The sequence below is a fragment of the Rhinoderma darwinii genome, chromosome 7, assembly GCF_050947455.1.
Source record: "Rhinoderma darwinii isolate aRhiDar2 chromosome 7, aRhiDar2.hap1, whole genome shotgun sequence".
NCBI lineage: Eukaryota > Metazoa > Chordata > Amphibia > Anura > Rhinodermatidae > Rhinoderma > Rhinoderma darwinii.
The window spans coordinates 123103413-123247591 of record NC_134693.1 but is presented as its reverse complement, the minus strand read 5'-3'; the positions used below and the strand labels follow the sequence as shown (position 1 = coordinate 123247591).

The following is a 144179-nucleotide window of genomic DNA, read 5'->3' as shown; positions in this document are numbered from 1 at the left end:
ATTTGCTTTTTCAAACATGGAACATATCAAGCAAGGGAACAAAAAAGAAAAAGGAGGGGAAGGGACAAGATTACATAGGCCCAAGATATTGCATCAAACAATTTACAAAATCATATATGCGACATTAGGGACAGAGGAGGGGTAAGGACAGGGGAGAGAAAGGAAAGGGGGGGAATGGAGGAGGGGGGGAACACATAGGTTCATGATCCAGAATACAATTAAAAAACGTCTGAAATTTCAGCTGGCCATGATGGTCCGATAGTCTGGAGAGTCCTGATAGACAATCCAATGGGACCAAGTCATACCTCCTAACTTTCAAGTATCACAAAGAGAGACAAACGATGCGGCGCGTGAAGCAAATTTTTTTCTATTAAACCATGCCTCTAATCCCACCCAATCCCCGCCCATACACACTCAGTTCAGCCCACACAGTATCATGCTCCAATAGTGCCTCCCACACAGTATAATACCAAATAGCTGCCCCCACACAGTATAATGCCCTCTAGCTGCCACCATACAGTATAATGCCCCCATAGATGCACCCATACAGTATAAAGCCAACACAGATTTTCCCATACAGTATAATCCCCTCATAGATGCCCCCATTCAAATAATGCCCAAACAAATTCCCGATGCAGCATAATGCCCGAGAGCTGCGAGAGGCGTATTCGTTTCGCAGACACCCCCCCCCCCCCCAGCACCTATCGAGAGGTCAGATCTACCGATTACTCTGAATCTGATATATCTGGCACAGATGATCCTAGACCCTCCTTTGATGACAAGAGATTAGGGACAAAATGTAAAACTAACAATAGAAGATACAATCCCCCTAAAAGAACTTTCTTGCCACCAAAAGGAAATAAACAAACGTGCCCTGGGCAATCAGGACAAGAAAATCTATCCAGAGCACCTATTTTGGCCCCCTCCTCTACTTCCTCCTTTGCACTACCTACCATGTTCACAACCAACACACTTACTACCCCCACCACAACGGGAAAGAGTGTTGGTCTATTGGGGACAAGTGCATCGGTGTCAAGCGGGACGGGCAGGATACCATCTGCTCTGAACACTCCTTTTCCTTTTTTAGGACCACCCAATGTGAGTTGGAGCCAGACGAGCTGAATGATCTCGACCCAAGAGGCTCTACCACCTATGAGGATGGCATGCAAATTTACAATCTCTCCTCCTTTCAATTGAACCCTTATCAGATGGCACTTTTACAGAAAGGCCTTTCCTATACCCCTACCCCGGGATACGGTGAGTTTAATTGGACTAAAGACATCAATCTATTTGAGCATAAGCTAGCCTTACACAAACATTTTAAGGCCAATTCCTCTCCTAATATATCTATTACTCATAACGAACTGAGGACTCTCACTGATTTGGCAATCTCAACAAGATGGAGCAGGCTGCGCTGGTTGAACTCAATAAGAACGAATCTATCATTATCAAGCCATCTGATAAGGGGGGCAATATTGTTGTTATGGATAGGGCTGATTACACAGACATGGTCCACAGACTTCTGGATGACGTATCAACCTATACTACCCTGAAGAAAAATCCCACCGACCTGTTTCTTAGTGAATTACACTCTTTACTAACTGAAGCGAAATCTCAGAATCTCATCACTCAAGATGAGTTCAAAAGGATGTTTAATCCAAACCCAACTCTATCGGCATTCTATGCCCTACCTAAGGTTCATAAAGCATCCCGTCCAATACCTGGTAGACCCATCGTTTCGGGGAACGATAACCTCACGCAGGGGATCAGTTTATATGTAGATGAAATGCTTGCATCCTTCATCTCAGCCTTGCCCTCCTATCTCAGAGACACTAAGGACACTGTCACCAGAATCCAGGGAATTTCCGTTACCTCTACCACTCTAATAGCCAGCATTGACGTTGAATCTCTATACACAAATATTAGACATGACCTGGGTTTAACTGCAATCCAATATTTTTTTGAGCACTAAGGGAATTCAGTTCCAAGCACATAATGCACTTATTATTTCATTACTTAAATTCCTTTTTTATTTTTGATGGAAAATTTTACCACCAAACAAAAGGCGCGGCCATGGGCACCTTCCTTTCCTGGTATCAATTCGTCACAGTTTTTAGAAAATGCCTGGCAGCGAGTGCGGTTAGCCTAGATCACAATGCTCTGCTGCCCCTTATATACCCTGCTGCTCCTTATATACCCTGCTGCCCCTTATATACTCTGCTGCCCTTAATGGAAACACCACATTTTCATATATAGTAATCTATAAAACCTTAACCAATTCATAGCAATTCATCAATGGAAATAATATTTCTAAAGTGTATCTCCAGTTTGGAAGTCTGTTGCATGATATACATACTTATACATACAAACACACACACACATATATATATATGCCTGTGTCTGTGGGTGTAGTTATCATCTACGGCAGTATCTGTACTCAGAGAATTATCACTGTGTTGTGAGCGGTGTTACATAGGACTGCAGGTAAAATCTACTACATTATCTGTACTCAGAGAGTTAACACTGTGTTATCTGTGGTGTTACATAGGACTGCAGGTAACACTACTACATACTAAATTATCTGTACTCAGAGAGTAATCATTGTATGTTATCTGTGGTGTTACATAGGACTGCAGGTAACATCTACTACATTTTCTGTGCTCAGCGTGTTATCACTGTGTGTTATCTGTGGTGTTACATAGGACTGCATGTGAAATCTACTACATTATCTGTACTGTGTATATATGTACCTATATATGGGTCTGTTTGTGAATGTGTCTTTGTGCTTGTATATATGTGCCTTTTATGTATTTTTATATGTTCCTGTCTGCGTATTTTGTGTGTGTGTGTGTGTGTGTGTGTGTGTATATGTGTTTGTACGCCTATATATTTACCTGTATGTATGTATATATTCCAGAATGTGTGTATGTATATTTGCCTGTATGTCTAAATATCTGTCTTTATGTATGTACAGTATATATACAGTATGTGTGTGTCTATATATGTGTTTCATTTTTTGTTTCTGTAGGGGACGGCAATAGAGAGTCCCGCACAGGGCGCCGTCCAACCCTAAGACCGGCCCTGCTTCTGACACTTCATTTTAGCGATCGGTTGGGGTCTCAGTGCTCGAACCCCCACCGATCAAAACTTTTGACATGTCACTATAACATAAACTAAAAAAACTGTCAATTTAATGAGAAAAAAAGCTTTATAGTATAACATATAATCAAAAACAAATGTAAAAACACTTAAAAGGAGAAAGAGAACCCACATTAATTGCAGTGAGGGGTAAGTACATAGTACGTAATCCGGACGAAGCGAGGAGCCAAACATGCGTTGGGGCTGGTGGTTTGTGTGCGGTTGGTATATTCCTTGCAAATTATAGTTTATTTCTGCCTGTTTGTTAGCTGGACTTATGGTTTTTATCTTGTTAGCTCTTTATATGCAGCCAGCAATCTACTATTCATTATTTGGTCCTATGGCACGTTTTATGTCCGTCTATCATTCTTGCAATGGACTATGTACTTACATCTCACCTCAATTTTTTTTATTAAATTGACAGTTTTTTGTCCTGTGGATATTTTTGGGGTATAATATTTATTGGGGTATAACATATATTATTATTTTTACACATTATATTTAATTTAGCCCACACTCAATTGGTTATTTATGTCACTATGACATGTCAGAAGTTTTTTGACTGTTTAGTTACCCTTTAAATAAAGTCTTTGTACATTTGGCGAAACTCAGAGTAAGGAATAGGTTGCTATAGGTTCCTGTGCTTTGTAATGTACTAGTTGATAAATCACAGTTCTATTGATCTTAGGGGCTGGCATATGCCTATATATGCACAATTCCACCTGGTAGTACAGGAAATGATGGATGAATTAGAAGGCCACAATACTCCTATCTATAGGGATTCAAACCCATTTACTGATGAATGTAGAGCAGATGTAGCTACAGTATATAAAAAAAAATGAGCTACACTATATTTGGTGTTGTTTTGAGACCCTTCAAATTATCATATTACGAAAGCTTTTTTTTTGTTAAGTTTACATTATTATTGTCTACATATAATATTACTAGTACTAAAATAATAGCCCATATATTAAAAATATATATATAAATTCAAGTACTTCTGACCAGTACACCAATTGCTTACATTTGTATCGTACTTTCCATAGTTATAGTCATTGGTGTCGCTATAGGGTGTGATGAGGTTGCAGTTGCATATGATGCCTGAGGGGGCCCAAAGGACCCCCTGCCACATAAGGGTATGTTCACACGACAACGCAAATACGTCTGAAATTACGGAGCTGTTTTCAGGAGAAAACAGCTCCAGAATTTCAGACGTTTTTACAAATGCACGCGTTTTTCGCTGCGTCTTTTACTGACGTAATTGGAGCTGGTTTTCATTGGAGTCAATGAAAAACGGCTCCAATTACGTCCCAAGAAGTGCCCTGCACTTAATATGCCCTGCACTTCTTTGACGCAGCGGTAATTTTACGTGCCGTCTTTTGACAGCGACGCGTAAAATGACAGCTCGTCTGGACAGAACATCGTAAGACCCATTGCAAGTAATGGGCAGATGTTTGCCGACGTATTGGAGCCGTCTTTTCAGATGTAATTCGAGGCGTAAAACGCCTCCATTACGTCTGAAAAGAGGTTGTGTGCACATACCCTTAGAGTACGACAGTACTTGTGATGTTTGGGTGTGCACTAGTACACTCTTGCCTGAAGAGCTTTACCCCACACATTTAGCTACAGTGGCTCGCTACATAATGAAGAGACTATGAGAGTGATGTTATTGTGTTGGAAGGTAAGCACAAGACTTTGATCCTGTTGTTGTCATTTTTGTATATTGCTCTCGCTTCTTTCAGTGTAATATATACAATTTGTGTCTTTAATGATATTTAAACTTATAGCTATTATGCATCGGTACCGAATATATATTCGCCCCATAATTTTTTTTAAAATAAACTTAAATACTAAACTGATATAGCAGAGTTGACTTTTAATTGTTTTTATGCATTATCTGTGTCTGAGAAACTCGAATTTGCTACATCCCCACCTTCCAGACTAATAAGAAGCACCAACTGCCCTTATGTGATTACCGTTAGATTCAATCATTTAATGCTCCTGATTGTGAAGGCCCAGTGAACGGTAGCAGATATTCCGCACTACATTTTAGATGGCTGTTTAGTGGACGAAACTGTATACGCTAGGTCAACTCTTCAAGGCCGTGTTTAGATGTTTCCGAACAAATTAACCGAATACTTTGTGGTAGTTTTCACCATAGGCATGCTTGAAATGTTCACCTTTGGGGTTGTACGGAGCAATAATATGGCACCGTTACAAGTGTATGGGTAATTACTGTATCTCCATATGCCTCACACTTCATTCAGAATTCTATTCTGAATGAATTCAACAGAAAAAAAAACTATGTCATACTCCATCAGGTTCCATATGTATGAAAGTATTCTCCTCTAGAGGCATTGTTTCGAGGGTAGAATATATACGTACATGCGGCACCCAACAGAGCCTGTGCAGCAGCTCACAGAGGCCATGCGGCTCCATGTTCTAGGGAGCTCTACGGACCCGGGCACTGCGTACGGTGCAGCCAGGCTTCATGCATCTGCTCCCATTAGGCCAACGCGTATTAATGGTTTACTAATCTTTTAAATATCCTCAGGTTTTTAAAGCACACATTTTAAATGTTTAGCGGATCACGTCAGCAATTTAAATTTTTCAAATATTTAGTTAGCATGAGAATTACACTGGAAACTAAGCATAATGTTTATGACCCAGTCACATTAGTTATTTCGATAGTAAGCCTTGAGAAAACTCCCACATATGAAGGAAATCTTTCTAAGCAGCCGATGAGATAGCCATAGCCTTTCACAAGAAATAATAGCTCTCTGTCCTCATTCAACACTGCGCTCTTGTTCCTTACTCTTATTTTCTCTTTTTTAATTACCAGATGAGAAGCAAAGCATTTCCTCGATTCCGATCAATTCTAAAGGGTTTTAATTTCCACTTTTATCTTTCTATTTTTGAAAACATATTTTTTTTCTGCAATGCTTGGATACTTCTGTGTTTACAGCTGAATGGGCTGGCAGATGGTTCTGTCCAGAGACATAAGTGAATCAGTCATGTGAGCAGGAAATTAAAATGTTCTTATGGGTACCGATACAAAAGTCATTTTGTAATCTTAGATATTTTTGAACTTAGAATTGATAGTTTTTCAGGTACTGTATATATGTGTATGAGCTTGGTTCTGGAGCTGTAATTATATAGGATATATTTATAATAACATAATTGCAGCGCAAATGGAATTTTTTCAATTCATTGTATATTTAATGGGAACCTGTCAGGTAGTTTTAACCCCTTGAACTGCCACTATGCGGTAATACATGACCTGACAATATTTCCAAACATTCCCAGAGAATCACTGGAATAATGATAGAGCTTTATAAAATATAACTTTTACTTCATATTGTTTAAAATAAAGTGCAAAACATAAACACAGGACAAATTTAAAGGCTAAAAATGTGCTCTCTTTTGTGAGAGAAAAACTGACATTCTGTACGATTTGTGCAGAGTAAATGCAAAGCTCCAAATATTACTGCATAAAGGAGGAGGTTTTTTCAAAGGTATATTTTGGGGTAATCCACCCCCCTACCCATTCTATAGTGTGTCCAAGTCCATCTTGATCCTGTAGCTGGGGACTGGGAAACCTCCTATTTTCCTTTTATATGTGTCCAGGCAGATAATGCTGTTCTCCCGACGCGTTTCCTTGTGGCCAAGATTCTTCAGGGGAGTTTAGGCCAATTAGCCTCTATGGTCAGAGGCTTTGGAGCAAGAAAAAAGATAAATCCTATGCAGTGGCAAAGAAAGTTAAGTGCATCTGTTTCCACGATGCTGGGATAAACGCCAGGTATGTTTTTTTCAGATGCAGCAAAATCTGTAAAATCAACTTTTAAAACGGTGCACACTTATGCTAATTACTGATTAAAGGGTCATGGGGCAGTGCCGCTATCCTGAAGAGTCACATAGCCCTGCCTTCAAACCCACCTTTCCATGTTTGAGTGACATCCCCCTGGCTGTTATACATCACTAGCAACCTCCTCCAACTTTCTCAGATGCGCCATTGTCTTGTACTACTTGGGCACGCACCGTGCAGCGAGGTGTGCTCTGCCCGGCTTTATCGCTGAAAAATGCATGCCATGGGAGTACAAGGCAACGCCGCATCTGCAAGAGTTGGAGGAGGCTGCTAGTGATGTAGAACAGCCAGGGGTATGTCAATCAAGATCTGGGGGGCGCCATTTACATTTTTGCCTCATACAGCAGAAAAGCTAGAATCGGCCCTGACCCCTACGATTCCTAAAACGAAGGGGCAGAAGCGCTTGGTGCCTCTTAATTTCTCATAGGCTATGTTTGGGTCTCCTCAGAGCGGTGTATGGTCTCATAGACTTTCCGTTTAGCTTGTACACCGCTTGTTCTGCTTTTCAAGGAGCATAGTTGATCAGAAATTAAGGGACACAGTGCTCATCTGAGTGCTTCTGCCCTTTCACTTTAGCGATCGGTGGGGGTCTCAATGCTTGGACCCCCATTGTTTAAAATTTCACTATGACGTCAAAAGTTTTATGAAAGTTTAGTTACACTTTAAATGATAAAATAATGACAGCCTACAGTCTGTCACTATGGGGCACTCACAACATACGGATTTATAGCTTCCATTGAACTTAATACTAGCTGAATACATCCATATTTAAGTGGCTCCCCCTAGTGGTGGCTTAAGGCAGAAAGAATTTTATCACATAACTAAAATGCAGCTTCTCCCACAGGAAGTAGGTTCCAGGGACTAGGAAAAGCCCTTAAGTGTACTCTGAAGTGGCGACCTGGGGGCTTTAGGCAGGCTTTACCATCTTCTAGTTAAAAATCATATAGTCAACTGAATGTTAACGATCAACTAGTTTATCAATTTACAATATTATGCTGCCTAAATATTAAACATTCATTTTGATCAGATTACTAGCGATGGCCGACAGACTAATTGGTGCTCATTGTTTTCTCTGTTACCTTTCTTTAATAAAAAAAAAGTGGGGTCCCCACGTTAAAAAAGGGAGGAGGCGCCCAAAATTTTTTTGTGCAGGTGTCTTCACCAACGTTGTTTCGGCCCTATGAAAAAAATAGCACCCTGATTAGATGTAATGAGCAACAAGTCAATTTTTCCTTCGTTGGGTCTCCTCTTATCTCTGCTCAGTGCTAGGGAAGATGTTGGCACAAAATATGTAACACCTAAATAATGGATAATAAATTCACTGGTCATGCACCGCTCATAATAAAAAGTGTCAGAAAGGGCTTTAAAAATATCCACATGGGTAATTAAAGCAGATTAATAAAATAATTTCAGTCTTGCTTAAAATATATTTTTATATTGTTGCTTTTGCTCTAAGTGTAGATTGACACGATGTGGTCAAATCGCAATTTATTGTCACAATTACCACAAAATTGTGGCAAAACCACAGCATTTTACTTCAATAAAGTGCGACTTGACTGCACTGTGGGAATATGCCATAAACTGAATAAATACTACCAGTTAACAGTGGCGTAGCTATAGGGGTAGAAGCAGTTGCAGTTGCCCCAAAGTCTAGAGGGTCCTCAAACCTCTGTGCCACATTAAACCCCTCAGTCAGCAATGGCCCAGCACACAAGCTCTTGGCCCTAGCCAGTGTCAGGACACATTGTGTGCAGCTTCATATATAAGGTACTGATGCTAAGCAGCATCCGAACGTTGTATGCAGCGGGTACACAACAACATCCTGCTGTTGGCCAGCATCAAGTGTTTGTGTGTGGCCCCATGAAGAGAAGACGGGAGCGAGGAGAGGTACTGGTCTGGAATTTTTTTTTTGGGTCAGATATTTATTTTTTTGGGTCTGGGGTTTGAACCAATTTAGAGGTCTAGTCGGAGAGCTAAATGAATTTAATGGTCTATGGTCTAAATTAATTTTGGGGTCTGTGGTCAGAATTAATTTTGGGGCCCGTGATCTGAATTAACTTTGGGGTCTGGTTTGGGGTTTGATGCCTCCCATGCCCTAATCATGCTAATGTGGCTGATAGCGTATGTAGTACCATTGTCCTACCATTTTGCCAGATCCTGCTGGGAGTTGTACTGTACTTTCCCAGAAGTTGTGGTTTTTTTACCACAACTTGTCCGGCAAGTGTGTACTCACCCTAACTTTTACATGGATCTGGTAAATGCCCCAGGAAGGGGAAGGGGAGCATTCAAAGGTTTGCTATGGGGCTCAGCACTTCCTAGTTTTGCCCCTGCAAGTAAATCAAAGGGGTTGCCCCATCTGGACCCTTTCCCTAAAGGAGGACGTAAAATCCATGGTGATCAGCTTTAATTGCCGTGGTAAGCTACAGGTGGAAGCTTATTTCTCCTGCAGTGGCCACTGCAGGAGACTTGTGGTATTGCATGGTGACCATACATATATATGGGCAAATATGTAATACAGTACTCCAGAGCGGGAGCCATTCTTCATAGTGGTTTCTAACTCTGACTAATAGAGGGGGTCCCGAGCAGGACTCTATGACATATAAATCCCCTAACAGGGAACATGGACAGGGGCTGATTTAATGGGATAACCCCTTTAAGTCAAGTTTATAAAACTTCAATTTAAACAGTTATTTGTTAGAAGCACTCCCACAATTTTTTTCATTCTCTGGCCCATTAGAGAGGCCCATTATGTAAGTTGCGGTGAAGGTCATTTTCTTACCGGTGACTGTATTTGTGAGTTATTCCCTCCCTTCTGGTCTTCAGCTGTGTCATGTGACCAGTAATAGGACTCTCCAACTGACACCGCGTCTCATGTGTGGACAGGAAGTCCGTTTCTCTATTCATTACTAGCACAGCCTCGATGTGAGTCTCATAGGAATGAATGGAGAAACTGACTTCCTGTCTACACATGAGACGTGGTGTCCGCTGTACAGTCCTATTACTGGTCACATGACACAGCTGAGGACCAGAAGGGAGGGGATAACTCACAAACACAGTCACCGGTAAGAACCTTCACCACAATTTACATAATGTGCCTGTCTAATGGGTCTCAGAATAAAACATTTTTGTGGGAGTGCTTCTTTAAATTTATTTCTGTGAAAGATGGGTAACAGCTGTAGTGTCTGTTACTAGGGCTCCCAAAGGGGTTGTCACCCAGCTTTCCCACAGGATGATGTCTTTACTGTTTTTGCATCAAAATATTCAAAATGTTGCAGTCTTGCTTGGACAAAATCTTGTGTTATGCCATGAAATGGCGTGACCATAAAAGTTGAATCCAGGCGAAGCATTGCACATATCTACCTTACGTACCGTTTGGCCAGAGGTAATAAAGAGTATCTGATGATAAGTATAAGACTGGCGACCACTTAAAAACAAGCTGCTTTGAGCGTAATCTTAATCCCTAGCACCGTCTGTTAATGCTAGGACACCACCACTAAACCCATCACTTCCTTCTATAATTGCATATACATTATTGTATTTCCCAAAATTATTTACAGGCAAGATTATTCAAAGATTACATGAAAATTTTATTTTCAGTCTTCCCAAAATGCAATGACTTACAGGATTTTGAAAAGGTATTTCAACTACAGAGGTAACAATTAACCCCTTCCTTAGCGTTTTCTCTTATTCTGATAACATCGTAGTGCCTATGAAGAGGGGGAAACCAGTGCAGGTTTGCAAAATTTTTATATCGCCGCACTCCAGATAAAGAAGGGACGGTAACAAAGAGAGCTTAGACAATATTTTTCACGAGCCTCAGGAGTTTGGCACTGGAAGAGAATGGACTGCGGATGGAGTTACATGGGTACTTTGACTGGCACAATTATACAGTCTATGCACTGCGGCTTATACTGTAACTCAAAGAACTATTCTTAGGGTTCAACAGTCCCTCTAATCTCCTCCTCTGCCTAAACCATGTTTAATGTGTGCACTATGGCTTGTATTTTTATATGGATGCTGTTGCTAGTGCTATTGTATATGCCGGGCCGTCCTTACCCTTGTAGCAATTGAAAGGGGTGATACAATACCGCATAAGGGGTGATACAATAGCATTTTCAGTTTATGGAGGTGTTTCTCAAAGTGGATGTGAAGGGCACCTGCATGTACCTGACCATATACACCTGCATCACAATGCACATGCTACATCCCAGCATTAATCACAATGCTCATGCCATGTTCCACCTTGCATCACAATGCCCATGCCATCTCTCAGTTTGTATCACAATGACCATTGGGCTTTGTGATGCAGGCTGGGACATAGTATAAGCATTGCCAATGTCATGTTCAGTGCTCCAAAAATGAAGATTAAAGTTGATAATACTTAAAATAACAGGTAAAGGGGTTACACTTAATTCAGAAATTAGACTGAAGTAGTGAAATAATTTGAGAGTGAATAAAGTTTTATAATCTCTAATAGTAAAAAAATCCTTTATAATGGTGCAATCATATAAAAAAAAATGTAAGACACAACAACATATGTAAAATGCAAAAAAAAAATCAGAAATGTGAAAAAATAAAAAATAATCCCAATGCCCAGCCATACCCCATGGCCATATCTTGTCTTCACTTGCCTTCCCTTCAGGGATGCGGCACGTGTACTTTTCCTCTTCAGGCGCCAACCCAGTGATCACATTACACTTCCAGCTTGTGTCATGTCATCCGCGTGGTTGGGTTTAAGATGGCGCTGCTTTCTCCTGAGAGCAGCTGTGAAACTAGGGGCTGCTGAGCAACTCCGGCGTCCGGCGCCAAGTGCTTGCCTTGCCTAAAGGAAGGCCTTGTATATAGGAACTATTTCTTATACTATATTTGCACTTTCTAGTACCATTTTTTTAATACTATGAGGGGAATTTTCAAAGGCTGCCATTTCATACACCAGTCTTGAACAGAAGCTCAGATGTGCTAAATTTATGAAGCGGCACAGACCTCTTTATAAATTTGGCACATCCTTGCGCCACAAACTGAAATCTATAGCAGCTAAAATGTGGTAAATTTTTCGAGCCCTGGGTGGCCTGCCCCTCCTGCAAAGCCTGTCTACATATTTGTTTTTGTTTTTTAGAAAACTTGCAGATGTCACATGATAAATCTCCCATATGAATGGTATTATTATTATAGAGTCTCTATCATTGCTACTATTACATGGGCAATGCAATGTCTGGTATTATATGGCAATATGGCTGGTAAAGGTGCATGGAAAGTATGTCTGGTAGACATAGAAGATACTGCCCTTGGACTAGATAACTTAAAAATTATATTGTATTCAAATTATATTGTATTTAAATATAGGCCAGAACACGGCTCCACATCTACAGTACACGCTACTTTACAAATTTGGAACAATTTTACTAAATATAAACCTCTTGATATGCCTACCAAAATAGAGAAAATCCCATTCCAAATCTTGAACGACTTTCTTCCAGATCTAGACAAAAACAGCTGGATAAATGCAGGCTTAACATAAATAGATGATTTATATGTGGAAAATACTCTCTGTTGCTCCTCTGACTTATCATTTAGATCAGGAGTCTCAAACTCAGCCGGGTAAACGGGCCGCACATAGAAAAAATGTGAAGTTGACGGGCCGCATTACTTGAAAATTTAATACAATACAAAATTGTTGTTAATCAATTAGTTATTTGAACTACTATAACAAAACCACATTACTATAAAAATTCTACATTACTATAATAATAATAATATGGCTACTACATTACTAGAACAATACTACATTACTATAATAATTTATTTTAACAATCCAGTTTTCCAGTTTAAGTGTCGCTAAATGCAGTCTGGCTGCTCAGTTTGCAGCGTTTGGCAGACACAAGAATATGAAGATTGGGCAGTCCCTTTTTAGTGCCACAGTGCCCTCTGTAGATAATGCCACACACCGACTGTCACGATCTGTGGGTATGTGGACCCACTGGGCTGTACCACCGTAGCAGGATAGCAGCTGGCCAACAGAGTACCAAGTCAATATATAAATAGTCCAAGCACAAGGGTACCTGTAGTGGTTCAGACAGTAGCAACGGCTTAGCACAGATGGGACCTTGAAAGCAGACACCAGACGTAGTGTAACACAGCAGACGGAACACGACTCCAACAGGTTTAAGGCACAGGAACAAATGGCACGGGGTACAGGGTACAGGTAGAAAGACACGGGAACAACAGGAACAGCATAACACTAAGGGACTATTTGCAAGACTAACATAGGAAAACAGAACAACGCTCTGGCAATGAGCAAAGGGGCAGGGCCCTTCTTATAGTCCAGGGTGGACATGGGCTAATTACTTATAATTCCCATGTGCGCGCACCCTACAGGACACAGCGGACTGGAGCGGAAGTGAGCGCTCACAGATCCATGGCTGTGGGCATCGGGGGTTGAGTAATCCCGAAGGTCCGCAGCCATGGACGCTACACTGACCTCTGTAGATAATGCAACATCCCCCCCTAGATAATGCCACAGTGCCCTCTGTAGATAATGCCACAGTGCCCTCTGTGCATAATGCCACAGTGCCCTCTGTGGATAATGCCACAGTGCCCTCTGTGGATAATGCCAGAATGCCCTCTGTGGATAATGCCACAGTGCCCCCTGTAGATAGTGCCACACACACCCTATAGATAGTGCCACACACACACACACACACACACACACACCCCTGTAGATAGCTTCATTGGGGCTTCCTATTGGAGTGGAATCCCCAGCCAGAGCTTTGCCAATGCTTAGGCTGGGGATCCTCCTGGACCGGAATGTGATGTCAGGGTCAACCCCAAAGCTGGAGCCCCAGAGCAGAGCACTATTATAGGCTCTGCTCCGGAACTCTGAGGAAGCCCCTGACACCATTGCGCATATATGGACAGGGATGTCAGGGGCAACCCCAGAGCCGAATTCCCGGGAAGAGCGCTAGTTGCGCTCTTCCTGGGACTCCAGCTCTGCTCCTGACATCACTGTCCATATATGGACAGTGATGTTAGGGGCTTCTTCAGCGCAGGAGTCCTGGAGCAGAGCGCTAGTATAAGCTCTGCTCTGAGACTCCGGCTCTGGGGAAGCCCCTGACATCACTTGGACTAGATAACTTAAAAATTATATTGTATTCAAATTATATTGTATTTAAATATAGGCCAGAACACGGCTCCACATCTACAGTACACGCTACTTTACAAATTTGGAACAATTTTACTAAATATAAACCTCTTGATATGCCTAACAAAATAGAGAAAATCCCATTCCAAATCTTGAACGACTTTCTTCCAGATCTAGACAAAAACAGCTGGATAAATGCAGGCTTAACATAAATAGATGATTTATATGTGGAAAATACTCTCTGTTGCTCCTCTGACTTATCATTTAGATCAGGAGTCTCAAACTCAGCCGGGTAAACGGGCCGCACATAGAAAAAATGTGAAGTTGACGGGCCGCATTACTTTCAAATTTAATACAATACAAAATTGTTGTTAATCAATTAGTTATTTGAACTACTATAACAAAACCACATTACTATAAAAATTCTACATTACTATAATAATAATAATAATAATATGGCTACTACATTACTAGAACAATACTACATTACTATAATAATTTATTTTAACAATCCAGTTTTCCAGTTTAAGTGTCGCTAAATGCAGTCTGGCTGCTCAGTTTGCAGCGTTTGGCAGACACAAGAATATGAAGATTGGGCAGTCCCTTTTTAGTGCCACAGTGCCCTCTGTAGATAATGCCACACACCGACTGTCACGATCTGTGGGTATGTGGACCCACTGGGCTGTACCACCGTAGCAGGATAGCAGCTGGCCAACAGAGTACCAAGTCAATATATAAATAGTCCAAGCACAAGGGTACCTGTAGTGGTTCAGACAGTAGCAACGGCTTAGCACAGATGGGACCTTGAAAGCAGACACCAGACGTAGTGTAACACAGCAGACGGAACACGACTCCAACAGGTTTAAGGCACAGGAACAAATGGCACGGGGTACAGGGTACAGGTAGAAAGACACGGGAACAACAGGAACAGCATAACACTAAGGGACTATTTGCAAGACTAACATAGGAAAACAGAACAACGCTCTGGCAATGAGCAAAGGGGCAGGGCCCTTCTTATAGTCCAGGGTGGTCATGGGCTAATTACTTATAATTCCCATGTGCGCGTACCCTACAGGACACAGCGGACTGGAGCGGAAGTGAGCGCTCACAGATCCATGGCTGTGGGCATCGGGGGTTGAGTAATCCCGAAGGTCCGCAGCCATGGACGCTACACTGACCTCTGTAGATAATGCAACATCCCCCCCTAGATAATGCCACAGTGCCCTCTGTAGATAATGCCACAGTGCCCTCTGTGCATAATGCCACAGTGCCCTCTGTGGATAATGCCACAGTGCCCTCTGTGGATAATGCCAGAATGCCCTCTGTGGATAATGCCACAGTGCACCCTGTAGATAGTGCCACACACACCCTATAGATAGTGCCACACACACACACACACCCCTGTAGATAGCTTCATTGGGGCTTCCTATTGGAGTGGAATCCCCAGCCAGAGCTTTGCCAATGCTTAGGCTGGGGATCCTCCTGGATCGGAATGTGATGTCAGGGTCAACCCCAAAGCTGGAGCCCCAGAGCAGAGCACTATTATAGGCTCTGCTCCGGAACTCTGAGGAAGCCCCTGACACCATTGCGCATATATGGACAGGGATGTCAGGGGCAACCCCAGAGCCGAATTCCCGGGAAGAGCGCTAGTTGCGCTCTTCCTGGGACTCCAGCTCTGCTCCTGACATCACTGTCCATATATGGACAGTGATATTAGGGGCTTCCTCAGCACAGGAGTCCTGGAGCAGAGCGCTAGTATAAGCTCTGCTCTGAGACTCCGGCTCTGGGGAAGCCCCTGACATCACTGTCCATATATGGACAGTGACGTCAGGGGCTTTGTCATTCGCCAGCGCACTCCTCCTTCGGCCTGCTCTTTCCACTCCCGAGGGAGGTACAGTGCCACGCGGGCCGCAGATGACAGGTCGGGTGTTTGAGACCCCTGATTTAGATACAAACTAGATAAAACCCAATTCTACAAATAAGAACTATTATGAGAGAAATTCCATATTCATTACTTTCCCTACCAGCTTCTACATACCTAAATAACCAATTAAAAACAATTAAAGGTATAAGCACGTTTCATCAGATTGTTTCCCAATTACTTTTGAAAATCAAACACATATATCTAAATGGCAGAGAGATCTGAACAGACAATTTTCAAGAGACCTGTGGCATTCTCTAGCTCTCTTAAGTCATCTTCTTGTACTAGTCATCAAGAATTATGCTATAAAATATTCTATAGATGGTATCTCACTCCATATAAACTTTCCAGAATTTATAGTAATGCATCCCCCCCCCCCCCCCCAATGTTGGAGAAGTTGTAACCATTTGGGATCCATACTTCACATATTTTAGGAATGTCCTTTATTATTAGCCTTCTGGAAATCAATTAGCGCACTACTAAATACGACTCTGAAAAAAAAAAAATCTTATACTTATCCAGAAGTCTGTGGAGGCCGGCCTGCTAGCAGGTCTGTTAATGCTGCAGTTTTCCGCAGCGGACATTCCGGGCAAAAAACTGCACCACAGTTTAATGCGGTTTTTCGCACGGAATTCCCAGCGGCGCACAGGGCGGATAGGCTGTGTGCTATTACGCAGTGTATCTGCCCCATGTAAACTCAACCATACATTGTCTATTATATACAAGGACAAATCATCTTATCTTTTTGCTTTATGATGTCCTCTATATATTCTTTATACCATTTTTTTTATTTGTTTCTTCTATTATCTATATTATTTTGATTTACATTTTCTCAAACTGTAATTATTATTTGAGACGTTAACAATTTACTTCTACCTGCGAGTAGAACTGTTCATATATACTTTCAGATGCCTCAACTGTTTAATAAAGACATAGAGACATAGAAAGTATGTCTGGTGCTCTTATATGCACCTTTATATCGGCTACAACTACGTATTTTATGCTCATTGATATTTCAAGAGCACTGTATAGCACTATATGTATATATTCATGCCACAGGATTGAAGGTCTGGCCTATAGAGTCAGAAGATCTACAGTAGGACCAAAGTCTGAAAGTTCTACAACATTCGCATGCCCAAAGGGGCATACCCTAATGAAGTGAGCTGTACAGACAGAGCCATGTTTTTCACCGGGTATGCTCATTCACTCCAGTAAACTTTATCTAGAGACCTACATAAAAACAGATGCACACGTACGGTATACTTTAATCCCAGGCTGTGTTCTAACTTGTCGGAAACGTCTGCAATCTGTTTGTGACTTGATGCATTGCTAGTCTCTGGTTTCTTTTGAACTGAGCCAACATTGCTCCAAAGTATCTTTGTTACTTTAAATCAATTAGGTTTGTGTTTCCAGCCATGAAACATACAGTCTGCCAGCTTGTTTTCCATCTTTCCGGTCACTGTCCTGGTAATAAAATTACAATAGTATCAGATGTCCCTCTTTGGGTCTTGTGCCATTTTTGCCATCAAACTCCTGCAGAGACACCGACTGACCTCCTTGAGGCGGAGAGGGTGTACTAGACAATGTTCTGATGACTTTTTTTTTATATTATTATATATGGAATAATGTACCCCTTAATGCAGCCCACTTAGTACCAATATGCATAGCGCCAAGATAATGCTGTCAGATACAGTCCACATAATATTACCACATCTGCCCAAATAAAATTCAGTATCCAAATAATACTCACCTATAGTGCCCATGTAAAGGATCTGCCAGGCACTACGTCTGTGGATACTCCCAGGATTAATCAGTCGACACCTGAGGCCAGACCTCTTAGACTGACACCGGCTCCCACGAATCAGGGTGGCAGGTTCAGGAGTGGGAGAGCCTATCGCGGCCTGGTCAGTCGGAGTTAGCTCCGCCCCCTGTCCATTTATACCTGCCGTTTTCCCTTCCTCATTGCTTGTTATTCTTCTTGGATTCCTGGCCCCACTGCTGCCTTGCTCCAGCCTGCTTCTGCCGTGCTTCTGCCTTGCTTCAGTTCCCGCTTATCCTGCTTCGCTCTGCCCCTGGCTTGCTTCCTGCTCCGTGCTCTGCGTTTGTATACTCCACTACATCCTGATCCTGACTGGCTCGTTCACCACTCCGTTTCCTCACGGTGTTCCGTGGGCTACTGCCCCTTCCCTTGCTTGTTCCCTGTTTGTATTCCCTTGCACTTAGTCAGCGTAGGGACCGCCGCCAAGTTGTACCCCGTCGCCTAGGGTGGGTCGTTGCAAGTAGGCAGGGACAGGGCGGTGGGTAGATTAGGGCTCACTTGTTCCCTTCACCTCCTTCCTGCCATAACAGCCCACATCATATTACAATTCAATTCCCAATTAATACCACGGCTAAATAATACTGAGTGGTTTAAGTTTTCTCTTGGAGTTCCTGTACGCAGATACAGTTGACATCGGGACATACCACCGGCCGTCCTGGACAGCGGAACACCACCCGGAATCTGGGACTGCCCCGATGAATCCGGGACAGTTGGGAGGTATGATAAAGAGCGTATTCATTAATAACCACATACATTTGCAGGTCTGCAGCACCAGTAGTATGTCTTGTTTTGTAGCAGCAGGAATACAAAACTTCAAGATACACACTGCAGGTGCTGAAAAAACATTTTTTATTTTTTTTTATAAAAAGAGGAACTACTACATATTAGTCAATTAGTGGTTGGCACATGAGAAGTTACCTGTAAGGGCCTGTGCACATCAAGTTTTTTCGTTCCGTCAGAGGAAGCGACGTATCCCACTGTATAGGCATAGAGTGGGATACGTCGCCACAACTCCCGGGGCACAGTGCTACTGAAAGAGTATATGAAATATATGGAAAGTGACATTAGGAATTTTAAGTTGGCAGAATCCCCTGCCAGAGTGTCGGCAGCACTCTGGCCGAAGATTCTGCCTCTGGAGGAGGCCCTGACGTCACTGTCTATATATGGACAGTGACATTAGGTACCTTGCTGAAAACTCCGGCCAGAGCATCGGCAATGCTCCGGCTGGGGATTCTGCTCCCGGAGGAGCCCCTGACATCACTGTATATACATATGGACAGGTAGCTGTCCCCGGCTACCGATGCTCTGGCCGAGGAGAGTAGTTAAATATATGGTCAGTGATGTCAGGGGCTTCCCCGGGCCAAGCGCTACCTGATGCTCTTCCTGGAAACTCCGGCCCTGGAGAAGCTCCCGAGGTATACGTTTAAAGTATAACTATGACGGATGCCATACAGTGGTAACCATCACACATAAGCGTCTATGTTAAAAAAAAAAGTATACCGTGCGGTTATTCCTCAGATTGGAATAGCGTAGTCTACTACATTATTACATCCTTCAAAAAAGGTATACCGACCAATACCAGCTCGACTAAGGCAAAAAGGACACTCGTTTGTCCTTCGTTGTGCTAATGAACTCCTATGGACACTTTACCGTGTACGTCGGGAGCTTTACCAACGTACCCACTAAATGTAGGGCAAAAACGTGATGTGCACGTTTACAGACGTGATATGCCCTAACAGACCTCATTAGCAAGAAGAGATAAGTAGTATATGTAGCACCGCTCATCTCTGTAGAAGTATCAAACTCTGACATCAGAGTGAGATGTCTAAATATTTTTTGTGTATGTGTATTATATAATTTTTATTTCCATTTTAATTTTTTAGCTTATAAGTTCCCATGACCTGCAGGACTGGAACGAATGGACAGAGTAATCGAGTAGTTGAGATATAATTGTCATGTGATTTATAGCTGGATGATCCAAAATTGCATGCTCAAGCATAAATACAATACAAAGTTATTATTACAAGTTCCACTAGAGGGCAGCATGTTACTGATTTAGCATCTTTTACGCTACATGAGATCACTGTATGTGAATTTACAGTGTATTTAACACCTCTAACCTGATGTCTTACATTGCCTGGTATTTTTAGCAACTTGCCTAGCAACCTGGCATCATGCATGTGATTTCCTCTACTTTTGAACAGGAACCAATCTCCGCTATCCCCATTATCACAATTGCTTACGTAGCAGCATACTGTCCTCTGTGTTTAGATAAGTATACATAGGGGAGCATACAGGGCTAAATACTTTGCCATGTTATGGAAATCCCATAGGAATACAGTAGATGCTATATTGCGCGGTGGACACGATTGTATTAGTCTATGTTCTATCTACTAGAATATGTTCATACTTGCAGTTTGTTTGTTTTTTTGCATAATTTTTTGCAGAAGAATAAAATAAATATTTATATATCCAAAGATTATAAAGTATAAGGCATTGCCGTGTGCATGGACACCGCACACAGCGTTCCTATCGAACCCTAGGTACTCCATGTTCTGTAATATGGTGTCTCCCTGAGGCCCCATATTTGCTCCTATGTAATACAGCATGTGATTGGTCATGCCACAATTTTTTTCTGATAAAATTGGAGACACTCATACAACACAGATCCCATAGCACAGCAGTATACATGGGTCATAAGTGCTGAATATTATAGCCAGGTAAGTTTCTGTATGTAAGCTCAATTTCAAATAACGGTAATTCAGACATATTTTAGGGGCTGTATAAGGCCGCTTTGACACAGCAGTATTTTGGTCAGTATTTTGCATAATTATTTGGAAGCCAAAACCAGAAATGGAGTCTGCATAAGGAAAAACTATAATGGAAAGATTGAACCTCTTCTGCGTTTTGGACCCACTCCTGGTTTTGGCTTTACGGATACTGATCCAAAATACTGACCAGAATACTGCCGTGTGAAAGCGGCCTTATGACTACAACACCCCGATCCCACATGGTTCTACTCAGCCAAACTTTTCTAAAATTCAGTACATTTTTATTGTCATTTTGTTTTATAATACAAACAATAAAAAACATACCCCCAACCCTATTCCCTTAACCCCTTCCTGCTGTGGTCACTTTTGACCTTCCTGACAGAGCCTTATTTTTCAAATCTGACAAGTGTCACTTTATGTGGTAATAACTTTGGAATTCTTTTACATATCCAAACGATTCTGAGAATTTTTTCTCATGACATATTAGACTTTGTTAGTGAAAAAATGTAGTCGATAAATGCAATATTTATTTGTGAGAAACACCAAAATTGAGAGAAAATTTTCAAAAATTAGCATTTTTCCAAATTTAAATGTATCTGCTAGAAAGACCGATACTTATACCACCCAAAATAGTTACTAGTTCATATATCCCATATGTCTACTTTATGTTTGCATAACTTTTTGACCGTCCTTTTATTTTTCTAGGACGTTTCAAGGCTTAGAACTTTAGCAGCAATTTCTCACATTTTCAAGAAAATTTAAAAACGCTATTTTTTCATGGACCAGTTCTGAAGTGGTTTTGAGGGCTCTATATATTAGAAATCCCTCATATGTCACCCCATTTTAAAAACTGCACTCCTCAAAGTATTCAAAACAGCATTTAGAACGTTTCTTAACCCTTTAGGCGTTCCACAAGAATTAAAGCAAAGTAGAAATTCATTTTAATTCATTTCTTCTGTAAAACAGAAGGTTTTACAAGAGAAACGCAACTCAATATTTATTGCCCAGATTCTCAAGTTTTTAGAAATATCCCACATGTGGCCCTAGTGTGATAATGGACTGAAACACCGGCCTCAGAAGCAAAGGAGCACCTAGTGGATTTTGGGGCCTCCTTTTTATTAGATTATATTTTAGGCACCATGTCAGGTTTGAATAAGTCTTGTGATGCCAAAACAAAGGAAACACCCCATTTTGGAAACTACACCCCACAAGGAAATCATCTAGGGGTGTAGTGAGCATTTTGAACCCACAGGTGTTTCATAGATTTTATTAGAATTTGGACATAAAATGTTTTACAATTTTAAATTTTTCCAATAAGATGTCGTTTTAGCTAAAAAAAAACAATTTCCACAAGTAATAAAAAAGACAAAGTCCCGCAACATTTGTAAAGCAACTTCTCCAGAGTATGTAAATACCCCAAATGTGGTCATAAACTGCTGTTTGGGCACACGGCAGGGCTTAGAAGAGAAGGCGCGCTATTTGGCTTTTGGAGCACGGATTTTACTGGATTTGTTTGTTGGGCACTATGTCGCATTTGCAAAGCCCCTGTGGAACCAAAACAGTAGAAACACCCCACCCCCCAGAAGTTACCCCATTTTGAAAACTACACCCCTCAAGTTATTCACCTAGAGGTGTAGTGAGCATGTTAACCCCGCAGGCGTTTTTCAGAAATTAGTGTGCACTCAATGTTGCAGAGTGAAAATGGGAATTTTTCCATAGATATGCCAATATATGGTGCCCAGCTTGTGCCACCATAACAAGACAGCTCTCTAATTATTATTCTGTATTTCCTGGTTTTAGAACCACCCTACATGTGGCCCTAATCTTCGATCGACAGGGCTCAGGAGTGAAAGAGTACCATGCGAAATTGAGGCCTAATTTGGCGACTTACACAGTATTGGTTCACAATTGCAGAGGCTCTGATGTGAAATAATAAAAGAAACCCTGAGAAGTGACCCCATTTTGGAAACTACACCCATCAAGGCATTTATTAAGGGGTGTAGTGAGCATTTTCACCCACAGGTCTTTTCCATAAATGATTGTGCTGCGGATGGTACAATGTAAAAATAGCAATTTTTCCCTAGATGTGACATTTCAGTGGCAAATATATTGTGCCCCGCTTATGCCACTGGAGACACACACCCCAAAAATTGTTAAAAGGGTACTCCCGAGTATGGTGGTGCCATATATGTGGAAGTAAACTGCTGTTTGGGCATGCTGTAGGGTTCAGAACGTAGGGAGTGCCATTTCGCTTTTGGAGCGTGGATTTTGCTTGGTAGTAGATTTGTTTGGAGTTTTACTGGTCTTTTAGTTTATAATGTGGGGGCGTATGTAAGCTGGGCAGAGAAAATCAGGGGCATAGTCAGGTGGTATAATAATGGGGGTAAAATAATCCATAAATATATGTTACGCTGTGACACAATCCTTTCTGCACAGGCCGGTGTCGCATTCAGTAAGTCGATGTAGCTACTTACCTGCAAACGCCGATGCTGCTGCAGAATCAAATGTAGCCTCTGGTGCCGATGTGTCCTCGCTCGTCCGACACGATGCAGGACCTGGGGCAGGAAGTGAGTGATGTCACAGCGTGATCTCTCGAGAACACGCTGTGTGTCTGTGCACTGCCAGAAGCTGGGCGTTCTGAAGAGAAGTGGATCATGCTGATTCGTCAGCATCATACACTTCTATTCACAACGCCCAGCTAGTAAAAGAAGTAAAAACGCCCAGATGTACGCACATAATACACGCCCAGTTGTACTTTAACTTTAAACACGCCCAGTTGTACTTTAGAAAGCCTCATTTGCATAAATATAAAAATGGTCATAACTTGGCCAAAAATGCTTGTTTTTAAAAAAAACAAAAACGTTACTCTTATCTACATTGCAGCGCCGATCTGCTGCAATAGGAGATAGGGGTTGCAAAATCTGGTGACAGAGCCTCTTTAACCTATAGATAATCATTGTACACAAATAATAAATGATCTCCATGAAAATAAAATAAAAATAAAAATCTATTGTACCATCTATTGTATTAAAGTGCTGAGAAATTTGGCACAAACTCAATTGTATCGGCACCAAGAAGGCAGGAACATAATTCACCTGTGTCAAACTATTTTATTTATGAATAATATAATAAAGGGAGCTATTTCTAGCTATGCTAATTTTCCAGTTGAATAGTTGAGTGTACAAGTGGCTGCCATGCTTGGAAGACTGGCAGAGAAGTAACATGAGCGCTTTCTTGTAATGAGATCCCAAGATTGCACTCCCCATCAGGCAGGCAGTGGAATAACCTGTAGATTTCAGAAATATCTACAACATATTCTCCCTATTATGTTATATACAGATGTAGTAGAACTGAATTTGTCATTGAACTATTTTTTGTGTGAATTGTGGCTACAGATAACACATCCACGGTATTACAATCAGCTGTCCTAAATAACCCACTCAGCTCTGCTACACATATCATATGTTGCATGTCTTAGGGCTCATTCAGACAAGCACGTTCCGCCTCTATGTGCGGTCTGTTGAAAAAACTGACAGCACACGGACCCATGCAAATCAATAGGGCTATTCAAACATGCGTGATTTTTAAAGCAGTGTGTCTGTTGCGTGAAACTCACTTCATGTCCTATTTTGGTCCGTATTTGCGGACTTTGTCACCCATTGAAGTCTATGGGTGCGTGAAAAACACGGACAGCACACGGACATCGAGCTGTTACCGACCATATCTAAGTTCATAACTTAGATATAATAGATTACAGGTGGTTCATGCGTGTCAGAGACGCGCAGGACCCGCTGACACTGAACCCGTCAGTCCCGCTGACTTGACAGATACAGGTTTCAGCACAAGATACAGCTGCTCGATACAGGATACAAAGCAGCTGGATATCAAAATGTAAAAATAATTTTTAATATAAAGTAATTAGATTGTTGCACCAAACACACTGATATACATTTATATATTGGTGGTTTCTCTTGGCTCAAATACCCACAAAATCTCTCTCAGACCGGAGCAGGCAAAACTAAATTGGGTATGATCCAACAAATACCCTAAATAACATATATAAAGTACAGTGAAGTTTACCGCTCAGACGGCACTGGTAACAGTCCAATATCATTCAGTATTGACTCTCTCCCCCAGAAAAATGCAGTGGACAGTCCGCAATCCAATGAGGGTGTGGATGGTAATTCTTATCCTTGTAGTTCCACCAAGCTCCTTATCGTCTCTCTCCACATTCAAAGAACTCCTGGTAGGAAAAGGATCTTATGTCTCTAATAGATGGAAAAAGGAAGACACATAGTGCAACACCCTCTGAAAAAAGATTGCTCCACGCCAAGTTTAATCCATACTCACAGAAGTAACAAGAAATAAAAGCATCAAGGTAAGTAAAAATCTTTACAATTTCTAGGCGGCACGCCAAACACTCTCGCCCGACCCTGGGTTTCGCCCTTCCGGCTTCCTCTGGGGCATCCTCATTCGATTGCGGACTGTCCACTGCATTTTTCTGGGAGAGAGTCCATACTGAATGATATTGGACTGTTACCAGTGCCGTCTGAGCGGTAAACTTCACTGTACTTTATACATTTATATATATAATTAAAAAAAAATTCCAAAGGTGTTCATAGCCTTTAGATCTAAGTAAACACATACACGACCATGAAAGAAAGAAAAAAAGCACTGCGACTCAAAGTCAGTTCCTTTCATCTGAATGTGGCTGCTTCTGCAGCAGGTGCATGGTTTTCTGCAAGACCCATTCTGATAATTGGAATTGATTCTCAGTCGCAGAAATTTTTGCAACAAAATCTGCAGCGTGTGATTACACCCATGGCCGGCCTTAGATATGTTCGACCAGTGCGGTCGCACAGGGCGCCAGCCGCCACACTGCAAGAGGGGCGCCAGTGAGTGTGTGTATCCCCACGCTGTTGCAACTACCAGCGGGGATACACACACTAACTGCAGTCGCCTTTCCACCCGGGCGCTTCTTCACTTAGTGGCCGTCGCTACCGCTGTAGCAGCCGTAGCGGCTGCTAGCGGTGACACCGGGCATGAGGGCGGTGGCGCCGCTAGCAGCTGCTGCGGCTGCAATAGCGGTAGCGACGGCACTATAGCAGAGCAGGGAGGTATCTCCCTGCTCTGCTGTCTACTAGCGCCACTGTAGCTCCTTGAAGAAGCGGAATCCCCGTGTGGTTGGGGATTCCGCTCCTGGAGCGCAGCTTGATGTTTCTGTGACCGGGGATTCAGCTTCAGGAGTTTTCCCTGATGTCACTGTCCATATATGGACAGAGGCATCAAGCAGCGCTCCAGGAGCGGAATCCCCGGCCACACGGGGATTCCGCTCCTTCAGGGAGCTACAGTGGCGCTATGTATTCTGGAAGGGGGGGGTTGCTATCTACAGGGGGGCTGTGGGCTGTGTGGCACTACATACAAAAAAGTCCTTTTTTGAATGTCTATTGCCCGCCAGCTATCAGGGTCATTTCGTAGTCCTTGCACTACCTACAAGGGAGCTATGGGCAGTGTGGCACTACCTACCAGGGGGCTGTGGGCTGTGTGGCACTACCAACCAGGGGGCTGTGGGCTGTGTGGCTTTACCAACCAGGGGGCTGTGGGCTGTGTGGCACTACCAACCAGGGGGCTGGGGGCTGTGTGGCACTACCAACCAAGGGGCTGTGTGGCACTACCAACCAGGGGTCTGTGGGGCACTACCAACCAGTGGGCTGTGTGGCACTACCAACCAGTGGGCTATGTGGCACTACCAACCAGGGGGCTGTGGGGCACTACCAACCAGGGGGCTGTGCGGCACACCCTACAGTGGGCTGTGTGGCACTCCCTACAGGGGGCTGTGCGGCGCACTCTACAGGGGGCTGTGTGGCGCTATCTACAAGGGGGCTGTGTGGTGCTATCTACAAGGGGGCTGTGTGGCGCTACCTACAAAGGGGCTGTCTGGCGCTACCCACAAGGGGGCTGTGTGGTGCTACCTACAAGGGGCTGTGTGGCGCTACCTACAAGGGGCTGTGTAGCGCTACCTACAAGGGGGCTGTGCGGCGCTACCTACAAGGGGGCTGTCTGGCGCTGCCTACAAGGGGCTGTGTGGTGCTACCCACAATGGGGCTGTTTGGTGCTACCCACAAGGGGCTGTGTGGTGCTACCCACAAGGGGCTGTGTGGTGCTACCTACAAGGGGTTGTGTGGCGCTACCTACATGGGGCTGTGTGGCGCTACCTACAGGGGGAATCTGTGAGTGGGGGGCTGATGGTCATTTTACTGTGAGTGGGGGCCTGGTGGTCATTTTACTGTGAGTGGTGGGCTGATGGTCATTTTACTGTGAGTGGAGGGCAGATGGTCATTTTACTGTGAGTGGGGGGCTGATGGTCTTCAAGTGGTTTCCACCTCTGACCTCCAATTGAAATTAATAGGAGGCAGAAAATACCTGCGGCGCTCGTTTGGAGCTTTTTTTCCTGCGTCTTTTGCATTCGGTTCAACAGCTTAAGAAGAAACACAAAAAAAAGGTCACACAACGCTGTCAGTTGCTGAAGGAATTTTGAGGCAGATTTGTTTTGACTTACAAAAAACGTGTGTGAACATGCCCTACGAGTGGAGTGCTTGTTCTTAGCCATTTTCTGTCTTTCTCAAAACAATTTTTAGTAGGGGGACCCTGAGGAAATTTTGTTTTTCCAGTGCTGCCTCAAGTCAGAAAAGGTTGGGAAACTCTGTACTAGGTTAAAGGGTCCCGTCATGGAGCAGCTCAGTTCGTCGTGGGAACGGGGCCCAGGTGAGTACAATTTTTGTTTTTGTTTGGGGGCACTGTCTACAAGGGGGAGGTGGGGACTGTATGGCACGATCTACAAGGGGAAGGTGGGGGACTGTATGGCACTGTCTACAAGGGGGAGGTGGGGGACTGTATGGCACTGTCTACAAGGGGGAGGTGGGGGACTGTATGGCACTGTCTACAAGGGGGAGGTGGGGGACTGTATGGCACAGTCTACATGGGGGAGGTGTGGGGGGCTATATGGCACGATCTACAAAAAGGAGGTGGGGGATTATGGCACTGTCTACAGGGAGGCTGTATGGCAAAATCTACAGGGGGGCACTATACTGTGTGGGGGCCACTAAGCGGACATTATACTGTGTAGGGGTACTACAGGTGGCATAATACTGTGGGCACAATTAGAGGACAAAATACTGTGTCCTTGAAGGGGTTGTAATATATTATTAAATATTATTATTATACTGTATGGGGACACTAAAGGGGCATTATAATTTTTTTACAAGGCATTTTTTTCTAATGATGCGGTGGGGCGCCAAAAGATCATTTCGCACAGGGCGCCATCTATCCTAGGGACGGCCCTGACTACACCCTTTGGATAAGTTCACAAGGGGTAGATACTCTGCATAAAGTTACACTGCGGTAAAATTACTAACTTTTTCGCTGCGTTTTTTCCACAGTGTGGTCGTGAGATTTTCAAAATCCCGTCCACTTTGCTGCTACTGTAAATGCTGCAGAATTTCCGCACAGAATTCCGTTGTGGGAATTCTGCAGCATTTGTGTTTTGTAGACATACAGACAATGCTCGCTATATGCACGTCTGAGACAGCAACGTCCGTCTTGGATACCGGACAACGGGGACCAGAAGGTGGGAACGGAGCCAGAAACAAGTAGAAGAAGGCTACCAGGTATGTTAACTATAATTTTGCAGTTAATAGCTAATATTTTGTCTTTGACTGGAGGGTCACTTTAATGTGTCATTACACCTTTGCTCTCCCGCACAATTTTACATTGGGCACGTAGAGACGCTATGATGAAAGATTAAAACAATTAAACCTATTTAGTCTTGAAAAAAGACGACTAAGGGTGGACATGATTAACTTATATAAATATATTAATGACACATACAAAAAATATGGTGAAATCCTGTTCCATGTAAAACCCCCTCAAAAAACAAGGGGGCGCTCCCTCTGTCTGGAGAAAAAAAGGTTCAACCTGCAGAGGCGACAAGCTTTCTTTACTGTGAGAACTGTGAATCTATGGAATAGTCACCGCAGGAGCTGGTCACAGCAGGGACAGGAGATGGCTTTAAAAAAGGGTTAGATAATTTCCTAGAACAAAAAAGTATTAGCTCCTATGTGTAGAAATTTTTCCTTCCCTTTTCCCGTCCCTTGGTTGAACTTGATGGACATGTGTCTTTTTTCAGCCGTACTAACTATGTAACTATATGTAGTGCACACTATGCATATGGCACCCAAGGAGTCTTGTGCACGGGTCCTATTATAGGACCCCTGCAAGAGACTCCTCGGGCCTCGGATGGTTGCCTCGGTAATTGTACTGCTCAGCGTGCACTAGGATCTCTCCATGCCCGATATAAGATTGCGCAGGAGAGCAACGGTGCAATGACAATTTTTTGCACAGACACGATAGTTATTGGCATTGCTAGGGTTGCGTTCGAGCTCATGCGCACAACTGTATTGAAGATATATGTAGCATGGATCCGCTAGAAGGTACACATTGCCTGCTATTTAATACAGAGGCACAAAGAGGCTTTGAGTGGCACATATTCATACTTACAGGCTTGGTAAGAAATGACACAAGTATCTGTTCGGCTCCGTTCACACTTGCATTGGAGACTGTTTGGAGCCTCCACGTTTAAAAATCGGCCAGATTTGACAGGAAGAATAGCACTGCATGCACTGCTTTTCTTCCTTTATAAGTCATTGTGTCCATAGGGCACAGGCGGTATCCGTCATACAATGTTAGCGGCACTGCATTGTGGCTTCCGTTATAAACGGAGGCCATGACGCAGATGTGAACAGAGCCTGAGATGTTTGATTTTATCATTACCAATATGAATTAGATGGCAGTTTCTAGACGGTGAAGGGTAGATAGATACAAGCCTGGGTCCAATTCATAACAATGAGGGTATGTTCACACGCAAACTCAAAAACGTCTGAAAATATGGAGCTGTTTTCAAGGGAAAACAGCTCCTGATTTTCAGACGTTTTTTGAGAGACTCGCGTTGTTCGCGGCGTTTTTTACGGACGTTTTTGGAGCTTTTTTTCAATAGAGTAAATGAAAAACGGCTCTTTACGCGCCGTTTTCGGAAAACCAGGCGTAAAAAAACACCCCATCGGACCAGAGCGCCGTATTTCCCATTGAAATCAATGGGCAGATATTTGGAGGCATTCTGTTTTCCGATTTTTCAGCCGTTTTTCGGGACGTTTACGGCCCGAAAAATGTCTGAAAACACTAAGGGCTTATTCAGACGAACGTATAATACGTCCGTGCAACGCGCCTCGCACGGACCTATGTTAGTCAATGGGGCCGTTCAGACAGTCCGTGATTTTCCGCTGCGTAAAACTCACGACATGTCCTATACACCGCGTTCCAAATTATTATGCAAATGTTATTTTTCACTGATTTTCCTAAATAGTCGATGCAAATGACAGTCAGTATAATCTTCAAGCTATCAACCGTTGGAGTATAATGCAAATTTTATTGAACAAATCTCCTAATGATAACAGATTTTTTTTAGAGGTAAAAAACTCAAAATGCACTGTTTCAAATTATTATGCACAACAGAGATCAAAACATTTTAAAGGTTGTAAAGAGAACTAAAATGTAAAACTAATATTTACAGAAATCAAAAGCTCTTTCAATTAAAAAAAACTTAACAGGCCAAGTTACATGTTAACATAGGACCCCTTCTTTGATATCACCTTCACAATTCTTGCATCCATGGAATTTGTGAGTATTTGGACAGTTTCTGCTTGAATATCTTTGCAGGATGTCAGAATAGCCTCCCAGAGCTCCTGTTTTGATGTGAACTGCCTCCCACACTCATAGATATTTTGCTTGAGGATGCTCCAAAGGTTCTCAATAGGGTTGAGGTCAGGGGAACATGGGGGCCACACCATGAGTTTCTCTCTTTTTATGCCCATAGCAGCCAATGACACAGAGGTATTCTTTGCAGCATGAGATGGTGCATTGTCATGCATGAAGATAATTTTGCTACGGAAGGCACGGTTCTTCTTTTTGTACCACGGAAGAAAGTGGTCAGTCATAAACTCTACATACTTTGCAGAGGTCATTTTCACACCATCAGGGACCCTAAAGGGGCCTACCAGCTCTCTCCCCATGATTCCAGCCCAAAACATGACTCTGCCACCTCCTTGCTGACGTCGCAGCCTTGTTGGAACATGGTGGCCATTCACCAACCATCCACTACTCCATCCATCTGGACCATCCAGGGTTGCACGGCACTCATCAGTAAACAACACGGTTTGAAAATTAGTTTTCATGTATTTCTGAGCCCACTGCAACCGTTTCTGCTTGTGAGCATTGTTTAGGGGTGGCCGAATAATAGCTTTATGCACACTTGCAAACCTCTGGAGGGTCCTACACCTTGAGGTTCGCGGGACTCCAGAGGCACCAGCGGCTTCAAATACCTGTTTGCTGCTTTGCAATGGCATTTTAGCAGCTGCTCTCCTAATCCTATTAATTTGTCTGGCAGAAACCTTCCTCATTATGCCTTTATCTGAACGAACCCGTCTGTGCTCTGAATCAGCCACAAATCTTTTCACAGTACGATGATAACACCTAAGTTTTCTTGAAATATCCAATGTTTTCATACCTTGTTTTCACGCTTTTCGGCAGCAGAGAGATCCTTTTTCTTTCCCATATTGCTTGAAACCTGTGGCCTGCTTAATAATGTGGAACGTCCTTCTTAAGTAGTTTTCCTTTGATTGGGCACACCTGGCAAACTAATTATCACAGGTGTCTGAGATTGATTACAATGATCCAAAGAGCCCTAAGACACAATACCATCCATGAGTTTAATTGAAAAACGAATAATAAAATTTTTATGACACTTAAATACAATGTGCATAATAATTTGGAATACGGTGTATTTGTGCGTTTTTTGCGCATCACGCACCCATTGAAGTAAATGGGTGCGTGAAAATCACACGCAACACACGGAAGCACTTCCGTGTGACGCGCGTGATTCGCGCAACAGCAGTAAAAACTATGAATGAAAACAGAAAAGCATCACGTGCTTTTCTGTTTACAAACATACAAACGGAGTGTCATAATGATGGCGGCTGCGCTAAAATCACGCAGCCACGCATCAGACGCAGCGGACACACGGAGCTGTTATGGACATTTTGCACGTGAATCCGGCCAAATGATGAGATGAGATATATGTCGGGAGGGAGGGTATGTACCAGTGTATATTACTACTAGTGAGGTCTATTTCATTACAGGCTATATATCGGAAATATTTTTACTCCATAGAAATTATATGAAGCTAATCAAACTGTAAGATCCATACTCTCCCTGTACCTGTACATCTGTGAATTCTTGCTGTAAGTGCATTAACATAAATTAGTGGAGGTAATTACACGTCAGCTAATCTGTAAGTGGTGGCAATGCATCAGATGAATAAAGGTTAGCCGTGACTGCCGGTAATTACAGCTCGTCTTACTCGCACACCTTTACAAAACGTCTAATAATGACTCTGCTCAGCTCTCCAAGTGCTGCAGGTTCTATACATTACTTATGTCAATGGAACCTGGTTACCCTTATTTTTCACCATTTTCTGTTATCAGGTGGACATACAGGCTGTAAGGAAACATGTTTCATTAATCAGTATGCTCGACTTTCAATTCTTTATGTGGTTTTATGTAGTTCTGCAAGCACAAACACCTGCAATGTATTAGGTTATATTCACAGGGGCTATTTTCAGCAGTTTTTCGGGCCGTAACCTTCCCGAAAAAGTCTGAAAAATCGGAAGCAGAACTCCTACAAACATCTGCCCATTGATTTCAATGGGAAATACGGCGTTTTGTTGCGACGGGGCGTTATTTTACGCCTCATTTTCAAATAACGGTGCGTAATTAAGAAGTGCATATCACTTCTTGAGCTGTTTTTGGAGCCGTTTTTCATTGACTCAATAAAAAAACAGCTCCAAAAATGGTCGTAAAAAAACGCCGCAAAAAATGGCTGAAAATCAGACGCTGTTTTCCCTTGAATACAGATCCGTATTTTCAGCCGTATTTTGTTAAGCGTGTGAACATACCCTTAGGGTCCAAGAACACAGCACTGACTTATAACGGCACACCGAGTCCCATGGGGTTCTGTATTACACACCCATTAGCACTCAGTATGGTGTCTTTGTGAGCGATAGTTTTCTTCCATAGAAACAATGGTCACAAGTGTGGGAACATATCTTAAATGGTCACTAACTTTTCAATAAACTTTGCATTAATCAATAGTATAATAAAATATTAGAAACTTTGTAAAAAAAAAACATATTACAGAAAAATGCCACTTTCTCCACCTATCAAGCCCCCCCCTATTAACAGTTTACTCGCTCTGAATTTACTACGAAATATGTCTCCTAAAGACGAGACTGATTATCAGCTCACTGAGGCATCATGTTACAGCTGCCCCTAAAAACGCACGTGAATATGGCCCATGTGTGTTGCACATGCATCAGTGTGCTTTGCGAGTGGCATGCGTTATTCACGCACTCGAAAAGCACAGATTTTTATTTTATTTTTTTTCAATCGAGTTGATGCGCAAATCGCACACCGCACTCTAATGTGCATCCGTGTGTAGTGCGTGGTTTTCACGCACCCATTGACCTCAATGGGCGTGTAGGTGCGTGAAAACGCACCAATATAGGACATGCAGTGAGTTTCATGCAGCGAACTCTCGCTGCATGACAACTCACACATGTGTGAACGGCCCCATTGAAATCAAAGGGTCAGTGTGCTGCGCGTGATTTCCATGCACAGCACATGGACAATATTCACGTTCGTGTGAATGGGCCCTAAGAGAGAGGCAGAGACACACACAGCTGCAGCTACTAGTAGGTATTTTACCTCATTCCAGTGCTGGATTCACAACTACACTGTAAAATGTACTCCATGTTTCTCCTGCTTTTATGTGTGTACTACAAAGAGAAAGGGAAGCAGGATGTTTTCTTCACTATGTGTGCTGTGTATGGCAGAAATGATAGTAGTTAAGCTCTATCTACTAGCTCTGGGAAAACTAATAATTAGAGATAGAGCCATACCTCCAACCATCCCGGATTCAGTGGAAGAGTCCAAGCTGGGTCCCGCTGTCCTGGGCGGCCGGTGGTATGTCTAATCTGAAGCAGGAAACAGTCAGCTCCCTGCTCCAGCATTTAACTATGAAGTCCCGGGCCAAGCAGCGCAAGCTCTCTGGCCGGGGACTCCTGTCTTGGGAAAGCCCTTGACATCACTGTCCATGTCCGGGGATTCCGCTCCTGGAGAAGCCCCTGGCGTCAGTGTCCATATAGAACTGCGATCCTAGTGTCATATAAAAGATTAGAATCTCATCTTTCATATGCCACCAGAAGCACTGTTCTGGGTGGTCCACGTCCCCAACTATTGCTGTTTGAAGTAATCCCCCTTCCCTCCAGTTTTAGTCACACTGTGTGAAACCGCTTCATGCTGATAGGACGGTGTCAGAGGCCGTGAGGTAGCTCCACCTCAGGAGAATCGCTGCGGTTACCTCCCACTTGTCTAGTATAGTCTCATTTGCATATTTATACCGCTCTTAACTCTGACATAACTCGTACATAACTATGATGCTAGGAGCCCGGCTCCCTGCAGTGTGTTCGGTCCTGGACTTGCGTCCGAAATACGTTCCGTCCATTACGGATGTAATGTGCTCGTGTGAATCCAGTCTTGTTTTCAGGCGAAAACAGCTCCTGAATTTCAGACGTTTTTGCAAGTGCACGTGTTTTTCGCGGCATCCATTACGGACGTAATTGGAGCTATGGAGTCAATGAAAAACGGCTCCAATTACGTCCCAAAAAGTGACATGCACTTCTTTGAGGCGGGCGTCTTTTTACGCGCTCTTTTGACAGCGACGCGTAAAAATACACCTCGTCTGTACAGAACATCGTAAAACCCATTGAAATCAATGGGCAGATGTTTGCAGACGTATTGGAGCCGTTTTTTCAGGCATAATTCGAGGCGTAAAACTCCCGAATTACGTCTGAAAATAGGCCGTGTGAACATACCCTTAATGGAAACCCAAAATTTAGTGTCTCAGAAAATTAGAATATTATATAAGCCCAATTTCAAAAATGATTTTTAATACCGAAATGTTGGCCTACTGAAAAGTATGCCCAGTATATGCCCTCAATACTTGGTCTCGGCGCCTTTTGCATGAATTACTGCATCAATGCGGCATGGCATGGGGGCGATCAGCCTGTGGCACTGCTGAGGTGTTATCAATGCGGCGTGGCATGGGGGCGATCAGCCTGTGGCACTGCTGAGGTGGTATCAATGCAGCGTGGCATGGAGGCGATCAGCCTGTGGCACTGCTGATGTGATATCAATGCGGTGTGGCATGGAGCTCGTCTGCATTGTTGGGTCTGGTGTCTCATCTTCCTCTTCACAATCCCCCATAGATTCTCTATGGGGTTTAGGTCAGGTGAGTTTGCTGGTCAATCAAGCGCAGTGATAGGCTGGGTTCACACGACCTATTTTCAGACGTAAACGAGGCGTATTATGCCTCGTTTTACGTCTGAAAATAGGGCTACAATACGTCGGCAAACATCTGCCCATTCATTTGAATGGGTTTGCCGACGTACTGTGCAGACGACCTGTTATTTACGCGTCGTCGTTTGACAGCTGTCAAACGACGACACGAAAAAATACAGCCTCGTCAAAAGAAGTGCAGGACACTTCTTTGGACGTTTTTGGAGCTGTTTTCTCATAGACTCCAATGAAAACAGCTCCAAAAACGGACGTAAAAAACACCGCGAAAACGGCGCGAAAAACGCCGCGAAAAATGCGAGTTGGTCAAAAAACGTCTGAAAAGCAGGGTCTGTTTTCCCTTGAAAACAGCTCTGGATTTTCAGACGTTTTTGGTCACTACGTGTGCACATACCCATACTGTGGTTATTAAACCAGGTATTGGTACTTTTGCCAGTGTGGGCAGGTGCCAAGTCCTGCTGGAAAATGAAATCCACATCTCCATAAAGCTTGTCAGCAGGGGGAAGCATGAAGTGCTCGAAAATTTCCTGGTAGACGGCTGCGTTCACTCTGGACTTGATATAACTACAGTATGGGAATGGTATAATTGCTAAGTGAGTAGTAGCCTGGGACAGAAGAGAAGCAACATATTTCCATTAGCAAATATTAGCTTAAACTTTGAATTATTTCCTTGTGAAATAATTTTATCCAAACATTTAGAGCTCGAACAACTTGAATAGTGGGAATCATAGCCAAATTGGCTGCTTTGCAGGTTCTGTGTTCTGTGTTTGGTTCAATCCACCTTAGTAAACATCTCTTAAAATGTTGAAATACTGGGGTTTAATTGTATGCTTTTTGTTAAAGGTTGTCTGAGGGGCAGTTTTTCATACTGATGACCTATCCATAGGAATGGTTATCAGTATATGATCGGTGGGGGTCCAATCCCCGGACCCCGCACCAATCAGCTGTTCTGGCTGCACTGGATGTCCGTGCCAGAAGGAGAAGTCTTCGGTCACAGTATAGCAGCCGTGCTGCAGTCCTGCAGCTCTGTCCTTATCCAAGTGAATAGGAGCAATCTGCTTCCAACACCGGCCACTGCATAACATCCGGTGCCCAGAGGCAGCCGAAACAGCTGATCGTTGTGGGGTCCGGGTGTCGGTCCGCCACCGATCATATACTGATGACCTATCTTGTGGATAAGTCATCGGTATGAAAAACTGCCTGGACAACCCCTTTAAGTTAAAGTGGATTTGTCATCAGACTATACTGCCCTATGTAAGGCTTCTATGGGGATGAAGATTTGCAAATAGCCTTCAGGAATGAAATTATATTAGAAAGTTGCTCATAATGCAATTCCTTTATATAGTAAGATGAAACCTTGTATTTCCTCATTCCAAAGCAAGTATCTAGGTTGCTATTTATCTTTAAAATAATTTTGCAAATTTCTTTTTTTGCAAATTTCTTAATTAATGACGGCATTTCTGAGCCACATGGAGCTTGCACTTATTCTAGACACAAATCTCCTAGCAACTAGATTGTCTCTGTAAATCGACTTCAGGGAGCTATGAAGAAACACAAAGGCTTTTTGTTTCAAACTACTTTTAACAACTACTGTTTAGCAATGTAGATGGCAAAGTCAATCTGAAATGAGCAGGTCACGTATACCCCAGGAATCAATCTGTATATCTGGGATATATTACAGGAGAAAAAATTATGGGTCTTGGATACATTGTATAATGTTTTATTACTTGTACTCTGCATATTGTTTCAAAAACAGTGTTTTACAATTAAACATTATTTAGATGCAACTTTCTTCCCGTGTCAGCAAATTCCACTGATTATATTAAAGGGGTTTTCCAATAATCATTATTTATCACCTATCCACAGGATAGGTGATAAATAACTGATTGGTGGGGGTCCGACCGCTGGAATCCCCACTAATCACGAGAACGGGCTTACCTTGCCGTTCCTGGGAGACGCATACAAACGGAGTAGTAGTGCGCAGGCTAGACCACTGCTCCATTCAGTTCTATGGGGCTGCCAAGCGCTATCTACAGCAGACTACCTGTTGTGTGCCTATGGGATCTAGGTTATTGACTGACGTTAAGGTCTATTGCATATTGACTGGCGACAGGCTATCTAAATTATCTATGGCTGCCCTTCTCTATGTATACATCAATCTCCAATGTCAGCCTTAGGGGTGTGCGACCTGTGCACAAGGTTCATCACCGGTCATTACTGATGGGGTGTCATTAGCCCTGATGGCCTGGGCACCTGGAAATTGCACCCTTAATCCCACACTAGTGCCTGAACCTAAGGAGAGGCAGCGGCACAGGATGCAGCTTCATCCCTGATGTTATTTGGGCATTGTATTTTGTATTGTTTGTGGAATAAATGGTATATGGTAAGGGTATGTTCATATGATTGTATTTTGAGGCGTAAAAATCTAACGTGGCTTTCAAGGGAAATCGCAGATTATTTACGCCGATTGCCAGTATATGTGACGCAGATCTGCACATGGATTAAGCCCAATCAATAGGGTTAATCTGCGTTTGGAAATCCACCCCATTTTGCACTCAAAATCTGTGTCAATAAGTCACATTTTAAATCTGCCTTGGAAAATATTGTTGCTATTAGAATGGTCATGCAGATTTTACATTGAAAATAATGGGAGGTGGTTTCTCAGTGTGAACAAGGCCTAAGGAGAAGGCATCAATAGAAGGTACTGCACAGGGCACCATTCAACCTATGGCTGGCATTGCTTATCGCTCAGCTTTATATACATACATATACAGTGTGTGTATATATACATCATATATATATTTGGCAAGGATGTGGTGTCTGAGGCACAGTTAGCTCCGCCCACAGCTCGACCTGCAAGAGTCTGCCTGTTGTTTGAGCCTCCATTTGTCTGTGTGTCTCTGTATGTATAAGTTCCAGTATGTGTGTCTTTGTGTGTGTGCGTGTGCGTGTGTGTGTGTGTGTGTGTGTGTGTGTGTATTTCTTTGTCTAAGGCCACATGCACATGAACGTATTTTTTTTCCTCCTGTAAATACTGGCGTAAATACGGGCCCTTTGTCACACGTATTCGACCCGTATTGCACCCGTATTTACGGACCCGTGCCTGTAAATACGGGTCGTTGTCACCAGTATTCCACCTGTATTTACGGACCCGTTTTCTCTGCACTAATCGGCAGCCCCTTCTCTTTATCAGTAGTAGATAGAGAAAAGGGGCAGCCCTTTCGGGCAGAGTTTTCGCAGCGAGTGACAGTAAACGAAGTTCATACGTACCCCGGCCGTTGTCTTGATGACGCGTCCCTCTTTTGACATCCAGTCCAACCTCCCTGGATGACGCGGCAGTCCATGTGACCACTGCAGCCTGTGATTGGCTCCAGCGGTCACAAGGGATGACATCCCAGGAGGCCGGACTGGAGGAAGAAGCAGATAGTTCTGGGTAAGTTAACTTTTAATACTATTAACTCCAGCACTGTCACTGTCCCGGGTGCTGATAGAGTTACTGCCGATCAGTTAAGTCTTTCAGCACCCTGGACAGTGACTATTCCCTGACGTCGCCTAGCAACACTCCCGTAATTACGGGTGCACACACGTAGCCACCCGTAGTTACGGGAGCCCCATAGACTGGCCTGAAATAGGACATGTTCCATATTTTTCAACGGCCCGGGCACCTTCCCGTAAGCAAACGGGAAGGTACCCGTGGCCAATAGAAGTCTATGGGCCCGTAATTACGGGCGTTTTTACGTTCGTGTGCATGGTGCCTAAGTGCCTATATATGTATCTGTACAGTGGCGTAGCTATAGGGGTTGCAACGGGCGTGTAGTGACGTCATCGCGCCTGTCTGCACGGAGTCACTTACAGCACAGACCGGAGGAGAAGGATTCTCCACCCATCGTGGGAACAGGGATAGGTAAGTAATTATGTTATTATTTTTCTATTAGGTATGTACATATGGGGGCATCATACTGGGTATGGGAGGGGGGCTCATATGGTAGCTGCTGAGGGGCATTATACTAAATGGGGGGCATTATACTGTATAGGACAGCTGAGGGGGCATTATACTGTATGGGGCATTATACTGTATGTGGCAGCTATGGGGGGCATTATACTGTATGGGGGGCATTATACTGTATGGGGCATTATACTGTATGGGGGGTGTTATACTGTATGTGGCAGCTATGAGGGCATTATACTGTATAGGACATTATAGTGTATGGGGCAGCTATGGGGCATTATACTGTATGACGCAGCTATGGGGGCATTATACTGTATGGGGCAGCTATGGGGGCATTATACTGTGGGGGCAGCTATTGGGGGGGGGGGAATTATACTGTGTGGGCCGCTATGTGGGGCATTATACTATGTGTGGGCAGCTATGGGGGGCATTATACTGTGTGGGGGCAGCTATGGGGCATTATACTGTGGGGTCAGCTATGGGGAGCATTATCCTGTGGAGGCATTCCTTGGGTCTGTCGGGCAAGGCGCTTGGGCATAGGCGTGCGCAGGGGTCTGGTGCTGTTGGGAAAGGGTAGGGGGGCCCAAACTGAATTCTTGTACCAGGGCCCATGAGCCTTTAGCTACACCCCTGTATCTGTAGGTGTATATATTTCTGTGTGTGCATCTACTACATTATCTGTACTCAGAGTTATCACTGTGTGTAGGGCTGGGCGATTTTGCCCAAAAAATCTAATGTAGATTTTTATTAACCCTATGGACGATTATTGATTTGATTCACGATTTTTTTTTTTTTAGGAATAATTAAGGAATTACGGTCCGTGCAATTCCCTTATCTCCACAAAATACCAAGACACAATTCTATTACATAAGAGAATTGCAGGCATAGTCATCCAATAATATATATTAATTATCAGGGTTGTCCCTTAGCTGCTACGTGAGATCACCCTCACTTATAAAAGGGACAATGCTGATAAACAATCATCATATATATATTTGGCTCAGAGAATAATAAGAGAAACTATGAGTGCAGAGCAACTCCAAGAACAACGAGAAACCAATTCTCAAAACAAGGCGTTAAGGCCCCATGCACACGAACGTAAAAACGCCCGTAATTACGGGACCATAGATTTCTATTGGCCACGGGTACCTCCCCGTATGCTTACGGGAAGGTGCCCGTGCCGTTAAAAAATATAGAACATGTCCTATTTCAGGCCGTAATAACGGCACGGGCAGGCCCATAGAAGTCTATGGGGCTCCCGTAATTACGGGTGACTACGTGTGTGTGCACCCGTAATTACGGGAGCGTTGCTAGGTGACGTCAGGGTATAGTCACTGTCCAGGGTGCTGAAAGAGTTAAACGATCGGCAGTAACTCTTTCAGCACCCTGGACAGTGACTACCGATCACAATATAGATCAACCTGTAAAAAAAATAGAAGTTCATACTTACCCAGAACTCCCTGCTTCTTCCTCCAGTCCGGCCTCCCGGGATGACGTTTCAGCCCATGTGACCGCTGCAGCCAATCACAGGCCAATCACAGGCTGCAGCGGTCACATGGACTGCCGCGTCACCCAGGGAGGTCGGACTGGATGTTAAGAAAGGGACGCGTCACCAAGACAACGGCCGGGGAAGTATGAATTTCTTTTACTTTTACTGCGGAAAGGGCTGTCCCTTCTCTCTATCCTGCACTGATAGAGAGAAGGGGCTGCCGATTAGTGCAGTGCAATTTTGCGGCGAAAACGTGTCCGTAAATACGGGTGGAATACTGGTGACATCGGACCCGTATTTACGGGCACAGGTCCGTAAATACTGGTGCAATACGGGTCAAATACGTGTGACCAAGGACCCGTATTTACGGGAGGACAAAAATACGTTCGTGTGCATGAGGCCTAAGAAGGCAAAACCCTGAAGTAAGACAAGCCTGTAATGAACAACCTCGTTCTCCAAGATCACAATTATAAATACGTATCATTCTTTTGCTAGCAAACCAGTGTAACAGGTTTTCTATAAAAATTTCTAAATTATCCTTGAAACGATCACACCAAATATCCTCCATTATACTCTTACTTTACTTTTATATCATAATACAGTTCTTTTAGTTTATGTTACAGTAAGACTCACATGACTCACACATTGGTATCAACTCTACGGAGAACCTATAGGATTACAAAACTTCTCCAACAAGGAAATAGTTAAATGAATACATAACAGATGTCTCTGTACAAGCAATGACTTGTGATGACAGCAATATGAGTACTCCGAGAGTGACACAGATTTTCTTTATTTGACTCATTAGCCTGAACAGACTGCACCAAGAGATCCATATTGTAAGAAATCATAATCAGTTTCCTGACCAGGCATTAGCACCTAGGCCGACGTTCTGGGCTTTATATGGACCTCCTTGTCTTGGAGTCTGACATATGTAATCTGTTACACACTGATTTAGCTGAGTGGACGGTATTAGTTTACATACATATGTCCATATAGCAGAACGCCACACATATGTAAATAATGATAGTGTATTTTATTAGAGCATTGGACTATACTTTTCATATTATTCTCTTAAACCTACCGAACGCCTTAAAAACTACGTGTTAGCTCTCTGACGTGTCTGTTTTAGTGATTATATGCATTTTCTATGATATAATAATTTTAGATCATCTTTTCTTAAAACTTTCTTAGAACTCTGTGTTGTGCCGTTCCTCTGTTATTTCTACAAAAAAATATATTCTAAAAAATTCACAACTGTATTTCCATTCACACTTGGTATTCTGCATGGTAATCTCAGGCTTGTGTGCAGCTACTCGACCATGGAAACCTATTTCATGTAGCGCCCGATGCACAGTTCTTGTGGAGTTGTCACTTCCAGAGCTAGTTTGAAACTGTATTGAGTGATACAGGCGATTTTTACATGCTATGCGTTTTAGCACTGTTCACATACTTTTGCCCATAAGGTGTGTGTGTGTATATATATACACATACACACACACACACACACACATATATATATATATATATATATATATACACATACACACACACACACACATATACACTCCTCAACATTGTAATTGCAAATCCAAGAGGGGGAAAGGTTATGCAAACTGAGGAATTAGCAGGTGTCGTTAAGATCTTCAAATGATCAAATTTACAAGCACCTAGCTCAAATCTGTGGCATGTGGAGAGGCATAAAAGCCAGATTGAAAGCAAAGTTTTTTAGCCACATGAAATTTCAAAAATCAGATCGAGTGGTGTGGGAGGATAACTTGCCGGTCGTCACCACTTGTAGCAAACTGAGAGGGATAGAATCTTTGAACTAAGAGACCTTGGTTTATCACTCCGGCAGATCGCTATGCACCTAGGCAAAGATGTCCAGTGTTGCATGTCCTGGAGGTTGGGAGAACAAGAACAAACAGGAATGACATCAAGAGTTTCGCGAAGGTGAGCCTCTTCATGGACGAATCATCTGATTGGAAGAATGGCACGTAGTGATCCATCCTGTACTGAAAGTGATTGGATGTCACATCCCAAGCCTAGGGCGGCAACCAGTATCGATACTAACCATCAGAAGGTGTTTCTACGACATTGGGCTACGAGCCAGACGTCCAGCTGGAGGTGGTCTATTGACCACACGCTCTCAAAGGCTATCAAGTCGGCAATGGAGGCTGGAATGGAGGTCTATCCTCTTCAGTGATGAGTCCTGCTTTTGTCTCTGACTCAATGATAGCCGGAGATTGGTCTAAAGACCAAATGGGCAACACCATGAAGAGGCCTTCACAAGGAAACGTCAAACCGATCCTACTCCCGGGATTATGGTGTAGGTTGGCATATTGTACGGTAGTCGGACCTCTCTAGTCTTCATTTCAGATGCACTAACATCTCGGCGTTACATTGATTTGGTCATGGAACCAGTGGTACGACCATTTGTCCAAAGTGTTCCAGAAGCCGCTTTTCAACAGGACAATGACAGGCCGCATGTTAGTCATGCTACTGTGAGCAGCCTGTATGGCCTAAATGTGTTACCATGGCATGTAGCGTCTCCGGACTTGTCTCCCATCGAGCACATGTGGGACGTCGTTGGACGGCAATTGCAAGAGGAGCTGCCGGCAGCCAATCTTAACGATTTGCGTGCCCAAGTGCATTCAGCGTGGCATAACATTCCTCAGACAATTATTAATAACCTCATTAACAGCATGCCTAGGCGTGTGAGTGTGTGTATTTCTGCGTGTGGCGCTCATATGCGATACTGAATAAATCAAGATGTATGCAATATTTTGTTTCCATTTTTTTTATCATTTGCATATCATTAACATGTCTATCGATCCTGTGATTTCCACAATTCCAAAACCTTTCCCTCTTGGTGTTGCAATTTCAATGTTGAGGAGTGTATATAAATACAATTATATATGTATACAGTACTGTGCAAAAGTTTTAGGCAGTTGTGGAAAAATGTTGCAAAGTAAAAATGCTTTCAAAATTAGAACTGTTAATATTTTATCAATTAACAAAATATGAACAGAAGAGAAATCTAAATCAAATCAATATTTGGTGTGACCACCCTTTGCCTACAAAACAGCATAAATTTTTCTAGGCACACGTGCACAAAGTTATGGATTTTGTGGGCTTATTTTTAAGTGTATAATTAACCATTTATACCAGACAGGTGATAATGATCATCATTTTCATACAGATGTAGCCGTCTTTATCTTGACTTTTAACATTAAATACACATTGGCAAGATCCTTTATCTTGACTTTTTAAATGATTTTTTAATGGCTTTTGTTGTGTGATATCATGCTGCAGCAAGTTATCAGCGTCAAGATAAAGATGGCTACATCTGTATGTAGGTTGAAACACAGTAATCACATGTAACAGCTGTGTTGGAGGCTTAAAACTGGATGAGGAACTGCCACACTCTGCTACAAAGGTGAGGTTGTGGTACACAGTTTCATGTCACAGGTCAACCATGGCAAGACTGAGCACAGCAAGGTCTCTCCCAGGCAAAGATTTCAAAGCATACCATATATGTTTATTTTGTTATTACATGTTCAGGGTTTCTTTGATCCATGCTGCAATTTTTGTTCGTTTAAAGATTTCAAAGCAGACTGGGGTTTCAAGATGTGCTGTTCAAGCTCATTTGAAGAAGCACAAAGAAACGGGCAACATTGAGGACCGTATGATGCAGTGGTCAGCCAAGGAAACAGTCCAGCAGATCAAAGACACATCATGCTTGCTTCCCTTTGAAATCGGAAGATGTCCTTCAGTGCCATCAGCTCGGAACTGGCAGAAAGCACTAGGACCCAGGTACACCCATCTACTGTTCGGAGAAGTCTGGTCAAAAGTGGTCTTCATGGAAGAATTGTGGCCAAAAAGCCATACCTTCGACATGGAAACAAGGCCAAGCGACAATTGTGCACGAAAACATAGGAACTGGGGTGCAAAAAAATGGCAGCAGGTACTCTGAACTGATGAGTCAAAATGTGAAATATTTGACTGTAACAAAAGGCAGTTTGTTTGCGGAAGGGCTGGAGAGCGGTACAATAATGAGTGTCTGCCGGTAACAGTGAAGCATGGTGGAGGTTCCTTGCAAGTTTGGGGGTGCATTTCAGCACATGGAGTTGGGGATTAATGGTGTCCTCAATACTGAGAAATACAGGCAGATACGTATCCATCATGTAATACCATCAGGGAGGCATCTGATTGTTCCAAATTTATGCTACAGCAAGACAACGACCCAAAACATACAGCCAATGTCATTAAGAACGATCTTCAGCGTAAAGAAGAACAAGGAGCCCTGGAAGTGATGATATGGCCTCCACAGAGCTCTGATCTTAACATCAACAAGTCTGTCTGGGATTACATGAAGAGACAGAAGGATTTGAGGAAGCAACATCCACAGAAGAACTGTGGTTAGTTCTCCAAGATGTTTGGAACAACCTCCAAGCCGAGTTCCTCCAAAAACTGTGTGCAAGTGTATCTAAAAGAATTGATTCTGTATTGAAGGCAAAGTGTGGTCACACTAAATATTCATTTCATTTAGATTTCTCTCCTGTTCATTCCCTTTGCATTTTGTTAATTGATAAAAAAAAATATTAACACTCCAGTGACCCCATATTCCATAGAGGTTCTGCAAGGACACATGTGGACATCCTCATTCATTTATATAACAGATAAAAAAGTATTTGAGTACAGACCTGGCAAAAGTTTCCCCTAGCAACCAATCAGGTAATTTTTTTTCATTTGGTAACCTCAAAAAAAATCAAAGCTGGAATCTTATTGGTTGCTAAGGCAAATACCTCAACTCTTTGTCCACAATAATATTGATACATGAAGCCCGCAGTTTGCAGGTTCCGCCTCTTTTATAACACATCAAAAAGAAAAAAAAAGTTCTCTCTCCAAACAGGGAATGGTTATAAAATACTTGTGAAACCGGTTTGAATACTTTGTAAAAAATGTTGTTAGCACAAGATACCGTATGGCAAATAGATCTCACTTCTGATTTTTTTTTTTCTAGTTTCTGGTTAATAATTAACATAGCTCTGTGGACAAAGAAAGGGTCTGTGTTATTTCAGGTTGTAATTTTCATTCTCAGGGCTGCCGGTATCAACCAAAGTATCAAGGTAACTAGCAAATATTGACTCAAGAGGGAAAGCCTAAAATGTGGGACGGGAATTACTGCCAAAAGTTAATTTATAATTTATTGGCTTTAACGACAATAAAGTTATGAGCTGAACCAACTTTTTTTTTTTGCCTTTTTAATTACTATTCTACACAAACAAGTATTACCTTCAATCTGCAGTATGTATTTAAAATGTATACCTGCTTATATAAAAATAAATAAAAATCTGTAAAACAAAGGATTTTGGCCTCATGCACATGACAGTGCTTTTGCGTCCACAATTTATACGGATTGCGAACCCATTAATTCTATGGCCCCATGCATACGACCTTGGTTTTCATGGATCAGTGCTGGGCCGCGAATCCAGACTGCAAAATCTCAGGACAAGTCAATTTGCGGTCTAGATTTGCGTGTTCACACTACTGGTGAAATCATTTATTTTTGTTGTGGATCAGTCAGTGAATCCTGATGTCAGTGAATCCTGATGACGCATGCACAACAAGGTTTTTTGCGGTCCAATGGACCGGAACGGATCCGTAGTTTTGCAGCCCGCAAAACCACTACTGTTGTGTGCATGAGGCCTATGAGTTGTCCTCTACTTGTGAAGTTCTATTCATGTTTTATCAAGGGGTCGTCTGTTATTAAGGTATATGGATGTCATAGAGGTAGGGAGGGTCTCCAGCTGAGCGGGTCTTGTTCTGGAAGACTATATTCTTGAATTACATGGCTGCCCAAACACTTGAATGGGGGCTATGTAATATCACATTTACCCACAACTTAACTAGGAAAAGTGGGCGGGCAATGGCAGCTTACCCCAGTTCAGAGGTCAGATCCCAGTGATCAGCAAAGGAAAATCCACCTAAGCTGACAATATGAGTTGTCAATAGTAAAAACTATTAGGACACCGATAGGCTCGAGGCAACTGTCCTATCTATAGCAAGTTATGGATTTGTAAGAAAACTGAGTAACAACTGGGAAGTTCCCACAATTTCCTTTCATTTAATAAAGAGAAATCGGTATCAGTGGGGATCCAACCTTAATAACGGATTTATGGCGTTACTGTTGTTTTATAAAAATTTAATTTTGAAAAAAAGCCTTTAGAGGTTAAAAAAAAAAAAAGTTTACAAATTTAATATTTACGAGGGTGAGTCAAAAATGATCCACACTCTGGCTGTAGAATTTATTTTAGTCAACTTCCAGAAAAGACAAATACATCATTTTTCGACATAATCTGCCTGCTTTTCAATACACCGTCAACAAGCTTTCGTGCTCCCACATTAAAAAATGGTTTAGGCTGAGATGTGAGCCACGAATGCACCACTGTTTTCACCTCTTCCTCAGATGTGAATCTTCGTCCTCGTAGGGCTTCTTTCAGGGGACCAAATAGGTGATAGTCCGATGGGACAAGAACAGGACTATAGGGAGGATGCACGCTCAATGTTGTCATCAGTCGTGGACGAGGACGGGCGTCCGGCTCCTTCATTACTGCTGACACTTGTGTGACCTTCCTTGAACTTCTCTATCCATACATAGATACTTCTTCATGACAAAACACTTTCTCCATACTGTGCACAAAGTCTCCTTAACCCGTTAGTGACCGGCCCATCGTGTTTCTACGTCGGTCACTAACGGGCCTTATTCCGATGCCATAGACTTTTTACGTCGCGGCATCGGAATAAGTAAACAGAGGAGGGAGCTGTCAAATCTCCCTGCTCTCAGCTGCTAGAGGCAGCTGAGGGCTGGGAGCGTCCCTGCTCTGCCGTGTGAGACCGATATTAGTATCGATCTCACACGTTTAACCCCTCAGATGCGGTGCTCAATAGCGAGCACCGCATCTGAGTGGTTTTGGAGAGAGGGAGGGAGCTCCCTCTCATCCCACCGACACCCGGCGATAAGATCGCCGAGTGTCTGTGTCTCCAATGGCAGCCGGGGGTCTAATAAAGGCCCCCAGGTCTGCCTGGAGTGAATGCCTGCTAGATCATGCCGCAGGCATGACCTAGCAGATGCCTGTCCGTGTTAAACGGCCAGGCAGTAATACACTGCAATACAAAAGTATTGCAGTGTATTATAAATGCGATCGCAGAATCGCATATTATAGTCCCCTAATGGGACTAGTAAAAAAGTGAAAAAAAAGTTTAATAAAGTTAATTTAAAAAAAAATTTGAAAAAAATGAAAAACCCAGCTTTTCCCCTTACAAAATGCTTTACTATTAAAAAAACAAAATAAAGTTAAAAAGTTACACATATTTGGTATCGCCGCGTCCGTAACGACCCCGACTATAAATCTATTACATTATTTAACCCGCACGGTGAACGCCGTAAAAAAATGTGTAAAAAACTATGGAAAAATTGCTGTTTTCGGTGAATACTGACTTTAAAAAAATGTGATAAAAAGTGATCAAAAAGTCGCATCTACTCCAAAATGGTACCAATAAAAACTACAAGTCGTCCCGCAAAAAAAAAGCCCTCATACAACCGCATCGGCGAAAAAATAAAAACGTTACGGCTCTTCAAATATGGAGACACAAAAACAAATAATTTTGAAAAAAATGCGTTTTTACTGTGTAAAAGTAGTAAAACATACAAAAACTATACAAATTTGGTATCGTTGCAATCGTAACAGCCCGCTGAATAAAGTTATTGTGTTATTTATACCACACGGTAAACGGCGTAGATTTAGGACGCAAAAAAGAGTGGTGAAATTTCAGATTTTTTTCTATTCCCCCCCCCAAAAAAAGTTAATAAAAGTTAATCAATAAATAATATGTACCTAAAAATGGTGCTATTAAAAAATACAACTTGTCCCGCAAAAAACAAGACCTTATACAGCTATGTCAACGCAAAAATAAAAAGGTTATAGCTCTTGGAATGCGACGATTGAAAAACGTAAAAAATAGCTTGGTCATTAAGGTCCAAAATAGGCTGGTCATTAAGGGGTTAAAGAGGCTCTGTTACCACATTATATGTGGCCTATCTTGTACATAATATGATCGGCTCTGTAATGTAGATTACAGCAATGTTTTTTATTCAGAAAAACGATCATTTTTGACGGAGTTATGACCTATATTAGCTTTATGCTAATGAGTTTCTCAATGGACCACTGGGCGTGTTTTACTTTTTGGCCAAGTGGGCGTTGTACAGAAGAGTGTATGACGCTGACCAATCAGTGACCAATCAGCGTCATACACTTCTCTCCATTCATTTACACTACAGATAGCGATATAACTATATCGCTATGTGCAGTCACATAAGCACACTATAACGCTACTCATGTGTCCTGACAATGCATATACATTACCTCCAGCCATGACGTGATGTGTATTCATTCTCCTGACCACTTCTGTAGCATCTCTGTGATTTACAGCACAGCACAGCGAGATCTCGCTGTGAATGACAGCTTACAGCGTAATCTTGCGAGAATACGCCTGCTATGCTGTAACTCACAGAGACACTACAGAAGTGGTCAGGATTCTGAATACACATCACGTCCTGGCTGGAGGTAATGTATATTCATTGTCAGGACACTGCAGTAATGTTAGTGTTTGTGTATGTGGCTGCATATAGCGATATAGCTATATCGCTATCTGCAGAGTAAATGAATGGGGAGAAGTGTATGACGCTGATTGGTCACTGATTGGTCAGCGTCATACACTCCTCTGTACAACGCCCACTTGGTCAAAAAGTAAAACACGCCCAGTTGTCCATTGAGAAACTTATTAGCATAAAGCTAATATAGGTCATAACTCAAAAATTATCGTTTTTCTAAATAAAAAAACACTGCTGTAATCTACATTACAGCGCAGATCACATCATGTGCAATATAGGCCATTTATAATGTGGTGACAGAGCCTCTTTAAATATCGGCACCAGACCCACCCTCAGACCACAAAAACTAATCACTACACACTGCTCTTCTTTCGTGCAAATAACAAGCGGGGCAGCCATTGTTTCTCGCACCGCAGTCACAAATAAACAGACATAAAACCCTCAAACCCGCACAGCAGTGACTGGGGTGAAAGCAATCTCATACGGAAAGCGCTGATAAGACAGTGCGGCCAACAGAAGTTTTAATAGAATCGGAGGGCATATAGTTTTTGACTCACCCTCGTATATGTGTGTATATATATATATATATATATATATATATATATATATATATATATACACATATATACATACACACACTACCGTTCAAAAGTTTGGGGTCACCCAGACAATTTTGTGTTTTCCATGGAAACTCACACTTATATTTATCAAATGAGTTGCAAAATGACTAGAAAATATAGTCAAGACATTGACAAGGTTAGAAATAATGATTTTTAAGTGAAATAATAATTTTCTCCTTCAAACTTTGCTTTGGTCTTGGAATGCTCCATTTGCAGCAATTACAGCATTGCAGACCTTTGGCATTCTAGCTCTTAATTTGCTGAGGTAATCGGGAGAAATTTCACCCCATGCTTCCAGAAGCCCCTCCCACAAGTTGGATTGGCTTGATGAGCACTTCTTGCGTACCATACGGTCAAGCTGCTCCCACAACAGCTCTATGGGGTTGAGATCTGGTGACTGCGCTGGCCACTCCATTACAGATAGAATACCAGCTGCCGGCTTCTTCCCTAAATAGTTCTTGCATCATTTGGAGGTGTGCTTTGGGTCATTGTCCTGTTGTAGGATGAAAAAATGGAGTGATAGCCTTCCTTATTCAAAATCCCTTTTACCTTATACAAATCTCCCACTTTACCAGCACCAAAGCAACCCCAGACCATCACATTACCTCCATCAATGCTTGACAGATGGCGTCAGGCACTCTTCCAGCATCTTTTCAGTTGTTCTGCATCTCACAAATGTTCTTCTGTGTGATCCAAACACCTCAAACTTCCATTCGTCTGTCCATAACACTTTTTTCCAATCTTCCTCTGTCCAATGTCTGTGTGCTTTTGCCCATATTAATCTTTTCCTTTTATTAGCCAGTCTCAGATATGGTTTTTTCTTTGCCAAGAGAAAGTAGAAAAGGGAGGAAACCTCCAGCTCACCGGTTCTGCATCTCCAGACACCTTCGCTCGGATCCCCGCGACGGCCCGCGGTAAATAGTGCACAAAGGGAGGAAAGATGATCCAGCACTGTATGAAGTTTAAAAGGGAAGTTCTATTCCCACTTTTATTGGCAAAACAAAATTTAATTAAAAGTAGAAGAGAGACGCAGTCTCAAGGCGAAGAGTAGTGCGAGTTAGTACCCGAGCCTACGTGTTTCGAGCACGTGCAGTGCTCTTACTCATGGCGTTTTGAGGGTACTATTTAATGAAGCTGCCAGTTGAGGACCGGTGAGGCGTCTATTTCTCAAACTAGAGACTCTAATGTACTTGTCTTGTTGCTGAGTTGTGCAGCGGGGCCTCCCACTTCTCTTTCTACTCTGGTTATAGCCTGTTTGTGCTGTCCTCTGAAGGGAGTAGTACACACCGTTGTATGAAATCTTCAGTTTCTTGGCAATTTCTCGCATAGAATAGCCTTCATTTCTAAGAACCAGAATAGACTGTCGAGTTTCACATGAAAGCTCTCTTTTTCTAGCCATTTTGAGAGTTTAATCAAACCCACAAATGTAATGCTCCAGATTCTCAACTAGCTCAAAGGAAGGTCAGTTTTATAGCTCCTCTAAACAGCAAAACTGTTTACAGCGGTGAAAACATAATTGCACAAGGGTTTTCAAGTGTTTTCTAATAATCCATTAGCATTCTAACACAGTTAGCAAATAGAATGTACCATTAGAACACTGGAGTGATGGTTGCTGGAAATGGGCCTCTATACACCTATGTAGATATTGCATTAAAAACCAGACGTTTGCAGCTAGAATAGTCATTTAGCACATTAACAATGAGTAGAGTGTATTTCTGATTAATTTAATGTTATCTTCATTGAAAAAAACTGTGGTTTTCTTTCAAAAATAAGGAAATTTCTAAGTGACCCTAAACTTTTGAACGGTATTGTATATATATATATATATATACATATATATACAGTGAAGGAAATAAGTATTTGATCCCTTGCTGATTTTGTAAGTTTGCCCACTGTCAAAGTCATGAACAGTCTAGAATTTTTAGGCTAGGTTAATTTTACCAGTGAGAGATAGATTATATTTTTTTAAAAAAAAAGAAAATCACAGTCAAAATGATATATATTTATTTGCATGGTGCACAGAGAAATAAGTATTTGATCCCCTACCAACTATTAAGAGTTCAGCCTCCTCCAGACCAGTTACACGCTCCAAATCAACTTGGTGCCTGCATTAAAGACAGCTGTCTTACATGGTCACCTGTATAAAAGACTCCTGTCCACAGACTCAATTAATCAGTCTGACTCTAACCTCTACAACATGGGCAATACCAAAGAGCTTTCTAAGGATGTCAGGGACAAGATCATAGACCTGCACAAGGCTGGAATGGGCTACAAAACCATAAGTAAGACGCTGGGTGAGAAGGAGACAACTGTTGGTGCAATAGTAAGAAAATGGAAGACATACAAAATGACTGTCAATCGACATCGATCTGGGGCTCCATGCAAAATCTCACCTCGTGGGGTATCCTTGATCCTGAGGAAGGTGAGAGCTCAGCCGAAAACTACACGGGGGGAACTTGTTAATGATCTCAAGGCAGCTGGGACCACAGTCACCAAGAAAACCATTGGTAACACATTACGCCGTAATGGATTAAAATCCTGCAGTGCCCGCAAGGTCCTCCTGCTCAAGAAGGCACATGTACAGGCCCGTCTGAAGTTTGCAAATGAACATCTGGATGATTCTGAGAGTGATTGGGAGAAGGTGCTGTGGTCAGATGAGACTAAAATTGAGCTCCTTGGCATTAACGCAACTCGCCGTGTTTGGAGGAAGAGAAATGCTGCCTATGACCCAAAGAACACGTCCCCACTGTCAAGCATGGAGGTGGAAACATTATGTTTTGGGGGTGTTTCTCTGCTAAGGGCACAGGACTACTTCACCGCATCAATGGGAGAATGGATGGAGCCATGTACCGTCAAATCCTGAGTGACAACCTCCTTCCCTCCACCAGGACATTAAAAATGGCTCGTGGCTGTGTCTTCCAGCACGACAATGACCCGAAACATACAGCCAAGGCAACAAAGGAGTGGCTCAAAAAGAAGCACATTAAGGTCATGGAGTGGCCTAGCCAGTCTCCAGACCTTAATCCCATCGAAAACTTATGGAGGGAGCTGAAGATCCGAGTTGCCTCGAAATCTTAATGATTTACAGATGATCTGCAAAGAGGAGTGGGCCAAAATTCCATCTAACATGTAGGCAAACCTCATCATCAACTACAAAAAACGTCTGACTGCTGTGCTTGCCAACAAGGGTTTTGCTACCAAGTATTAAGTCTTGTTTGCCAAAGGGATCAAATACTTATTTCTCTGTGCACAATGCAATTAAATAAATATAATTTTGACTATGTGATTTTCTGTTTTTTTTTAAAAATATAATCTATCTCTCACTGGTAAAATTAACCTATCCTAAAAATTCTAGACTGTTCATGTCTTTGACAGTGGGCAAACTTACAAAATCAGCAAGGGATCAAATACTTATTTCCTTCACTGTATATATATATATATATATATATATATATATATATATATATATATAAGATATATGAATCAACAAGTTTAAAATGATAAATTAAGTGAAAAGCTTTAAGTGTACATTCATTTTTCTCTTTTTACAGAAGGAATACTCGCTCCAGGCTAAATTCCATAATGAATATGGAAAACATGTAATAAATGGTTCAGGTAAGAACATTTTTATTTCTAAATACAAATGTATTTTGTTTCTTATAAAGGTGTTCCCCAGGACTCTATACCAGGGCCTGCAACTATTAGGGTATGTTCACACGGCAGCGTCCGTTACGGCTGAAATTATGGTGCTGTTTTCAGGAGAAAACAGCACCGTAATTTCAGCCGCAATGGCAAGTGCAGGCGCTTTTCGCTGCGTCCATTACGGACGTAATTAGAGCTGTTTTTCCATTGTGTCAATGGAAAACGGCTCCAATTATGTCTGAAGAAGTGAAAGGCACTTCTTTGACGCGGGCTGTCAGCGGCGCGTAAAAAAAATGACCGTCGGCACAGAACATCGTAAGACCCATTCAAATGAATGGGCAGATGTTTGCCGACGCTTTTGAGCCGCATTTTCGGACGTAATTCGGGGCTATAACGCCCGAATTACGTCCGTAAATAGTGTGTGTGAACCCAGCCTTACACCTCATTTATTATAATGGTTTCATATATTGGGCATCATTAGTATATATTAGAAAGTTGCATACCAACATAAATGTCTTCTTCTCTATTATTTCTATCTTCATTGCTGGTACATACTGTAAGCGGGCATGTAGACTGGTGGGTGACCACATCAGTCACCACAAGGTAAGGTGCTTCAGTGCTGTCACCAGGTTCCTGCTGGACCTGTTGCTAGGCAACAGCCAGAACATATTCATGCACTGCCTAGCAAATAGCACAATAATAAGAATGATAGCAAGAAAAAAATAATAGGAAAAACTCAAGGTAAACTCAACCAAAATGTCCCTTTGATGTATGAATCATTTAATAAACCGGGTTTTCTCCCCCTTGCTTAGAGGAGAGTATAATATTAGTCAATTGAGCCACATTTTAGGACATATTGGCAGCTGATGTATATTAAGACATAAATGTGCGGGGGGGGGGGGGGGGTAATATGCATATGCAGCTTATGCCAGAAAATCTAACACTTTATTTCTGAAATGACTCAGATTGCAAACCGATTACAAAATAAGTACTGTATAACTAACATAAAGAAGATAATAAACAGGAAAACAGCAGTATACAACCTCTGAATTCACTAAGCCTTGGCAACAACTGGATGTGGCACAGAGCTGTCAATCAGCAAGAAAAAACTTCTCGCCCACCAGCCCTGCTATATATATATATTTTAAGAGGCTTCCCAATGGCATGTAATTATTCTGGTTGCCATGGGAATGGACCTATACTGAGCAGCATTATGAGAACAAGTTGTACCTTGGCAAGTACAAGCTACTGACAGACGACAGAAAAGCTTTTCACAAACAGGACTACTAGATCTGACTTGTGTTTTTGTTTACCCAATGTCAATTTTGGTGTTCACCGTAGACGTCCGGCATGATTGTGTCACTGAGCCATATAGTGTCCGTTCATGGTTAAAGAATCTTGCGAATTAAAATATTTTCTGTATAAAATTAACAAGAGCAGAGAAAAAAAAATAAAAGGTCGTAAAACAAAACATGCAGGTACGCACATGCAATCCATTGTAGCAGGTACGCACTGTCAAGATTTGAAGCCAGAAGCTCATTTGTCCCAGGCAGAAGCTCTTCTCATTGAATTTACATCAGAGATGCTGGACAGCTCCATTGCTGAGTCTGTTGTCTAGCTTCCCTTGATTTTTCTCTGTATGGAATCCTTGCCTTGATTGCCTGATTGGTTTCACCCCTTTGGCTTCCTATATAAGCCCGACCCTTGCACTTCTTCCTTGCCAGACTATTGAGTTTCTTGCCTGTTGTCCATTTCCTTTCTGTCTTGCTCTAAAAACTCTTGCTTCTTATTAGTGTACAAACTGTTGTTACTTTTCTGAGTATCGAACCTGGGCTGTTTCCTGACCACGTCTCTGCCTCACACTACAAACTGTTTCCGCTTATCTGTGTGCTGAATCCGGACCGTTACTTGACTAAGTTCGCTATTATCACCCTCCTGCCAGATCGTTTTAGTCACTGGACTCTGAATCTGCTACAGACCTTGACACGCACGTACAATCCATTTTAGCAGGTGCTAATGTACAATCCATTGCAGCAGGCACAAATGTACAATCCATTGTAGCAGCTACGCATGTACTATCTATTGTTGCAGGTACACACATACAATCCATTTTAGAAGGTGTACACGTACAATCTATTGTATTTTCTCACTGTGTTGACCCAATAGTAGTCAAACACTTTGAAAGGTAGTTGGCAATTCATCTTCATGCTAGTGGATAAATTTATGGCACATTCTCATGTACATCCTCCAATGTGGTGTACATGATACTTTGTACAAGGTGCATCAGTAAAATAATCTACATTGGAGAAACTAATCAAAAACTAAAATCCAGAATGAATCTACAGAGACACACAAAAAAACAGGAGCTGGATACACCCGTGGGAAAACACTTCGCTGGACCAGAATACAGTATGGGAGATTTAAAAGTCCTAATACAGAAGGGTCATTTTAAGAACGACAGAGAGAGAACAATTTGGGAATTCAAGTCATTGACACAAGGCCTCTAATCTAATACCTGGATTTATGAGCGTCAAGCAGAGGGCTCCAGGAGTGGAATCCCCGGCCACACGGGGATTCCGCTCCTTCAGGGAGCTACAGTGGCACTAGTAGATACAGCAGGGAGATACCTCCCTGCTCTGCTATAATGCCGTCGCTACCGCTGCAGCAGCCGGTGGAAAGGCGACTGCTGAGGGCCCGGGCGCTTCTGAAACAAGCAGGGGAAGGGAGACAGCGCAGCGCCCCCTTCCACCTACAGGAGTGATGCGCCCTGTGCGAAGGCACAGGTCGCACACCCCTAAGGCTGGCCGTGTGTGTATATATCAAATGCTATAGAAAAAACAAAGAAAAAGCAGCACCGTTCCTTCTGTGTGGGGTGCAAAAAATTCCCGTTTGGACACTCAACCAGTGTCCCAAATACCAATATGCTCCAAAATATGAGACAGCACTCCAGAATTTGTGAAAAATAGGATCACTTTAATGCGACGTTTCAGTCCTACTCCATGGGGCCTTTCTCAAGCAGATTTTGGAGCGTATATCAAATGCTAGATTTTTCTTTACCTTCCCAAAGGAACTCGCCAAGGAAGTATTAAAGGGGTTGTACAGGTTAGGGGCTGTTTTTTATACTGATGACCTATCCACAGGATACGTTATCAATATATGATCGGTGGTGGTCCAACACCGAGAGCCCGCACCGATCAGCTGTTCTGGCTTCCTCCGTAAACCAAAAGTTATGCAGGGGACGGTGCTCGTAGCAGAAGCTGTGACCACAGTATAACGGCCTTGCTGGGTTACTGCAGTTCTGCGCCTATTCACTTGAATAGAAGTAAAGCTGCAGTACTACAGTAGAGCCGCTATACTGTTGTTGGAGCCTTCTGCTTTCGACACCCACCTGTAATGCCAGGGTAGGGAGACAGACAGGTGAGCCCTAATCTACCCGCCACTCAGTCCCTGCCTACTTGCAACGGCCCGTCCTAGGCGACGGCGTACAACTGGGCGACGGTCCCTACGCTCACTATGTGCACGACAGACAAACAGACAAGGGTACACAGAAGCTAGGGGAACGGGGCAGTGCCCACGGCAACACCGTGAGCAACAAGAGAGTGAGCGAGCCGAGTCAAACCAGGAGTGTACGAGGTACCAAGCGCAGAGCAGGAGAGTAATGAACGAGCCGAGTCAAACCAGGAGTGTACGAGGTACCAAACGCAGAGCAGGAGAGTAGTCAGTAAGCCAGGGTCTATATGGAGCAGAGGACAAAAGTACAAGTAGCAGCAGCAGAGCCAGGAAACAGACAGAATCGCAGGCAAAGGAGGAGCAGGAAGTGAAGGTATAAATAGACAGAGGGCGGGAGCTAGCTCCATCTGGCCAGGCTGTGATAGCCTCCCAGCCTGATTGGTAGAAGGAGGGGTCACTCGATCAGACTTAGGAGCAGGTGCAGACTGACTAACCACGGGCGTCGACACAGAAGCTGTGTCTGGCAGATCCTTTACACCACCCCTGCATGACTTTCTGGAACAGCTGATCTGTTTGGGGTCTGGGTGTCGGACCCTCACGATCATATACTGATTGTCATGGTCTGTGGGTATGTGGACCCACTAGGCCGCACCACCGTAGCGGGGACGCAGCTGGCCAAACCACAGAGCACCCCAGCAATACAAAGTCCCATACAAGGGTACCTGAATAGTCCAGACAGTGGCCGAGGCATTGGCAAGGATGGAGGTGGGTGCGGCAGGTTACGCCAGACGTGGCTGATGAAAGCAGGTGCAGCACGTTGCGCCAGACATGGCATATCACACTGGACGTGTCAGATGACACAGGACGTGGCAGATGACACAGGACGTGGCAGATGAAGCAGGATGTGGCAAACAACAGCAGGTGCAGTAGACACGACTCCAACACTGGTAGGCACATGAACAAGAACACAGCACGAGATACAGGAACAGGTAACAGGGCATGGGTAACAACTGTAACGGGAAACGCTAAGGTACCATTTGCAAGACAGACTTGGGATACACTAACAACGCTCAGGCAAGGATCAGAAGGGTAGGGCCCTTCTTATAGTCCAGTAAATCATGTGAGCTGATGATTGTTTACATGTGCGCGCGCTGGCCCTTTAAGAAAGGGCACGAGCATGCGCGCGCACCCAACGGGACACAGCGGAAGTGAGCGCAGGCGTCTCCTAGGAAGGAGATGCGAGCCAGCGCTCACTGATACATGGCTGCGGGTGTCGGGAGGTGAGTAAACCCGACGGCCCGTGGCCATGGACGCTACAGTATCCTCCCTCTTACGCCCCCTCTTCTTAGGACCAGAGCGAGAGAGGAATTTCTTAATGGGAGCAGGGGCACTGAGGTTCTCTTCCGGCTCCCAGGACCTTTCCTCAGGACCAAACCCTCTCCAGTCCACCAAATAGAAAGTCCTTCCTCCTACCCTTTTGCAATCCAGGAGCTCCCTCACCTCAAACACATCAGAAGAACCGCTGGGAGCAACTGTGGAACTGGAAGTCTTACTGTAGCGGTTCAGGACCACTGGTTTCAGGAGGGACACATGAAAGGAGTTGGGATTCTGAGGGTAGGAGGCAGCCGCAGTTTATAGGAGACAGGGTTAATCTGTTGCAGAATCTCAAAAGGACTGAGGAACCTGGGAGCAAACATGCATGAAGGCACCTTCAAACGAAAGTGCCGTGAGGACAGACAGACTTTGTTACCTGGGAGATACTGAGGCGGCTCTCTTCTTTTTGTATCCGCTTTATGCGATCGACTGCCAGCAAAATAGAGGACCGGGTCTGTTGCCAGATTTGCAGAAAGTCCCCAAATGCAGAGTGAGCAGCGGGTACCTGAGATGTAGTCGACACAGGAAGAGGGACTCTACACAATGTAAAACGGTGTGGAAGTGGTGGACTCGCTTGTGTGGTTGTTATACGAGAACTCGGCCCATGGAAGAAGCTGTACCCAGTTATCATGCTGCAAGGAGATGAAGTGGCGGAGATAATTCTCCATGATCTGGTTGATCCTCTCGACTTGCCGATTGGACTGGGGGTGATAGGCTGAGGAAAAGTCCAATCTCACATCCAGGAGTCTACAGAGGGCTCTCCAGAATTTTGAGGTAAATTCAACACCCCGATCGGACACAATGTGAAGGGGCAAGCCATGCAAGCGGAAGATGTGCTGAATGAAGAGACTCGCCAGTCGGGGAGCAGAAGGTAGGCCAGTCAGCGGGATAAAATGTGCCATCTTCGAGAACCGGTCCACCACCACCCAGTGTTGCATCCTGCTGAAAGAGGAAGGTCTGTGACAAAGTCCATTGCAATGTGCTGCCAGGGGGCATTGGGTACAGGCAGAGGTTGGAGCAGGCCGTCAGGCTTGGAGTGAGTAACCTTGTTAGAAGCACACACCGTGCAGGAAAAGACAAAGTCCACTACATCTTTGGGTAGCGTGGGCCACCAGAAGTGATGAGCAATCAGATCTCAGGTCTTATGGACACCAACATGCCCAGCCAGTTTATAGCTGTGTCCCCAGCGGAGAATTCTTCTCCTGTCTCCCCGGAGGGATGTCTCTAACCTGCAAAGGATTGGCAGTGACTATGCAGGACCAGTCTATGATACTCTGAAGGGACTCCACCGTGTCATCCGTCTCAAATGACCTGGACAGAGCATCGGCCCTCACACTCTTGTCAGCGGGATGATAGTGGAGCACAAATTGGAAACGGGTGAAGAACAGCGGCCACCTGGCTTGACGGGGATTTAGTCGTTGAGCGGACTGAAGATAAGTGAGGTTCTTGTGGTCGGTGTAGATCAAGATGGGGTGATCTGCGCCCTCTAGAAGATGTCTCCATTCCTCCAGAGCCAATTTGATGGCCAGTAGCTCCCGATCCCCAATAGAGTAATTGCGCTCTGCAGAAGAAAAAAGTCTCGCGGAATAGCCACATACCACTGCCTTTCCCTTGGAGCACCTCTGGAACTGAAGTGCACCTACACCAACAGAAGAAGTGTCCACCTCCAATGAAAACTGCCGAGATATGTCAGGATAATGGAGGATCGAGGCTGAAGTGAAGGCTTTCTTGAGGGTAATGAATGCGGATTCTGCTTCTGGAGTCCAGACCTTGGCGTTCACACCCTTCTTGGTAAGGGTAGGGATGGGAGCTGTCAGTGAAGAGAATGCTATGACTAAGGGCCACTTGGGCCTGAAACCGGTCAGCTTCTATTCTATGTGTTGTCCCTGATTTTATGGAACCTCAATAAAAGCCGCATTTTGTTCAAGATATTGATGCTGGAACCTTCTTGCCTTTTCTGCTACAATTTGGTGCAGTCCTGCACCCTCCGCGCATCTACTTGGTTGGTGAGCTGCATAAAAATTAACTGTTTCTGTCAGTGAAGAGAAGTTTGGGATAAACTGCCGGTAGAAATTGGTGAATCCCAGGAAACGCTGTATGGACCTCAGGCCTTGAGGACGTGGCCATTACAGGACAGCTCTTACTTTCTCAGGATCCATCTTGAGACCTTCATCCGAGATGATATAGCCCAGGAAGGGCAGAGAATTCTTTTCAAAGACGCACTTCTCCAGCTTGGCATATAAACGTTTCTCCCTTAATCGTGGTAGAACTTGACGGACATGCCCCTGATGAGTCGTCGGATCTGGGGAGAAAATCAAAATATCATCAAGATAAACTACAACACAGACATAGAGGAGACCTCGAAAGATGATATTGACGAATTCCTGGAAGACCGCGGGAGCGTTACACAGTCCGAATGGCATCACCAGGTATTCGTAGTGTCCGTCTCGAGTGTTGAACGCCGTCTTCCACTTTTCCACTTGACGGATTCACAGCAGACCGGAGCAGAAGTGAGCGCTGGCATCTCCTAGGAAGTAAACCCGATGGCCTGCGGCCATGAACGCTACACTGATGATGTATCCTGTGTATATGTGATCAGTATAAAAAACAGCCCCCAACATGGTCAACCCCTTTAAGTGTCATCTACTAATTTCAATGGATCCATGTTATCTTGTACAGCAGTTGTATTTTGTTCTTCTGAAAGGATTTTAACAGCTGGCACTGTATCAGTGAACCTAAATACTGGGTACCTGACAATAGACACTTTTGTCAAGGACACACCTTGGTTTTCTTATTAGTACTTCTATGACGTGCGTTGAAATCTTTCAATTACAGTGTTGCTAGGATTGGATTTAGGGGATGGCTGTCAAGACATGATGTGGTATTACATGTATTGTAAGGAGAGACAGACTTTTGTCTTAGTAACCATTTATTACTAGGAATAGTCGTCTGATATTGATTTCAATGAGTCAGTTGTTTATTTCCTGGAATATACATGGGAAGAACAGATTTTCATGGCGAACATCTTTTTTTTATATTCTTTATAGACAACATATATGGAGACGTTATTTGCTGTGACTGGAGTGAGGTACACGGAAGCTAGAGATGAGTGGCTAATAGACACCTCTGGCACTGTTTATCTCCGAAAAATAAAATAGGATCAGACATAAAAAATACAAAAGTTTGCTCTACCCAGATAGAAGATCTTGGATGAGGGACTAAAAATCTCCAATTAGATTGTTTGCAGATCCATCTATTGGCAGCTTCAGACGCTTGCAAATTCTTATCCAGTTACTATTTATACACAACTGGCATTTCTATAATGATAACCTTTCCAAGGAAAATAATAGGCACATGCTATAGACTATTAGACCGAGGGAATATATTTGCTCTGGTAGGTAATGATATGGAAAAAATATATTATTGGCACAATCTGTAGGGTTCTATTACATGTATAGTACAGTATGGGCGCAATGGGAAGCAGGCAGGAGCGTAGCTAAAGGCTCACGGGCCCCGATGCAAAGGTTCTTCTTGCCTCACCCCCAACTTCTCATGGCTGATGGCCCGCAGCTTTTAGATGCATCGCTGGGTCTCCTAAGTGACCCAACAACGCAGAATTAGCAGCCATGGGCGTCACTAAGGACTTAAAACATCAGGGGAAATAGCCCCAATACATGTGTGTCCCCCCCTAAAAATAGACAGCATATCGATAGCACTACGACCCTATAGCTATGGATAGGATTAGATACAGGGCTCAGCAGACAGTATCACACATGATCGCTGACATTCTGGTTCCAGCGCTGGACCCATGAAAGGTAAGTATAAGAATTGTTTTGCTTTTTTATGTGTCACTAATTATTTTTGTGTGTTTGTGTTTTTTTACAAGTACAGTTGTTGGACTACTTCAGATTCTAGGACTACTTCAATAATGACGTTTTTCTTATTCTCAATAAAATGGTTAATGAGGGTTGTGTGTGGGATTTTTATTTCAATAAAATATTTTATCTATGTCTTTTTATTTTTGTAAACTTTATTACTACCACCTTAGTAATGGCGGCTAGCTGATTGACAACGCCCATTACTAAGGCGGGGCTTAGTGTTAGACATGAAGAGGCTAATACTAACCCCTATTATTACCCCAGTACCCACTGCCACCAGGGGTACCGGGAAGAGCCGGTACCCGACCATCTGTAGTGACGGAGGGGCACCGGCGTGGCCGCAGGCTGGTATTATCAGGCTGGGAAAGCCCAAAAACAGCAGCCCCCCCCCCCCCCCTGGTAATATTAGCCTGCTGCTGCTATGTTGTATCTGGCTGGCTATAAAAATGGGGGAACCCCACATCGTGCTTTCCAATTATTATTTTTTTTTTTTTAAATGACGTGGGTTCCCTCCATTTTTCATAAGCAGCCAGATACAACGCAGCAGCAGGCTAGCATTACCAGGGTGGGAAGGTCACTGTTTTTGGCCTTTCCCAGCCTAACAATACCAGCCTGCAGCCGCCCCAGTGCTTGACCATCACTACAGATGGTCGGGTACTGGATCGTACCCGGCTCTTCACGGCACCCCTGGGGGCGGTGGGTACCAGGGTAATAATGGGGGTTAGTGTTAGCCTTTTCACCAGCTAACACTAAGCCCCACCTTAGTAATGGACGCTGTCAATCAGTCAGCGGCCATTACTACGGAGGAAGCAATAAAGTTTTAAAAAAAGACAGAAAAAATAGATTTATTGAAATAAAAAATCCCCACACAGCCCTTATTAACCATTTTATTAAGAATAAAAAAAGCCATCATCAAAGTAGTCCTCGAATCAGACGTAGTCCAATGACCGAACCTGTAAAAACCACAAAAAAAAACCATTATTAAGGGCCTGTTCACATCACCGCAGCCCTTCCGGTGAGGGGTTTCGTCGGAGGTTTGCATCGGGTAACCCCTCAACAGAAAGGCAAACTGAAACCTCCGCTTCCGTTTCCCTCACCATTGATCTCAATGGTAACGGAAACGTTGCTAAAGTTTTTCGTTCATCACCGTTGTGACAGGATTCAGTTGTTTTGCATTGCCGACTGCGCTATTGATTCCGCCAAAACAACGGAACACGTTCACAACGGTGACAAACGGAAACCATTAGCAAAGTTTCTGTCACCATTGAGATCAATGGTGATGCAAACGGAAGCTAAGGTTTCCATTTGCCTTTCCGTTGAGGGGTTAACCCGACGGAAACCTCCAACGGAAGGGCAGTGGTGATGTGAACAGGGCCTTAGATACAGGGCCTTAGATACAGGGCCCATGTGCATGTGTGATACTATTTGTTGGACCCTGTATTTAAGCCTAGGGTAGGCTTAGGCCTTATTCACACGGACGTGTCCATTTTGTACGAGCAAAAATCCTTGCGTTTTGCGAGCGCAAAAGGTCCGTGTGTCATCAGCATATGGTGTGCGGCTGCGTGATTTTCGCGCAGCCGGCATCATGATGACACTCTGGTTTTATGTTTACAAACAGAAAAGCACGTGGTGCTTTTCGGTTTTCATTCATTGTTTTTACTGCTGTTGCGCGAATCACGCGCGGCACCCGGAAGTGCATCCGTGTGCCGAGCTCGATTTGCACGCACCCATTGACTTTAATGGGTGAATGCAGCGCGAAACACGGGCAAATATAGGACATGTCATGAGTTTCACGCAGCGCACATACGCTGCGTGAAATTCATTGACAGTCTGAACGGCTCCATTCATTAACATAGGTCCGTGCGAAGCGCGTGAAAATCACGCGCGTAGCACGGACGTATATCACGTTTGTGTGAATAAGGCCTAAGATATAGGGTCCAGCAGACAGTAATCTTATACAGTATCTAAGCCTAACACACGTTAGGCTTAAAAGGGGTTGTCCAGACACTAAACATTGATGGCCTATCCTCAGGAGTACTCCCGACTCCCGGGACCCCCACCAATCAGCTGTTTTGAAGGGGATGCAGCGCTCACACCGTCCATGTCGGTAATTCATAGTGTGAGAAAGTCACCAGAATAAAGGGGAAGTAGCGTTTGTACAAGCGCTGCACCCCCTTCAAAACAGCTGATTGGTGGGGGTCCCGGGAGTCGGACCCCGAACCCATCAGCAAGCAGACAGTAATATTAAACTTACCCTACTCTTCAGCCGCAGCGGAAGTCCTGACTCCATCCAGGGTTGGAATGTTGTGCGCAGCGTATAGGGTTGTGACGTCATGCGCTGCGCACAGCACTGGGACGTCAGAACCTCCGCTGCGCTACGGAAAGAGGGGGGGTTAGTACTGTCAGTCACTATAGTAACAGGGGCCCGTGTAGTTTATTACATAGGCCCCAGTTACTATAGTAAGTTTTCATTGATGTGGTGCGGGGGGCCGCAGGCAATTGCGACCGCTGTGACCCCTACAGTTACGCCACTGGAAGTAGGCACATTAATGGGGGCACCTAGGGCAGCAGTAAGCACAGTATTGGGGCAGGCACAGTATTAGGGATTCCATCAGGTGCTGTATTGGGGATAGTAGCAGGATGGCACGGTTAGGGTCAGTTCACACGTAGCTTAAATACTGCGGATTTACCGCAACAGATTTCGTTTTACGAAAATCTGCAGTATAATACAGAAGCAGCAAAGCCGATGCGATAAAACAAATCTCATCCACACGCTGCGTAACTGCTGAGCGGAAAAAAAAATGCTCAGAAATTGACCTGCTGTGCGTTTTTTTAAATCCGCAGCATGTCAATTGTATTTGCGTAAATGCTGCTTATTTGTCGCGGGTTTTCCCCATTGAATTCAATAGGCAGGTAAAACCCGCAACAAATAGCAAATGTTGCATTTTTTGCGGCAGAAAAGCAGCAATTCCGCAGAAAAAAACGCACCTCAAAAAAATCTAAAAAAATCTTATACTTACCCTCAATTCTGTGTTTCTTCATCCGGTCCGGCCTCATGGGATGATGTATCATACCATGTGACTACTGCAGCCAATCACAGGCTGCAGCAGTCACATAGGATGAAACGTCATGCAAGGCCTGCAGAACAACAGGATGTCAGGACGTTGGAGGGACACGTCGACATGTTAAGTATCCATTTTTTATTTCAGTGCAGGATTTATGCAGCGGACATTCCGGACAAAAAACTACAGTTTTTCGCCCGGAATTCCCTGCGGTGGATAGGTCATCAGCATATCATCGGTGCTGGTCCGACGGCTGCCTCCTGGCACGGGATGTTATGGCCCATTATGTGATGTGCGGAGCCGGAAGCAGTTGGCACCGTACATAGCATAGTGGCCATGCTGCTAGACTGCAGCTCTGCTCCTATTCACTTGAACAGTACTGCAGCTCGGCCGCTATTCAGTGGCCGGAGGCAACGGCTTCCGGCATGTATGTCTGGTGCTTGGAGGCACCCGGAGCGGCTTAACGTTGTGGGGTCCGGGTGTTGGACCCCCATAGATCATGTACTGATGACCTATCCGGGCAGTAGAATGGGAGTTTGTGTTTCTAGAGAGAGTCAGGATTTCTTTTTTAAAGCAAGGTAAGGAGCCAAAGATGTCTGAGCAGCAAACTCTGGAGAGGAGAGACATAGCTGGAAGAAGTCTTAGGTTAGATCATGGGAAAACTTAGGGGATACATGGACAAACTACAGAGATATTACATATTAACCCATAATCATGCTAGACCACCATGGACAGTACATACCCCTTTTTCACCCTAGACCACAAGAGATATAAGGTATTAATCGCTAAACCAGTCTTGATCCCTAGGGATATTACAGAAATATTATTACAAAGCTACTCAATTTAAATATGTGCAATATAGAATATGTAGGAAGTTGGCAAAGTGAATATAACCGGGGGTGGAGGGGAATTTTCACATCTCTATCTTGAGCATTAATGCACTTGAAGACCCCCCTTCAAGATTCCTTTGTTTGCCCCTGCTTGATGGAAAAGCGAACAGCAACTATAAGAGATGTCAACTGTGAGTCATCGGATTTAATTGCTGTTTATTTTGCCTCTGACTGCATTGGATCAATAGTATGTTCACTTGTATGGACTGCAGCGTAATGTTGTCCTGTAGATAGTTTTTTGCGGTGCTGGTATCTGACCACTATATGGTAGTGTTATTCAGTCACTTTATAGTGGTAATATGTGGTCATGGTGTGGTGGTGATTTTCAGTAACAGTACGGTGGTATTATTCAATCACTATGTGGTGGTAATATGAGGTCATGGTGTGGTGCACATGTTGAATACTTTGTAATTCTCACTGGCAAAAGTTTTGTATCAATGTTTCCTAAAGTGCAGTTTGAAAAAATAGAAAGTCTATAGAAAGGTTAGGCTATGTTCACACAGAGTTTTTTGACGAGTTTTTTGACGCATAAACCGCGCCAAAAACGGCCCGAAAATGCCTTCCATGGATTTCAATGGGAGGCTGAGGTGTCCTTTTCCCGAGAGCGGTAAAACCGCCTCGCGGGAAAAAGAAGAGACATGCCCTATCTTCGGGCGTTTATGCCTTTGACCTCTCATTGACTTCAATGGGAGGCAGAGAAAGCGTATTTCGCGGCGTTTTATGCCCGCGGTGCTCAATGTCCGCGAGCGAAAAACGCTACGAAAAACGCCACGAAAATCGGCGTGCAGGGAGAGGAAAATCTGCCTCAAACTTCCAAACTGAATTTTGAGGCAGAAATTCCGCCTGCAGAAAACTCTGTGTGAACATAGCCTTAAAGAGGTTTTCCCATAATCATTATTTATTACCTATCCACAGGATAGGTGATGAATATCTGATCAGTGCGGGTGCTACCATTGGGACGCCCACCGATCACGAAAACGTTCCTGGTAGCCCCATAGGAATGGAGCGGTATAGTGAATGCTCAACCATCGCTCCATTCATTTCAGAAATAAATAGAGCAGTGGCCGAGCATGCGCACCATCGCTCCACTCCTATGGGTCTCCCAGAAACAGCAAGGTAAACCCGTTCTTTTGATTGGTGGGGGTCCCTGTAGTCGGACCTCCACCGATCAAATATTTATCACCTATCCTGTGGATAGGTGATAAATATTGATTATGGGAAAACCCCTTTAATATGTGTTAGAATAGGGGGCTATGTAGCAATTAGTAATTTATTACTAAGGGTCAGAAACTCTTGGTTCACAGCGATGATGCTCCCCTGCACTGCTAACTATAAGAAAATCAGTGGCTGACCACTCAAGTTTATTCCCATGGGAAGATGGGGAGAAGTGGCCACCAGACACTGTAGACTCCACTTATCTCGGGGGATCAGGCATCTTAGAATACAACATGCCCAACCATGTTTTTGGCAACAGCAGAAAAAGGGAGACAGTTGGGCTGCCCCTCACACATTAGATTTCAGCAGATCCTGACGACATTGGCGGAATCTGCTAACAATTATTTAATGTACATGGCCAGCTTAATTTAGCCACAAATTATATGACACTGTTACTGGGGGGGGGGGGGGCGACAAAATGTTTTGCCCGGCGGCCTCTATCAACCCTGATCCAGAACAGGGGTACCCAACTGGCGGACCTTGGATGATAGCGGTCTGGACCCTTGCACTAAATTGTATCCACATTCTAAGGATCGGGATGCAATTGAACTTCCTCACTTAGCGCTGGTGGGTGCAATGGAACCATCAGTTCCCTGCCCCACTATTCGGTGCTTTTCCTGTGATGCAAGTAGCGCTATGATGTCATCGCGCCACCTGTGTTGTTCCACTGGAGTAGGCTTGGTAGGAAGAGGCCAGGCCTGCATCGCTGGATAACAGCGTGAGAACGCAGGCAGGTAGGTGAGTTTGTTACTGTTTGGCCCTTTCTACAAAGGGGCACTGTGTGGCACTCTCTACAGGGAGCACTGTGTGGCACTCTCTACAGGGGGCACTGTGTGGCACTCTCTACAGGGGACACTGTGTGGCATTTTCTATAGGTGGAAGATAAGCCTAGGATTTCTGCCTATGGAAAATCCGACCCATGTGAATATTGTCTTACTGTTGGTGTTCAGCTCGGACCTTCATCTGACGGCAGACCCAAGTAAATGGACCTTCAACAAAAATAGTTGAATACCCCTGGAATACAATATAGACTATAACACGGTAACTTTAGATTTTATCTTTCTCATACAAGTGTTCAGCCATGGATGGGTTCGTCGTGATTCTGCGATATCATCGGGTGACTAGTAGTCACTGACACATCATCTATAGCCTCAAGCTCTGTTTGCACAACGGTGCATCATGAACCGACCACCATATAAATCGCCACCTAAGTTTAGTTTTCTGAGCGAATGACACAAACCGCTACTTGGCCATGAACCAGTTTTGCTGCTGCACCAACTACATACAATCTGCACTCAAGTCGTCTTCTAATCTGAACAGGAGGCAAATAGTGCCCTGCTCTCGACATAAGTAATGGTTATGCACCCCCCGGGGTATCGAGAAATCTAAAATAAATGAAAACCTTCAGTAGCATAACACGTCTTTTATCTTAACTAAAATGATCAGGAAAAAGGATTTGATACTATTATTTTTTAGTAAAGGATCCACTCTGGGATTGGATGGATTCAATGAAAGGGCTGCAAATGGGGATCATTTTTGCTTCGCGTATTCCGGATGCTGCACCTGTATTTGTTCCATTTCCTAATTCTGGATGTCGAGTTGTTAATTTTTGATCAAGTGTCTAACAAATTATTTGCATTATTGATTAATAGTTCCATTTATGGGACTGAAATTCTAATATTGATTAAAATAATAATAATAATAATAATAATAATAATAATAATAATAATAATAATAATAATAAAAATAATAATAATAATAATAATAAAATAATAATAATAATAACCCCTCCATCATCCTCTGACATTTCTATTGCTTCTTCTGTGCAGGATCCTGTGAGATAAATCGTTACACTGTAGATACATAAAGTTGGTGGGTGCGATGCTCTGCACATTGTGTGGGCTGTGATACAGCAGAGTGCTGGAGAATGGAGCTGTCAGCAGGGGAGGCTCCGGCTACAATACAGAACAGGCACAGGTCACATGACTGCTGCTCTCATAGAAAACACCGCGGACGAGTGAGAGCTCTGCAGTTCCCCGTCAGCTGCAGGCAGGGCTCGGTGTGTGCGGGCAGGACAGCAGGGGGCGCACTCATGTCACAGGGGTGGTTTGACCGGGTGAGGGTGCCTGATACCGCGGGCACCGGGATGCACAGGGCCATGCTGGTGAAGTCTGGTAAGAGGAGGCTTTATTCTGTATTCCGCTCATTACCTGGGCCACACTGGCTCCGGGGGACGTGTATGTGCAGTGCTGATGCTGCTGCAGAGCATCTCTTTGTTACGCAGCCCGTGGGCGATAGAGCAAGGTTGTAATTGACTATTTATATTTCAAGAGTTTCTGCAGCAGCTTTGAATGCTTTTTTTTTTATATATATTGTGTCCAGTCGTGGTCTGTAACCTGTGAATCTCCAGATGTTATGACACTACAACTCTCAGCATCCCGTAATGACAGCAGCAAGGGGACATGCTGGGAGTTGGGGTACCACAACAGTTGGGAGAACCAGCGATTGCAGACAACTCCTATACAATGTATATTTTATATAATAACTGGGACTAGCAATATTTCCCTGCTAATGATGGACCTGCAAAGATCTGGAGGGGTAAAATGGGGAAAAAAGTAAATCGTAAATATCAGTCTTTTCTAGTGTCTGGTTTTCAGGTTTTAAAAATTCTGTTCTGGTATTTCTTCGTTTTATCGGATTTTGGGGAAGGTGCGTACCAAGCAATGTAGTCACAACTACAGCTCCCACTACTACAGCTCCCACTACTACAGCTCCCACTACTACAGCTCCCACTACTACAGCTCCCATTACTACAGCTCCCACTACTACAGCTCCCACTACTACAGCTCCCACTACTACAGCTCCCACTACTACAGCTCCCACTACTACAGCTCCCACTACTACAGCTCCCACTACTACAGCTCCCTTTACTACAGCTCCCACTACTTCAGCTCCCACTACTTCTGCTCCCATTACTACAGCTCCCACTATTTAATCTCCCACTACTACAGCTCCCACTACTACAGCTCCCACTACTACAGCTGCCACTACTACAGCTCCCATTACTACAGCTCCCACTACTACAGCTCCCACTACTACAGCTCCCACTACTACAGCTCCCACTACTACAGCTCCCACTACTTCAGTTCCCATTACTACAGCTCCCACTATTTCAGCTCCCATTACTTCAGCTCCCACTACTTCAGCTCCCACTATTTCAGCTCCCACTATTTCAGCTCCCACTACTTCAGCTCCCACTACTTCAGCTCCCATTACTACAGCTCCCACTATTTCAGCTCCCATTACTACAGCTCCCATTACTACAGCTCCCACTACTTCAGCTCCCATTACTACACCTCCCACTACTTCAGCTCCCACTACTACAGCTCCCACTATTTCAGCTCCCACTATTTCAGCTCCCACTACTACAGCTCCCATTACTACAGCTCCCACTACTTCAGCTCCCATTACTACAGCTCCCACTATTTCAGATCCCACTACTTCAGCTCCCACTATTTCAGCTCCCACTACTACAGCTCCCACTACTTCAGCTCCCATTACTACAGCTCCCACTATTTCAGATCCCACTACTTCAGCTCCCACTATTTCAGCTCCCACTACTACAGCTCCCATTACTACAGCTCCCACTATTTCAGCTCCCATTACTACAGCTCCCATTACTACAGCTCCCACTACTACAGCTCCCATTACTACAGCTCCCACTACTTCAGCTCCCATTACTACAGCTCCCACTATTTCAGCTCCCACTACTACAGCTCCCATTACTTCAGCTCCCACTATTTCAGCTCCCACTATTTCAGCTCCCACTATTTCAGCTCCCACTATTTCAGCTCCCACTACTTCAGCTCCCATTACTACAGCTCCCACTATTTCAGCTCCCATTACTACAGCTCCCATTACTACAGCTCCCACTACTTCAGCTCCCACTACTTCAGCTCCCACTACTTCAGCTCCCACTATTTCAGCTCCCACTATTTCAGCTCCCACTATTTCAGCTCCCACTACTACAGCTCCCATTACTACAGCTCCCATTACTACAGCTCCCATTACTACAGCTCCCACTACTTCAGCTCCCATTACTACAGCTCCCACTATTTCAGATCCCACTACTACAGCTCCCATTACTTCAGCTCCCACTACTTCAGCTCCCACTATTTCAGCTCCCACTATTTCAGCTCCCACTATTTCAGCTCCCACTACTTCAGCTCCCATTACTACAGCTCCCACTATTTCAGCTCCCATTACTACAGCTCCCACTACTTCAGCTCCCACTACTTCAGCTCCCACTACTTCAGCTCCCACTATTTCAGCTCCCACTATTTCAGCTCCCACTACTACAGCTCCCATTACTACAGCTCCCATTACTACAGCTCCCATTACTACAGCTCCCACTACTTCAGCTCCCATTACTACAGCTCCCACTATTTCAGATCCCACTATTTCAGTTCCCACTACTACAGCTCCCATTACTACAGCTCCCACTATTTCAGCTCCCACTATTTCATCTCCCACTACCATAGCTCCCACTATTTCAGCTCCCATTACTACAGCTCCCACTACTACAGCTCTCACTATTTCAGCTCCCACTACTACGTTTTTTTTATGCGGCCATTTGAAAAAACGTCGTATAAAAGAAACGCCCCGTAAAAAGAAGTGCATGTCACTTCTTGAGCCGTTATTGGAGCCGTTTTTCATTGGGTCAATATAAAAACAGCTCCAAAAACGGCCGCAAAAAACGATTGATGCTTATAAAACGGCTGAAAATATGGGGCTGTTTTCCCTTGAAAACAGCTCCATATTTTACATTTGTTTTTAGTTTGCCGTGTGAACATACCCTGAAAGCTCCCACTACTACAGGTTACAGCTGCCACTACTTCAGCTTACATCTGCTGCTATTTCTGCTGTCACTACTACAGCTGCCACTATTATAGCTGCCACTATTATAGCTTACATCTCCTATTACAGCCTCCACTGCTACAGCTCCCACTACTACAGCTGCCACTATTACAGCTGCCACTATTACAGCTCCCACTACTACATCACCCGCTACTACAGCTGCCACTATTACAGCTGCCACTATTACAGCTCTCACTACTACATCACCCGCTACTACAGCTACCACTATTATAGCTGCCACTATTACAGCTGCCACTATTACAGCTGCCACTATTACAGCTCCCACTACTACATCACCCGCTACTACAGCTGCCACTATTACAGCTCCCACTACTACAGCTCCCACTACTACATCACCCGCTACTACAGCTGCCACTATTATAGCTTACATCTCCTATTACAGCTGCTACAGCTCCCACTACTACAGCTGCCACTATTACAGCACCTGCTACTACAGCTGCCACTATTACAGCTACCACTACTACAGCTGCCACTACTACATCACCCGCTACTACAGCTGCCACTATTATAGCTTACATCTCCTATTACAGCACCCGCTACTACAGCTCCCACTACTACAGCTCCCACTATTACAGCTGCCACTATTACAGCACCCGCTACTACGGCTCCCACTATTACAGCTCCCACTATTACAGCTGCCACTATTACAGCACCCGCTACTACGGCTCCCACTACTACAGCTCCCACTACTACAGCTCCCACTACTACAGCTGCCACTATTAGGGTATGTGCACACACACTAATTACGTCCGTAGTTGACGGACGTATTTCGGCCAAAAGTACCGGACCGAACTCAGTGCAGGGAGCCGGGCTCCTAGCACCATACTTATGTACGACGCTAGGAGTCCCTGCCTCGCTGCAGGACAACTGTCCCGTACTGTAATCATGTTTTCAGTACGGGACAGTAGTTCCACGGAGAGGCAGGGACTCCTAGTATCGTACATAACTATGATGCTAGGAGCCCGGCTCCCTGCACTGAGCTCAGTCCGGTACTTGCGGCCGAAATACGTCCGTCCATTACGGACGTAATTAGTGTGTGTGCACATACCCTTACAGTTCTTACAACTACAGCTCCCACTATTACATCTCTTACTACAGCTCCCACTATTACAGCTCCCACCCAGCTTTCCTAGAGTCTATTTCCCGAGCCTGCCTATTTATGTAATGATACATCCTCTGTCCACATATTGCCACTTCCGATGGCAGATTTGCCATACAGCAGTCCAGGAAAGTAGAAATCTGGGTCGACTTCCCGTGGGTACTGAAGTGGTGGCTATTTTTTTGTTAAGCTGACAGAAAACAATAACTAACGGATGTAAACTGAAGTGGGATCCCCTTTGAATGTCTGGACCAGTTAATCTAGGGAAATAAGTAACACCGGTGACCCCACAGCAGTGAGTCCTGTGAATCTGTAGGGCAACTTAGATATTTAAAAAATATATATTATTATTCATATTCCATTTAAAGTGTGACTTGTACTGGACAATCTGACGAGAGGTGAAATGTTGCTCAGCGAGAGTTGGGACAATTCGATATCAATAAATCATTGTGATCATAACAATACAAGATACATTATTATTTAAAGGGGGAGTCCACCATTGAATGTTACATCAGCATCACAGTGGGGATGAGGAGGACTTGGTTCTTAGCGCCAAGATATGAATTATTTTAAATTGCTATAAAAATATTTGTATTCGTCAATTTAAAAATTTCTCACATTTTACACGGGCCGATGATCGCCCGAACGATTACTCATACGAACGTTCATTCCCAATTATTGACCAGTGTAAAAATAACTAGTGTTTAAACGATAAAACACTCGTTTGTTGATTGGATTTTTTAAGCGAATATAAAAGTGACCGTTTGTTGGAAGCTCATCCCCTCGTGAAACCGGATGTGCTGCCGACTATAATGTAAAACGTATCAGAGGAGGAACGAATTGTTAAATGAACACCGATGGACTTCCTATATCATCCATCGGCGCTCAACTCATCTATAATAAACCGGTGGAGGGTTAGGGCATGACCACACATGGCGGAATTCCTCCGCAACTGTCCGCATCAATGCCGCACAGAATCTGCGTTGCAGATTCTGCAGCGGATCTGCACAAAATGTGCAGAAAATTGATGCGGACTGGCCGCTGCGGACTGCAGGAAAAGTGCTTCTCTTCTCCCTATTCAGTGCAGGATAGAGAGAAGGGACAGCACTTTCCCTAGTGAAAGTCAAAGAAATTCATACTTACCGCCCGTTGTCTTGGTGACGCGTCCCTCTTTCGGCATCCGGCCCGACCTCCCTGGATGACGCTCCAGTCCATGTGACCGCTGCAGCCTGTGCTTGGCCTGTGATTGGCTGCAGCCGTCACTTACACTGAAACGTCATCCTGGGAGGCCGGACTGGAGACAGACGCAGGGAGTTCTCGGTAAGTATGAACTTATATTTTTTTTTACAGATACATGTATATTGAGATCGGTAGTCACTGTCCCGGGTGCAGAAACAGTTACTGCCGATCGCGTAACTCTTTCAGCACCCTGGACAGTGACTATTTACAGACGTCTCCTAGCAACGCTCCCGTCATTACGGGAGCCCCATTGACTTCCTCAGTCTGGCTGTAGACCTAGAAATACATGGGTCCAGCCAGAATGAAGAAATGTCATGGTAGTAAAAACAATACGCTCCGCAGCACACATAAGATCTGCGGACTTCATTGCGGAATTTTGACTCTCCATTGAAGTCAATGGAGAAATTCCGCCATGAGTCCGCAACCAGTCCGCCACTGCTCCGCAACAGACAGAGCATGCTGCGGACACCAAATTCCGCTCCGCAGCCTATGCTCCGCAGCGGAATTGTACGCATCGTGTAAACGAACACTGCTAAATTAAAGTGAAAGTCAATGGAGAAACGGCTCCGCTGCGGATTAACGCTGCGGAGTGTCCGCAGCGGAATTTAAGTGAAATTCCGCTATGTGTGAACCCGCCCTTAGGGCCTCATTTTTACCAGAGATTTATTTCCTGTCACCCATTTTTACCAGAGATTTATTTCCTGTCACCCCCCTCTTTCTAGATAGACTATATTTTGGTTTTGTGTCTATAGTATATTTATATATGTACATATAACTAGTTCACACAGTAAAATGTTTGAAATTCACGTGTCTATTGATGCCTTTGATTAGCTGTTTTTTTTTTTATTTAAATGTAAAAACCGCGTCTTAGGCCTCATGCACACGAACATGTCTTTGCGTCCGCAATTCATCTGAAAAATGCGGATGAATTGCAGACCCATTCACTTCTATGAGCCAATGCACACGACCGTGGTTTACACGGTCCATACATTGGCCAGGAGCGTGGACTGCAAAAAATTAGGACATGTCATTATACGGGCCGCATTTGGGTCCGGGCTCATTGAAATCAATACGTGCACGGTCCATGAATTGCAGACGGCCCGGGGATGACACTCCGCGCCAAGATAGGGCATGACAATGTGCCAAAAATACTGTGTGAACAGGGCATAAGGATGTAGACCTATCAAGAATATGTAGAACAATTTTCTTAGGGTTCAGATTGTCCTTCCACAAGTGGCTGAGCATAAAATGACAAGCGTATATATATATATATATATATATATTTGTGTGTGTATAGAAGGTCCCATGGAGTAGGGTTGAAACTTCGCGCAGTATCTAGCTTTTCTTCACTGACGTAGCCATTAAAGCGCGTTCCCTTTTTTTAGGACTGGACAAGTCCCAGGAGCCGAGTGGGCAATGCGCCCAGAAATTTTATTTTCAGCGGATTACTTGGCATTAATTGGTTATGATGATTCTTTGATTAGCGAAAGACCGGTTGATCCGCCATGTTGGATTTTTTTCAGCCGCTGATTGGCCACCACCGAACCATTGGCCAATAGATGGACAATCATTCGGTATACAAATGCTGTTTTTAATCCCTAAAACTCCCTGCTACCACTGTAATCTTGGTAATGATATCAGCCAGCATTACAGAAGGGTGACCGCAGGCCAGTGATTCTCTGCAGCAGTCCAATGTCGAGATGACACGCCATAGCTGGAGCCTGGTGAACATAGACTGGCAGATGACCTGGGAAATGTTGACGCTGGAGTGGTAGGGTATTGGAAAGGCGAGTACACCTCAATTTGTTATTTTCTGCCTATTTAAAAAAAACAAAAAACGCTAAGACCCCCTCTAATTATGAGAACGAATGTCCAGTGTCCCCTGTTTGAGTGAAACGGTGAAGTACTACTCCATTCACTGTCTATTGGACTGGCTATCTCCGCCAGTACTGCACACGTGTGACCGCCACTCCATTCATACGGGGGACACGGACCCTTGTTCTCATGATCAGTGGGAGTTGGGACTCTCAGCGATCACACATTTATCCTGTGGTTAGAGGATAAATGCTTTTCGTGGGCCAACCCCTTTACCTTTTTGGGTATTCTTTTGGGTTGTCTGTGGGAGTACGTACTATGAGGCTACTAAATAATCTCATTTTCCCCCAGATTATAATACACCAGTGGTCAGTCAGCGGAGGGGCCCACTGACCTCACCTGTCTCGGGGTTCCTCCACACTGTCTTGGCGCCACATATGTATGTTCTGTAATCTCTGCATATCTTGCTAGTATTAGTTCTAGTATTTGTCTTGGTTCATTTCTGGTCGGTTCTTACGCTCTAAATCATGTGTAATCTTTATTGTCCTGAACTCACCGGGTCATTGCTTTACAGTGACACACAACTTGTCCTCCCCTATATAACATGGAGATTACGTGTTTACATAGGAAGCTCGGCGCTGGTGTATCAGGTTATACGTTTATTGCTCGCGCAGCGGAGCGCCGTTGTGAAATAGACCGGGTTATTTCTTTATTGTATTTTATGGTGTTCTAGAAAACAGTTTATCAATGCCGTCACCTGGGCCAAGGTAAACATTTGTCTTCAGTGGGGTTATTCAGATGGTGCAATGTTTGAAAAACTTTGTGGTAGGAATAATATGTTTACCTGATTTTAACAAAGGGATCTTTGCATTTGGGTGCTGGAAAATAGGGGCTACTATGGTTCTCTCAAGGAGCTTGAATAGAATAGAAAGTGTTGGCTGATCGTGACCACTGAATTATGGGTTATATGATAGGATAATCTTTTTGGCCACTCACTTGTAGCCATTTAATCTTAAGGCTGGATTCACACAAAACGTTAAGTAACTCTTTAAAGTCTATATTGAAATATAGAAAACACTACATACTTAAAAACCAAAACTATTCAGTGTACAATGGCCCCCACATTTGTAAGTCAAGGTGTTTTTATGCCATAAATGCCTGATCGGTGGAGGTCTGACCAGGGGCGTAACTAGGAAAGACTGGGCCCCATAGCAAACTTTTGACTGGGGCCCCCCCTCCCCTGGGTGTCACACAACCCCCCCCCCCCTTGTAGATAGTGCCTTTTTTACAGCCCCCCATGTAGATAACGCCATACAGCCCCCCCCTCTGTAGATAGCGCCATACAGCCCCCTGCAGATAACGCCATACAGCCCCCCTGCAGAGAACACCATACAGCCCCCCCCTGTAGAGAACACCATACAGCCCCCCCTGTAGAGAACACCATACAGCTCCCCCTGTAGGGAACGCCATACAGCCCCCCCCTGTAGAGAACGCCATACAGCCCCCCCCTGTAGGGAACGCCATACAGCTCCCCCCCTGTAGGGAATGCCATACAGTCACCCCCCCCCTGTAGGGAACGCCATACAACGTTCCCCCCTGTAGGGAACGCCATACAGCGTCCCCCCTCCCAAAAAAATGCGACCTACAGTGTGCCGTACAAGATACATGTATCCCCTATCCACAGGATCTCCACAGGATAGGGGATACATGTGTGATCGCTGGCAGCGATAGGGAGAACGGGGGACTGAAAGTCCCCTGAACTTCTCCATCACAAACCTCTGACTTCCGGCGTCTGCGCAGCTCAATAAAAATGAAAGGAGCGCTGGTCACGCAAGCGCACAAGCACGACCGCCGCTCCATTCATTTCTACGGAGCTGCCGACACAGACCCCGGAAGTCCGAGGTTTGTGATGGAGAACTTCAGGGGACTTTCAGTCCCCCGTTCTCCTTATCACTGCCAGCGATCACACAGGTATCCCCTGTCCTGTGGAGATCCTGTGGAGAGGGGATACATGTATTTTGTTCTATTTTGCGCCTTCAGGACCAGACACCGTTTAGCCATTTTTAGCACATGTTAGTTAAATGGCTATAACTTTTTTATTTGTTGGGCTAATGACGTGATTTTTGCGACGTCTTTTCCGTAGACAATGCAGGTTTCATTTTTTATCGTTTTTATACACACCTTTTTTGCTATTTTAGAATTTTTATTCATAAACTTTGAAAATAATAGTAAAAAAATAAGCTTTTTTACATTTCAGCAATTTTTTTTTTGGTAATAACATAGTTTTACCCTAAAATAGACCTTTTATTTGTGATCGCCATTGTCTACCGTAAATTTTTATATATTACATGTCTATATTAGGGTAATTGGGTCAGCGCTAGCATTACAACAATGATTGGCGGGGGGGGGAACGTTTTTTTTTGGGGTGGGTATTTTATGTGTATTTATTATTTACATTTTTTTTGCACTTTACTTTATTATTTTTTTATTACTATGGTCTGTCCCTCAAAGGTCAAAGAAGACCTTTGGGGAACTTTATATATTTTTTTTCTTTCTTTCACACCATGTCTTTCCACTGTAATTGGAGCTGCACAGCAGCCCCAGTTACAGGGGAAATCAGCCCTCTCATAGTGACGATTGTCACTAACTGGGCTGTGCTGGGTCTAGTTAGACCCAGCAGCAGCCTGCCACTAACGGCACTCGGCGATCATGTGACCAGTCATATGATCACCGGGAGGAATAGAGACAGCGCCGCTGCTGCTGTCTCTATTCCTATACACAGCGTTCATTGAACGCTGTGTACAAGTGATCGGAGAAGACAGAAGCAGCGAAAGCTGCTTCTATCCTCTCCTCAGGGTCCCCGGCAGTCACTGACTGCCGGAGACCCGACATTCAGCTGCCCGATCGCGCGGGCAGCAAGTTAAAACCCGAGCCGTAGAAAGTCTATGGCTCGGGTTTTAAGGACCCTGACCGCTGGCCGTAAAAATTCAGCCAGCGGTCGGGAACCAGTTAATGGCAGAGCGGGGAGATACCTCCCTGCTCTGCCGTAGTGTTCAGTGGCGTCCCGCTGTAGCAGCCATAGCGGCTGCTAGCGGAGCCTCCGGCCATGGTGGGGGCCCGTGCCGGCGGGCCACACGGGCCCCCTCATGCCGCGGGCCCCGTAGCAGCCGCTACTGCTGCTACGGCGGTAGTTACGCCACTGGGTCTGACCTCTGGCCCCCACCTCATCAAGTACAGTACTTCTCCATTCTACCTTTGACCTCTTGCAGAGAATGAGCACATACACCCAGAACTATCTGCCACTGACTGTGGCTGGCAATGTTATGGGGGCACTGATGATAGCTTGCACTATTATATAGGCACTGCCTGTGGCTGACTATATTATGAGGGCACTTACGTTAGCTGGAAATATTATAGAAGTATTGACTTTATTTGACAATGTTATGAGGTAACTGCTTCTGACAATGTTATGTGGGCACTGATGGTAACTGGCAATATCATGGAGGCACTGCCTGTGGATGACAATGTCTCGGAGGGCACTTACTGCGTTTTTTTGTGTGTGCATGCAAATACAAGTATTCGTGGTCTCCCCCTGTTTGACAAAATCCTGTGTTTGCCACTGGTGCCGGGTCCGATTTATCATACGTGTGTTCCCTTTTTAAAGAAAAAAATTCTCTCTGTAGACATTAAAACATGTCTAAGCTAATACACCATGCACCTTTAACCAGTGGCATAGCTGCAGGGGCTTCAGAAGGTGGCAGATACACCATGTCCATGGCTCTGGAGTCAGGGGGGGGGATCCCTCTGCCACAATAAAGGACTGTAGTTCTATAAATTGCTGAGACGATTGAGGGAAACTGGATCAGATCGTGACCCAAGAGCTTCTCCTCTGCCTGTCCCACACCAGAAACAATCCAGATTAGAAAAATTAAATTAATGTAGGATGTCCGCAGCTTCAGAAGCCGTCTCACCTACTTAATAAATATGGCGCAAGTCACCTGTGGGTGAGTTTTACAGTGGCAACACATCAACCCTGTTGTGATTTAATCTCATACAATATTTCTGGCAACCAATAAAACGTATTTAAAAATACAATGTTCTTCGATGAAATGCACACGTTGCTTCTGTACACCCACATAAGAGGCTCCAAATGACTCCCTGAAGAGCTTCATCACAATCTTCGGTATGGCACGGAGTACACAAAAAAAAAATTTTTTCCCCACTTGCTTGGTTTCAGATTATCTGAAATATATGGTGTTTATTTTACGTTTATTGCAGTACTTTCTCCGCAGCAACATTGTGCTCCGTACAGTAGACGTACAGCAACTAGCAAAAGTTACAGTTGACTCTAAACCAGGAGTACGTTTTTCTCAGACCCTCTTCCTTCTAGTCCAGTGCCATTTCTTTTTAATGTATTTTTGGATACTATGCGCTTACGTAATATACTTTTATTACAAATTTTGCTTTTGAATCTGTTCAACTGTTGTGATCGACTAGATTTAAGGTTAGATGAGGTGTCACGGGAACAGGAGCCGCTGTAAGCCGACATCTTTCTCCCCGCAGATGCCAGCACATTGAACACTAGGGTGCGCCCGTGAGCTCAGTCCCGGACCACATGTTAAGAATTGTGTAATCAACCCATGATCACCCTGGACTATAAGAAGGGCCCTGCCCCTTCACTCATTGCCTGAGCGTTGCTGTGTTTTCCCGTGTCAGTCTAGCAAATGGTCCCTTCGTGTTTTCCTGTTCCCAGTGTTCTCGTTCCTGCTACCTGTATCCTGTGCTACCTTGTTCCTTTGCCTTAAAAGAGTTGGAGTCATGTTGTGTGACACCACGCCTGGTGTCTGCTGCCAAGGTCCCATCTGAGCCTAGTCTTCGCTACTGTCTGTACTACCACAGGTACCCCTGCTCGGACTATAGACTTTACTTGGTACACTGTTTGGCCAGTTGCTATGCCGCTACGGCGGTACGGCCTAATGGGTCCACATACCCACAGATCGTGACACAGACAAGGCAGCAGTTCAAAATGTAAGAACAGTATACATAAAAGACGTGTAGAGTGTGGTATACAGGTAGGGAAGGCAGACATGGAAAGTTGTGTTTCCACTGGAGGTCTTCTTTAATCAGACAATCCCTTTGAGTAACCTTTCATTTGTGTTGGCTATTTGGTTAGTTTTAAGCTCTGATCTATTAAGGACTAGATAGTTGCATTATCTTATTGGGACTCTGATTTCTCATCAAAGGCTTCTGATCTGGCTCTCTTCACACTGCAGCTCTGCTTGTTTAGATTGGCTGCTGTATTAAAGCAGAAGCCCACCATAAGCTCACCAGGATGTACATTGTGAGCGGAATTTTTCATTCCAGTAAGGGTATGTTCACACGCAGTGTTTTCAGCCCTTTTTCGGGCCGTAAACGTCCCTGAAAAATGGCTGAAAAATCGGAAGCAGAACGCCTCCAAACATCCTCCCATTGATTTCAACGGGAAATACGGCGCTTTGTTCCGACAGGGCGTTTTTTTTAGCCTTGTTTACTGAAGACATAAGAAGACGCCCGTGAAAAAGTAGGGCATGTCACTTCTTGGGACATTTTTGGAGCCGTTTTTCATTGACTATTAAAAAACAGCTCCAAAAATGCAGCGAGAAACGCGAGTTGCTCAAAAAACGTCTGAAAATCAGTAGCGGTTTTCCCTTGAAAACAGCTCCGTATGTTCAGAAGTTTTTGAGTTTGCGTGTGAACATACGCTTAGGAATAAATTATTATTCACATCAAGCGACTAAACCAACACTGAGAAAGCAAAGTTTATCAGGTAAGGCTAAGTTCACACTACTGTTACTATAAGGCTGGATTCACACGAGCACATTACGTCCGTAACGGACGGAACGTATTTCGGCCGCAAGGGAGCCGGGCTCCTAGCACTGCAGGGAGCCGGGCTATGTACGATGCTAGGAGTCCCTGCCTCTCCGTGGAACTACTGTCCCGTACTGAAAACATGATTACAGTACGGGACAGTTGTCCCGCAGCGAGGCAGGAACTCCTAGCATCGTATATAACTATGATGCTAGGAGTCCGGCTCCCTGCAGTGTGTTCGGTCCGGGACTTGCGGCCGAAATACTTTCCGTCCATTACGGATGTAATGTGCTCGTGTGAACCCAGCCTAAGTTTATCTCTCTTCCGTCAGCGGAAGAGAGGATCGATGCATTAAACGGAAAGCAACGGTTCCGTTAGAATTACCATTGATTTCAATGGTAATTCTTTTGTATCAGTTGGTTTCCGTTTGTCTCCGTTCGCTAGGTTTCCGTTTTTTGAACGGAAACAAAAGTGCAGTCTGTAATTGGCAAGGGGGCGTGTAACATCGCTGTGACACTGTCCAATCCGCTACGGACAGTGATCACGAGAGATCGCACAGTCTTGTCCTTGTCTGCCGAGAGCTGAATAGTGAGTGAGAGCGTGCGCATGCGCGCACAGCTCCGAGCTGCGCGGGCGTGCGTACACGCTCTCGTCTCTCCAGCTCTTGCTGTGGCACCGGCCGTAGCTGATTGGACAGTGTCACAGCCATAATAACACGCCCTCTTGCCATTACACGCCCCATTGACCGTTCAGGGGGTTATTTAATCTAAATAACGGAGGAGGGTTGGAAAAAAATGTAAAGTGCCCCAGGGTTTCTGCAGCCCTCCCCATTACATGCTGCACATCTATGGGGAGGTGAAAGGTTCTCTTCAGATATGTGTTCAGATATGTGTTGATTTACAGAATTTTTTTTTTCTTCCAAATCAAATATCAGAAATAGAATACAGTGAAGGAAAATAGGAGCGTTTGCTATGGAAACACCATTGTATGATCACTGATGGAGATAGGAGCACATTTTCTCAGGTTCATAAATAGAAAAACAGATTAACCCTGTTTCCTCAAACAGAGAGGGGATTCCTTATATATTTTCTTAAAGGGAAACTCTGGTAAAAAAAAATTGCTGTTTCCAACGGTTATTCATTTGGGAACCTGCAAGATCAGAAGAGGGTGACAACCGAAAACAAGTCCCCCAAAAATGGAAGCTCCATTGGTTTTACCTGTCTTTTGACATATCATAGAGGACCCCTACTGATCCCTTGAACGGAGGGGTCATGCCCCGCTTGCTGTTTAATTTTTTAAACCCTCTAAGAAGTCGCAGTAAAGCGCCATGTCCTTTCTTGCCGCGGTTCCGCCTCTGATCTTCCATTAAAATCAATGGACGGCTTATTTTCAGCCGTTTTTGGGCCGTAAACGTCCCGAAAAATGGCTGAAAATACGGGGGCTAAACGCCTTCAAACATCTGCCCATTGATTTCAATGGGCAAAATGGCATTCTGCTGCCACGAGGCAATTTTTATGTGGGCATTTTTTTTAAAACGGCGCATAAAAAAAGGCCCTGTAAAAAAAAAAAATGCATGTCACTTCTTTAGCCGTTTTTTGGAGCAGTTTTTTATTGTCTCAATAGAAACAGCTCCAAAAACAGCCATTAAAAAACGCATCAAAAAACGCATGATGCTTAAAAAACGGCTGTAAATCAGAGGCTGTTTTCCCTTGAAAACAGCTCCGTATTTGACAGACCTTTTTTGTTTGCCGTGTGAACGTGGCCTAACATTCCTAACAAGGCAGTTGTTTAAATCAACATCTTAATTACCTTTTCTAAGTCGCATACCAATCATTCCTCCTACCCTTATCAAGAACATGTAAAGTAAACTTAAAGTGCCTGCCAGCAATATATTAGCTTTTTAGGCGCGATTGGCATCTGTTTACCTCCCCGTATCAAGAGCAGATTGGAGATTCAGATATTATACTTATCAAAACTGTGATATATTGACATAAATATGGTTAATATTTACGTAATGCAGTGAAGTGACATTTATAGGAGAGCGAAAGTAGTGACTTAATATAGTGGAATAACCCAGATTCTGACAATTATGTGTGTGCTGCTGACAGTCTAATGTCTGTGGGCACTGCCAGTCTCCCAGTGTCTGCATTGGGGTAGCCAAGATGCCACAGATAGGATTTGGGCCTGATTGATAGTTTGTGTTTTTTTACCCAAGCCAAATGTGCACCCTAAGGCCCCATGCACACGAATGTGCTTTTGCGGCTGCAATTCCCCCGAAAATCCACGGGAGAATTGTGGTCCCATTCATTCCTATGGGGCCATGCACACGACCTTGGTTTTCACGGTCCGTGCATGGCCCCGGAGACCGGACCGCAGAAAGAGCGGACATGTCTTATTACGGCTGTTTTCTGCGGTCCAGGCTCATTGAAAATAATGGCCGCGGCCATGTGCACGCCCCGCGATTTGCGAGAGGCTCGCGGCTGACAGTCCGCAGCCGGCCGACCCGAAAATCACGGCCATGCACATGGCTACAGTCGTGTACATGAGGCCTAAGGCCTTGTTCATACAGAGTTTTTTTGCAGGAGGAAAATTCTGCCTCAAAATTCTGTTTGGGATTTTGAGGCAGATTTTGTCCTTCCTGCATGTCGTTTGCCACGATTTTTGCCGCGTTTTTCGCGACGTTTTTCGCCCGCGGCCATTGAGTGCTACGGGCAAAAACACAGCGAAATACGCTTTCTCTACCTCCCATTGATGTCAATGGGAGGTCAGAGGCGTAAACGCGCAAAGATAGGGCATGTCCCTCCTTTCTCCCGCGAGGCATTGAAATCAATGGGAGCCATTTTCGGACGAGTTTTGCGGATTTTTGCTGTTCTGTTACTGCGAACGTTGCTCGTTCACTCACACCTCATCTCTGATCTGCTAACGATTGGAAGTTTTCTGATTAGACGACGGGATGTGACGTCGACGAACAATAATCTTTCACTCAGGTTGATGTGGCCGATCCACGGAAACAAAATTATTTATTGTTCGTCGTTTCATTGCTGCACGCTATTACACGTGGCGATTATTTCTTGCATTCAAGCGATTATACAAAAATGTGTACAAAAAAAAAATCACTCCATCTAATAGGGCCATTACTCTGGTTTTCATAAAATCAATATTTATCAGCTCTGGTGCGAGCCGAGCCTGGAGTCCTCTCAATTATGTGCACGCGCTCTAGTGTATTCGATATTCATGAGCTGCCGGCTCCCCTGCCCAACCACCGCTGATTTTCAGCTTCTTTCTATGCACAGTATAGAGAGAAAGCTGTCAATCAGCGGCAGGTGGGCAGGAGGCAGCCCACCTCTCTCGGCTTGCGCTGCAGCTGATAAACAGCGATTTTATGAAAACCGCGGAAAGTACACAAGTAAGTGACTCAATGTCACTGTCACTACTTTATGCTGCCCTCAGATATGGCAGCATAATCCTGGTGACTGCTTCCCTTTACGGCAGCTTACACTATTGAGCTCTCGAAATAGAATTGAGAACTAGACCACACTCACGCCATCTCATAAATGTAATAATATTTGGGTCAGAAGAGGGTCAAGTTTTCAGAAGGTCTTCGGAAGGAGATGGACTTGAGTATATGAAGTCAATCAAAAATAAGAAGCACTTGGTTGTCCAGCTCGTGTAGAACTAAAAGTCTCTGCATACCTTTATTATCTATTATGCATGTAATAACTGAACAGCTTTTGGGGAATTGATGTCTTTCAGGGATTTCTTATTTGGAAACAGCTGCGGAGCCGTCTGTTCACTATCTCTGATGTAATTTTTTATTTTTATCAATAGTAAACACAACAATGTACTGGAGAACAATTTGCGCTTATAGCTTTTTGCGGCGAGGCGGAATGAAGACTGCACAACATCTATTGGTAGTTGAAGTCATGGTGTCACTCAGCATTGGGGAGCACAATGTATGTGGCCAATGTAATAGCTGCCTAAAGTTGCACTTGACTTTACCTTGCATACACCTACAACAACAGTAACAACCCAGTATACTTTTCAGAACATTTCCATTGACTTCTGTTTGGAAGTTGCTCAAGAATAAGAAAGTTGCACAACTCTATTTGTGCAAAAGCTCTATATATAGTAGTATACAAAGCCTTATATGTTTATAATGTTACTATCTGCTTATCTAGGCCTCCAGCAGTACAGTAGGGCTGTCATTTACTCGCCCACATTCTAATGTTAATGAAAGGACTCTGCTTATTCTATCCCAGTCTATACAGCAAAGCTGACAAGTTACAAAAAACCTGAGTTGTCAGTTTATTCTTTGTCACTAGGGCCACTGTGAAAACGGAAATATCTATCTTTAAGGCAGAAGTAACTGTCTAGCCGTAGTCTTATACCTTAATTTTCCATGGTGGTAAACTATGTCCTTCTTTCCACAGTATTAATTTACCATTGGTGGATTTATATTTCTTGTGAATATGTGCAATAGCCAATGAAAAGGTTTCTGGTAGAGGACCCTGCCTTTTACCTATGGATGTGTTGGTAATACATTTAGAAAAGAGCTACGAAATATCAGGATAACTCCGCTCTAAAGCGTGAACATGATTGATATTATCATCGATTCAACTGCGACTTGAGAATTTGTCCCTTAGTATGAGCTCTGCCATTTGTCTGATTGAAGAATGAGGAGGAGGAGAAGGATGCTCCTGTTCACTTACTAGCAATTATGTAAACAGCGGGATGAGCTGAAAAGTGTTGGAGAAATGACAGGCAGTGATTTGTGTTAACCCTATCAGCAAGAATGACACTAGAGGGAGAAATCTCAAATGTAACGACATGGAACGGGGGGGGGGGGGGGGATATGCAACTTTTAAATAAGAACTATGACATGGAGAGATCAAGTTCCCTGCCCGACCGACCCTTTTGCTATATATCTATCTGAAAACATAGATACCTGAAAATGCACACTCCTGTTTTTGGGTCAGATGGACGTCTTCTCCTGTCAAGTTTTGGGAACGGAAGTGTTGTCACGCAACTTGTGCAATGTTGTGTTCTGTCACTCACTTCCTGCAGCATTTGCTTTTAAAGGGGTTTTCCCATAATTAATATTTATCCCCTATCCCGAGGATAGGTGATTAATATCTGATCTGTGGGAATCTGACCTCTGGGACCCCCACCGATGACGAGAACAGGCTTACCTTGCCGTTCCTAGGAGCGCCATAGGAATGGAGCTCAGCAGCCCCTTAGAAATAAGTGGAGTGGTGGTCGAGCATGCGCACAACCACTCCATTCTTATTGGGTAAGCCCATTCTTATGATCGGTGTGGGTCTCAGCGGTCAGACCCCTAACGATCAGATCAGCTCCTCATCAGCCTGAAGATGACGCTCTATGTGATCCGTCTTCAGCCTGACAGGGAGCGCTTATCTCAGCCGAAGGCGCAAAGCGCTCAGCTGAGTGCTTTTGTACCTTCGTTTCAGCTACGTTGGGGGTCTCCGCACCCGGACCCACACCGATCCAAACTTTTGATATGTCTGCATGACATATCAAAAGATTAATGAAAGTGTATTTACTCTTTTATTTACTTCATCTTGTAAATTTCCGGATTTAAAGGGTCTCTTCTTTATGGGGACTCTGTGACTAGGACAGAACAGCTCAGCAGGTACAACCACTAAATACTCCTGCTATTATGTATGCTGTATGTTAATCACATTTCCATTCCACCTAATTCCCGAGTTGCACCACGGATTGGTTACTTTAGACCATATAATAAATACTCTACCATAAATAAGTCTATTCTGGTGGCAGACTTAGTTTAGAAGCACTAAAGAAAGATGTCGTAGTTAACCATATCTTTAGGGGTTGTCTGACTGGGGCTGAGCTGCATTACCAGACACAGTCCATTGACAAGAGTGGCGCTATTTCTATTTATTGTCAGTGAATACTGCACGGACGGCCTGCGGAGTGTCATCCGCATTTGCAGACTGTGCTCACAGTAATGTAAGTATAGGAGCACAGTCCGCAAATGCGGATGACACTCCGGGGCCCGTCCGTGCAATATTTACTGATCGTAAATACTGCCGGACGTGTGTATGGGGCCTGCCTAACAGATAATTCAATTTTCTGAATAACCAACAACTATATGGTCAGCAAATGCACACACAAATCTTAATCTTTTGTCATGTGATTTTTTTTTTGTACTATTAGAACAATCTATTGGTAATAAAACTCTACATCCAGTCTATTACTGGTTGGTTTGTACGTGGCTCTCAAATTTTAGTCATTCCATAGGGTTCCAAGTTGGGAATGATCTTTAAAAGGCTCTGTAAACCTTTTGAGCATTTTTTTTTAAATAAAATAACGTATTAGAGGATTTAAAAAAATTGTTATTGGTTTTTATTAAACATTTTTTACTTTTCGAGATACAGTTTCTATGTATCTTGGATACATAGGAGCTGTATCTTGCGCTCAAACTTGAATCCGTCAGGTCAGCGGAACGGACATCTTCGATGACAGCGGGTCCTGCATGTCTCTGACACGCAGGATCCAGCTGTTGTCGACCACATCTAGGATTATGACTTAGATGTGATTGGTAACAGGTGGATCTTGCTGTCAACAATGCAGTCAGTCCCACTGACCTGACGGATTCAAGTCAGCCAGTCATGGGAGTGACTGATTGTGATATTGATGATCAAGAACTGGGTGATGGGTGTCACGGTGCCCAAAAAAAAAAGATAGTGGATGCACTTTGGGTTGGATAACGAATTTGTCTTAGAGGAGAATGGTTAGCGGAGTCTAAGGGATTATCAATTTGTATGGTCTTTTCTTGAATAGTAGCCCCAGGTCGTTATCCCGAAAGACTCGTTTTTTTAACAACTTAACTTGTGATAAGCCTGGAGATATGAGTAACAGGACGTAGTCATACAACAGACGGGGTCAGGGCAGGCAGATATCTAGAAACACAGGTAAAGAGGGTCAGGACAGGCAGCAGACACGTAGTCTGCAGTAAGCAGAGCCAAACTAAGTAATGAATAGGTGAAACCCAGGGCAGCTCCAAGGAGAGCCGGATGTTGACCGAGGTGAACAGGTGAGCGACTGGCGGCCCATTATAATAAGCAGCAATTCCCTAGCACTTCACCTCCCAACTGATTTACTGACTGACTACAGACAGGGTTTTAAGGAGCTGTGTAGTGGGAGCACTTGGGACCCACCGCTTAACCCTTTAAAGACATCTTTCAGATGTCCATATCTTTGCTAGGATATGCCATCACTTTCTGATTGGTGAGGGTCCGAATGCCGGGACCCACACCAATCCCGAGAACGAAGAGGCCTCTAGCATTGATTTATAACTGTGGCCCCTTCTGTTTAAACCTGCACCGATGCCACTTGCTGCGAATGAGGCAGCAGTTCCCCTGCACTAAAACACTATAAAGGGGCTACAGCTTCCCAGAAGAGGGTCCCAAAAGTCTGACCCCACCGATCAGAATGTTATGGCATTTCCTAGCAATATACAATAACATTCGATGATAAGATTACCCCTTTAAAGTGCATTAGTTTGATGACTTCAATATTTCCGGTATTACTGACAGACCTTTTTTTATGGTCCACGCCACAAAATGCTTGGGGCCGAATCATTGACACCGGGAGCCCTATAGGGTGCAGATTGTGTTGAAATGGGAATAATAAGGAATTCTGAGCTGCTGAGAAAGAAGTAGTTGTATCGTACGATTTTAGACCATTTTGCTGATCACTAAACTGTAAATGTGGAGCCCGCTTGTCTCCCTACAGCCCAGCTCCCCCTCCTCGCCACGCTAACAGTACCATCTGTGCACATACTGCCAAATGTTCATTTTGTACATGCCATCTCTGCCAGTTCCATGGACTGATATTCTTCCATCCATGTAAATCATATTTACTTTTTATTAACTGCATTTGCATTTTACAATAGACTTTTACTAGCGGGAATGTAAATGGCGAGATATCACCGTGACACTTCTTTTCATAGTGGAATAATCAGAATTCAATTACCTACCCATTGATTGTTTAGACTGATGATGTAATAATAAATCAGTTTATGTCCAAAGATAGAGATTTAAATTGACGGTGATCTTTTTTTATAGATACTAATTGTTATATAGATAGTAGAGCCTAAAGTCTCTATACGGTACTAGGACTCATCCGTTCTTCTAGTTTAGAGACCCCCCTCAGAGCCCCATGTACAATACTACACATAATATCAGTACATATATTTTTTACATGTGTTTTTTATTATTGTGGGTTTTTCTATTGAAGTGATTAAAGTAGCTGAAAGAGGTGTCGAGAAAGTGTTGTCCCAGAATCTAATCTCCGTAATGGAGCTATGGTAGCAAGTGAAACTTCACGTGTTAGGGGAGCCCTCTTAATCCAATTGGAGTGATTCAAATACAATATGCCAGGGCAAGTCCATTTTTTTTTATGGTTGCAGATTATTTCACACTCATGTGCGGGCAGGCCAATTCTAATTAATTTCTATATAATACTAAAGGGGTTCTCTGGGTCAATAGAGTTTAACAGACAAACTATATGACAAACTTTGTACACATGCTGAGTACTATGTTCCATGTGTTTCTCGTTTGGAAGGGCAGTCCTTAATTTCGATCATGGATTATGGTACAGAACTACAAACTTCATGCTCTAGTTGCTCTACAAGAACTCAACTGTAAAGGATCTGCCAGGCACTACGTCTGTGGATACTCCCAGGATTAATCAATCGACACCTGAGGCCGGACCTCTTAGACTGACTCTGGCTCCCACCAATCAGGGTGGCAGGCTCAGGAGTGGGAGAGCCTATCGCGGCCTGGTCAGTCGGAGTTAGCTCCGCCCCCTGTCCATTTATACCTGCCGTTTTCTCTTCCTCATTGCTTGTGCTTCTTCCTGGTTTCCTGGCCCTGCTACAGCCTTGCTCCAGCCTGCTTCTGCCTTGCTTCAGACTTGCTACAGCTTCCGCTTATCCTGCTTCGCTCTGCCCCCGGCTTGCTTCCTGCTCCTTGCTCTGCGTTCGTACACTTCGTGACATCCTGATCCTGACTGGCTCGTTCACCACTCTGGTTTCCTCACGGTGTTCCGTGGGCTACTGCCCCTTCCCTTGCTTGTTCCCTGTTTGTATTCCCTTGCACTTAGTCAGCGTAGGGACCGCCGCCCAGTTGTACCCCGTCGCCTAGGGCGGGTCGTTGCAAGTAGGCAGGGACAGGGCGGTGGGTAGATTAGGGCTCACTTGTCCCCTTCCCCTCCTTCCTGCCATAACATAATCACAAGCCCATACCTAGTCTACCCTTTCTTCTATTCTATCATGGACCCCCTTGAGACCCTGACCCAGCAGATGCAGGGCCTCTTCCTACAGGTCCAGGCCCTGGCTCAGAGGGCCAACCAGCCTGACGCTGCCGTAGTAGTACCCCTCGCCTCACCTCTAGAACCTGACCTCAAGTTACCTGACCGGTTTTCAGGGGACCGTAAGTCTTTTCTCTCCTTTCGGGAGAGTTGCAGACTTTACTTCCGTCTAAAACCTCACTCCTCAGGTTCCGAGAACCAGCGGGTGGGAATCATTATATCCCGACTCCAGGAAGGGCCCCAAGAGTGGGCCTTCTCCTTGGCTCCTGACGCCCCTGAACTTTCCTCCGTTGATCGTTTTTTCTCTGCCCTCGGACTCATTTACGACGAGACTGAAAGGACTGCCTTAGCCGAGAGTCAGCTGGTGACCTTACGTCAGGGTAGGAGACCTGTTGAGGAATACTGTTCTGACTTTAGAAAGTGGTGCATAGCTTCTCGGTGGAATGACCCTGCCCTAAGGTGCCAGTTTAGGTTAGGCTTATCGAACGCCCTGAAGGATCTGCTTGTTAGCTACCCCTCTTCTGACTCCCTAGACCAGGTTATGGCCTTAGCAGTACGACTTGACCGACGTCTCAGGGAACGACAGCTTGAACGTTTCAGTGTTTTCCCCTCTGACTTCTCTGCGATTCCCCCCGAGGTCCCGTCTCCTCGCTCTTCCACGGAAGACTCGGAGGTACCTATGCAACTCGGGGCCTCCGTGTCCCCTCGACAACGTAGAGAGTTCCGCAGGAAGAATGGTCTCTGCTTCTATTGTGGGGATGACAAGCATCAACTGAACACCTGTCCCAGGCGCAAGAATAAGCAGCCGGAAAACTTCCGCGCCTAAGTGATCATCGGGGAGGTCACTTGGGCGCACAGGTATTTCCCGTTAATATGAAACGCAATAAAATTTTGCTTCCCTTTCAGGTCTCGTTTGCTGGTCGGTCTGCCACCGGCAGTGCCTTCGTGGATTCAGGCTCATCTGCTAATATCCTGTCTGTGGAAATTGCTATGTCTCTAAAAATGCCTTTTATTCATTTGCCTAATCCTGTCCCGGTAGTGGGTATCGACTCCACTCCTCTTGCTAATGGTTATTTTACTCAGCATACTCCTGTTTTTGAACTCCTTGTTGGCTCCATGCATTTGGAGCAGTGCTCTGTACTGTTGATGCAGGGATTATCGTCCGATCTGGTATTAGGTCTTCCCTGGTTGCAGTTGCATAATCCCACGTTTGATTGGAATACTGGGGATCTCACCAAATGGGGTACTGAATGCCTGATGTCATGTCTTTCGGTTAACTCTATTTCTCCCCGTGAGGAGGTAAACACGCTACCTGAGTTTGTTCAGGACTTCGCTGATGTTTTCTCTAAGGAGGCCTCCGAGGTGTTGCCCCCTCATAGAGATTACGATTGCGCCATCGATTTGGTACCAGGTGCTAAGCTTCCTAAGGGTAGGATATTTAATCTTTCATGTCCTGAACGTGAAGCCATGAGGGAATATATCCAAGAATGCCTGGCCAAGGGTTTCATTCGCCCCTCGACTTCTCCTGTAGGTGCTGGCTTCTTCTTCGTGGGGAGGAAGGATGGTGGTCTTAGGCCGTGCATTGACTATCGTAACTTGAATAAGGTCACAGTAAGGAACCAGTATCCCCTTCCTTTGATTCCGGATCTTTTTAATCAGGTTCAGGGGGCCCAATGGTTCTCTAAGTTTGATCTACGGGGGGCGTATAACCTTATCCGCATCAAAGAGGGGGATGAGTGGAAGACTGCGTTCAACACGCCCGAAGGTCATTTCGAATACCTGGTCATGCCCTTTGGGTTGTGTAATGCACCTGGTGTCTTCCAGAATTTTATTAATGAAATTCTGAGAGATTACCTGGGAAATTTTCTTGTAGTGTACCTTGATGACATACTGGTGTTTTCCAAGGACTGGTCCTCCCACGTGGAGCATGTCAGGAAGGTGCTCCAGGTCCTCCGGGAAAATAATCTGTTTGCGAAAACCGAAAAATGTGTGTTTGGGGTACAGGAGATACCATTTTTGGGTCAAATCCTCACTCCTCATGAATTCCGCATGGACCCTGCCAAGGTTCAGGCTGTGGCGGAATGGGTCCAACCTGCCTCCCTGAAGGCGCTACAGTGTTTTTTGGGGTTCGCTAACTATTACAGGAGATTTATTGCCAACTTCTCGGTCGTCGCTAAGCCTCTTACGGACCTCACTCGCAAGGGTGCTGATGTCCTCCACTGGCCTCCTGAGGCCGTCCAGGCTTTTGAGACCCTCAAGAAGTGCTTTATCTCGGCCCCTATGCTGGTTCAGCCCAACCAAAGGGAGCCATTTATCATGGAGGTTGATGCGTCCGAGGTGGGAGTGGGGGCCGTCTTGTCCCAGGGTACCAGGTCCCTCACCCATCTCCGCCCCTGTGCTTACTTCTCTAGGAAGTTTTCGCCCACGGAGAGTAACTATGATATTGGCAACCGCGAACTTTTAGCCATTAAATGGGCTTTTGAAGAGTGGCGTCACTACCTGGAGGGGGCTAGACACCAGGTAACGGTCCTTACTGACCACAAGAATCTGGTTTTCCTAGAATCTGCCCGGATGGGCGCTATTTTTTACCAGATTTAACTTCTTGGTTACCTATAGGGCTGGGTCCAAAAATATTAAGGCTGATGCACTGTCACGTAGTTTCATGGCCAATCCTCCTTCGGAGAAGGATCCTGCTTGTATTTTACCCCCTGGTATAATCGTTTCTGCCACTGATTCTGATTTAGTCTCTGACATTGCGGCTGATCAAGGTTCAGCTCCCAGGAACCTACCTGGGGACAAGCTGTTTGTCCCCCTACAATACCGGCTAAGGGTACTTAGGGAAAACCATGACTCCGCACTATCTGGTCATCCTAGCATCTTGGGTACCAAACACCTCATTACCAGAAACTATTGGTGGCCTGGGTTGCCTAAAGATGTTAGGGCTCACGTCGCCGCTTGTGAGGTTTGTGCTAGGTCCAAGACCCCTAGGTCCCGACCTGCGGGCTTACTACGTTCTTTGCCCATTCCCCAGAGACCTTGGACCCATATCTCCATGGATTTTATCACCGATTTGCCTCCATCTCAAGGCAAGTCGGTGGTGTGGGTGGTAATAGACCGCTTCAGTAAGATGTGCCACTTTGTGCCCCTTAAGAAACTACCTAACGCCAAGACGTTAGCTTCTTTGTTTGTTAAACACATTCTGCGTCTCCATGGGGTCCCAGTCAATATCGTTTCTGACAGAGGGGTACAATTTGTTTCTTTATTTTGGAGAGCCTTTTGTAAAAAGTTGGAGATTGATCTGTCCTTCTCCTCTGCCTTCCATCCCGAAACTAATGGCCAAACGGAGAGGACTAATCAATCCCTGGAACAATATTTAAGGTGTTTCATCTCTGACTGTCAATTTGATTGGGTCTCATTCATTCCCCTCGCTGAATTTTCCCTGAATAACCGGGTCAGTAACTCATCAGGGGTCTCCCTGTTTTTCTGTAATTTCGGGTTTAATCCACGGTTCTCCTCCGTTTCTCCTGGTAGTTCCAATAATCCCGAGGTAGAGGACGTTCATCGGGAACTGTGCACTGTCTGGGCCCAGGTTCAGAAGAACCTAGAGGCGTCCCAGAGCGTACAAAAGATTCAGGCTGATAGAAAACGTTCTGCTAACCCCCGGTTTGTCGTCGGGGATCTGGTGTGGTTGTCGTCTAGGAACTTGCGCCTTAAGGTCCCGTCCAGGAAGTTGGCTCCCCGTTTTATTGGGCCTTATAAGGTCATTGAAGTCCTCAACCCTGTATCCTTCCGTCTGGAGCTGCCCCCATCCTTTCGCATACACGACGTCTTTCATGCCTCCCTACTTAAACGCTGCTCCCCGTCCTGGTCCCCCTCGAGGAAACCCCCTGTTCCCGTTCTCACCCATGAGGGGGTGGAATTCGAGGTGGCCAAGATTGTGGACAGTAGGATGATCCAGGGCTCCCTCCAGTACCTGGTCCATTGGAGAGGATACGGGCCGGAGGAGAGGACTTGGGTACCTGCTCGAGATGTTCACGCTGGGGTATTGGTCAGGAGGTTCCACCTTCTCTTCCCCACTAAACCAGGTCCTCTTAGTAAGGGTACGGTAGCCCCTCATAAAAGGGGGGGTACTGTAAAGGATCTGCCAGGCACTACGTCTGTGGATACTCCCAGGATTAATCAATCGACACCTGAGGCCGGACCTCTTAGACTGACTCCGGCTCCCACCAATCAGGGTGGCAGGCTCAGGAGTGGGAGAGCCTATCGCGGCCTGGTCAGTCGGAGTTAGCTCCGCCCCCTGTCCATTTATACCTGCCGTTTTCTCTTCCTCATTGCTTGTGATTCTTCCTGGTTTCCTGACCCTGCTACAGCCTTGCTCCAGCCTGCTTCTGCCTTGCTTCAGCCTTGCTACAGCTTCCGCTTATCCTGCTTCGCTCTGCCCCCGGCTTGCTTCCTGCTCCTTGCTCTGCGTTTGTATACTTCGTGACATCCTGATCCTGACTGGCTCGTTCACCACTCTGGTTTCCTCACGGTGTTCCGTGGGCTACTACCCCTTCCCTTGCTTGTTCCCTGTTTGTATTCCCTTGCACTTAGTCAGCGTAGGGACCGCCGCCCAGTTGTACCCCGTCGCCTAGGGCGGGTCGTTGCAAGTAGGCAGGGACAGGGCGGTGGGTAGATTAGGGCTCACTTGTCCCCTTCCCCTCCTTCCTGCCATAACATCAACCCCATGGCACGGATTTTGGCGTATGGTAGACTCTTCATTAAAAAGTGTTCTCAGGGAACCCACATGCTTTTGTGGTAAAATCTGAGGAGATGGGACCACCCCATGCTGATTTCATCCCAATGGTTACCCATTGATTTTAATAGGTGCTTGGCAATGCTTCATCAAAGATCCCCTGGTGATAACAGCCGATTGCAGGGGTGGATCTCAAGATCAGACTTGCACACCGAAAAGAGTTTGTCCAAGCCCAATGTGATGTCCAAGATTTGAAACATTTTATAATGGGATGCCAGACCCTCATCTACTTGTCTGGTCAATGTTCCTCTCCTTGTTTCCCCACCGCCGGGCTGTTGGTGCTTAGCCCATGCTCGGGACTGCCCCACCTTGCCTAAGCAACAAGGTTCCTTGGTTCCTGTTAATTTGTGAAGGTGTTTGTTTGCCGTTTTGGATTTGACCCGGACTGTATCCTGATTCAGAACTGCATGAACTCTGCCAGCCATGACCTTGGATATGAACCACTACGCTTTTCTTTACTAATCTGGTACCACGCTTTGAAAATACCATCTGCAAGCCTTCACACACAGTATTTTCATGCGTATTTTGGGGCCTGAAAAAATGGAAGCTGAACACCTACAAACATCTGCCCATTGAAATCAACGGGAAAAACAGCATTTAGTTCATACGGGGCGTCTTTTTACGCCGCTGTTTTAAAAAACGGAGCGTAAAAATATGCTCTGTAAAGCTATGTTCACACTTTTTTGACAAAGTTTTTTTACGCGGAAACCGCGCCGCAAAACTCGTCAAAAACGGCCCGAAAATGCCTCCCATTGATTTCAATGGGAGGCGGAGGCGTCTTTTTCCCGCGAGCGGTGAAACCGTCTCACGGGAGAAAGAAGGGACATGCCCTATCTTCGGGCGTTTACGCCTCTGACCTCCTATTGACTTCAATGGGAGGCAGAGAAAGCGTATTTCGCGGCGTTTTATGCCCGCGGTGCACAATGGCCGCGAGCGAAAAATGCAGCGAAAATCGGCGTGCAGGGAGAGGAAAATCTGCCTCAAACTTCCAAATGGAATTTTGAGGCAGAAATTCCGCCTGCAAAAAACTCTGTGTGAACATAGCCTTAAAAGAAGTGCATGTCACTTCTTGAGGCGTTTTTTGGAGCTGATTTTCCATTGAACACTATGAAAAATGCCTCAAAAGAAGCTCCAAATTGAAAGAAGCTTCATTTTCAGCTTCAAAAACGCCTGAAAATCACAGAGGCTGTTTCTCTGAAAACAGCTCCGTATTTTCAGAGGTTTTTTGTTAAGCGTGTAAACATACCCTGAGAGACTTCTCTGGGACCGATACCTGGAGACTCCCTATGCAAAGTTCGCACCACTGTAGGGACATTTTAAGGTGAAAATCGCAGAATCCCTTAGGGTATGTGCACACACACTAATTACGTCCGTAATTGACGGACGTATTTCGGCCGCAAGTACCGGACCGAACTCAGTGCAGGGAGCCGGGCTCCTAGCATCATAGTTATGTACGATGCTAGGAGTCCCTGCCTCTCTGCAGGACAAGTGTCCCGTACTGTAATCATGTTTTCAGTATGGGACAGTAGTTCCATGGAGAGGCAGGGACTCCTAGCATCGTACATAAGTATGATGCTAGGAGCCCGGCTCCCTGCCCTGAGTTCGGTCCGGTACTTGCGGCCGAAATACGTCCGTCAATTACGGACGTAATTAGTGTGTGTGCACATACCCTTAGATTGCTCCCCCTGGTTTATCCCCAAAGCGCATCTGTCTTTTCAGGTGACTTTTTTAGAATAAGCGGTGTGTGTGTCCATGAGGAATATTATTTTTTCTGGCCATTATAGGACTTGAATATGCAATTTTTTTTATCAGTTTTCCACTCTGCAGGCTCTATCTATATTTCTCAGTTTCCCCTAAGCTAGTGGGTGGACCCTAACTGCTATCATGTCTGCCATATATTGCAGACATAGGGTAGAAAAAAATCCTGCTCTCCGATCTATCACATCTATAGAAACCGCAACTACATGGAGGACATTCTACAGCAGTAATGAGCAGTGTAGCTGTGAATCCAATAGTTAGGAGAGGGAGGGGCCTCATAGGTGGAGAAAGATGCATTTTTCTTTAATAAGCTATATTACAAAGTTTCTGATATTCACTTGTACTATTGATTTATGCAAAGTTTGATGAAAGTTAGGGACCATTTAAGCCAAATCTAATAGTGAGACAGTGGGTACATCCTACTGTCCAGAGGCTGTGCCACATTTACATATAAATCTACAACCATTATGCTAACTCATTCATTTAAGACATTTTGTATATTGGGCCTCGTTATGTTATATTTATTTTATATACATTTGTGTTTTGGGTGGATTACAGATCATATATACTCTGTATATGAACTTGTAAAAAAAAAACATCAAGAGGAATGACATCAGCCTCAAGAATCCACTGGTTTGGACCAGTATGCTGATGTCTTTGTCCAAATGCCCCCCCAAGTGGCGTATTTGAAAGTCTACTGAATACAAGACTCCGTCCTTCTGGTCATTCAGTGCTGTTCAAGTACATAGTGCAAGCAGAACCAATGTACTTAGCGAGTCTCATGAGAAATGTTCTCTCTTCATCTGGGCATGGGGCCAGTCTCTATTCTTCACCATACGGCTTGCTTCTTTATACATGGCCAAACCTCCCTCAGCTCTGACAGATTCACTCAGACCATTGAAAATGAGGAAATAAAAACTTTTTCTTTGAATCTGGAAGCCAGGCTTGGAGGAATCTGCATTACACCATACACCGGTGACTGGAGGAATACAAATGTCTTAACTATTGTTGTCAAACAAAGATCCACTGTTGTAAGGAACTTTAACCACCGCTGAGCATTTGCTGAGGATCTTGATCTACATTCTGCTGGAGTTATTTAGATATTACATTACAATAGTGCCTGCAGTGTCCAGCTAACACAATTGTCTCTTGGAGGTTATATATAAAGTACGTTATGTGCGTTTACTATAATACTTAGAATGCCTTAGAAGCAGCATAATGATTTTTTTTTTTACTTTTCTACCAAAAATGTTGACCTACAATCAAAAATGTTAGAAATCTATTTCTGGAATTCTAGCCCTTTAGATCGTTCTAGGGTAAAAAAAACAAAAAAACTATTTAGGGACTATTTTTGACTAGTGAGACCTCTGAACCATTCCTGTCAAAGTTGAAGAGGTTGACTCATCTTGACATCCTCATTCCATATGCCCGATTAGGGACCGCTTGAGTCCTCCCTTTATGAGTCTTGACTACCAGAGCCTCTTCTTATTAGCTATGGTGGACCAGATAGCCATTCACTTAATTTGCCGCATGTAACACTACATTGGCCACTACAGGGGAAATGTATAACTGGCCACATCTTCCACAAGCAAAATCAGCTGTTTAACAGGAGTCTCGGGAGCCTGACTCTTGGCTTTAATACTAAAGGGGTTGTCTGTGATGAAAGAACCCCTTTTATGGTATCGTATATAGCATTATAGACCTTAGTCCATTGTGAGAATGGGATATTTTAGCCATACACCAAGTCTACCATTTGAAGTAAATATTTTTGTAATGTCACATCCAAACTAAAAAGCCCCAACCCTTTTAAACCCCAAAAATCGCAATCTTCTAGGGAATATTAGGATTACTAAAGTGAAAGGCAGCAACTTTAATTTTATTTTTATTTAGGTCCTTTCCAGTTACACATTTCACTGCAATAATATTAAACTTAACTTGTAGAGTTTCACAAATAATCATGGGCATTGTGGGTACCCGGTTGATGAACTACATCATAATGCAGCGGAAGAACGTCCTACTCCAAAGTGTGTGTAGTTTGATCCTGCTGTATGTACTACTCCCTTCCATCTCACCCTCTTCTATTATCACTAGGTTAGCAAGAGGCACGGTTCAGATGAAAAGAAAGTAATAAATGAGCGTAGCATTAGACTACACATAGGTTTGTTTGTAGTCTGCAACCATGGAGACACACAGGTCTGCATAGGAGTTGCATACACAAAACGGTATAAGATTTTTAATTAAGAGTGTTTTGGGAAGTTGCTTCATTCTTTACGTTTGGTGCATTGGAGCAACAAAAGTGTTTGCAAACCAGAACTATTCTTGGTTTGATCTCTATAAAGTTCGGGAAGATCCGATCTACTTCTTCATTGGTTATTCACTCCAAGATTTCTGACCTTTCAGAGGCTGGTAATGCAGAAACAAGATGGTAGTCATGGCTTAGGATTGTATCACAACTGCATCCTTCTGTAAAAAAAACAAAAACATCCCAAAACTTATTAGTGGGAAGTTGACAAGTATTGCCGACCCTGGAAATTCGATTCAATATCAGAATCCGATAAGAAGCTCAAAATTGAATTGAAGACAGACCCTCCAGTGGTGCGTAGTCCAGGATACACTCTCAGAATATTTTTACGGTGCCAATCATTTTTGGACTTCTCAAAGTAATTTAAGAGTGTGCTTTTTAGTCAGGGTGGGCACTCCACATTTTATTAATGATCTGAGAGACTTTTACAGACTTTAATTCTATATTACGTTCAAGGTGAGTCTTCAAGGGCATAGGGCCCTATTCTAGACTTTGCTCTAGTTTAAACAGGTGATAATCTATCTCTTCATAGTTGGAGACAGTGAGCTGATACAGCATTTGGATCTTGCACTGATGCTGAAGAGTCTACATCAAAGAGGATTAAGAGTGAAAGGAGTCTGTGGATCACAGGAAGAATCCTTTAAGGCAGGATAGTCTAGTTGTGCCATATTGGTCTTCACCGCATCTGAGCAGACAACTGGGGGGAACAGCTAGTTCATTGCTGGATCTGGTGGTGGGGCTTGTGGTTTTTACGTTTTTCCTTCTCCTTTCCATTGCTGTCTTAAGCCACAAAACTTGTCACTTTCGCAAGTAAATGCATTTTTTCACCTCCAGGGCAAGGAGTCCATTCAGGGTAACATCTGCATGTACTTTATATCTTCTCTCCCTTATAGTACATGAAAATGTACTATTCGGTAAATGTGCCTTCACGTTCACGTGGTAGGAAAATTTTATTGAAAGATGGATGAATAGATCAGCTGTGCAGTTCTGTGGGCGCCTCTTATAGGATAATGATCTGTGCTTATAGGTCCGATATAAAAATGTCTGTATTGCAGGATTCTTCCTCACCCACTCACTAGATGCGCCCTACATTATTTATGTTTGTTACCCAGATGGAAAATGAAATGTATAATAACTTCGTTGTTAGAGTACAATCCATTGGACGCTTTTAATAAGTAATGGTATTAGGTGTCTTTAGTAACGGCCTTTGGGTTCCTCTAAGTATTCTGTTTTGCTGTGTCTTGGATAGATCAAATGACTGTTGCTTTGCAGGCAAATATAGTTTCAAGTTATAATGAGGATGATAATTAATGCATCACAACAAATTAAAGGCCGTTCGGACTTGTGACTTCTCTATCGAAAGCAAATTTGACACCTTAAAGAGTCTGAAGGACTTTTGAAGACCAAAACTTTTAAGAAATGTTCATATACCAGGTATAAATATGATATTCATTGTATAGATCATAAAAAAAAAACCTCATTGTTAACCATATACATGCTGTTAAAAAAAATGATCCAGTGAAGTTATGACATTTACTTGCATAGTATGGTGCCATCTGGTGTTCAAAATGTATATGTATGTCCACCTAATGAGCGGAGTGCTGTCGGACAAGCGTGCTCAGTCACTCTCCCCACAGCCAGGTCTCTGCATAGTGATCATGTGTTTACTACAGAGCAGCCAATAGAAAAAGCTTTCTGCCCTGCTGGTCAGGTAAGGAGCAGAGCCTCTATGGTACCATGGCAGTACAGCTGAGGAAACTCATTTGTAGTTTGTGATGATTGCATCCTGACAGCTTTATTATTGTTTTATTCTATTAGATTTTCATTGGTTTGTAAGGGAGTGCATACTGTGGAGGTCACACATTATATAACTTCATTACTCTGGATCCCACGTTGCCTATCTGCAGGTAATTTAAAGAGAACCGGTCACCAACATTTCACCTATTGATCTTTACTTATCCCTCACTGGCCGCTGATATAAAAAGTTCATTGCCGTTATCCCCTCTCCTAAACTCCTCCTCCGACTGTAAATAACGGTCTGCAAACATTTTGCGCCTTTTATCGTAATAATCCAGTGTCCCTTTGTGCGCACACACCAGAAGAGGACATCAATGCACAAGCGCAGGATTTTGTGTGCGGGGGGAAGGCGAGGAGCTGTCAATCAAAAGTAAGGAGGCGGGAAAAACTCGGAAAGACTTGAGGAATGAAGATATGACTCTTTTCAAACGAAGATTTGACTCCTTTCAAACGAAGATATGACTCTTATGCTCATTAGCATACGGTGCGGGAACATTAAAAAACTGAATAATAAAACTACAGAGCCGACTAAGCAGACAATTATAGGTTATATAGAAATGATTTTTCTCCCACTACCACCAGATATTGCTGGTTTAATAGGTGAAATACTGGTGACAGGTTCCCTTTAATAAGGGACTATACAGTCAGCTGCCAGGGGGGGTAGGAGACTGATTCTGCTCAGAGCCCTTCTCCCAGCATTACTCTTTGGTAAGTTTTGGAAAGAACTGCTCGCAGCAGTAAGTTGTTCTGACTTACTTACTCAAAGGCTGGGTTCACACGACCTATTTTCAGGCGTAAACGAGGCGTATTATGCCTCGATTTACGCCTGAAAATACGGCTCCAATACGTCGGCAAACATCTGCCCATTCATTTGAATGGGTTTGCCGACGTACTGTGCCGACGACCTGTCATTTACGCGTCGTCGTTTGACAGCTGTCAAACGACGACGCGTAAAATGACTGCCTCGTCAAAGAAGTGCAGGACACTTCTTTGGACGTAATTTGAGCCGTTTTTCATTGAATTCAATGAAGAACAGCTCTTAATTACGGCCGTCAATGACGCCTCGCAAAATGCGAGGACGAGCAATTACGTCTGCAATTACGGAGCTGTTTTCTCCTGAAAACAGCTCCGTAATTTCAGCCGTAATGGTCGATCTCGTGTGCACATACCCAAAAGGGATTTTCCCATCACGAACATTTATGACATATCCACAGGATATGTCATAAATGTCAGATAGATGCGGGCCCCACCTCTGGGACCTGCACCTATCTCTAGAACGGGGCCCCCTAAACCCCGTTCTCCCTCTGTGTTCACGCTGATATCTGACCATGAAGAAGAAAACAAAGTAGCTTGGTGAGCTGCGCTGTTGCCGTAACTCCCATAGTAGGGAATAGCAATTACAGAAGCAGCATAGCATGCGAGTTACGCTGTTTCCGTAACTACTATTCAGTTCTATGGGACTTACGGAAACAGCATAGCTGAGCAAGCTACGCTGTTTTCTTCTTAATGATCGGAAATCACAAGCTTAATCCACAACGCAAAGAGGTAGAACGGGGGTTTAGGGGACCCCGTTCTAGAGAATGATGTGGGACCTGCATCTATCTGACATTTTTGACATATCCTGTGGATATATCATAAATGCCCTTGATGGAAAAAAAAAAACCCTTTTAAGGCTGCGTTTTGCGCGCGCAAAAGGTACTTAACAGCTCCGTATGTCAGCAGCGTATGATGCGTGGCTGCGTGATTTTCGAGCAGCCGCCATCATTATGACACTCGATGTTTGTAAACAGAAAAGCATGTGGTGCTTTTCTGTTTTCATTCATACTTTTAACTGCTGTTGCGCGAATCACGCGTGTCACACGGAAGTGCTTCCGTGTGCGGCGCGTGATTTTCACGCACCCATTGGCTTCAATGGGTGTGTGATGAGCGAACAACGCACAAATATAGGACATGTCGTGAGTTTTACGCAGCGGACACACGCTGCGTAAAAATCACGGACAGTCTGCACAGCCCCATATACTAACATAGGTCCGTGCGAGGCGCGTGAAAATAAGTCGCGTTGCACGGACGTGTTACACGTTCGTCTAAATAAGCCCTAAGTCGCTTGACCTCACTTCGAGTGAATAAGGCGGGTGGACGGAGCCAAGGAGGGAATGATGCGGTGGTCAGAGTGATGTCGGAGCGTGCTGTGTCGAGAGTGGACCAGTCCAGTCATCTGACCTCACATCACTGACTCAGGTCAGGTGACTGGACTGGTCCACTCTTGGGCCGGCACGCACCGACCTGACTCAGACCACCACCAAGTAGCGAATAACGCGACAGCAGCGCGGTCTAAGTCAGATCGAGCCGGACCAAATGATCTCGTGGGCCTTATACGTTCCCTACCCCTGCTCTAAGGCCTCATGCACACGACCGTAGTATCAGATCAGGTAATTACGGACGAAATTGCGGATCCATTCAATTCTATAGACCACAGACACCCTTCCGTATATATATATATATATATATATATATATATATATATATATATATATATATATATATATATGGATGTGTGCCTGGGCCGTAGAAATGATCCGCAAAATATAGAAGATGTCCTATTCTTGTCCACAACTGCGGAACGGACTAACCCATAGAAGTCTGTGGGAGCTTCCGCAATTGTGGATGGCTACGGATGTTCCTCCGTATTTGCAGATCTGTATTTGCGGACAGTAAAAATCCTTAGGGTTGTGAGCATGAGGCCTTAGGGCCCATGCACATGAACGTGTTTTTGCGGCCGCAATTCACCCGTAAATCTGGCCTGTATAATGACGTCCTATTTTTTTGCGGCCCTGGCTCCTGGGCAATGCACAGACCGTGTAAACAACGGTACAGTGATTGTGAAGTGCAATTCATCCGTATTTTTGCAGATGAATTGCACACGAACGTATTTTTGCGGCCTCAATTCACCCGCAAATCTGCTGGTGAATTGCAGCCCCATTCATTTCAATGGGCCCATGCAAACGACCGTGGTTTCCATGGTTCGTACATTGCCCAGGAGCCTGGACCGCAAAAAGATAGGACATGTCTTATTACTGCCGCATTTTGCGGTCCAAGCTCATTGAAATGAATGTACACGGCAAGGAACACGGTCCGTGATTTGCAGGTGGCCAGCGGGTGACACTCCGCAGCCGTCCAAAACGCAAATAACGGCCCGTGCACACCACTAGGCCTCATGCACACAACCGTAATGGTTTTTACTGTCTGTAAATATGGATCTGTAGTCATCCGCAAGTCATCCGCATATACAGCACTCTGTCCGTAAGTACGGTCTATAGTGCATCCGTATTTACGGATCTGCAAAAAAAAAAAAACAGGGAGGAACCTTGGGTAATCTCCTGGTGTCTCATAGCAATGCTTCCAAAATTACAGACAGCTACGGATCCACCTCCGTAGCCGTCCGCAATTTCGGGAACGCCCATAGGCTTCTATGGGGAGTCTGTGCCGCAATGCGGACAAAAATAGGACATGTTCTATAATTTGCGGATCATTCCTACGGCACGGACAATCATCTGTAAATATACTGAAAGGTGTCAGTGACCAATACAAATGAATGGATCCGCAATTTCATCCGTAAATACAGATAAACTATGGTGGTGTGCATGGGGCCTGACTATATCCATTTTTGCTCAGGGTTTTCCTGCTCTTCACATTTCTCTTTCTATTCCTTCTCGCTCTCTGACAACCTGTCTATACAACACGACCACAAAGTTAATATTAACCAGGAATCGATGTCGTTTTATACACACTGTGGATGTATGCTAATTCTATTTATACACGGTTAGACCCTGGAGGGCCTTTTGGCCCGGATTCACTGTGCACCTGACCAACTTCACGCAGAGATTACATTCTTGTGGAATTAACTTTGCTTTTATAGAAGCTCAGAAGGTTTCCTTTGCTTTCTTCAAGAAGTCATGCTCCCGTTGCTAGCTATAAGGATTCGTTACCACAAACGTATCCAAGATCTCTTTTTACTTTTGTATTTTTCTTTCCAAAATTAGGAATGGATTATAGAATTGCCTTATTTATGTAAAAGTCTATGGCACACCCTATAACGGACTTATTATAATGCACATTTTGAACATATTTATAGCATTACAGCGAATAACCGGATACAGGACTTAGGAAATAGGGCTAGTAAAGGCACAGAAGACATAGGTCTGAGCTGCAATACCAGACACAGCCAATGGACCAGAGTGGCGCTGTTCCTAGACCATATGTTTTAATCTCCGACAACCACTTTAAACCAATGGCCACTAAGTGCATGCACCGAACAGCCCCCCAGACATCGGTGCGAGTGTCAGCACACTGAATTGCTGGACTAGGAAATCCCTGCCTGGAATCTCTCAGGTTATGTTAGTTTATTTTACGAAGGTGCATTAACCTGTGTATTGTGTGTTTTACCTACAGCTTCCATGTATTCTGATATACAGAGGGAGCCGCCTGATATAGGAAGTATTTTGGCTCATCCTGACTATCTGGAATCAAACACTGAGCTTATCAAGCCCAAGAAACTCTTGAATCCTGTAAAAGCATCTAGAAGTCACCAAGAACTCCATCGTGAACTGCTCATGAACCATCGGAGGTACATTTTCCATAGTTGTTAGCTCATCTCAACTCGAGCTTTTAATATAAAGGATTACTCCCATCTTTGACTTTTTCTATATCCACAGGATATGCCATAAATGTCTGATAGATGTGGGTGCCAGCTCCGGGACCTGCACCTATATTGAGATTGAGGGTCATCTGACCCCCATATCTCCTGGTGCGGCAACCACAAGCTGCTGATTCCAGGCGGGGCCTAGTGGAGAAGGGGCTGTGCATGCGCACGTCCCTTTCCATTCTGTTGTATGGGAGTTACGGAAACAGCCGAGCAAGCGCTGTTTCCGTAACTCCTATTGAACAGTCGGCCCTCTCTCCACTAGTCACTGCCTGGAACCGTCAGCTTTCAGCCACCATACAGGCCGTAACGGGAGTCGGTTGATCCCTTTTCTCAATATAAGTGCAGGTCCTAGAGTTAGGACCACATCTGTCAGACATTTATGGCAGATCATGTGGATATGCCATAAATGTCTAAGATGGAAATACCCGTTTAGACATTATTATTAAAGGAGTTTCCCAAAAAAATGACATTGTTTGACATTTCACAAATGTAGACTGGCAGCTGGGACCCTCACAATGAACAACAGGGGACGGCCTGATTCACATCCAGATCTGATAAAACTACTTTATAATGAGCTACAGATCTCCCACCCTACAAAATACTTACAGTGGGTACTACCTGTCTTTAGACGGATACATTTTACATTGGTTATTCTGATAGTTTGCTGCAATGTATCAGAGACAGTTTATGGGGTTGGCCAAAGGGGCAAATGCCCTAAGACCTCTACCATCTAGGGGCTTCCACTACCCTCCTTAAGATGATTCTTAGCAGAGTCCTTGAAAAGTAGGCTCTGAGCACTGGTATTTATTGCTTGGTGGTATTATTGGGGCACTATAAGGTATTAATTTTTTGGCATTATATCTATGTTATTTGGAAATTATAATGCCATTATTTGGAAACTGCCTGCTACGGTTACTTGCTCATCCGATGGTAAAGGTAATTGCTGTGATTGTCTTGCTGTTTGATAAAAAATTATACGGAAACCTATTAAAAGATTTCAATCACATATAGTCAGGTTTTCCTGAACTGTTCCCCCTTCCTTCCCAAAAACTGGGCCCTCATACAATGTTTTGCCCAGGGGACCCCACAGACCTTAATCCATCTGTTAGAACAACAGAGAGATTTATGCTGGTGATGTATTTAGCTAGCAGGGGATTTCCTAGACTGCCAACATTCACTGACAGCAAGCAGAGATCTTGACAACCATTAGTAATTAAAATATAACAAAAATGAAAAATCGTTAACATTATTTTTTAAATATTGTACTAGATGCTGAGGAAGTTCTGGTTATTATTTAAAAATTAATTATGACAAACTTGAGAGGGCTGAGAAAGTCAGCAATGAATTTATTGGAAACTCGGCACTTCATAAAAATCAACAGCAAAGAATACGTCCAGTAAACTGGAAAATCTGCTAGTCTGGCACACTGCTTGAGGGTGTCAGACTATTGCGTTACTGTTCTTTTCTTTAATTTGCCCTTGAGTACAGCAGAGAGTGTCCTCTATCCCAGAACAGCATTTGTCAGCTCAGTATCCATCACTCTCCATTTACAAGTGAGATAGAAGTCTGACGACAAGGTCACCAGGGAATCCTGTCCGACAAGTAACCTTTATACTCTGCTCGCAGCAGACCTCATATAGTATGCATTACAGCCCTCTCGTACTACCGCAGTCAGACCCAATGGCAGCAACGATACCCACCGTGGTCCTAACACAGACATGCAGTAAAGCATCGAGAAGACAGACGCTGGTAATGGGTTCCCTCTAACAAGCAGCGGTCTATCTCCGTTAATTTTATTGTTTATTATAGTTTGTTTTTTTTGCTTCTAAATTTACGTTTTCTCTTTATCTGAGGAACACGCTGGTATATAGAGCATGGTTATAATATCGCGACATGCCGGTTATCTCATAATCACAAGCATTTTTTTTTAATATTATTTATTGAATGAGTGTTTTGTTTTTTATTTAAAGGGATTTTCCCGTGAGAGACATTTATGGCAAATCCACATGATATGTCATAAGTGTCAGATATATGCGGGTTCCGCAGGTCTGGCACCTGCAACTATCTCTAGAACGGGGTCCCCTAAACCCTGTTCTAGCTTTGTCTGATCTCTCTGCCTCCCGGCCACTCCCTGGTTATACGGTCGGGAGTTATGAAAACAGTGGAGCTCGCTGAGCTGTTTCCATAACTCCCATAGTAGTGAATGGCAGTTACGGAAGAGGTGTAGCATGCGAGCTCCGCTGTTTCCGTAACTACTATTCAGTTCTATGGAACTTTATTGAGCCAAAGCCACAAGTGGATCCAAAAGAAATGAGAGGTATAAAGAAAAGACCGATGCATCTCCTTTCTTTTGGTTCGACTTCTGTGTTTGGCTAAAAAAAAAAAAAAACTGCATCAAAACTGTGTGTGTGTGTGTGTGTGTGATCCTGGCCAAAATGTGTTTTTTCTGATACAGAGCTCCAAATACTCTGCATACATGTAGAACAGGTTATAGTTTTCTGATATATGCAGCTGGGGATGGGGGGCTTAGGAGCTTATTGCTCATATGCTTCCTTTAGTAATGGCTGCAGGCGGTCAAAACGTTATTCTTTTACTCTGTCTATGCAGAGGATTTGGAGCTGTGTATCAGGAAAATAGAGCTCAGCCCTGGACATTCAATTCAAGCTTAAAATGTAGCCAATGTAAAGTGGTTTAAGGTATGTTCACACAGTTAACAAAATACGGCTGAAAATACGGAGTAGTTTTCAAGAGCAAACAGCTCCTGATTTTCAGCCGTTTTTTAATCAAACTCGCGTTTTTCACCGCGTTTTTTACGGCCGTTTTTGGAGCGGTTTTTCTGTTGAGTCAATAAAAAATGGCTTCAAAAACGGCTCAAGAAGTGTCCTGCACTTCTTTTTTACGGGGCGTTTTTTTACAACCCGTTTTTAAAAACTGCCGTGTAAAAATCGCCCCGTGGGAACGGAACGCCGTTTTTCCCATTGAAATCAATAGGCAGATGTTTGGAGACGATCTACTTCATATTTTGCAGCTGTTTTTCGGGACGTTTACGGCCCAAAAAATGGCTGAAAATAGCCTGTGTGAACATAGCCTTATTAGTCCTGTTGTGCATTGTGACTCTGGGTAAAGCTAATGCAATAAGTTTACCTGCAACGCTTTGGAAAACCACTGATCACACATCTTAAAGGTGTTTAATGAAGTGGCAAATTCAGCTCTGCTAAGCCTGTTTGTTGTGCAAAACACATCTGTTAGTTTTAAGTGTTTGGGAACAATCATTATCTGGGTTTTTAAAAGACAAAAAAGAGAATACAGTATTCACACAGACCAAAAGCACACAGCGTATCCACCCAGAGCGCCGCAGGGAATTCCGGACGAAAAACCGCATGAAATTGTGGTGCAGTTTTTCGGCCAGAATGTCCGCGGCGGAAAACTGCACGTAAAATTGTAAAAAAGTGTCATACTTACGTAGCCGTGGCGATGCGTCCCTCTTCCGTCCTGCAGGACGGCCTCACGTTTCATCCTATGTGACCGCTGCAGCTTGTGATTGGCTGCAGCAGTTATATGGGATGAAACGTCAGCCCAGGTGCCCGGCCTGGACGAAGAAGCACAAAATTCTGGGGAAGTATAAATTGACCTGCGGTGCGTATTTTTCGGACCGCAGCATGTCCATTCCTGCTGCAGAAAGTGGTCTGAATTGCTGAGCTTTTCAGCATAGTGAAAAACGCAGCAAAATCTGCACCATTTTCTGCGGCAATTCCGTTACATGTGGACAAGCCCTACATCTGCTATGATTCCATCATGTCATTCTCGAGTTAATGGTGTTTCTTTGCCCTCTAGTGGTAGAGGCTTGTATTGCAGGTACAGAAGCCGATCAGTTCACTGAAAGAAGCAAATATTCATAGAGATGTATTTTTGACAAGAGCCTTTTGCTTTGAAGTCTATGGTATTCCTACGTGGTGATTAACCCTGTCTGGTTCTTGTAGAGGTTTGAGTATTGACAAGAAGCCAGAGCTCCAGAGAGTGTTAGAGAATCGGAGAAGAGACAAGATCGAACAAGAGAAGAAGCAGGAGGAGGAGAGCAAGAAGATGCAGTCGCCATTCGAACAAGAGTTGTTAAAGAGACAGCAGAGGCTCGAGCAGGTACCCGATACTCTGAACCAAGCACAAAGTCCGTGCTTCACTCAGCGTCTGTGTCTTAACTTCGAGGGTGTGAGAATAGTAGCTGAAGAATATACATTAAAAGGGTTCTGCAGGACTAGAACATTGGCGGCCTATTTTTAAAATAGGCCGTCAATGTTTTAGGGGTCCTATGTAGGACTTATTAGGAACCGGTAAAAAATACAGTATACTGCAATACATTAGTATTGCAGTATATTGTGCAAGTGAGCTAACAATCGCTAATCCGCATCCCCTAGGGAGGCTAATGAAAAAAGTAAACAGTTGAATAAAGTTTTTTTGTTTTTTTTTATACACATAAAATATTAAAATTAAAAAGACCTTTTCCCATTTTACCACAAAAGTAATGTAAAATAAACATAACGTGTCTCCCCTCGTCTGTAAAAGTCCAACCTATTCTAATATAAAACATTTTTAACTCCGCTGGGTGAACACCGAGAAAAAAAAAATTAAATGCCAGAATTGCTGTTTTTTGGTATGCTTGTCTCTAGCAAAAAATGAAATAAAAAGCGATAGAAACGTCGCATTTACCCCAAAATGTTACCAATAAAAACCACCGCTTGTCCCTGAAAAAAACAAGACCTCACATTGCTGCATCGACAGAAAAAAAAAATTATGGGTCTCAGAACAAGGTTTTTTTAACAATTCATTATTTCTTTGTTAAAGTAGTAAAACATAAAAAAATATATATAGAAATTTTGTTTCGCCATAATCGACTTGACCCGCAGGATAAAGTTATCGTTTTTAATGTATGGTCAATGGCGTCAAAATGAAACCCAAAAATAACAATAAAGGAATCACATTTTTTTTTCCCTTTTACCCCCCCCCCCCCCCCCCCAAAAAAGAATTATTTTTTATGGTTTACCAGTACTTTATACAATACAATAAATGGTGGCGTGAAAAAGTGCAACTCGTCCCACAAAAAACAAGCCCTAAAACGGCTATATCAACAGAAAAACAAGAAAGTTGTGCCTTTTGGAACGTGTGGGGGGAAAAACAAAAATGAGAAAAAGCAAAAAAATGGCTGCGGCCGCAAGGGGTTCATCTACTAATACTGGTGACTGTAGAGTTTTTGGGCTTTGTATAAGGGAGGAGGGACCTTGGAGCTCTGTAAGGCTGGGTTCACACGAGCATGTTACGTCCGTAATGGACGGAACGTATTTCGGCCGGAAGTCCCGGACCGAACACACTGCAGGGAACCGGGCTCCTAGCATCATACTTATGTACGATGCTAGGAGTCCCTGCCTCGCTGCAGGACAACTGTCCCGTACTGTAATCATGTTTTCAGTACGGGACAGTAGTTCCACGGAGAGGCAGGGACTCCTAGCGTCGTACATAACTATGATGCTAGGAGCCCGGCTCCCTGCACTGTGTTCGGTCCGGGACTTGCGGCCAAAATACGTTCCGTCCATTACGGACGTAACATGGTCGTGTGAACCCAGCCTAACAGAAATATAAAGCTTCAACCACTATAAGGATCTAGTGAGAAATTAACCAGCGCAGAATTTTTGTCCTATTTAGATAAATAGAAATGTTACTTAATCCCAAGCTTTTATCTCTCTTATTGCCCAGATTTTTATAAAAATAAATTTAGACAGAAAACCTCTATTAAGCGTCACGCCACGCAAAAACTGAAAATTTGGTTTTTGGACAGAGTTGTGAATTTTTACTTGCCCACAAAAGGTCCAGAGTTCAAACTTTCTACTAGGCGGCAGGTGAAGCCTGTACTAGCCACGGCAACATGGCAATTGAAGGAGGAAATATGCCAACCACCCTGTCACCTGACAGATGAATTATTTCCTACGCTGTCTTTCCAAAGCTAAATTAAGCTGTTCAAAAGCTGAATTCTATAAATGTAAAATGTTAATTTTTACTTTTGTAATCAGATAAATTGAATAATAATGAAAGTTTAAAAAAAAGATGAATTTTCAGTTTTTTTGCCTGGAGTTACCATTTGCTGTTGAATTTCCGATGCGGACAGTCCGCAGCAGCCTCTTTATTTTCTATACCTTTCTAGGTAACTTGGTTCAGATGTTGCAGAAAATAACTGCAGAATTTTCACAGTCTGTTGCGGAGAAGCAGCGGAATTTTACTGCGGATTACAGCTTCTGCAAACAAGTCTGTTGGGATATACGCCACGTCTTAATTAGCTGTCAAATATGAAAATTTCTGCCATGTCTGAACATGCCCTTTAAGTCAAGTATTCAAATATAGGGGTATCTCAAAAACTCCTTGCAGAGCAGGCTGGTCTCCTGCAAAAAGGTGCTGGCAGCCACCACTAGAGGGAGATTGCTTTATATGTATTTATATTGACTTTAATAGGATCTGTATAAGGCCTCATTTACACGAGCGTGTGCGTTTTGCGCGCGCAAAAAACGCTGCGTTTTGCGCGCGCAAAAGGCACTTGGCAGCTCCGTGTGTCATCCGTGTATGATGCGCGGCTGCGTGATTTTCGCGCAGCCGCCATCATATTGATGAGGCTAGTCGACGCCCGTCACTGTCCAAGGTGCTGAAAGAGTTAACTGATCGGCAGTAACTATTTCAGCACCCTCGACAGTGAATGCCGAACACAATATACACCAACCTGTGAATAAAAAAAGACTTTCATACTTACCAAGAACTTCCTGCTTCCCCCAGTCCGGGCTCCCGGCCGTTGCCTTGGTGACGCGTCCCTCTCTTGTCATCCGGCCCCACCTCCCAGGATGACGCCGCAGTCCATGAGACCGCTGCAGCCTGTGATTGGCTGCAGCCTGTGCTTGGCCTGTGATTGGCTGCAGCTGTCACTTTGACTGAACTGTCATCCCGGGAGGTCGGACCGGAGTTATCGGTAAGTCAGAACGTCTTTTTTTTTTTACAGGTTCATGGATTTTCGGAGCGGAAGTCACTGTCCATGGTGCTGAACCAGTTTAACGCTTTCAGCACCGTGGACAGTGACTGTCTCCTGACGTCGCGTACCCGAACATTTTTTACCGGTTTCGGTCAAAACGAGTTTGGCCGAACCCGGTGAAGTTCGGGGCGCTCATCTCGAATTTGACACTCCGTTTGGATGTTTGTAAACAGAAAAGCACGTGGTGCTTTTCTGTTTACATTCAGGAGTTTGACAGCTCTTGCGCGAATCACGCAGTTCGCACGGAAGTGCTTCCGTGCGGCATGCGTGGTTTTCACGCACCCATTGACTTCAATGGGTGCGTGAGTGCGCGAAAAACGCACGATTATAGAACATGTCGTGAGTTTTTTTCTGCGCACACGCAATGAGCGCAATTCACGCATCGTCTAAACAGCCCCATTGACTAATATAGGTGCGTACGACATGCGTGCAAAGCACGCGCGTCGCACGCGCGTATAATACGTTCGTGTAAATGAGGCCTAAATATGTATGTAGTGAGCTCCGCCTTGTGGTGGCTGCAGGTAGACAGAATTTATATCTACTACTAAATCAAATAATACCTGCAATATTATAGAATGTAATATATATATATATATATATATATATTTATTATTTTTTTGTGTTTTACCTTTATATTATTACTTTTTTTGTTTGCTTAGCTTGAAAAAGAAGAACAGGAACCTAAAGAGGACGGTCTTGCCCCAGAATTCCTAAAAGTGAAGGAAAATCTCAGAAGAACGGCAACATTATCAAGTGATGAAAGAGTAGAGTAAAAATTTGCCAACCGGGAATGAAGTTCTGTGTCGAGCTGGATTTGTGATGTCACCTGGGCATCTTTGTACTTGACTGGCATTGCAGATTGTATGTGCAAGGAACCATCCCTTATCCCGACAGCCGTGTACACCATGAGATTGTACTCTGAGAAGCGATGTAACACCTTTTATTTAGCTGCCACAGCATTTAGTACACAATGCTTTGCCCTAACACCGCCGGAAGTATCCTCATACAACTGCACATGGATGTGGAGATTTGTGGCTGAGCTACTCTGTTGCCCACGCTTTCCATGTGACTTGGCGGTGGAGAAATGTTAGGCTCTCCGTAGATGACCTATCCAATCTGTATGTGTATGTTCAGTGACCCCAAGGGGGCACATGGGAGCGTACAGTTTATTAAGCTGTGTTAACCGCATACATGTTCTGCATGTCAAATTGCATATGTTACATATGTTCTCTGCGTGTTGCACATTGTAACTGCCACATGAGGTGTCCTATGGCCAGCCAAGGACACCTATACTATTGTGTTACCAGCCCATGGTCTGGGCAGTTTAACATTCCTATTTTCGTATTACTACAACGCAGTATTTCATGCATAAAACAAGGACCGTAGGGAGTCAATGAACCAAGTGCACTCATTCTGTAACCTTGCTGGTGACTAGTAGAAGAATGTGAGTTGCTATTGTTCCCTCTAACCACTAGAGGGAGCAGTGTGGTTGTCTGATATGGTTTCCTTACATTATGCAGATTCGTCAATGACGGAGAAGTTGTAGAATTATTTCTAAATGTACAGGGGGCGATATCTCAGGCATAGGCAAAGCCAGTATTCAATCAAGCCTTAATGATGTCAAATTAATACATCTAAGTAAAGGGAAAGGATCATCACAAATTAAAAAGGGATTGCCCCATCAGGACAACCACTTTCCATATGCCCTATTCGAGGCCGGTCGCGGCAAAAACAACTGTTTGTCAGGGTCAGCTCATAGTCATGGCGGCTCGCACATTATAAAGATGTGTACCCCATATCAATATATTTTTTATATTTTCTTTGTCTACAAAAATAACCCCAATATATGGACATTATTATGAAGCTCTGAATAGATATCATGGATATATATTATATACAACCGGCCAGGACAACAAAGGTTCTAAACCTTTTTGGTTGTTCCATCTGTGACTGATCCTTCCCCTTTAAGAACGGGGCCCAATCACAATATCACTTCCTGCTGTACAATTCGGCAGAGCGTATATTTATTTTGGTATGTCTGCGATGCCGGATATTTTTCTACTTAGTCTTCTAATCAGAATAAATCAATAGATGTATAATATTTGCATACAGTATATTGAATATGGCTCAAAGTATTTTTTTAAATATAAATTGGACCTTTACGATCTCTTAATTTTTGCCCGCACTAACTATAATGAGTATATGTTGCACTTTATGTATTAATAAGTTTGTTCTAGTTTTATCTACAGATCTTTATATAAGATACTTACAGACAAAACTTATACAGTTGCTAAACACATTTAATGGCTTTTATCACAATTAAAGGGGACATGGCACCTCTCCTGATGGGTCTGTTTGTCTAGATACTTGTATTCCACATGAATCAACAATTCTTGTGCCCTTCCTGTTACTCCTCCTGGAAATGTATGAATAAATTAACAACTGGGCTTTACCATTCCCAAGTCGGTACTGATTGGTCGCAGTATGTAGGGACACGCCCCATTGACAAAGAAAATGGTGACACTCCATCATCAATTTATTCATACAATTCCAGGAGGAATAACAGAAGAACGGCACAACTAAGAGTTCTAAGAAAAGATGCTCCATTTATTTGTTTAAAGATTCTCGTATCGCTGTGCCACGAGGGACACTATTAAAAGTATATTTTTTTATTAAAAAATGTCACATCTTACCTTTTTATCATATAGGTTTTCTGCCATTTGTGCTCTCCATTTAAATGAACAGAAAATCCAAGAGAAGTTGTCATTCCTAGCTGCTCGGGTGCATATGGGCTGTCATATGGGCATTTCTACCTCAGGATTGTAGGATTCCCTTCCCCTAGTGAAATATTGCAATTAGGTACAGCGGTCATTGCATGGGAGATACATTTATAAGATTGACATATGTGGAAAGAGGAGAGAACACATTTGGAGATAAGAGTAGTGTCTATGTTCATCTGTAAATGGGTGGGTGACTGGGTGACCAGAAGAATCATCTCAACTTCAAAATGGCTGACTGTTCTTGCTACTTCTTGTCCCAAGTTACAGTAGGAAGAGCAATATGTGAGATACTGTGCAGTATGACTATTCATGATTACATTGTTCATTTGGATGGAGAGACTTCATTAAAAATGTGTGCTTATTTATGGATCTTAAAAGGGAAGAATACAAAAAAATATACATATGGACAGTAGAACTGTCAAGTCTCTAATGTCAGGTATACTTGTATAAGTTAGATAATCTTGTGGATAGCATAAACACTCGAGATTTTATTAAAGGGGTTGTCAGGCTTAAAATTTTATTTTCAATTACTCTATAATGGAAATTTTTAATATAGGGGATCTCCTATTCGGGACCCTCATCTATTATACAGAGTGGAGATTGACTACAAAGAGTGTCTTTCGGTCTTTCGGATCCAGCATGAATTACACAGACAGACCATTAATTTCAATGAGCAGCATGTAATACTTCATTTTTCCTGTGGTGGCGCTGCAGGGAAATTTAACACTTGCTGCCGGATTCCCCCACAGACTACAGTTTATCGCTCTTTGTCCATGCATTGGGGGACGCTGTGATCAGCTTATCATTGGGGATCCCTTCTAACAAAAGGAATTGTCCAAAGACCCCATACTTTTTTGAAACAACCCATTATTTACTCTTTGTCCCCAATGTTAACAGCCTATTTGTTAATACTCATGCCAGTTATCTGATAGGTCATATTTCTTACATACCATTCCCTTTTCCATCTAATGTTCCTGTATCTCTGCTGTCACTGCTTAAAAAAAATACTGCGGTCAGTAAAAGCGCTAGCTACAATATCCCCAAGGTAAATTTGGCAACAAAAAGTCATTCGAGTAGGTGAGCCCACTTACCAATCAAATACTACGAAATGTAAAAGCTACATGAAAAAAAAAGTACTGACTCAGTTAGGACCTTTTTCACATCACATTTTGAGTCTACGTTTACCGTATACGCGACGAACGTAGACAAAAGTATGCCATTCTAATTCTTCTGTTTTTTTACGTATAGGTTATACAAATAGGCCATGTTGAAACATCTTTTTTTCTTCAATGAAAAAGAAGTTAAAAATTTACAAACTGAACGTAAGCAACCGTAAGCATTACCTTTGCATATATCACCCAATGTATCTAATGTAAAAAAAACAATGGCGAGTATACGTTTTCTTTGGAGGACAGAATAGCATGGTATGCCGACATAAAGGCGGTCATATATATAGTCTTTTGGACTATGTTTGGTCCATTAAAATTAATGGCTACGCTGAGGAATACGTTTGAACATCTTTTTTTATATTCAAGCATATATCCTGGGTGGAGAGCATAAATGTGATGTGAACAGGGCCTAAAGAGCTTGGGATTAGCAAAAAATAGTTCTGCTTTTATTCCCCCCCCCCCCCCAGAAATAGCGCCACTCTTGTTCATGAGCTGTGTTTGGTATTGCAGTTCAAGTCCATTCAAGTGATTTAGGAATTTTATTTATTCATTTATTTTAGACCTATTTAAATAATAAAATAAATAATTAATTACTTCCTTTACTTAATTGTTATTTTTTTTTATAGACCTGTAAAAGGTCTATACCAGTGATCCCCAACCACTGGGCCGTGGATCATTTGGTACCGGACTGCGGGATCTGGTATCAGCACCGGTGGCCGCAGGGAATTCCTGGTGAAAAACCGCGCCAAATTGTGGTGCAGTTTATCGTCCAGAATGTCCACTGCTGAAAATTGCTGAGCATTCAACCGGCCTGCTAGCAGGCCGGCCTCCTGGGATGACGTTTCATCCCATGTGATGGCCCCTACAGCCTGTGATTGGCTGCAGTGGTCACATGGGATGAATCGTCATCCCGGTAGGCCGGCCTGGAGGAAGAAACAATCAGAGTAAGTTTGAGATTTTTTTTTTCTTCTGAGTAGCGTTTTTTGCGGCGTTCCATTCCACCACAATAAACGCAGCAACTGCTATTTTTTGTGGGTTTTACCTCCCAATTGTATTTAATGGGGAAAACCCGCAACAAATAAGCAGCGTCTACACAAATACAATTGAAACGTTGTACTCCAGGTCAATTTCTGAGCGTTTTTTCCGCTCACTAATTACGCAGCGTGTGGATGAGATTTGTTCTTTCTCATCCGCTTTGCTGCTACTGTATTATTCTCTGGACCTTCCGCAGAATTTACGCAACGTGTGAACTGAACCGAAACCCACCCCACCCCCGGTCTGTGGAAAAATTGTCTTGTATGCAACTGGTCCTTGGTTAAAAAAAAGGTTGGGGACCGCTGGTCTATACGACCCATTAGCTAAATGTCCCATACACGTATAATGTCATCTACTGGTAGGAGATTTTTTTTTTGTATTTGATTAGACTAAAATCCAAAATTTTTATAGTACACTGGATAGAAAGGTTTATAATTATATATAGTCTGCAAAAAATAGGGTAAAAATAGACCCAACCCCTGTACCCCCTTTTTTTTTTTATATAATCCATCACAAATTTGGTGTATTATAATGATTTAATGACAGCTTCCCTTAAGTAGCATTCCATTGACCGAATCCTTATAAGTCAATGGAAATCCAAATCAATCCCAGGATTTGCTGCGCCCCTTCTATTCTGCAGTGCTGTGCAGAAATTGTCGTCTCTCATATCAGTCCCTGCGCCTAATGGGTCTCAGAATCAGATTTTTCCCATCTCACATGCCATGTTTTTGGAGTGTGGGAGGAAACATTAGTACCTGTAGAATACCCCACATACACAGACTCATGCAGTCTATGGGATTCGAACCCAGGAACCTAATACTGCAAGACAACCGTCGTAACCACAATGAGACAATTATACACAAACATAAGGGTGCAGTCCCACCTGGCGTACTTGCTTTGTATTTCCGCAGCGTAAATATACTTTGAGAAGAACTTTACCATGTAAGCCTATGGGAAAAATATTTCTTGCAACGCAAGAACTAAAGAAATCTGGAGTGGTAGAATATTTTCCCATAGGCATACATTGTAGTTTTTGGAAATACGAGACCACATAAGTGCCACGTGTGCCTGCACCCCATTTATTTTGCTATATAATGATATACATATATAATTATTATTTTTTTTATTTTTTATTTTTAATCAATAATGTTCCTTTATTTCGACAATTAATGCACAGATCTACTTCAAATAATTATTGCTGATATGTCAGGCATCAGACATAGTTGTTCCTGCTGACTGGTATAAGACCCTGTTCACATCTGCGCTCAGCATTCCGTTGTTCTGCTCCGTCAGAGGAGCAGAACTAAAATGCCGGAAGCGCAAGTTCAGTTTAATAACTGAGACAACCAGCGCCGACCGAACCCACGACGGTGTCCGTGGTTTCACTGGAAACAAAAGTGCAGCACGCTGCGCTATTGTTTCCGGTATTTTTGGCGGAATTTGCGTCAGATGTGAACTAGGTCCGTACTAGACATTTTCTCTTTTTAAAAATAACTTTCTTTTTATGAAAGGACAGACGATGCATATTAGATAATATATGTGCCTTATTGCCAGATTCCCGGCAGGAACATTTTAGCATTTTTTTCTCTTGTTACAATAGATACACTTATTCTGTTCTGGCAATTACTCTTTTAGGCTATGTTCACACTGAGTTTTTTGACGCGGAAACCGCGCCGCAAAACTCATCAAAAACGACCCGAAAATGCCTCCCATTGATTTCAATGGGAGGCGGAGGCGTCTTTTTCCCGCGAGCGGTAAAACCGTCTAGCGGGAGAAAGAAGGGATATGCCCTATCTTCGGGCGTTTACGCCTCTGACTTCCCATTTACATCAATGGGAGGCAGAGAAAGTGTATTTCGCTGCGTTTTATGCACTCAATGGCTGCGGGCCAAAATCGCCGCGAAGAAAGCCACACAAATCGGTGTGCAGGGAGAGGAAAATCTGCCTCAAACTTCCAAACGGAATTTTGAGGCAGAATTTCCGCCTGCAAAAAAACTCCGTGTGAACAGGGCCTTAGCAGGGTAAAAACCTTCCCAGTCAATCTTCCCAAAGTCCCATTTTCTATGGGATTGTCTGGCGAAACAGACTTCAAAGAGGGCGGTCCTTATGCAAATGTGTGTTAAAATAGGCGTTTCTCAAAGGTTTTATGGACATCTCTGGATGGATCGGGTCAGGGCTTAAAATGTCCCAGAAATAGATATTCAAATGTTTGCATAAGTATTGACATACATCATATAACTTGTTTTCCCTTCTTCTCTTAGGGTATGTTCACACGCAAACTCAAAAACGTTTGAAAATACGGAGCGGTTTTCAGGCGGTTTTCACGGCGTATTTTACGGCCGTTATTGGAGCTGTTTTTCAATGGAGTCAATGAAAAACGTCCCAAGAAATGACCTGCACTTCTTTTGACGCGGCGTCTTCTTACGCGCCGTATTTTGAAAACGACACGTAAAATTACGCTTCATGGGTACAGAACACCATAAATCCCATTGCAAGCAATGGGCAGATGTTTGTAGGCATATTGGAGCCGTTTTTTTCAGGGGTAATTCGAGGCGTAAACGGCCCGAATTACGTCTGAAAACACTGCGTGTGAACATACCCTTACTGCTGTCACTTTTTAGCCCCTGGGCCATTGCCCAAGGCATTCATTGCGGGGTTATTTGCATATATATATTTGCCTTTACTCTAATCGACCATAAACACTTCTCCTTTTCTGATTAAAGCAAATTAAATCTTCAGGGAGCAGCCATTCTCGCTGATAAGCCAAGATGGTTATCTTCGCAGACTACCCCCTAAACCTGTCCCCTGGGATTCATCTGAATTGGCATGTTATTTGCATAGCGGGAGGGAGATAAGAAGCTGTAGACACCTCTGGTGCTACTCATCTTGGGGAAAACAATAGGTTTGAGCATATTGAAGTCAAACTAAGGGCAAAGCCAGACGTGGCGGAATTGCTCTGGAATTCCGCTGCGGACGCTCCGCAGCGTTAATCCGCAGCGGACCCGTTTCTCCATTGCCTTCCACTTCTTTTTAGTAGGCTTCGTTTAGACGAGGCGGAAAATTCCGCTGCGGAGCATAGGCTGCGGTGCGGAATTTGGTGTCCGCAGCATACAATGGTTGTTGTGGACGTGTGGCGGACTGGTTGCGGACTCATGGCGGAAGTTCTCCAATGACTTCAATGGAGATTCTAAATTCCGCAATGAAGTCCGCAGATGTCATGTACATGTTATGTGTGCTGCGGATGCGTATTGGTTTTTAACATGACATTTCTTCATTCTGGCTGGACCTATGTATTTCTAGGTCTACAGCCAGACTGAGGAAGTCAATGGGGCTCCCGTAATTACGGGTGACTACGTGTGTGCACCCATAATTATGGGAGCGTTGCTAGGCGACGTCAGTAAATAGTCACTGTCCAGGGTGTTGAAAGAGTTAAGCGATCGGCAGTAACTGTTTCTGCACCCTGGACAGTGACTTCCGATCACAAAATATATCAACCTGTAAAAAAAATAGAAGTTCATACTTACCGAGAACTCACTGCTTCTTTCTCCAGTCCGGCTTCCCAGGATGACGTTTCAGTCTAAGTGACGGCTGCAGCCAATCACAGGCTGCAGCGGTCAACATGGACTGCCGCGTCATCCAGGGAGGTCGGGCTGGATGCCGAAAGAGGGACGCGTCACCAAGACAACGGCCGGTAAGTATGAAATTATTTTACTTTCACTAGGGAAAGTGCTGGCCCTTCTCTCTATCCTGCACTGATAGAGAGAAGGGAAGTACTTTCACCTCAATACGCAACGGCCAGTCCGCATCAATTTACTGCACATTTTGGGCAGATCCGCCACAGAATCTGCAACGCAGATTCTGTGCGGCACTGATGCGGACAGTTGCGGAAGAAAACCGCCACGTGGGGCCATGCCCTAAGGAGGACCCGTCGCCTCTGCTGACATGTCTGTTTTAGTAAATACTTGTATTCACCATGAAATAACAATTCTGCAGCATATTTTCTTAGAACTTCATGTATCTCTGTTATTCCTCTTAAAAGGATAACTAAGGGAGGATTTACACGAGCGTGTAATACGTCCGGGCAACGCGCGTGATTTTCATGCGCCTCGCATGGACCTATATTAGTCTATGGGGCAGTGCAGACAGTCCGTGATTTTCACGCATCGGGTGTCCGCTGCGTGAAACGCACGACATGTCCTATATTTCTGCGTTGTTCACGCATCACGCACCCATTGAAGTCAATGGGTGCGTGAAAATCGCGCGCACCACACGGAAGCACTTCCGTGGGACGCGCGTGATTCGCGCAACAGTAGTAAGAAGTATGATTGAAAACAGAAAAGCACCACGTGCTTTTCTGTTTACAAACATACAAACGGAGTGTCATAATGATGGCGGCTGCGCGAAAATCACGCAGCCACGCATCATATGGGGATGACACACGGAGCTGTTAAGTGCCTTTTGCGCGCACAAAATGCAGCGTTTTTGCGTGCACAAAACGCACGCGCTCGTGTAAATCCTCCCTAAACGTTTAACAAACTTCTGACATGTCACAGGTGGGGGTCCGAGCACTGAGACCCCACCAATCGCTAGAACAAAGCAGCTGAAGCGCTCTTGTGAGCGCTCAGCTGCTTCGTGTCTTTTTGGCTTTTTCCAGAAAGTCGATGTAGCGGAGTACGGGCTCATAGACTTTCTATTGAGTCCATATACCGCTACCTTGATTTCCAGAGAAAGCTGAACAGAAACAAAGTAGCTCAGCGCTCACACAAGCACTTCTGCTGCTTCGTTTTAGCGATTTGTGGGGTCTCAGTGCTCGCACCCCCCACCAATCAAAATAGTTTTCACATTGCTGGGAGATGGTGACATCTCCTCTGAAAAACGCAGCAATTCTGTTCACTTTCCACAGCAGGAATTCACGTTCTGCAGTCCGAAAAATACGCACCGCAGGTGAATTTCTGCTCCGAATTTTTACGCAGCGGGCGGATGAGATTTGGTAAATCTCAATCACTATGCTGCTACTATATTCTGCCGCGTTTTTTTCCGTCCAGAAAAAACACGCCAATTCCACAGCATGTGGACGAGCCCTTAGAGGAATAACAAAGGTGCACAGAGTTCTAAGAAAAAAATCTGCAGAATTGTTATTTCATTGTCTTCTAAGCTGGGCAAAGAACGGGAGTCCATAATGTTATTAAAAGGAAGGAGGACTAACAGAGTAAAAGGACCGGCCACCATTTTACTTCTTTACTTAGACTGGGTTCACACACAGCGTAAATACTGCAGATTTTCCGCAACGCATTTCATTGGTGAGAATCCACAGCGTAATACAGCAGCAGCAACAAATTTCATCCACACTCTTGAGTAAAAACACATCCGAAAAAGCGTTGACCTGCGGTGTGTATTTTTTATTTCACAACATGTCAATTTATTTTTGCGGAATCGCTTCTTTTCTGTTGCAGGTTTTTCCCATTGAATTCAATGGCGAGGTAAAACTCGCATCAATTAGCAGATGTTGCGATTTTTGCATCAGAAAAGCTAGGATTCTACAGCAAATGTTGCCAGGAGTCCTGTTCACCTGTACCCCGGTCGGGCCAGGTAATGCGGCCGACACTCGGACCGTTTTTCACGGCCTGAACTTGGTCATGTGCAAGGAGTGTTAGGGTATGTTCACACGAGGGCGTCCGTAACGTTAAAAATTACGGGGATGTTTCAGCCTAAAAACATCCCCGTAATTTCAGCCGTAACGGCATGTGCAGGCGCTTGAACGCTGCGTCCATTACGGACGTAATTGGCGCTGCAATTCATTGTAGTCAATGATTAACGGCTCCAATTACGGCCAAAGAAGTGACAGGTCACTTCTTTGATGCGGGCGTCTATTTACGTGCCGTCAATTGACAGCGGCGCGTAAATTACGCCTCGTGTGAACAGACAAACGTCTGCCCATTGCTTTCAATGGGCAGATGTTTGTCAGCGCTAGTGAGGCGCTATTTTCGGACGTAATTCGGGGCAAGAACGCCCGAATTACGTCCGTAATTAGTGCGTGTGAACATACCCTTAGGCTGGCCATACATCAGGGATAACACGGACTCTAAGGCCCCATGCACACGAGCGTAGATTTCATCCGTAATTACAGACCATTCATTTCTATGGCCGACGGACACCTTCCCGGGAAGGTTTCCGGGCCATAGAAAGCTTCCGTAAAAAATAGGATATGTCCTACTTTTTTAATTTACGGACCATAATGGGAGCACAGCCCGCACATGCGGACAACTGTCTGCGGCCAGCCGTAGCCGTAATCACGGACCAGGATTACGGCTACGGCCGCCTAACTCGGGGCCGACAGGGTTCCGGCAATACAAATATTCATCCTCTGTTTAGCCGGTTATTCTTTATATTACTGTATTACTTCTGGTACACTTAGCTGGTGGTTAGTATTATTAGTCGTGTATGGATGATGACTCGTGATTGTGGTGCAGGTTTGTATTTCAGTATCAGTTATGTCTTTATTTTGCACTATCCTTCTTTTTTGTAGTTACTTAGTTACAGTACAAAGTTATTTTGTCCATCAAGTTCAACCTTTTTGTAGCTAATTTTGCAATTTTATCTCATTGGGTGAAAAAATTCTACCTGATCCCACAAAAGTAAGCAAATAATATCACTGAATAAATTGCGAGATCATTTACCCCCTTATTTATTATAACCCGCAGTACCATAACAATGGTTCAAGTCCCTAAAAGGTATGTTCAGCTTTCAACTCCATTTTACAATTGGATTATGACAAATTGATTCAAAAAGCATTGTTGAAAAAAATAATTAAAAAAAGTTGCGGAATTTTGAAAATTCATTGCTATTTATGTACAGCTTGTATTCCAGAGCTGCATGCACAATTCTGCAGGCTTCAGAGCAAAAATCTTTCAGCATTTCCTGCTGGCTTAAACGTCTGCATTTGGGGCTCGTAGTCTTTACACCAGGCACTTTACAATAATCTGATGTACGAAAATCTATCCTACTGTATTATAGGAGCTGAGTTAATCTATTATAGGCGAGTCTGACAACAAGCTTGTCAACTGTTTCCAATAGCAACCAGCAGTATTATGAAATATAATATAGGCTGTTATTTAGGACCAGTATAAGATAAGTAATTGAATGTATTTACTAAATTGTTCAACTTTTTATGTGGATTAGATCGATATTGAAAATGGTGCTCAGAAGTGAATATACCATATAATCATAGTGTATATATGTTTTATCATGCAAGCCTCTTATGATGAGCCCTGTACTTATATGTACCCTTCAGTTTAATAGGCTACTGTATGTATAACTATGGCTTAATAATATTAGCCCTCTCCAGGCATTTAGGATATTTACTGGGATGTATTTTCAAGACGTATTCATTCTCGTATAGCCCAATGCGCTAGAATGAATATATTTTTACACTCTGGATAACATTTCTTTTTATAGCAATTTTCACACTACTGTAAGAAAATGTATGACATATATTGCTTGTTCATATTCCTTATATGCCTTTTATTTCCGTATAGGTATTCATTCCTTATACCGTGTTTACAGTAATGAGTACCTGTCAGCCCCCCTGACATGTCTGTTTTAGTAAATACTTGTATTCTCTGCAATAAAAATGCTGGAGCACCCTTTCAATGAACTCTGCATTTTGATGTTACTCTGTTATTCCTCCTGGAAATGTGTAAATAAATTGACAACTGGGTGTTACCATTCCCATTTTCAATGGGACATGTCCTTACACACTCTGACACTGTCCAATCAGTGCTGACCGTGAAGGAACACACACTATTAAAAGGGGAATGGTAACATTCGGTGTCAGATTACTCATATTTCCAGGAGGAATAATAGAGGGACAGTAAAACAAAGAGTTCTAAGAAAATAGGCTCCAGCATTGTTATTTCATGAAGTATTTACTGAAACAGACATGTCAGGAGAGGTGACAGATCCTCTTTAAGGGCTTGCCTCCTTAAAATCATAGTTGAGCTACACTTTTTTAGGCAACATAATTGTATTTTTTTGTAATTTTTACCCATGTTTGCCTTTGATGGAACTACTGAAAATATTTTGTGAAATTAAGCTATTAAGAGATATAGGCCTCCTGCACATGCTGTGTGCACGGTCCGTGATTACGACAAGGACGGGCAATGGAGTGTCATCCGTGGGCCGTCCGCAATCACGGTCCATGCACACACAAGATGTGCATTCATTTCAATGAGCCCTATTTTTTTGCAGTCCGGGCAATGCAAGGACCATGGAACAGTCGTGTGCATTGGCCCATAAGTTAGCACGTGTTTTATACCATTCGCACTTGCGATTCCGCAATTGTGGTTTAATATATGGCCGTAATATATGTGCATGACGCCATAGGGAAAGTTCTCGTACCCAATTTTTTGTTTGATAATAACTTTGTCCTGAAATACGGTAGCTACCCATCCAAAGCTTGAATTATTATATAGTCTAGGACATAAAACATAGAGAAGGTTTTCATCGATACAGTGGTTAGTGCATTGTTTTTTGTAACATTGATTTGCAGTGAGATCTGATGGTAACCCTGAAGGCGAATTGTGCCATGTGCCATGGTCTTAGAGTCACGGCCAATTTCCGTTGAGTATATGGATTTTGACTTTGGGCAGTATTGGGTTGCAGACAGTTTGCCCATTTAGCAAACTTATTAAGTCGCTTTGAAAAATTCAATGCTAGTCTACAAGCTGTGATATCACATGACAGTACCTGCCGCATGCCAACAGGGGGCAGAATTTGAAGTCTTTCTTTACTGTAGAGAGATTTTTAAAGGAGTGGTTCCAACTAGATAACCCCCTTCTCCAAGAAACCTCCCTAGGAATAAGCAGGTCACAACAGGTCCATGTAAGGGTATGTGCACACACAAAATAAAAAACATCTGAAAATACGGAGCTGTTTTCAAGTGAAAACCGCTCCTGATTTTTTGAATCAAAGTCACATTTTTGGTGACATGCACTTCTTTTTCGCGGCCGTTTTTTTACGCGGCCGTTTTGAAAACCAGCCGCGTAAAAAACTCCCCGTCGGAACAGAACGCCGTTTTTCCCATTGAAATCAATGGGCAGATGTTTGGAGGCATTCTGCTTCCGATTATTCAGGCGTTTTTCGGGACGTTTACGGCCCGAAAAACGGCTGAAAACACTCAGTGTGAACATACCCTAATACATGAACACATCGAATTCTCTGGCACAAAAGCCACTCTTAGTTCTGCCGAATAGATAATCCTGGGTATGGGACCCCTCCTCTATTACATCCATATGCCCTAATAGAGAATATGGACAGGCGGTATCATGTTGGGACTGCCCATTTAAGTAAAAATTCATTGTGATTGTGGACAATGTGAAGATTTTAGATAAAGTGTGTAATGTGCCGCTGTCTGAAGCTTGCATCCTCTATGGGGATGTTTAGACTTGGTAAATGATTTGCACAGTGGAGGCTGCCTGCTTGCAGGGGCGGCATCATCTTCGGTCGCCGGCTAAATTATAGTCTAAATTATAGCGCATTATTCACATACAACCTTGCTCATACATTGCACTCTTTAGCAGCAGTAAATAGAAATAATAATTTAAAGGGGTTGTATGATATTAGAAAAACATGGCTGCTTTTTTTTCCAGATTTTCTGGTATTGCAGCTCAGCCCCATTCTTTTGAAGTTACATAGTCACATAGTTACATAGTTACACAGTTACATAGTTACATTGTTTGTACGGTTGAAAAGACACATGTCCATCAAGTTCAACCAAGGGACGGGAAAGGGGAAGTAAAAAATTTCTACATATAGGAGCTAATATTTTTTTGTTCTAGGAAATTATCTAAGCCTTTTATAAAGCCATCTCCTGTCCCTGCTGTGACGGCTCCTGCGGTGACTATTCCATAAATTCACAGTTCTCACAGTAAAGAAGGCTTGTCGCCTCTGCAGGTTGAACCTTTTTTTTCTCCCCAGATGGAGGGAGTGCCCCCTTGTTTTTTGAGGGGGTTTTACATGGAACAGGATTTCACCATATTTTTAGTATGTGCCATTAATATATTTATATAAATTAATCATGTCCCCCCTTAGTCGTTTTTTCTCAAGGCTAAATAGGTTTAGTTCTTTTAATCATTCCTCATAACTTAGATTCTCCATGCCCCTAATTAGCTTCGTTGCTCTTCTTTGTATTTTGTCCAACTCCAGGGCATCCTTTCTATGAACTGGAGCCCAGAACTGAACTGCATATTCTAGATGAGGCCTCACTAATGCTTTGTAAAGTGGTAATATTACATCCCTGTCCCGCGAGTCCATGCCTCTTCTAATACACAACAATATCTTGCTGGCCTTTGAAGCAGCTGATTGACACTGTATGCTGTTATTTAGTTTATGATTTACAAGTACACCCAGATCCTTCTCAACAATTGACTCCCCCAGTGTAGCTCCCCCTAGGACATATGATGCCTGCAGGTTGTTCGTACCCAGGTGCATAACTTTACATTTATCTACATTAATCCTCATTTGCCAAGTGGACGCCCAAACACTTAGTTTGTTTAAATCCGCTTGCAATTCATGAACATCTTCCATAGTCTGAACTATATTGCATAGCTTGGTGTCATCTGCAAAAATAGAAATAGTGCTATTAACCCCATCCTTTATATCATTAATAAATAAGTTGAATAATAGTGGTCCCAGCACGGAAGCCTGGGGTACACCACTTATAACCGGTGACCATTCAGAGTAGGAATCATTGACCACAACTCTCTGGATACGGTCCTTAAGCCAATTCTCAATCCAATTACAAACTAAACTTTCTAAACCTATAGTCCTTAATTTACCCATTAGACGTCTATGGGGAACAGTGTCAAATGCCTTTACAAAGTCCAAAAACACTATATCCACAGCCGCCCCTCTGTCTAGGCTTCTGCTCACCTCTTCATAAAAACAGATCAGGTGGGTTTGACAACTTCTGTCCTTAGTAAAACCCTGCTGGCTGTCACTTATAATACTATTTATTGTCACAAAATTCTGTATATAAGTAAATGCGACTGAGCTGCAATTCCACACACAACCTGTAGACAGGGGTGGCGCTGTCTTTGGAAAAAAGCAGACATGTTTTTCTAATTCTGTACAACCCCTTTAAGCTTTGACCTGTGCATGTGAGGGAAGGGACTATAAAGCTTACATTAAAAAAAAATAAAAAAATAGGGTTGTTGCCTATCAGGGTATGTTCACACGCTTAGCAAAAAAGTCTGAAAATACGGAGCTATTTTCAAGGGAAAACAGCTTCTGATTTTCAGACGTTTTTTAAGCAAACTCACGTTTTTCATGGCGTTTTTTACGGACGTTTTTGGATCTGTTTTTCTATAGTCAATGAAAAACGGCTCCAAAAATGGCTGAAGAAGTGACATGCACTTCTTTTTACGGGGCGTCTTTTTACGTGCCGTCGTTTTTTCAAAACGGCCGTGTAAAAAAAAAACGCCTTGTCGGAACAGAACGCCGTATTTCCCATTGAAATCAATGGTCAGATGTTTGGAGGCGTTCTGCTTCCGATTTTTCGGCCATTTACGGCCCGAAAAACGGCCAAAACGAAGTCGTGTGAACATACCCTCAATCTGGTGGCTATAGGGAAGACCTACATTCTACATAACTTTTCACAAATAAGTCTTAACTATCCTTCGAACACCAATTTTTGGACAATTTAAAAAGCAATATGGAAAACGTCCATCTGGTGGTACCTTAAATATGCCCCACCCAGTATTAGTCTCCTGAAAAATTGTGGCCTAATATCTCAAATTGAATATATGTTTTTATCAGTTTTTCACTGATGGTTTTAAAATAGGCATTTTAGGGCCGTCCCTTAATATGTATAGACCGCTTCTTTATGTTGATGTTCACCGTATCCATGGCCTATACACAATAATGGCAGACATTTTGTGGAATGGTCAACTATTTTTAGACGTGGTCTAATGATCCGTGAAAAACTAGCAATATTACTAAGGCAAATAACGCCATGTGCCAGTGTAAATATTTGCTAGGTGTCTACATTTTATAGGCATATAGGTTCCACCCACAAAATGTCTGCCTCCATGTTGTATAAGTGTCAGGAACACTTTGCTAGGCTCACGGGGCATTGTATTATGTGCTTTGAGCCCCTGGGTTGAAGTGAGGAGCACAGTACAAAGTTAGTTTGTGAAGACAGGTAAAATGAATGTTGTATATATTTTTTTTATTGAGCGTTTTCTGCTATAACTGTGACTTGTTACCAGAAATACTTCTCATGACGTAATAAAAATCTAATTATCACAAGAACATGTGCGCTTCATTAAAAAAAAAAAAAAAGTAAAAATATAACATGTCTATATACTGTATGTTTTATGACACTATTATATATGGAGGATACATACGGGACGTAATTCAGGAGATTTATTAATATTGTCCTAAAGAGAGCCGCATAAAACTAGAAACTGCGCCAATTTTATCACAGTGATGCATAAATTTAGCGCATCTTGCTAGACATGTGTGCCACCTCTTGGCTGGTGTATTTTACATCAATATTTCATAACATCACTTTTCAAAACGGTCGAGGAAGCTGCAAAGATGTCTAAACACATAATAAGATTGCCACGCGACATGTACGAAAGTTTTTTGGCGCAATTTGGGACAGAATTCTGCCACATTTTGCTTAGTAAATCTCCACCAAAGTAGTGATGCCATATTTATGAAGCCCCTGCACACAGACCATTGTATCAGGGATAGTGGATGGAGCTTCAAATTCTTAAGGGAATCGGGCCGAAATGTGTCCAAGTACGACTAGTCCCAATATATCTTTTTTTTAAAGTTGGACGTTTCTGTTTACACCGCCGTCATGATTTCCGTTGGAACAGAAACCACGACGGCGGTACATGACGGACATCCAAAAGGCGCCCGATTAATGCTTGAATTCAATGATTAAGAGGTGTGTCCCAATACTATAGTGTCTTGATTTAAACAGGATTAAAAATATAATTTTTATATATTTCTGTGAGTGCCGTATTACAGATCCTTGGAACATGGATCCATGCCTGAGCCCTGAGGGTATGTTCACACGCTTAACAAAAAACGTCTGAAAATACGGAGCTTTTTTCAAGGGGAAACCGCTCCTGATTTTCAGAAGTTTTTTGAGCAACTCGCGTTTTTGCGCTGCGTTTTTTACTGCCGTTTTTGGAGCTGTTTTCAATAGAGTCTATGGAAAAACGACTCCAGAAACATCCCAAGAAGGTCCTGCACTTCTTTTGACGAGCCATCATTTTACGCGACATTTTTTGACAGCGACACAGAACAGAACAGAACATCGTAAAACCCATTGCAGGCAATGGGCAGATGTTTGCAGACGTATTGGATCCGTCTTTTCAGGCGTAATTCGAGGTGTAAAACGCCTACATTACATCTGAAAAGAGGTCGTGTCCACATACCCTAAGGGTTTATAAATTATTCTGCTTTCTCTAGACCCAAAAACAAGAATGTTTGATTATTTTTGGTTCACAAATAAATATGTTTTTGTAACTGATTTCTAGCAGGCAATTAAACCTCGAAAATTTTGTATTATTCTACCCAGTACTGGGTGATGGACAAGGCAGACCTCCTATATAGACCATGTGCCATACCAAAAGCCTACCTTTTTTTGCCTACTGTATATACCATGTTCCTTATTACATTATAACTAAATTTGTGTCATCCATTTTACTTCCCAGTAGATCCAGCCCGGACTAAATAACTGTGAAATTATCCGACCACAAACAAGGATGTCTGATGGGTGGGGTCCTACCTCTGGGACCCACACCTAATGAGGTCACAGGGGTCGTCTGACACCAGTCTCACCAACTGAAGTGTCCAGCAGCTGAATGGTGGATTACAGTACGGCTTTTTGGAACTCCCATAGACTTGAATGGAGGGAGCTGTGCCCATGGTGGTTTATGGAGGACCCTGTTCTCCCGATAGAGTGGGGTCCCAGAAGAGGATCTAAAAAATAAAATCTGACATAGGAGTACTACTTTAAATTGCTTTTATAGGACCAACGTTTTCAGCAGCGACCGTACAAAAGTTGTCATCACTTACAGAGGCGTTACATGAAGCTCCTGGGCCCCAATGCAAAATCTATAAGAGGGCCCCCACCTACCATATATCATTTATAATATTGGTGTCTTCTTATGTGGCTGAGGTGCTTTTGGGCCCCCTTAGGCTCCAGAACCCGTGTGCGACTGCTCCTCTGCACCCCCTGAAGCTACGCCCCTGATCACATATCAGTCCCTTCTACCAATGGGGCTCAATATCTAACTTTCCAATCTCACACACATTAGGGACCAATATTCTGTCAATATTTTTTTTTTTTTAAATAGTGTGAAAGGAAACTGGTGAACCCAGAGGAAAGTCGAACAAACATGGAAAAAACATACAAACTCCATGCAGATGTTAGCCTTGGTCATATATGAACACAGGGTACTAATGCGGCATATATGTGAGCTTTCTATAGAAATTGTTCTAGGAGTATTATCTAAAAAGGTTACTTAAAAAAATAATTTAAAAAAATACCCCCCCCCCCCAAAAAAAAGCGGTCAAATGTGTCCGTTCTGTTTTTTAACCACATCATCTTCCCTATTGACCCTTGCATAAACAAGGCCTTATTCTTTTATCCTTTGGATTTTTAATATTCTAGTCAAGGTATCGCCTACAGGGTAAAGCAAGGCCGAGCTCAGTGACAACAATGGTCTTTCTGAGACATAATTAGTAAATTCTCATGTCAGATGCCAAACCTACTGCAAACGTATATCCAGTGAAATTTAATTCAAGTCAGAACTTGAGATGAAAATCTTCGTTTTCAATTAATTAGAATTTCTATGTCACCTGAATATTGCTGTGTATAGAATATCCATAGCTGGCACAGTATTGAAGCTTGTACATGTAATACAGCTATGGAAATCGCTCAATATTATAAAAATGCAATAAAAGCCGTTCACTCTAGGTTTAAGCTACACGGTCACTAAGGGCACGTTCAGATGTGGCGGAATTTTTCCACTGCAAATTCGCGGCAATTACGCAATGAATCTGCAGCAACAATTTCATATTTGACAGGAAATTCATACGTTACGGATATCACAGCGGACTTGCCGCAGATTTCAGCCTTCACAATTTAAATCCGCAGTGAAATTCTGCTGCTTCTGCGCAATAGAATGCTGCGGAGGGAAAATTCTGCACCGCAGCTTAAATTCCGCACAGTTATTTTCCGCAACGTCTGAATTAAATTACCTAAAAAGGTATAGAAACCAAGGAAAAAAAACAGCTACTGTAGATTTCCACTGCGGACGGTCCGCAGCGGAATTCAACAGCACTTCCGCCACGTTTGAACATGCCCTAAAAGTCCTGTGCGAATTGTGTGAAAGTTGGTATGAAAGTTTTATTAATTTGTACGGGGAGAAAAAAAGTTGCACATGGCCTTGTGACTTTTTCCAAGACAACTTGCTTTATATCTTATATATATTTTCAAAAGTTTGTTTGTTTGGAGCCCGATTTTTCATTGGTTTAAAATCAGGGAATAGCTATTTTGCATTGGACATTGAACAAAGTTTGCCAGTCCTAAATCAACACTACAGTATATAAATCTGTAATGAATATATTGCTTCATTTCATTTCTTTTATGCTTCCAATAACATTATTTACACTCTCTAGCAATTAAAGAGACTCTGTCACCACATTATAAGTGTCCTATCTCCTACATAAGGAGATGGGCGCTATAATGTAGGTGACAGTAGTGCTTTTTATTTAAAAAAACAATCTATTTTTACCACTTTATTAGCGATTTTAGATTTATGCTAATGAGTTGCTTAATGCCCAAGTGGGCGTCACTTTACTTTAGACCAAGTGGGCGTTGTACAGAGGAGTGTATGACGCTGACCAATCAGTGACCAATCAGCGTCATACACTCCTCTCCATTCATTTACACAGCAGCATCGCGTTCTTACTAGAACACGATGTGCAGCCACATACACAGACATTAACGTTAATTAAGTGTCCTGATAATGAATATACATGACCTCCAGCCTGGACGTCATGTGTATTCAGAATCCTGACACTTCTGAATCTTTTCTGTGAGATTTCCAGTAAGGGAAACGAAATCTCGTTTAGATCGTAATCTCGCGAGATTACGCGTGGCTTGCTGGAATCTCACAGAAAAGATTCAGAAGTGTCAGGATTCTGAATACAAGTGACGTCCAGGCTGGAGGTCATGTATATTCATTATCAGGACACTTGATTAACGTTAATGTCTGTGTATGTGGCTGCACATCGTGTTCTAGTAAGAACGCGATGCTGCTGTGTAAATGAATGGAGAGGAGTGTATGACGCTGACTGCTCACTGATTGGTCAGCGTCATACACTCCTCTGTACAACGCCCACTTGGTCGAAAGTAAAAACAGCCCACTTGGGTATTAAGAACCTCATTAACATAAAGCTAAAAATCGCTAATAAAGTGGTTTAAAATAGATCGTTTTTCTAAATAAAAAGCATTACGGTCACCTACATTACAGCGCCAATCTCCTTATATAGGAGACAGGGCACTTATAATGTGGTGACAGAGCCTCTTTAAATTCATACTGAGAGGTATTTCAATAGTGAGCTTTTACTCTATCTATACCGTAAGTCAACCACCCGAGCAACGCTGGATATAACAGCTAGTACACCCATAGGCACAGGTGGTCTGGCACCTTAGACTCCACTCATCAGGTAGACAAGTCTTTTTACTCCCGCAGTTCTAATAAACATATTCATATATACTGTACTCATATGTAAATGTTCCTTTCCCCAGGCCTGCCTTTAGGCACAGGCCTTACTATGATCTGTGTTTATGGTACTAATATACATTACAATCTCACTCAGTTAGATGACTGAGCCGTCAACGCAGCATTGTGTATAACTTGAGACTGTTTACATCTGCGCTAAGTTTTCAGTTATTCTGTTCTGTCAGTGGCGGACACAGACTGCAAAAGGCCCCTGTGCAGATAATGTGCCAGGGCCCCCCCCCCCCCACCCCGCAAACTTCTCATGGCCGACGGTCCGCTTTCAGCTGCATCGCTGGGTCTCCTAAGTGACCCAACAATGCAGCACTAGCAGCCGGGGCGTCACTAAGGCTGGGTTCACACACACACTATTTACGGACGTAATTTGGGCGTTTTAGCATTGAATTACATCCGAAAATGCGGCTCAAAAGCGTCGGAAAACATCTGCCCATTCATTTGAATGGGTCTTACGATGTTCTGTGCCGATGGTCATTTTTTTTTACGCGCCGCTGTCGAAAGGCGGCGCGTAAAAAACTGCCTGTCACTTCTTCAGATGTAAATGGAGCCGTTTTCCATGGACTCCATGGAAAACCAGCTTCAATTACTTCCGTAGTGGACGCAGCAAAAGACGCCTGCACATGCCATTACGGCTGAAATTACGGTGCTGTTTTCTCCTGAAAACAGCACAGTAATTTCAGCCGTAACAGACGCTGCCGTGTGAACATACCCTCAGGGCTTAAAATGTCCGGGAAATAGCCCCAATACATATGTGTCCGCCCCAAAAAAAAGTGTGTGTATAGGAGACAGCATAGCATATCTATAGCACTACGACCCTATAAACTATGGATAGGATTAGATACAGTGGCTGAGCAGACAGTATCACACATGATAGGATTAGATACAGTGGCTCAGAAGGCAGTATCACACATGATAGGATTAGATACACAGCTCAGCAGACAGTATCACACATGATAGGATTAGATACAGTGGCCCAGCAGACAGTATCACACATGATAGGATTAGATACAGTGGCTCAGCAGACAGTACCACACATGATAGGATTAGATACAGTGGCTCAGCAGACAGTACCACACATGATAGGATTAGATACAGTGGCTCAGCAGACAGTATCACACATGATAGGATTAGATACAGTGGCTCAGCAGACAGTACCACACATTATAGGATTAGATACAGTGGCTCAGCAGACAGTATCACACATGATAGGATTAGATACAGTGGCTCAGCAGACAGTATCACACATGATCGGATTAGATATAGGGCCCAGCACAGTATCATACATGATTGGATTAGATACACAGCTCAGCAGACTGTATCACACATGATAGGATTAGATACAGGGCCCAGCTCGCTGACATTGCGGCTCCAGCGCTGGACCCAGGAAAGGTAAGAATAATAATTTTGCTTCTTTATGTGTTACTGATTATTTTTGTGTGTTTGTGTTTTTTTTACAGGTTCGGTTGTTGGACTTCGGATACGAGGACTTCAATGACGGCGTTTTTTTTATTCTCAATAAAATGGTTAATGAGGGTTGTGTTTTTATTTCAATAAAAAAAAATTCTATGTGCTTGTATCTTTTTAAACTTTATTATCACCGCCTTAGTAATGGCCGCTGGCTGATTGACAACCTCCATTACTAAGGCGAGGCTTAATGTTAGCCGGTGCAGAGTCTACACTAACCCCCATTATTACCCCGGTACCCACCGCCACCAGGGGTACTGGGAAGAGCCGGGTACAAACCAGTACCCGACCAGCTGTAGTGACGGGCAGGCACCGGGGTGGCCGCAGGCTGGTAGTATTAGGCTGGGGAAGGCCAAAAACAGTGGCCCTTCCCACCCTTGTAATGCTGCCTGCTGCTGCTGTGTTGTATCTGGCTGGTTATGAAAATTGGGGGGGACCCGACATCGTTCTTTCCAATTATTTTTTAAATGACGTGGCGTCCCCCCCATTTTCATAACCAGCCAGATACAATAAAGCAGCAGCAGCCTAGCATCACCAGGGTAGGAAGGGCCACTGTATCTGGCCTTTCCCCTCCTGATAATACCAGCCTGCGGCCACCCCAGTGGCCGACCATCACTACAGATGGTCAGGTACTGGATCGTACCCGGCTCTTCCCAGCACCCCTGGTGGCGGTGGGTACCGGGGTAATAAAGGGGGTTAGTGTTAGCCTATGCACCGGCTAACACTAAGCCCTGCCTTAGCAATGGATGCTGTCAATCAGCCGGCGGCCATTACTAAGGCGGTAGTAATATAGTTTAAAAAAAACCACAAAGACATAGAAAAAATATTTTATTGAAATAAAAAAAAAAAACACAACCCTCATTAACCATTTTATTAATAAAAAAAAAAGCTGTCATCGAAGTAGTCCTGGAATCCGCCGTAGTCCAACGACCGAACCTGTAAGAAAACACACAAAAAATGATTAGTAACACATGTGGTAGGGTATGTGCACACACACTAATTACGTCCGGAATTGACGGACGTATTTCGGCCGCAAGTACCGGACCGAACACACTGCAGGGAGCCGGGCTCCTAGCATCATAGTTATGTACGACGCTAGGAGTCCCTGCCTCGCTGCCGGACAACTGTCCGGTACTGAAAACATGATTACAGTACAGGACAGTTGTCCCACAGCGAGGCAGGGACTCCTAGCGTCGTACATAAGTACGACGCTAGGAGCCCGGCTCCCTGCAGTGTGTTCGGTCCGGTACTTGCGGCCGAAATACATCCGTCACTTACGGACGTAATTAGTGTCTGTGCACATACCCTAAGGCTTAGATACAGGGCCCATGTGTGATACTGTCTGTGGGACCCTGTATCTAAGCCTACCACAAGGTAGGCTTAGATACAGGGTCCAGCAGACAGTAATCTTATACAGTATAAGATTACTGTGTGCTGGGGCCCTGTATCTAAACCTACAGTGTGGTAGGCTTAGATACAGGGCCCAGCAGACAGGATCACGCATGGGCCATGTATCTAAGCCTACCATGTGATTGGCTTAGATACAGGGCCCAGCAGACAGCATCACACAATCTGTGATCCTGTCTCATGGGCCCCCTAAGCCTGCTACATCGTAGGCTTAGGGGTTGTGCAGTCCCTAAACATTGATGGCCTATCCTCAGGATAGGCCATCAATAGCTGATGTGTCGCCCGGGACCCGCAAATCAGCTGTTTTGAAGGGGCCGCAGCACTCGTACGAGAGCTGCTTCCCCTTCATTTCACTACTCGCCCACACTGTGAATCGCCGAAACCGATTCACAGTGTGACCGGAATGAAGTGACAGGAATGAAGGGGAGCAGCTCTCGTACGAGTGCTGCGGCCCCTTCAAAACAGCTGATTGGCGGGTCCCAGGAGTCGGACCCCGCCAGTCAGGGCTATCTTACCTTCCTCTTCGGCCGCGGCGGGAGTTCTGTAGTCTCGATGCTGTGCGCGGCGGCATAGCGCTGTGACGTCATGCGCTGCGCACAGCGCCTGACGTCAGGACCTCCGCTGCGATCCGGAACCAGGAAGGTAAGTAAAGTATGTTACTATAGTAACAGGGGCCCGCGGCCCGAGTTACTATAGTAACTTTTTATTGATGTGGTGCGGGGGGCCGTGGGCCCCCCTGGCTTCGGGGCCCGGTCGCAATTGCGACCGCTGCGACCCCTATAGCTACGCCAGTGGTCCACGGGCCTCTGTCTCAGTCCTCAGCATCGCGCAGCTGAGAACTGAGTCGGCCAGCAGAGGAACGGGCCCCCTTCCCACGCGGGGCCCTTGTGCAGCTGCACCGGCTGCACATGCGGTATGTCCGCCCCTGTGTTCTGTCATAGGAACAGAATAAACGAAAAACAAAAGTGATATATCTGTCAAATGACGGACACCAACAGCTCCCGACAAAACCAATTTACTTTGTGTTTTCGTAATTTTGACGAACAAACTAGCCACTCCGACGCAGATGTGAACAGATGTGCAAAACACTAATTCTGTGTACTCTAAGGCTGGATTCACACGAGCACATTACGTCCGTAATTGACGGACGTATTTCGGCCGCAAGTCCCGGACCGAACACACTGCCGGGAGCCGGGCTCCTAGCATCATAGTTATGTACGATGCTAGGAGTCCCTGCCTCTCTGCAGGACAACTGTCCCATACTGTAATCATGTTTTCAGTACGGGACAGTAGTTCCACAGAGAGGCAGGGACTCCTAGCATCGTACATAACTATGATGCTAGGAGCCCGGCTCCCTGCAGTGTGTTCGGTCCGGGACTTGCGGCCGAAATACGTCCGTCGATTACGGACGTAATGTGCTCGTGTGAATCCAGCCTTAGAGTATGTTCGCACGCAGTGTTTTCAGGCGTATTTCGGGGCGTTTACCCCTGAAAAAACGGAAGCTGAACGCCTACAAACATCTGCCCATTGAAATCAATTGGAAAAACAGCATTTAGTTCATATGGGGCGTCTTTTTACGCCTCTGTTTTAAAAAATGGAGCATAAAAAGACGCACCGTAAAAAGAAGTAGCATGTCACTACTTGAGGCGTTTTTTGGAGCTGATTTTCCATTGAACACTGAAAAACGCCTCAAAAGAAGCCTGAAAAGAAGCTCCAAATTATAGGCCATTGAGCTCCGCGGCCATAAAACGCAGCGAAATACGCTTTCTCTGCCTCCCATTGATGTCAACGGGAGGTCAGAGGCGTAAATGCCCGAAGATAGGGAGAAAACCGCCACCCATTAAAATCAATGGGAGGCATTTTCGGCTGGTTTTTGGCGAGTTTTGCGGCGCAGTTTCCGCATCAAAAAACTCGGCAAAAAACTCTGTGTGAACATACCCTAAAAAGAAGCTTCATTTTCAGCTTCAAAAACGCCTGAAAATCAGAGGCCGTTTTCTCTGAAAACAGCTCCGTATTTTGTGAACATACCCTAAGGGTATGTGCACACACACTAATTACGTCCGTAATTGACGGACGTATTTCGGCCGCAAGTCCCGGACCGAACACAGTGCAAGGAGCCGGGCTCCTAGCATCATACTTATGTACGATGCTAGGAGTCCCTGCCTCGCTGCAGGACAACTGTCCCGTAGTGTAATCATGTTTACAGTACGGGACAGTTGTCCTGCAGCGACGCAGGGACTTCTAGCATCGTACATAAGTATGATGCTAGGAGCCTTGCTCCTTGCACTGTGTTCGGTCCGGGACTTGCGGCCGAAATACGTCCGTCAATTACGGACGTAATTAGTGTGTGGGCACATACCCTAAGAGTTAACCATCTGCTCAACTATATTTTCTGATAATCCTTTAATCTCAGATTTTGATGAAGTCAAATCAGATGGGTCTATGAAACACATCCCTCATCCTTTAACAGAGGCACCTGTATGTGATGAGACGTATTGATAACATAATAAAAACGTCTAATCCCAGGGTGAGGGGCAATGGGTAGCCAGGTATGTATATAAGTAGGTATAAAAGGATCTACAGGGGATGAGGCAGCATTCGGAGACATGAAGCTTTTGGCGGCTCTGAGCATTTGCTATGGCCTGGTTTTCCATTTTACAAACTCAGGTAAGAATCTATTTCCATCTCATATGTTTTTAGCAGTAGAGAGAGATCTGAACCACTATTACATGACAAAAATTTACGTTTTGTTTTGATCAATGTCAATCCGGGGATGCGGTAGACGGAGCGCACTGTGACGCGGCCACGTGGATACATACATGTGTAGCTGGCCCTGCATTGTGATAGCGTTCGAAAAAGGGAACCTCTACTCTTGGTCCACGTTAGGGCTTTATATTTATATCACTGTAGATAGAAATTTATAGTTAATTCATTTCATTTAAATATTGAGAATTTTATTATTTGATACTAAAAATTCTGGGTCCAATAATTCTGCTATAAATATTTTATTTCTTATCAGCCATTTTGAGAAAAAATGAAGCATCTGACTTCCTGGCCATAGTTGGAAAGAAACATGGTGGAAATGGACCTTGTTCTGTTGGGAGGTGTGATCTTGAGAGCAGTGAAGCCATTGAGGATCGTAGTTTAAGGGTTGGTAACATTTCTATACAAATTCTTTGTGAAATAAAATTTTCTAATGATCATTGTCTGTTCCTGTGCAGAATACAGTTCTCAGTTTGCATATTAGATGGTAGTCTGGATTATGGGATAGCATTTACACAACTTTTTACATGAAAATACTGAATCAAATTATACAAAACTATATATCCACGAGCTCAGCGTCTCCTCCTCTATTTTATACTGACCTCAGATATGATGCTACACAGACACTTTATCCATATGTATTGCAATATGGGCTAATTTCCCCCATTTTGAACATATGAGGGAATGAAAACGAGTCCAATATTTAATATTAGTCTTCCAGTAACTGAGAAGATCCTTGTTGACAAGCTGGAAAGTGCAATTGCAAGGTGAGGTCTGTCTGGTACCGGTTCTGTAAGTAATTACTATCTGGCAGCATTAAAGCGGACCATAGACTTCCCGCTAATTATTGGCAACAAACTTTTTCGATCTTATTAGCCAAAACTATAGTCAGAAGAACGATGGGACTATTAAATTCTCATGTATATGGCCATCTTATTCTGCTATAGAACTGGTTTGGCCATACATGTTATAGCCAATTCCAATGAACTTGTGATGTATGGACAGCATTATAGGAATTGTTTGTAATGTATTAAAGGGCAGAGAATGGACATCTTCGACTGTGACCACTAACATATTCCCTTTTCAGGTACAATCGGGTAGGAGACAAGATTCTTCATCATCTGAATCGGCCATGGTTCCACAGGTATTTTTCCATGTAGAGATTTTATATTATTTAAAAATTATGTATTGGTAGAATCTAATCTAGATTATCATCATAATCTTTGAAACTATGCCGGTTAGTAGAAGTGGTTGAGTCCACATATATAAAATGATATAAAGTAGACTACAGGCTTCAGTATATGGCAGGTTGTTGTTTGTGAGTGGACTAAGGGCATAGAGACAGCCCATGTACCTGCTGTGGGGCTCTCGTCAAGCTTGGTTCCATCCTCTTTGCTGTTGGGTATTGAGAACATGTAAAGGACTCTTCTTCATAGGCTATGCGATGCTAGAAAACGGAGGGGAAATCGGCATAAGGGTCATGGAAAGGGTATGGGGATGAGGATGGGGAGGGCAGACAACCACCAGGTCCTTCTGCCCTGGTTGATATTACCAAGTTCTATAGGGCAGTCCGGTTTAGATCCCTACTATGGGGCCCCTTTTCCTCTATGTACATCAGGTTGGAGATTTCGATAGCTGACAAAGTTAATCCTAATAATGTCCCACCAAAAACTAAATATGCCATAAAAGTCTGATTGGTGCTTGTTAGACTTCTGGGACCTCCACTGATCCTGAGATCAAGAATACTCAGTGTCTGTTCCCGGAGAAGAAGTGGCTGAGCATGCATGGCCACTCTCCATTAAAAGCTATGGAAGATACGGAAACAGCCAAGGGAGCTATATATTACCGTATTTCCAATGGATTTTAATGGAGAGTGATCGCACATATGTGGACATTTCTCCATCAGGAACAGGGACCAAATGGGGACTGGACATAGTCTTTTTCATGAAAGTGGAGGTCCCACCACTCGATCCCACACTGATCAGATATTTTGGCATATCTAGTTGATATACCATAAAAAATATTTCGTAGAAAAACCCCTTTAAATTTTAAATAGATTATTTAGTGTTGTAATTCTTGTATATTCTAAATGTTGAATCTAATTGTTTTCTTACATTTCTTTCTTACAGGACGTATTACTGCCTCCAACTCCTCCAGATGGAGTCACAAAATAACATGGTGTCTGTTTTTGGCTGCCATTTTGTTCTGCCTGTCATATTGGGACTCTTTTGGTTATGCTGAATTTTGTGTATATGCAGTTGTATTCACTTGATGCTATATCATATGATGAAATGCTGCAAAATAAAGTAAGCATACAATTCTTGGCTTATTGTAATTCTTAGGTATGGATAGCTATATGAAAAAATGTACCCGAAGATTATATATTCTGCATTATTTATTTTTCCGGAGATATACGTTGCCACACCGATATGCTGCACACCATCTAAAATTAATTCGCTTGCTTCTCACTTAGTAACAGACTACAAATTGTCACCGTCAGCCTACTCTAAATTTTTTGCCCAATTTTGTGAAAATCACAGCAAAAAAAAAATAATTAAAAAATAAATAAGACAAAATCAGCACCTCACAGACTTAAGCTGGCCACACAAA

The 144179-nt window shown here is 43.7% G+C and overlaps 1 protein-coding gene and 1 long non-coding RNA gene across 3 annotated transcripts; both read left to right on the top strand.

Annotated features, from left to right (window-relative positions):
• Positions 1 to 53464: 53464 nt before the first annotated feature.
• On the top strand, positions 53465 to 131418 carry FAM107A (family with sequence similarity 107 member A). Of its 2 annotated transcripts, none has more exons than XM_075833952.1 (4): positions 53465 to 53524; positions 106814 to 106988; positions 111047 to 111203; positions 114786 to 131418. In XM_075833952.1, exons 2-4 carry the CDS (start codon positions 106819 to 106821, stop codon positions 114897 to 114899), a joined length of 441 nt encoding a protein of 146 aa, XP_075690067.1. In that variant the 5' UTR covers positions 53465 to 53524; positions 106814 to 106818; the 3' UTR covers positions 114900 to 131418. The 2 variants fall into 2 exon arrangements, with proteins under 2 accessions (XP_075690067.1, XP_075690066.1); XM_075833951.1 differs by lacking the exon at positions 53465 to 53524 and adding an exon at positions 69406 to 69594.
• Positions 131419 to 141676: 10258 nt separating this feature from the next.
• LOC142657364 (uncharacterized) lies at positions 141677 to 143803 on the top strand. The gene is made up of 3 exons (XR_012849910.1): positions 141677 to 141956; positions 142657 to 142713; positions 143699 to 143803. It is a non-coding gene; the product is annotated as an uncharacterized LOC142657364 (long non-coding RNA).
• The last annotated feature ends 376 nt before the right edge of the window (positions 143804 to 144179 follow it).

What these genes read in the sequence shown, in the direction of transcription:
- FAM107A (XM_075833951.1), top strand. Translation starts at nt 69,513, where the DNA reads ATGTCACAGGGGTGGTTTGACCGGGTGAGGGTGCCTGATACCGCGGGC. An exon ending in CTGCTCATGAACCATCGGAG is followed by an intron (nt 106,989 to 111,046) that starts GTACATTTTCCA and finishes TGGTTCTTGTAG; the next exon opens with AGGTTTGAGTATTGACAAGA. An exon ending in GACAGCAGAGGCTCGAGCAG is followed by an intron (nt 111,204 to 114,785) that starts GTACCCGATACT and finishes TTGTTTGCTTAG; the next exon opens with CTTGAAAAAGAAGAACAGGA.